This window comes from Hoplias malabaricus, chromosome 16, assembly GCF_029633855.1.
Source record: "Hoplias malabaricus isolate fHopMal1 chromosome 16, fHopMal1.hap1, whole genome shotgun sequence".
Lineage (NCBI taxonomy): Eukaryota > Metazoa > Chordata > Actinopteri > Characiformes > Erythrinidae > Hoplias > Hoplias malabaricus.
The window spans coordinates 25,247,640-25,356,485 of record NC_089815.1 but is presented as its reverse complement, the minus strand read 5'-3'; the positions used below and the strand labels follow the sequence as shown (position 1 = coordinate 25,356,485).

Below are 108,846 nucleotides of genomic sequence, written 5' to 3'. Positions count from 1 at the left end.
GATACAGTTAGAGAACACAACCTAAGTGCTTCAAAAGCCTACTGCAGTATTAACAGTGTGTTTTAATGATTGATCAATATAAAGCAAGTGAGGCAAGGCTTTTCTTGATTTCTAATATTCATCAATACAGTTTCACTGGCCTTCACCACCTGAGGCAAGGTGAAGGGAACAATCATCAATCTACTAATTTGTTTACCTCAGAAATTTGCCAAAGGAATAGATGCTCAGTACAGGTCTGCACGGCTCATATTGGTCTAGCAACCACAGTTGTGAGCACTGCATTAGCCTCTAAACAGACACAGACACAGACAGAAACACATGCACCAAGATATCCTTAATCTAATGATGTATTTACAGCAGTGACAGTCCAATAAAATATATCTCTTCATTAACATTAGTTGACAGTCAGTTCAGTCATATTAGCTCTGGTGCAAATTCAGAGGGGGCAGGGTTTTGTCAGATGGGATGGTCAGCAACTAAAGCAATAGATTATTTTAGCGATAACATATTAGGGAATCAAATAATAAAAATAAACTGCGACACTACCTGCTGCGCCGCCGTGTCGCCCTCGTATCAAAAGTAATGAAAAACCTAAATACGCTGTTGTTTAATGTAATCAATAATGAAAAGAAGCAAACTGTAAAAATTGACCTGGAATGCCAATTGGAGCTAGTTTATCATGGTGGAAGAACAAATGAAATAAAACTGAATACTGAATGTGTTGTTTGTTATGTATTTTAATACTCATATATAAAGCAAGTACATTTTTATTATTTTTTTAGCCTAGTTCTACAAAATCCTATATATAGAATATAGCCTCCAAAGTTGGTCCCTGCCACTAAAATCACCACATTAGCCCTGAACAGTTTGAACAGGTCACTTCACAGTGTGACTCAAAGTGCTCAAAATGCTCTGGTTGGATAATTTAGCTTTGTGACTGAGGAAGCAGGACACAGAACAATCTGTGAACACTTATCCATGACCTGGCAGAGCTTTCTTATTATCGATAATAGCAAGAAGTCATCGATTTCATCAGTATAGTTCCACACATTTGCCATCCTCTGCATTTTAATATCGAATTGGTGTTGAAACTCAACAGAAAAATCATTCACTTTATTCCGCTACAGCATATTGCATCAAGTGTTCCTGGGTTAAGCTCGTTAAATTAGCTGTCATCCATTTAAAGGTTACCTGTGTGACACCGATACAGTTATAATGATTTCCAAGTTGTCCGTCCATACACCTTTTTTAAAATTATAGTCTCATCTGCTTTCTCTCCCTTTTCTCAAAGCACCGTCAGACTTCACTGTTTCATCACCTGCTGTGATTTTAATGAACAGAGTGTCTGGGACCCCAAAAGACACATGTGGAGATACATGAGTGAGTTTCGGGGAGTGCTAATGTGAAAACAGAGAAGTGATAATTGCAGGAAAAATTGAATTTACCTGAGTACTATTTCTTTGTGCTCATATAATGGACCATTAAGCCTGATTTAAATTTGTGGCTGCAAACTTCTCCCAGAGAATTTCAAGCTAACATAGCTGAGCTCAACAGGGATTGTTCAAGACTTTCTGGCAATTATGACACCAGCCAAACTCATAAAATGGCAGGGCTAGCACTGAATTTTCCAAAACGATGGAGGAAAAGCTTCACAGTGTGGCTGCATATACTCCTTCTGTAATCACCGATTAGGGTCATAGTGGGTCTGGAGCCTCTAAGCACAAAGCAGGGATACAGAAGATGTTGGAATATTGCTGTGAAAACTAAAATATTAGTGAGATTAAGTATTAATGTTGGAAGATTTTTTCTGGGTCTCAACAGCCACTCAGTGTTATTCATTCCAAATTTGAAGAACCATGATTTCACAGAAAACATTTACTTCTCCACTGATGTATACTCTTCTTGTGGGCCATTGGCATTGGGCACAGTGAACTTAGGCTCATGTGCAGCTGCTACAGAGTGTCCCATTCTTTGGTCAGTGTTATTTTGTGTTATTTATTTCTTTACAACCGACAATATGCTAATGATCTGATGATAAACTTTGAGCATTAGTTTGATTTAATGAAATCCAGTTGGTTTTGTATATGTACAGTGAGGAATAATTTATTAAAACCCCTTATTTCCTGAGACCCATTTTCACACTACATGTATATTCCTGACAAGCACCGCAATCCAATTAATTCTAAAAAAAATAACTGTTATTCCTCAGAGGTAAATGCAGCAGAAGCAATGTTAATTATAACAAAAATTGAATGGACAGTGAAAGCTCCGGGTTTCCCTGATGACCTCTGGTTACTCACGGGGTCAGCGACTCCAATATCCAGCCAGACGGCAGTCAGCAAATACCATGTCTCTCATGTAACAACATCCAATAGCAGCGCGCTGACCCTGAAAGGACGCTCATCCTCTGAGAGATAGATAGACAGAGAGAGAAAGAGAGAGAGAGAGAGAGAGAGAGAGAGAGAGAGAGAGAGAAAGAGAAAGAGAGAAAGAGAAAGAGAGAAAATGAAAACACCCAAAGGAGTACTGATCAGAATGGAGAGAGAGAGAGAGAGAGAGAGAGAGAGAGAGAGAGAGAGAGAGAGAGAGAGAGGGAGAGAAAGAGTGGGAGAGAGACAGCTCATTTGGATGATGTCTGGTCTATAAGGAGGAAGATCAGATGACTCTTTCTAAGGAGCTCTGTGTGTGTCTTCTTCTCTGTGCTAATAAAAGAGAGCGCATGGTGACTTTGCCCTTGCTGCTTTGACACTGCACTGACAAGATCTCCAAGATGCTCTTATTCCTCTGGTCCTAATAAGACAGAAAAAAATAACCAATTTTACCACAACTGCTTCCAGTGTAGAAGGCGTCACAATTAAAATCTTAGTAAACAAATCCAGTGGAGCTCAGACAAAACAGGCCAATTAGAATGCTGAAAAAATTGATCCAAGTTTTAATACATATACAGATGTGTATTATAGCAATAATCCATGATCATATTCTTATATTAATAACTATGCACATAAACTACACGTAGTTCATTGGAATGAGTGAGGTTCAGTTCAGAAATCTTCTGTGGTTGTATTCACTGCCATTTTGTGACATTTAGAGGTGACTTAGCAACATCCTACACTAAAAAAAATAATAATAGTTTACCTTAAACGTTTGTTGAACATCTCTCCATGCGTAACGAATGAATAATCTGTGTTTTTTAGCTATCAACCTTTTATTAGAAGTTTATTTATCTCCAGATTCTAAGGCGGCAGTGTTACTAATTTTTTAAAGTTAAAACATCAAGAAAATATTATATTGAGTAACAAATTATGATCAGTGAAGCATTAACTACATACAGAATTAGTTTAATTTTGTCGATCCAAACTGATATTTTGCTTTACATTAATCCATTCAATGTACTAACATGCTTATGACTAGGTAAAAATTAATTTCCAATTAATATCCTTACTGGTAATAAACCAGTTTATTGGAAAACGCTGTACTTCAATGAATGAACCTAAAGGTGCAAGTGAGTAATAATGTTGGACAAAGTGGATGGTGAGAATAATGCAGACAGGTTTTGCCATCTAGTGGCATTGGATGTCTTTACAGTGACAGATCTCCTGTTTATCGCTCATGTGGATGTGCTGATGGTAAAGATCTGGTGTTCCCACTGGATTTAGAAGCACATGTTTATACAATATTATATTCAGACGAGCACTACAGGTTGAGCATAACTCTCTTGCTCTGTGTCACTCCAGGAATTTCATGTTTACCAATGGCTAAACTCACATTCATTCATGTGAGTCTGAAGCCTGCCCAGAATCATTGGGCCCTGGAGAAGAAATCCAACCCCTCCCCTAATGGGGCACCAGTCCGTTGCAGGGTATCACACACTCACATGCGTCCATCTTCGTAAAGTGTTGAATAGTCAGTCCACCTACTGTGTGCTTCTGAGGAAACCTGCACAGACATTGGGAGAACAGTTCGAACCCCTCGCAGAGAGTGACCAGAGGTGTGGTTTGTACCCAGGACCCCAAAACCCTGGAGCGGTGTGTCGTCCCTCTAACAGAATCAGACGTATATAACAAGAAGAATCAGAAGGAATCAGTTGTGAAGAAATATGCTGATATAAACAGTGGATCCCTTTTTCCTCATTCTGAATGCTTGGAAATATATCGCTCTGGATCAGAGATTTTCTACATTTCTTAAGAAACAGGTGAAGGACCTTACTATCTCTCTGCTGCAATGACAAATTAAATTTCACTGATGTGGGAGTAGTAAGGGATGATCTTATGTAGGCAATGGAATATAAACACTGACATATAATCACATGAGCTGTACTGCTCCACAGTCCACTTTGCAATTCTTAAAAAAAATAAAAAAGTAGATGTGCTCTACGAAGATCGTATTTTCACTTTGAATAGCGACCATATGTGTTTTTTGACCAGAGAAATCAAAGCCTTTGCATTTGAGAATAACTGGCAATAATCCTTTTAATTAAATTATAATATACAATTTAGATTTCCGTTGTAATTAATGTCTTTAGCACAGGCATAGGCATACGCCTATGGAAACAGGGCAAAGAAAGATATGACATTTCACAGGTTCATCTGTATCCTGTGTCTTACCACCAGTAGCAGTTTCTTTGCTGTTCATTTGTCAAACATCAGATGTTTTCTTCCATTGATTTTTTTCAGCTTTGCCATTCTCTTGCAGCATGAGAAGAAGCCCACCGTCTGGAGGATGACCAGAGCAAAGGGCAGTGAACAGATCTTGAGCTTTATGCTTTTCCCCCACACTTCCTTTTTCCTTCTGGCCTTTTTGATGTGAAGTATACCCAGGTCACTATGAGTATGATCTATACAAACTTATATATGTATATATATATATATATATATATATATTTAGTCACTGTTCCTGTCTACGCTTTAGCTCCACCCTCTCGTGGTGCCTCCTTTGTAGTCCTGCCCCCTGTGGTGTGTATTTAAGTTCTCTTGTGTTAGTGTTTCTTTGTTGGACATTACTGTTTGTATCTCCCTTTTTTGTGCATGTTTGGTCAGTCTGTTTCTTTCTCTTCTCTCAACACTGTGAGCTCCAGTTTGTACCTTTGTTCTACCATTATACCTGTCTGTATCTCTCCCTGACCTGTTAGTATTGTTGCGTATCTTCCTCTAGTCTGTTTGTGTATTTCTCTCTCTCTAGTCCGTTTGTGTCTCTTTCTAGTCTGTTGGTATCTTCTCTGTCCTTTTCAAGTCTGTATCTCTAGTCTGTCTGTTTGTATCTCTTAGTCTGTTAGTTCCATTGTCATTCCAGATCTCTCTGTGTCAGTCTCCCTGTATAGGCCTCTCTGTCCTAGTATCTCTGTTGTTTATATTTTAGTCTCAGTAAATCCTGCTGTGTTATTGCATTTATGTCTACCTCCGTCAGTCGTTATATATATTCAAATTCTCTCCCAAGTGTGTAATTCATCTCAAATTTTACATTTGCAGATAATCTTAAGGACTGCACTTTAACTTTGAGCTCTTGGTGACTACTCTATCTGGAACACAGCTCTCAAGCCTGTAACAAAAATTCAGGGCTCATCTTTGATACAGCGTTAGGGTCTGAAAGGACGTGTAGCATTTAATAAGGCATTACTTAGGAAAAGGAAATAAATAAACAAAGAACAAGATTTTCAAATAAAACGCTGAAGCTGTCGAGCCCCACTCCGGGTGACTGTCTGTTTGGTGTGTTCTCCCTGTGTCTGCATGGGTTTCCTCCATGGGCTCCTGTTTTCTCCCATGGTCCAAAACCACATGGTAGGTGGATTGGCGACTCAAGTGTCCCTAGCTGTGAGTGTGTGTCACTATGCAATGGACTGGCGCCCCTCCCAGGTGTGTTCCCACCTTGTGGACAGTGATACCGGGTAGGCTCCAGACCCACCGCGACCCTAAACTGGATAAGCGGTTACAGACAATGAATGAATGAATGAATTAATGAATGAATGAACAATGCTCAGAATAAATTAATGACTATCAGTAATTATTAGATTTCTGTAACTACATCATCATGTTTAAGGATGCCATGTTCCAGAGCCTAACAGCTCACCAGTCCATCAGTGCAGGGCATCACACATTCACCCAGTCATTCACAGTTTTTCATAGCCAATTATTAATAACCTTCTACAGTTCTGGGATTGTGGGAGGAAACCAAATAACATGGAGGAAAGCCACACAGACAGAGGGAGCGCACACCAAAGTCGACAGAAGGTGAGGATTGAACCCAGAACACGAAAATCCTGGAGCACTACCTGTACCCCACTGTGCTGTCCACAGAACACTCCAAATGTTTGTTTGTTTTCCATGAAAACCCCTGAACCTAATCAATGATGCATTTCCAGCTTGATTCTCTTTGTGCTTTTTGCTTGTTATCTGCTGTAATCAACAGCCACACACTAACTCAAGTGCAAATTGAAAAGTTCTTTGGTCTATTTAGGGAACAGATAATTACACTGAAGGAAGCCTCTTACAGAGGGTGGTCTGAAAAACCGAGAAAGGGACTAAGAACACTATGTCTAGAGCACAGCACAGAATGGAGCGAGAATGTGAAAAAGAAAGTGTAACACCTGCTGGACAAAGAGCTGCAAAAATTGTTCAAATCTTGTTCGGGTTCTGGAGACCTCACACAGCACGCACTGACACTTTACACAGACACACTCACATGCACGCACACACACACACACACACACACACACACACACACACACACACACACAATTTCCTTTTTCTTGTGCTGTGAAGTAGTACTGCTATGATAGAACAGATGCTTCTCTACACTACATCGTGTGTTAATATGACCTGCCTTTCTGCTGAAATAGGCCGACTGTGGGGGCCATCACACACCTTCACATCAAAAGCCCTCTCGTCTCCCAGGCTGGATGTTCATCACTGCTAGTTATATTTTCAGTCACTGATTCTTAAGGATACTTTTGTTTGTGGTTTAAAATTATAGCAAAAAAATCACTGATGATTATGACAAGAAACATCCTAACATTTTTTACTGAAACTGAGGAGGTATTTAACAAAGAACACTAGATCAACATAAGCATGTGAACAACTTAGATTTAAAAAAAATTATAATAAAATAAAAAACCTTTATTTTTAAAAGTTGCTCCCCATAGTTCTGTAGTTCAGAGAAACAGTGATTCTCTATGGTGTCCATGTGCTTAAATCCAGTTCACTGAACCTACAGGTATTGATAAACTACAGTACTTTATATATTGTGATGTATAAATACTTCATAAGTAGATAATGTCATGTATTTCTAATGTCCATCACTAGTTGCTTCAAATGAGCCAGTCCCTGGATTGTGAAGTCCAGTCGTATGCTGTGAGCTAAAAGACTTCCTTCAGTAAAAAACTGTTTGCTCATCAAAATGGCTGTGTAACTTCCCACTGAAGCTTTTCTCGATCCTGATCCGAACAGAAGATAACAGGTGTGGTACAAACATTCTGTCAGTGTACACAGTGGAAACCCACAGACTCCTGTGATCATAGTGTAACAATGGGTTTAATCCTAAAGGGTCTTGGACACAGTAGAGAGCTCAGCTGGTCACAACCTTTATAATTTCAGTCCATGAAGGAATTTTTAATTAACTGTCTATAGAAATGTTTTACATATAGTGAACTATTGGTGGGCAGCACGGTGGTGCAGCAGGTAGTGTCACAGTCACACAGCTCCAGGGACCTGAAGGTTGTGAGTTCGATTCCTGCTCCGGGTGACTGTCTGTGAGGAGTGTGGTGTGTTCTCCCCGTGTCTGCGTGGGTTTCCTCTGGGTGATTGTCTGTGAGGAGTGTGGTGTGTTCTCCCTGTGTCCGCGTGGGTTTCCTCTGAGTGCTCTGGTTTCCTCCCACTGTCCAAAAGCACACGTTGGTAGGTTGATTGGCGAATCAAAAGTGACCGTAGGTGTGAGTGTGTGTTGCCCTCTGAAGGACTGGCGCCCCCTCCAGGGTGTATTCCTGCCTTGCACCCAATGTTTCCAGGTAGACTCTGGACCCACCGTAACCCTGAATTGGATAAGCAGTTAAAGATAATGGATGGATGGATGAACCATTCGTATAAAATGTGGTTGATTTGGCATCACGTTACTCCACTGAAGCACTAGTTTAATTACCCGATAAGCTGATATGTTTAGTCTCCACACCCTTATACATTTAGGGACCAGCAGTGCACGGTAACTTCTAAATCGAGGTGGGGTTCAGTGTGAGTATTCTTGGGTCTCTAAATATTTTTACATGGAGGCTCTTACATACATTTCCTCATCAAATGTGCCTTGCAATGTCATTACTTTATTAGCTCCTACTTTATAAAAGAATCTGTTTTATCTGAACCCTTGGATGAGCCACGTCTGTGCCAGAGGTTCACAAATTCCAGTTCCAGTCTATAATCAGGTTATATCGACAGAAAGGATCTCATGTCACAGAACATTCTGTGGCCTCACCAAGGTGATCTTTGCAGGGTGCTCCTTTGTGTTTCGTCCATCTCTCACTACAATGCCTGACTTGTATGGTATAAATACATCACACAAACTCTGAAAAACCACCATAGATGGACCTTATTTTCATTCCTTTTGCGGTAGAGAGATAAAAACCTGCCTCATGCATCAGTTGTAGTTTTTCTGAAGTTCCTCTCACCTACAAGATGTATAATTCAGATACGTGTTATAGTCGTAGAACCGGTAAATCTCACTCTAGAAACTGCAGTGTTGCACGGTAGAAAGTGAGTGTACATAATAATAACTGAGAGTTTACATTTTTCACTTTGGCTGGATTGTTCCTTTAATGAATTACAGTCAGCGCACAAAGATACTTTTCCTGTTCAATGTTGCTGATCTACAGGTGAACTCATTAGTAAACTGTGTAATAAAGTTCTTTCCTGAAAAGTCATCTCATTTCTCTTTTGGCGTGCGCGCGCCTCACCAGAGACGGTCGTGAACGCGCGCCTGGAGTTCAGGAGCTCGCGCTGGAAGATGGCTGTGATTAGGAGAGCGGCAGAGGAAGAGTCGCCGATTTAAACACTTCACCCTGGAGTTTCACAAAATGATATTTTCTGAGGGAAAGTGTCTGTGGAGCTCGAGTGTTGATTTTTAAAACTGTTATCTCCTAATTTTCTACTGCGAACGCTAATCTTTCCAGGTTCTGGACACTACACCGAACTGGAACAAAGAAGTGTGAGAACGCCACAGTAAGTAAGTCATATTTATTTTATTAAACGCTGTTCCATTGATTTAAGGATAAAAGCCACAGCTCAGTCTTCGTAAACTAGTGGTACGTACAGTAAGTGCAGTTTAAACTTCATCTTAAGTTTAACAGTGTGTAAATTCCTGGAGCATTAGTATAATAAATTAAGGTGATAAATTAATCAGTGTCCATAAGAGGAGTTTTGGATGTAAACCCGCAGAAGTCAGAATTCAGCTATAAACATCTCAAAAGGAAACAATATGAAACACGACATTTTGAAAAATGACAGCTAAAGGTGCATTCCCAGTAAACAATTAGCCGTTGATTTAACGTTGAAATAACGTAATGACCGTCGTCTAATCAACGTTCTCTTAAGGTCTAAAGGTTGAAAATGAAAGTTGAAAAGACGTCCAAACACAGACATTGAAAAGACGACTATTAGACGTATTTCGACTGGAGTCAAGCTATCCGCACTTTGGAAACTGACGGTCAAGCCATCCGCGCTTCAAATCAGAATGCACGTATAGGCGCGTCATTACGGTTTTTCATTGCGGAGAACACCACATCCGCTTTGGGACAGATAGAGAATCTGAAACCCACTTTTAAGCAGTGATATCTCTGTTACTAAATAAATGCACGCAATGCTAAAATGGACTAAAATTAATTATGAATATATTTCGTTTTAAATCACTTTAAAAAGACAAAACACGCATTGACTATTTCATATATTTACGTATTTTTTTTTTTACTTTTCTATAAACACTTAATTGGTTTGAATAGTAATCCTGGTGGACATGTAGAAATACAGATTACATTTTACTGTCATTAAACAGAGGGACATCTTGGCTATCAACTGTATGATTTTGACAGAATTTCACTGTATATGCTTCACATAGATAAGAAAGATATTTTCTGAAGCCCATGGGAAAGGACCTTGTGCATTTTCATATCATATGGCAAAAGCATTTGAGTTACAGTTGTTTTTCTGTGATGTTTGGAAGGCAGACTGCACAGCTGTTTTTAAACAGAATCTGGAGTCACACAATAATACAAGTTCTACATAATTTTGATAATTATTAACGTTCAAGTTGTTAAGTTGTATTTTTTGAGAAATCCATATCAGAAGTTATTTAATATGACTTTATGAGAAAAGTACACAGTGAAATTCTACCAAAATCATACCGTTAATAGCCAAGAGGTTCCCCTGTGTAATGACATTGGAATGGTTTAGGCATTATGGGTAGGTTTTGTGAAATCCATATCGGTAGGTATTCAGTATAAATTCATGAGAATATTATACAGTGAGGTCCCTCTGTTTAATGACAGTAAAATGTAATCTGTATTTCTACCAGGATTACTATTCAAAGCCAATTAAGTGTTTATAGAAAAGTAAAAAATAAATATATGAAATAAATATACAAATAAATATATATTTAAATATATGAAATAATCAATGCGTGTTTTGCCTCTTTAAAGTGATTTAAAACGAAATATATTCCTAATGGCTTGTTAATTTTAGTCCATTTTAGCATTGCGTGCATTTATTTAGTAACCGAGATATCACTGCTCAAAAGTGGGTTTCAGATTCTCTATCTGTCCCAAAGCGGATGTGGTGTTCTCCGCAATGAAAAACCGTAATGACGCGCCTATACGTGCATTCTGATTTGAAGCGCGGATGGCTTGACCGTCAGTTTCCAAAGTGCGGATAGCTTGACTCCAGTGTATTTCGGACTTCCATTGACGTTATTAATTGGTCCCGAAATAAATTACTTGTATAAAACGCGTTTTGGACGTCCACTAACGTTATCGATTGGTCACCACTTAACTGACTTATTAAGATGGATTTTGTACGTCCATCGACGTTTAAAATATGTCCTTGACGGACAGACTACTTTTAGACCTATTTTGAACGTTCCTTGTTTACTGGGTTATTATTAGTTTACATTTTAAAACAAGTGCCACTTTGACATTTCATTTCCTAACACAGTGAACAGAATACAATAATGACCAAATACTGTTTAATGCCACTGTAAATATGAGCACTGATAGCTACCTGTCCTATATTTTCAAACTAAAAGTGCCCTTCACTAAAAAATAACAATGTGCACTACTGAATATTTTTGTTTACCAAGGCTACGAACGAACTCTTATGTATTCATCAGTGTAAAAGTAAAAGTCCTGTTTTGTCTCTTAAAAACAATACTAGATTCTATTTTTTTATACAAACAAGCTGGAGCCAAAACTAGGTGTATGGAATTAATAAAACATTAATTTATTTATAATAGAAGATGGTAAGCAGATGTATACTGATATTCCCTGTCATGGTGGTCTTAAGTTCTCATTCTGAGTTTTGCTGGGGATGTGCATGAGTACTTTTTGCCTCCGCCCTCAGGCTGAGACAATTAGTGTAATTATTTTCATATCACAAGGGAAAATCAGCTTCTGCGTCAATTTTCAAACTCTAGGAAGTACAATTTAGATTTTATCATACACCATTTAAGCTAAAGACGTGCATTTTGCTGGGGAAAAAATGTAAATTATAGAAAAAAATCACTTAAATTTACGTCATGAGATGGTATGATGATGCAAAAATGTTTGTTGATGTCACACAGATCCTGTTACCTGATGTTTTCTGTTTTTTTTCTACAGACTGCATTGGTCAATAATGTCTTATAATGGGACATCCAAAACAGGAGCATCAAACAGAACAAGTAATGAAACCTTCAGTAAAGAAGTGTCAGTCACTTCCTCTGTCATAACCATGACTGTGGGCATTGTATCCAACATTCTGGCTCTCTTCATAATTCTCAAAGCCTACCAGCGCTTTCGTATGCAATCCAAAGCTCCCTTCCTACTTTTTGCGGGTTGTTTGGTGCTGACTGATTTCCTGGGACATGTTATTAATGGCTCTCTTGCTCTATATGTGCATGCTTTAAACAAAAACTGGGAGAGTTTTGACCCCAAACAGGTTCTTTGTGAGTTCTTTGGTGTTTGCATGACATTTTTTGGTCTGAGTCCGCTTCTGCTTGGAGCTGTTATGGCTGTGGAGCGTTGCATTGGAGTCATTTGGCCATTTTTTCACTCGATGGCTTTGACTTCCAGCCACATAAAAGGGCTGCTGGCACTCACCTGGCTTGGGGCACTGCTGGTGGCCTTGCTACCAGTGATGGTGCAGCGGCCTTACAAAGTCCAGTATACTGAGAGCTGGTGTTTCTTTCGCCTGGAGGGCTCACGCGATTGGCTGGACCTTCTCCTTCCTATGACCTTCTCTTTGTTGGGATTGCTGGCTATTCTCATCACTTTTGTGTGCAACACTGTGACCGGATTCACTCTCCTGTGGTCCAGATTGCGTCAAGAACGTGACTACCACCGCCATCACAGAAGCTCCATCCATTTTGAGATGATCTGCCAGCTCCTTGCTATCATGATTGTATCCAGTGTATGTTGGGGACCTTTGCTGGTAAGAATTTAACTTCTGTAAGTGTCAGACACAGTTTTTTAAAAATGTTTTAAATATGACATTTCAAGAAAACAGGTGCTTATTTATTAAGTAATTGTTTTGGTATAGTAAGTCATTTTTTTTGTGAGGTACTAAGTCATTGACTTCAATCATGTATGTTATTTGATTTCTAGGTTACAGTCGTTATCATCTGTCTGCAAGACCAAAAGCAAGATACACACAGCCACCTGCTACTAACCGTGCGCCTGGCTACATGGAACCAGATTCTTGAACCTTGGGTTTACATTCTTCTGCGCAAAGCTTTCCTGAAGAGACTCTTAATGCTGGTCCAGAAGTGCTGCACTCCACGTCCGAAACTTGCTTTTGGATGGAGGTTTAGTGCTCTGGGAAATTCCGTGGAGGCCAGGAGCTCTGTGAGCAACAGACCAGACTTCATCTGCCTAGATGGCCCATGTCTGCCAGACAAATACATGACACCCACTGCACGCTTCCCATGAGCCAGCAGAGGTTTAGTCAAAGGTTCGAGAAGGTTATGGGAGACAAGTTCTCGGTCACAGTTTTGATACTCTTCAGAGACTACTTATTAAGCTGAAGCCTGAATGTACATTTTAGAAACCAGAGCAGTTTAAGGACAATTGCTTGAGTGCAGCTGTATCCCTTATTTTGAATAAATGCCAATGCATGCTCTAACCCGACCCTTTAATCATTATTTCTTATATATAATATATATAAAAGCCATAGATGTTAGAAAATAGTGATCTATATGTTGTAGCTGTTGTGGGTTTGGGTTTGCCCACATCTTCAGCAATATTTCTAGCTCTTAACGAACAGTAGTTGCAAAGTGTAATTCACTTTTTCAGCATTTTGCTGTCATTACAAATAGTGGGATAGAAAGTGGGGTGGTTTCCTACCTTCCACCAAAATTTACATTGTGCAGTTTCTGCATTTGTCAGCCCAGAATAAAGTCAGAGGCGCTATACTCCCTATTATAGGTAAGTGCCTCACTATTATTTTTAAGCTGTAATTTTAAAAAGTTAAAAATACTAATGTTCCTTTTACTAAAAATGTTTGTCAGGATTTTCAGTGTTGTCCATTCTATGTACTGTGTTATTTCACACCTGACATTTTAAGCTTGTACTGCATGTAAAATGACGATGCACACCATATTAAGTGAAGAAAAAGCAGTGGTTATGTTTTAGCTGTTGCATTTTATGACCAAGAAGGAAGAGCAAACCTTATGTTTTATGCCATTTTCTGTGGTAAGGTTCTCTGTAAGGTATTTGCATGTCAAACAATTTGAATGGTTTTGTTTATACATCAACAACGTTATTACTCAGAAAATTGAAAGTGGAATTGGTTTTCCTTTTATTAATGCTTAAAGAAAATATAAGCTTGTCTATGAAGAAAAAATTAGGACTGTTTTTGTTTATTGTGTTCCTGTTGTTCATGGTTCTTTGTGTAATAATGCTGTCATTCATGGTTTTATTTATATTATTATTATTATTATTGTTGTTGTTGTTGTTATTATTATTAGTTTGCTATAATCTAATACATATTTAAATTTGCTACTTCAGTTTAAACATGGAAAATAATATTTTGCCATGTTGATATTTTTCTTTGGTGCACGGTGGTGCAGCAGGTAGTGTCACAGTCACACAGCTCCAGGGACCTGGAGGTTGTGGGTTTGATTCCGCTTCGGGTGACTGTCTGTGAGGAGTTGGTGTGTTCTCCCTGTGTCCACGTGGGTTTCTTCCAGGTGCTACGGTTTCCTCCCACAGTCCAAAAACACACGTTGGTAGGTGGATTGGCGACTCAAAAGTGTCCGTAGGTGTGAGTGTGTGAATGAATGTGTGAGTGTGTGTGTTGCCCTGTGAAGGACTGGTGCCCCCTCCAGGGTGTATTCCTGCCTTGCGCACAATGATTCCAGGTAGGCTCTGGACCCTGGACCCTGAACTGGATAAGCTCTTACAGATAATGAATGAATGGATATTTTTCTTTAGTTTTCACATTATTTTAAGTCTTATGGTGTAAAAAGTCTTAAAAACAGGTCACTATAAATGGACTTAAATAACTTTGAAATGAAATTTGAAGTCTTCTGTGATCAATTAACAAATTAAAAAATTAACCCCTTCATCAAAAATACATGTTAAAGGCATATGATTGTAATCCAAAAACACTTTTTTTTCCTCTTCAGTTTGTTTGCGCACTCAAATGTGTCTACGTCTAATGTGTTTATGAAGTCCCAGTGATCTGTAAATGAATAAATAAACACTGTCTATCTCCAGTTTGCTAGGCTTTCTTTGTCTCTCTCTACTCATGGCAGAGGCATTTTGGGTTTTTTTTAGATAACGGAGAGAAATCCGTTGAAAAGCATGAACCAAAATGAGGATTGCTTTATTCCTGCTCCATAGGTGGGTAAGATTATTATTATTTTTTATTTTATTTTTATTTATTTATTTATTTATTTATTTATCTATCTATTTTGCTGTTTTGAATCACTTAAGGTGGAAATGTCTCCAAACTTGGAAGATGGCTAACTGCTTTACCGAAAGGGTAACAAAACTGAGCAACTTGAATTACAAATGAGTTTCTGTGGTAATTTAAACAGTGAACACTCCTTAGACAAGTTAAACTTCATCCATGTAGCATTCTACCTTAAAAAACGTTTCCCCACAATCGTAGACATTCCCTTTAACATGTCATGGTGTTTCCAAGAAAAAAATACATATTTCACTAAAAGTGACTTAGATATAATTTGACACCTCTTTCATTTATGAATATAAAACGTCCTCACAATCTCAGCTCACCTGAACCTTGAAAGCTCTGCCCCTCAAGTTGACACAACAGCCATATTTGATTTGCTTGTTGGAGACTGTCTTTGGAACACTGCAGTTTTTTATAATTAATGTTGATCAAATGTTTGATGAAATAGCAACAATACTGTTATTCAATGTTCACTAATAATATTGATGTAATATTGTATGCACAAGGTAAAATGTACCAACTAGTAAATGTTAGTGTAGTTTGTATAGATGGTGTGTTTTGGTGTGCACTGTAATGTCCACTTGTGTCCAGTAGAGGCAGCAATGTATAAACCCACGTCGTGGAGAATAAATAAATGTGACGTCACTCGTGTCCTCATTTCCTCCTTCTTCCTGCGCCGCATGCTTTTCTGAGCAGCTGTAGGTTACACAGGTTCGTGTTGTATTATTTTTATCATTAACTTGCAAACTGTTCATTAATCAGGAACGTTGTTCAGAGTAGTATCGGCTGCTCTATACGCCTGTGTGTTTACCCTGAAGGTTTGTTCTGTGTAGTCGAGGTGTCTTTGTTAAATTTAGTGTTGACACTGCGGATTGTTTTCATCCCTGTCTTTTGTAAAGCAGAGAGCGCAGTAATGACTGCCCTTACATTAGAGGCCCAGCGTAGACATTTCTCACATTCACTATGAAACGCTTTTGTAAACCACTATGTTTTATCCAGTTTTCTTTTCTGTCATTTTCTGACGTTAGCCATCTTGTCGGAGTTATAAAGTAAAGCATGGTTTTAATACTGCGGCTAATAAAAATAGGTAGGGGGTGTTCCAAATGGCCCATCACTCACTACGTAGTGTCGTTTACAGGAGATTAAACCTTTCAAGATACAGGACAGAATGGTATGCAATAGTAGGCTTTAGTATATTATGTCTTTCTGGTACACAAATAATGCTGTTTTTGGGTGTGGAAACCGTTAGTTCCTGACCTACATACTGCACTACGAAGGGAACAGGGAACAGATTGGAATGGAAGCACAGACAGCAACGTGAGGCGGCTGACTTTCAAAATGTCTCGGACATAATTTCTTCAGAATAGCACTTGCGTGTAAAATATATCTTCAGTTAGTTTTTATTCGTGAGCTACAATTGTACCTGTAATTTCACAGGTAAAAAGTCAGTTTTAATTATTGTAATATTACATATGTCTCATATATATATGTTGTTTAACAGTAGTTATTTCTTTACATTGTCAAATATAACAACTATTAATGTAATACAATTATAATGAATAAAATACGGCATTTTAAATGACTGCATTTTTAAATTAATTACTAGAATACACCCCTTTAAACTCATCAGTAAAATTACATACTCTGATGTTATTTTCAATATTATCCCATACTGCCTTAACATGGGTTAGATGTAATTCTACATCTCTATTCAGCACGTGCACATTAAAGATCGTGACCTTAGTTCCCACCTCTGTCTGCAGCCAGTGTGCCACCCCCCTTGCTTGCAGCTTGAAAGCCCTTCCCTGCAAGTTGACAGAATTTGTTCTTTAGCTTTTTGCTGTAAGAAACTCTGTCTAATTTTGCACATTTCAGACAGACTGTGGAACACTGCACTTTCAAATCAGAGTTGCACAGCCATGGCTTGACTGCTCATTTCACATATGACATGGTGTTGATTCTCATTTAAGGGTCTCTTTAAAATGTAAACTTCCCTTATAAAGGGTTTATAAGGGCAGTGAAAGTCTCCTAGGTATTTTATGTTTTACTCTGAACTGTTAACTATTTTTGGATTTTTAAAAGATGCCTTTTAAATATATTTTACTAATATGCTACCAAAACAACTCTTGGACCGGCTGCACATTTTTTGTTAATGTATCATTAGCCATAGGAAATTAGTATCACTTTGTTTTGTGCATAAAATGAAAGTTTTCCAAAATTACTGTGTTATTTACTCACTGGGAGACAAGTAAAATTAAGGGTGGATTCATGTCAAACAGTGCATTTACAGAGAACCGTACATACTTCTAAATCTTTGCAGTGGCACTCTTCAAAATTAACAGAAAAAACTACAAATGCCAGTGTTTGTTTCTACGTCGAATAATGGCATCTGAAGTTTTGCAGTTCACTGTCTTGCATGTAATTTTTGACATGAATGAATTTTAAAACTATGTTTTCATTAAAACAATCTCAGTATATAATCTCATATGTTTGTAAGATTGCTTTGAGAGTTCTGAATCTCATTCATATTATCGCTACGGTAACCAGTTTGGATGTACATTTTTCTATCAAACCATCTCAATAACTTTGTTTACACCATAGCCATGTAATTATACAGGAATTCTTAGAGGTTGGGGCCAATTCCCCTTTGATTTCATAGTAATAGTTTTAGTGGCAGTAATTATGGCTTTAGATTTTACAGTGTATAATGTAAACAAATCTATCTCAGTTCAGTAAGTTTAAATGTTATGATGGAACTCACTTCTGTTTACAACACAACATTATTTCATTTTACAGAAGACATCATGAATCAAGAGAAACTGGCTAAACTTCAAGCCCAAGTCCGAATAGGGGGCAAGGTAAAATATACCTCTGAATATCTAAGCTGCTGAAAATATCAATAAACAATAACTAGTTATGTGGATGTTTTGTAGTGGCCCACCTTACTAAGTGGTGCATTAATGTTTCAATCTCTCTCTCTCTCTCTCTCTCTCTCTCAGGGCACAGCACGTAGGAAGAAGAAGGTCGTCCACAGAACAGCAACAGCTGATGACAAAAAGCTTCAGAGTTCATTAAAGAAGCTTACTGTGAATAACATTGCAGGCATTGAGGAGGTATAGCATTACAGCTTTACTTGGCTAATATTTTGCTGTCAGAAATCATAATCGTTTTATTACGTAGCAATAACAAAACTGCTTGGTTGTCTTTGTCCTGTCTTCAACAACAACCTCTAAAATGATCATGGAACCTGCAGGTGAACATGATAAAGGATGATGGTACAGTGATCCACTTCAACAACCCTAAAGTGCAGGCATCTCTGTCTGCCAACACGTTTGCCATCACGGGCCACGCAGAAACCAAGCAGCTGACAGAGATGCTCCCTGGCATTCTCAGTCAGCTCGGTGCAGACAGTCTTACAAGTCTGCGCAAAATTGCAGAGCAGTTCCCCAGACAAGGTGAGTGTGGCATAGAGCAGCCAATGTGGGTGTTATGGTCATTATATTTAGAATTTAAAATGACAAGTAGAAACATCTGCAGTCATGTAAATGTTAAGTGTGTAATATGAGGATGTGTATTTTCCGTTCTTTTCATTAAAAGTTCTCGACAACAAAGCCCCCAAAGCTGAAGATATTGATGAAGAAGACGACGACGTCCCAGGTCTGAAAACTCTGCTTGGACTAAATGCACAAACATATTTTAAGGTTTTAATTTGCACATGTTTGATTACGGATTTTTGTTTCATCTCTCCCCAGATCTGGTAGAGAACTTCGACGAAGCATCGAAGAATGAAGCAAACTGATCGTTCAAGACGTCTTTAATTTGGACTGCATTTCAGGAAAGACCCTGTTGCAGTGTTTTTGAAATTAGATAACAGACATATCATTTCAACACTATTCCAGCAAACCAGAGACTTTTGTATTTTAAATTGGCAGTCAGATTGCCCAGATAATCCTCATCAGCCCGTTTCTTGCACTTAAAACCAGAAGGTGGTTACGTGCTATGACTTACGGTTCCAAATGAACACCACGTTGTCAATCTTGACCATGACTGCTGTGGTTGTGGAATAACTAGTCTTAATAATTTTTTTCAGTGAAACAATAAATATCCTAAACCTTTTTTAATATAGTGCTGTGGTTCTTTAGTAAGTGAGACTGTAATATACAGTTCTTTAAACACTCATTAATAAATAATTATTTGCATGGTTAAAGGTTTTTCTTAACTATGGAAACCTTGTTTTTGCTCTTTGAACCTTCTGTAATGGTTCTGCTAATGGTTTTGGAGTTCACATAGAGTTGTAATTTGTATAACGTATTTGACAAAGTCTACAGGGAGTAGTGAAATTACAAGGTGTGGCTTAGTGAGATATGAGAATTTACTTAAACGTAGCCCTGTTTTGATTACAAATGCACTTTACAATGCCCATGATAGCATAATAAAGGAAACATTATAAAATACATGGTTCAATATCAGGGCTGGACCTTCCCATCCACTTCTCTGAGTTCAGATTTGTCTGTAAAAGTGTTTGTATGAATAATTAAAGCAACATCCTGGCAATACATGAGCAGAGCATGCTTTGAATATATGAAATTTGCTTTGCCTTGAACCTGTCCTGGGAAAGCCTGAGTCACTACCTTTCTCAAAGCAACTGTCAGGGTATGAGTAAGAACAAACCTATACATTTTTAAGTCTGTGCAAAATGAGTAGGTTCTTATTTATTTTTATTTTATTATTTTTTAAGCACAAAGATATTTTGGCACTTTGATATAGCTGTATTATTATGCCTTTAAAAATTAAATTGGAAAACTATTAAAAGATTAAACAGACTGTAAAATCAAATGTAATTTTATACTTTGTCAGAAAATAGGGTTCTGTAAATGCACTCTAAAATGCTCAGTTGCATATCTTGAACACACACTGGGTTTCTAGGGTGAAAGGGCAGATTTCTTAACATGGTGTAGCTGCATGGAGTCTGCAAATTGACAGTGAAGTTCATGCAAAACACGTTCCTGCCATGTTCCTTAACTAGTGTAACTGAATATGCACCACTGAGAGAAACCACTCCACAAATGTACTGGATATACTTTATGATCATACGTTTTGGATAGTGGTTTCTTAAATATTTTTGTTGTGGACTGGTACTGATGTTGAATTGCCTCTGTAACTCATCTCAGAAATCTTGCAAGGTGCTCCTACAACACAGTTCTACTGGTCCACATTAAAATACATGTGCTTTATAGCCCTCTTCCCAACGTTTGGCATTGCATGTGGTCAACTTGTATACTCATATTCAGGTATGTAGTCTACAAAATGTGTCCACATTGAATAGACACCAATGGGTCCACTTTTGATACGTATAGGGTTTAATAATATAATTTCTGTTAATGATATTTTGTGTTTTAATCTTACCCATAAGATTTCAGTGCAATACTTCTAAATGTAGGTGGATTCGGTTATAATTTTACCTCTTAATTGTTCTACACTCTTAAAAATAAAGGTGCTACAAAAGGTTCTTGCCATAAAAGAACCACTTTTGGTTCCAAAAATAACCCTTAAATGGGTAAACCTTTAGTGAGGGATTTTTAAACCTTTAAAAGGTTCTTCACACTCACACATCTCTTAAAAAACATGATTCTTTATGGAACCAAAAGTGGTTCTCATATGGCATCACTCAAAGAACCCTTCATAGCACCTTTGTTTTTAAGGGTGTACGTAAGCTATTGGCTCCTGATATTGGTCCAAATTTACATCTGTGGATTAATGTCAAGAGAATCACAGAAATGAACGCCCAAGGGTGGGCTGGGTGAAGGCTGAGGGGAGTCGGTCTTTCTGATCTAATCTCTTTGATGTGCGTCGATTCAGGTGAGTATTGAACAATGTTAACGGTAGAGAGTGATAGGGAGAATAGCGCAGGTGGGTGCAAGGCTGTTCTTGCCCTCGGTGCTGATGCTGTAGTTAATGTGGGCTTAGCATCGCCAGCCTGGCTCTTGTTCTAGTTGTCGCATTGCTGCAGTCTCTGGCTCAGGGCGACTGAGAGCCATGTGGCCGCCTGCCTGCGGTTTTCTTTTTCTTCTTCAGTTCGGAAGGGCGCTGTTAAAACGAGGAGAGCAATGGTTTGGTAGTGAATGAGGCTGAAAATGTCCCACTGCGCTGCGGCTCTACGCGGGAAAATCAGCGTTGTATCTGAGGTAACTTTTCGTACGAATACTTACTCCCCGTGTCCGTAGACTTCAGAATGCCGAGCAAATGGCGGTAGGGACGGGATGAGCTAAACGCTAGTGTTTGGGAAAGTGCTGACAGACCGGTAAAGAGGGCTAAACGAGGTGACAAGGAGACGAATAGAGGCTACAAAAGGGGGCTGCCGTTTTTTTTTAACCCCGTTCAAAAAGGCTAGTAACGATAGCCAGTGACGTTGTGACGCAGGTTGAAAGATTTGCTGAGTAAATCCAAACTAACCTCACTTTAAGTTTAGGGTTCAACCGTTTACATTCATCTTGTGAGCGCCGTAGTATCGTGTTATGACGGTTTTTTATCTGCAGAGAAGCCAATAACGCAAAGCAAAGTCAGCATAATTGTGAGCTGCAACGGAAAAACCACTGCATGATACTTTACATTGCTGTAAATCTGTTAGTGTTTTAGGCTACTCACTAGAGCCGGGTGATATGACAAAGATATGATATCACGATACCAAAAGACATTTTCAGAAACGATACACATTTGCCACAAATACTGTAGAGCATTGTCAAAAAATAAATAGATTAAATAATATAAAATAAATAAAAATTGTTACGAGGACTTAAAAGTTCAGTTTACAGTGTCCTCTCAATGATTCATGAACTTTTCCTGACAATTCTCGCTAATTTGGCTAAGCTAAGAACCATTATTCTAGAAATGTAATTACACTTATTATGTATTGTTAATTACCATTAAATAATTATAGTTATAATGACATTTACATTTGTTTCTATATATTTATGGTTTAGTTTAGTATTTAGATTACTCATGGTTCATCTTTTCAGCAACAGAGATTTTACTAGTGACCAGTAATATTGGCTCAGTTTCTATCACAGGGAGAAGGTCAGCTACAAGATTATCCATCAAACCCAGAGGGAGCCGCATCTGAATGCCCAATAAGTAACATTGCCCTGCAGACCATGCCAGTCTGTGTGGATTTGGGAGCTCCAGCCCTAAGCTGAGTGTGACGTAATGCAGACAAAAGCATGCTGAGTGACTTGGCAAGCTTGGGAAGCCTGGCTCAACTTCACTGAGAGGATGAGGCAGGCAGTGACCGCCACTTTGTCTGTGTGGGGGGAGAGGCGCTTCGGTTACTCCACGCTGAAGGACTCCAGAGAGGCGCTGCTGGATGAGGGCTGGCTCATGCCTGGCTTGAAGGAGGACTCTGTCATAGAAGAGAAGGAGGTAGCCGACAGCGAACCTGAGGCTGTTACTGGGAGCGCGCTGTCCACACCTGAGGACGTCCACACTCAGGGTGACCCTGGCCAGACTGAGACAGACACGCTGTCCTCTGCGTATCAGTCTGAATCACCGGCAGCCCGCAGAGCCAGTGTGAACGTGACTGGCCCTGAGAGCGGAGCGTCCCATTTGAGGAGGGGGTCTCTGGGCGCCCTCCCCGTGCAGCGTTGCAGCTCCCTGGGCTCAACGGCCCCCCAATGGGTCCCTGATTCTCAGGCTCCAGCATGCATGAAATGTGGCTCCAGGTTCTCTTTCACGAGGAGGAGGCACCATTGCAGAGCCTGCGGAAAGGTACAGGCTCCTAAATCCTGTTATAAAACGCAGAGTTAATTCAGCGTGACTAATTACAAGTTAATTAAAATTTGGGCAGGGGATGGTACAGAATCTGATGAGTTTGCATTATATATCTTTTCTTAACCACAAGTGTGATATAGGCTTTTGCAATAGTGATATTAACAAAGACTACAGCATACAGAAAAAACCCTTGATTATGAGTGGTGAGCCTTTCTGGTCAGATGAAACAAATACATTTTTCTTTGTTCTTTTAGTGTCAAAGGAAAATTGTCTTGTAAAATTTGCAAGAACAATAAACTACTATCTCAAGGCCCCTCTAAAAACATGCATTTTGCTGGGGCTCATATTGCAGTGGGGCCCTCAGTAGCCAGAGCCACTGTAATCTTCTCTGGCCCACCTTCATATAGATACAGGCACAAATTTTACACCCATGACTTCCAGAAAGATCTAGTTTATGGACAAAATAACTCTCGAGTTAGCTTCCATCGAGACTAAATTACTCTTCTTCTGTGTTTAATAGAAGAAGAATGTCTTTTTAACTGGATAAAGCTGGTTAAAACCTGAAGGGACTGTTCAGTTCTGTGATGCTTCTCTTAAAACTATACTAACAGGAACCAAACACAAAGGAAAAATACTATTTCTTATTCTTTTATGTCCTTGGAATAGTTTTTTTTTTTTTTTAAAAAACAATCTGATGCATTCAGCAAATGCATAATGGTGAACTGGAGTGATGTTTAGGGTTGCAGTGGTTTTGCAGCTTGCCTCATGTCCCTAATGGGGGCTGTGGTGGTCTGTGCTGCAGCAGTGTGTGTTACTCTTGTTTGTGTGTGTGTTCTGTGTGATCTGCAGGTGTTCTGTGTAGTGTGCTGTGACTTGAGATTCAGATTAACTCACCTGGGTGGAAAAGAGGGGCGTGTCTGTGTCACCTGTCACTCGACTCTCATTAACAGTGGGTATTTTAAAAATAGTGCTTTTGGCAGTTTAATTACTTGACTGTCTTTTCATAAAATCCGAAGGCAGTCTTTTTGTGTTTGTCTTATTGTATGTCTCTGCCTACTTTCCTCTTCATAGGAACACTTCGGAAAGAACAAAAGAAAGTTTGGTTTGCTGACAGTGTTCAACCCAAGAATGAGTCTTCCAGTGCCAACACAACTCCAACCCACATTGATTCAATCCAGACTCACAGCCCTGCAGTACAAGCTCAAGTTGTGCCACCAGACCTCCCTGTGAGCTTCTTGTTATTTTTTTGGTCCAGAATTTGACAGTGGTTGTGGATATACATGTGGAAGAAATGTATAAGAAGAAGCTGTTTGTTATTGCTATTACTTTTTACAATTAGAAACTTGGAATTACTAACATGCCGTATATTTTAGATCTTTCAAGTCATCCTTCTTTGCAGTGACACACATTCTTGGTATTTCCAAACAGCTTCATGAGCAAAATAGAATGCTTTTCGAAGAAGCTTGAATATGTTCCCCACAATTTGATCCCTTACTATATCAACATTATAAATCAAATCAGTCTAAACTATTTCATGTGCATTGCTGATTTGTAAAAGATAACATAAGTCATATACAGGGGTTGAACAATGAAACTGAAACACCTGTCATTTTAGTGTGGGAGGTTTCATGGCTAAATTGGAGCAGCCTGGTGGCCAATCTTCATTAATTGCACATTGCACCAGTAAGACCAGAGTGTGAAGGTTCAGTCAGCAGAGGGATAAGAGCACAGTTTCAAAATATTGCAATGCACACAACATTATGTGTGACATACCAGAGTTCAAAAGAGGACAAATTGTTGGTGCATGTTTTGCTGGCGCATCTGTGACCAAGACAGCAAGTCTTTGTGATGTATCAAGAGCCACGGTATCCAGGGTAATGTCAGGATTATCTGTGGACGCAAGAGGACGCTGTCTGAAAGGGGTGTTCGGGTGCTGACCCGGATTGTATCCAAAAAACATAAAACCATGGCAGAATTAAATGTGCACTCTCCTGTTTTCACCAGAACTATCAATCGGGAGCCCCACAGGGTCATTATACACGGCCGGGCTGCTATAGCCAAACCTTTGGTGACTCATGCCAGTGCCAATACGTGAAACATGTATTGTTCTCTGATGAGTCCACCTTTACTGTGTTCCCCACATCCGGGAGAGTTACAGTGTGGAGAAGCCCCAAAGAAGCATATCACCCAGACTGTTGCATGCCCAGAGTGAAGCATGGGGGTGGATCAGTGATGGTTTGGGCTGCCATATCATGGCATTCCCTTGGCCCAATACTTGTGCTAGATGGGCGCGTCACTGCCAAGGAGTACCGAACCATTCTAGAGGACCATGTGCATCCAATAGTTCAAACATTGTGTCCTGAAGGCGGTGCCGTGTATCAGGACGACAATGCACCAATACACACAGCAAGACTGGTGAAAGATTGGTTTGATGAACATGAAAGTGAAGTTGAACATCTCCCATGGCCTGCACAGTCACCAGATCTAAATATTATTGAGCCACTTTGGGGTGTTTTGGAGGAGCGAGTCAGGAAATGTTTTCCTCCACCAGCATCACGTAGTGACCTGGCCACTATCCTGCAAGAAGAATGGCTTAAAATCCCTCTGACCACTGTGCAGGACTTGTATATGTCATTCCCAAGACGAATTGACGCTGTATCGGCCACAAAAGGAGGCCCTACACCATAATAATAAATTACTGTGGTCTAAAACCAGGTGTTTCAGTTTCATTGTCCAACCCCTGTATGTTTGCATCTTTTTATTCTAGGAGATGCCAAACTCACCTTGTTTGGAAAGAGAAGAAGTGGTTAACAGTCCTAAAGGAAGCTCAGCTAAGCCATTACCACACAAAGGTCTCCCCCCAATCCTAACCTCTACAGGGGTTAAAGGAGGTAACACAAATTAGTACAAATATATAACAATCACCACCTATTGAGATGTCTTTAACTTTGTTAGTCAAACAGACTCCAGATATACTATTGATGCTTCCAAGTCCTCAGTGCTGTTTGATCTGGCTCTGAACCTGTAATTTTAGATGGCTCCACCTCAGTACAATATGTTTGTGTTGTGCAGATTACACAGTGGAGGAGAAGAGGACAGAGTCTTCTCTGTTGGAGGAGCTGGAGCAAGGTCAGACAGAGCCATTGGTGTTTGTCCTCAATGCCAATCTTCTGGCCATGGTGAAGATCGTCAGCTGTATGTCTGCTAATGTCTCCCTCCTGTCTCTGGGCCTGATTGGGGTGGTTATACATGTGGTCTGGGTTGTGGTTCATATGTATGTAGATGTCCACATTGCTTTTGATATTCCACATTAACGTCTGTGCTCTAAGATCTTTAGTATACTGTAATATGTTTTTGATATTGTCCGTCTAGTTAGGAGTGAGGTACAATATAAATTCCTGACTGTATGTATGTGTGTGCCTTTGTGGGGGGGCGGGGTCCTGTAGATGTGAATAGGAGGTGCTGGTGTGTGATGTCTAAGGGGATGCATGCTGTGGGTCAACCTGAAGTGGTCGTGCTGTTGCAGTGTTTGCCTGAAGAGAAGAGATTCCCCACAGACATCTTTAGCCACTTCATTCAAATCTACTGGGATGCTCAGACAGGTGATAAATCCTTTTGCTTCCTGAACTTCATCATGGCTGTATTACCAGTGTGTGATGTTCTAATTTGTTCTGTTCTCTGTTTTTTTGGATTGAAACTTTACAGCAGGAAAGCTTTTAAATCACCTAAGTCATTCTTTGGCGGTGAGAGGATTCCTGGGCAGTAAAGAACATGCTGGTTTTCTTTACGTCCGCCCCACATTCCAGTCACTGGACGGTCTTCCCCTGCCCCCTCAGCCCTTCCTCTTCGGCCTCTTGATCCTCCGGGCTGAGAGCCCCTGGGCCAGAGCCTTCCCCCTGCGCCTCATGTTGCGGCTGGGTGCAGAGTATCGATGTAAGAACTTAAACAACTGCTTCAACTGTTTTGAACACAACATGTACTTCATATAAATTTCATAAAGTACTGTTCACACTACAGTTGTTAACACTGAATGTTTTAAATAAGCTTTAGATATGATATCACATCCATGAGTACATTTACACATAGTGCTGCAGTCAGCTAAAAGCTGTTAATCTTGGTTATTATTATTATTGCTATACTAGAGAGTTATTGTAAAGAACGTTTTGGGGAAAACTCTTAAACGTTGTGTTGTTTCTGCCTGTCAAGAAGCAAATGTGTTATTGTGGCATTGTGAACGTTCCAGACATATCAAAGACATACAAAGGATGTGTATAGGATACAGTTACTGACTTTACCTAATGTTTGTTATTTGTGTTTATCTGTTTTCTCTTGCAGTCTATCCTTGTCCCTTGTTCAGTGTGCGCTTCAGAGAACCACTCTTTGGTCAGATTAACAACAGCATTATGAGGCTTCTGGTGGTAATTTGGATTCCTATGTGTTTTTTCCTCAATTATTTTTCATAGAAGTATATGTTCGAAGACTGTTCTTGTGATTGTTAGGATTTCCGTTTCTACCGGTACACACTGCCGGTAGTGACAGGCCTGATGGTGGATCTAGAGGCACGGAGCACATGCATCACTATCCCTAAAACCCGCCATGCTGAGGTAATCAGACTTAATAAAGCATGCAATCACTGGAGTGTTAAATAAATTCTCTGAAACTGCTGATGAATAACTGTCGATATGCTTTACTGTTTAAAAGAGCACTCCTTTACTCTATTATTATTCATGATAATAAACACGGGATGCATCAGACATTTTGCACTAAACCTATTTAAACATGGCCAGGCCAGGTGGGGAACCCACTGTATGGAGCTTAAATTAGTTTATTCAGAGGCTACAAAAGAATTTGATTCATGTCATGTGAGATTTATCACTGTGTAATCAATCTTTATATTGTACAAACTTTGCAAAATTTTACAACATTATTTACTAATTATAATCATATACAAGATAAGATCCATTAGAGCTTCACATAGGGCCCACCACACTCTTTTCCCACCTGCAGCCACCAAAATTCCTGTTGAATCCTACACCTCAACACTAAGGTTGCTGTGGCTGTTTATGATCCAATCAGCAACCAGCTATCCTTAACATCTACGGTCACTCAATGAGCCCAGCCCATGAGTACCCAACCTGCCACTGTATCACTAGCTCTTCACAGGGGTCATCAGGCAGGCGCCTCTTCTCGTTGGTGTTTCACTGAATTAAGCCCAGGACACCTCCAGAAGGCTCAACAGTCAAGTTTGGCATCCCAGACCCACCCCATCTCCAAGCCAGCTTTACAGTCCTACCTCACCCTTTACCATCAACAACCGTAAATTCACACTGGCCTCCCTGGTGACTAAGGCTGTACCTATCCCAACTGGCACCGTTAATGCATGCTCAGTGCCACCAGTTCTATGTGATCTTTATGTGTTACATCACCAACCACCACAACAGCACCTCTACAGTGCATTTCTCCATGTAATCTAATCTTTGCTCTCCTTATCCACAACCACTGACTAGACCTTTCAGCTGTTGCAGATAACTCCTTCACAGCATCAGTTTCCAGATGCTGAACTGCACAAGCAGGGATGTGGCAGATTTGGCTACAAATCCTCTAATACCTACCTCCACTGGTGTTACATGAGCCTGCCACCCGCGTTCCTTCACCTCAGCCGCCAAGTCTTCAGCTTCAGCCTTCCTTTCAAATGCTACTGCATCCTCAAATGGAACCGTTAACTCTATGAAATAAACTATCTGTTTACATTCAGAGTAGAGCACCATCTCTGGCCTCAGTGTAGTTAACACAATGCATAAGATTTAAATCATAAATCACATTTTCTGCACATAAAAAACTAAAGTAGTATAGATCAGAAATTAGGTGTCCACATTTTAAATAGGATTTCTTTGCTTGTTTTAATGAGCAAGAAACAACAGCCATAACATAATAACTCTGTCTTTAAAGAATTAACATAATCACATGCCCCTGGCTGGTAAAGAAACATCCTGGAAAATCATACTCTGCTACATTTCTCAGCCACACAGCAGCAGTGATCTGGATTTATTTAATTAGTGTATAAATGTGAGTGTGTGTTTGTGTATTCTCTGGCCGCTCACTCAGCTGCTGAAGGCGCTGAATAAGTCGAACGAAAGAGTGCTGGCAATGGGCGCCTGCTTTAATGAGCGAGCAGACTCCCACCTCATCTGTGTGCAGACTGCGGACGGACAGTACCAGACACAAGCAATCAGTATCCACAGCCAGCCACGCAGAGGTGAGTGTTCGCTCACACACACACAGATCCAGAACTGCAGACACCAGTGCAAATATAAACGTACACTGAGATAAACATATAGTGACACCTTTGTGTTTAATTTAGTGTAAAATTGTGCGTGGATCATTGGGTTGGTTGGAAGTTGATCTGCTGTGACAGCAGCTTCCAGAAGCAGCCGAAAGTGAAATAAAACCATTCATACTCTGTTAATTTAGTGCGTGTCAAACCATTTCGAAATGTCCTTTAATGGAGGCCCGGTAATAAAAGGAGTTATTGTCCAGTATCTGGTTTCACTCAATAACGGCTTCATTACTTTTAAGGTGATTTGGCCATGGGATTGAATAGATCTGTGTGATGGCTTGGGGAGTCAGCGTTTAGATAAAGCTTGTATTATCTGCTTCAGAGAAGAGCACCCTCACAATAAAAAAATATTTAAACACATAGTGCCTTATTGTAAGAGGAGTAATATTCACAAAGGACCACCAGGGGGCACTAACATATCTAAGATTTTTTTCCCCAAAGGTCTCTACATTATTCCATTAATAAACTAGAATTTTCTTTATTTCAGTTACAGGCTCCTGCTTTTTTGTATTTAGTGGAGCCCTGAAAGCCTCATCAGGATACCTGGCTAAGTCCAGCATCGTTGAAGGTTTTTTCTGTTTTTAATTCTTTGTTTAAGTAGTTTTTTTTGCATGTTGAATGTGGTGTGTCTGCTTGGACAATGTATGAGGTTTGGGAGAATATGAGAAGGGGTAGTGTGTTTAGGTGGTAAAAACAGCAAATCATTGTGTGTGTGTGTATCCAAGAATATAGAATGTCTACAATATGTATTATTTTGGCTCTGTACGCTAAACGCTATTTCTCATTACCTATGGACTGCAATCTATCTGTCCTTTTCAGATGGCTTGATGGTGCAAGTAACTATGGAAACCATGCTGGAGCTCCGGCGAGCGCTTCGGGACATGAGAGACTTTACCCTCACCTGTGGAAAACTCCACCAATCCGACAGACAGGAGTATGTGCATATTCAGTGGCAGGATGAAGAGCCTAGCTTCAATAAGGGGTGAGAGACACTGTTATGAAGCACTTTGCTCATGACTGGTGTTTTACAATGCACCTGACAAATAATCAAATCATGTGTTTGCGCAGTGGTCTATGACCTGTAACTGTGTTACTGGTAATCATTTGCTGTACTTCACTGGTTGTTTTATTGCTCCTACATTCATCCATGTGTCTCCACTCTTCTGACTCACAGCATAATCAGCCCCATTGATGGGAAATCTATGGAATCAATCACTTGTGTCAAGACACACCAGCGGTTAGAATACCGAGCCAGTGGAAAGGTCATACGTTGGACAGAGGTACACACCCACATAACTACTGTTCCCAAAAAGATCTTATCTTTATGGAGGCACTTTATTACAGAGGCCACCTTCGCCACTACAGGTGTTCTTCCTTCAGAGAGAGGAGCAGTCAAATGGGCCGAACATTATTGCCAACCATAACCGCCTGACAGAACGGCTGGCGCGGGCATTCTGCCTGGCACTCTGCCAGTCTCTGAGTCTACTAAAAGAAGATGGCATGACTAAACTAGCACTAAGGGTCACACTGGACGGGCAGAAGGTGAGAAAAAAAAGAACACTGTCATTCAATCTATGAGTGCTAGTAGTGCCACCTTGTGTCAAATTTTTGACCAGCTGTGAGTGTGTGTTCAGGCATCTGAAGCTTTTAGTACCTCTTAAAGCTGCCTCATAAAATTTTACTACACGAAAGTTACGATTAAACTGCTTGCTACTTGAGAACGTCATGTTTTAGTTGGAGCTGTTTGTTCTGTTGGTTTCAGATGGAGTTTGCAGCGGGCAGTAATGGTCAGCCTCTGCCGTTGCGCTACCAGGACAGTCTCAACCAGTCGTTAACAGCAGTCGTACAGAGTGTCTCTCAGCGCCAAGGACATGCTGCCCTGCAGTTAGAGCTCATTTTCTACATCTTAGAAGATATATCCTAGAAAACACCTGCCGTACCCCCACCACGCTGCCATCTGTCTGCTCATCCACAGCTGGATGAAAAGGAAGACACACTGTGCCAAAAGCTAGTCCAAACCCATCCATGAAACTGTCTTGCTTTTTATTTTTTTTGACAGGGAAAAAATTCAGTTTACATTACCAGCCTTCATTTAATGCAAATGTTTTCTTCTTTTCTGTAGATCTTCTAGGCATTAGCTTAAGCCGGTTGATTGAAAAGAAAAAAAAAATCATGTCACCAGCAGCAACTGTTCTGTTGCTTCGTAGACGAGAAGCATTATCTGTATATATTTAAAGGGGCAACATGCAGTTTTTGAAATGGGCTTTGGCATAAGACTAACATGCATGTTGAACAACATGTTGTGGAAAAAAAAGACCAAAGGCATCAAAAATTAATCAAATCATAAGCCGCATGATCTAAAAACTGGTGCAGAGTTCTTTTTATAGTAATTACGTTGCTGCATTCAAAGTCTTTCATGGATTTGGGTGTTCTGTTGATCCTGGTTTGTACAGATACGGGCACCTTCCCTGTGTGTCACTGTACAAATACCATTCAATTCTGCGGCTGTACAAACATCAAGCTTAACTCCTACTATTCCTCATTAAATGGGAGAGCTGGGTGTGGCCTGACATTTGCCCTATATTCTCCTGCACTGAAAAGAAGAAACTAACAAGCTGTTAACTTATGAAGTAGTAAATTGTTAATCATCATTTCCATATCCACTAAATGGATTGTATTTCTTTCTCTTTTCCTGAATGTACCCATTGACCCTGTATTCTGGTCTCCGCTTACTCTTCTCCCTCACACACGAACAGTGTAGGATGCTTGCTGAAATGCCAGCGGTGCATTAGACTCTCCGATGCCCCTTCCAAACGGAGGAGAATGGAGGGCTTGTTTACATCCTACATGCTTGACATAACTGAGATTACAGAGAAAACCCAAAGCATGCCGTGAGGACACACTCAATGAAACAAAGGATGTTGCTCAACCAACTGATTTGAAAGTAACAGCTCAGGCATTGAACCACAGGAACGAGCAAATGAAACCCACATTCAACACGTGTTGAATGGTTTGTGAAATTATGTATGTTTCACTGAGGAAATGTGTAGGAATATGTAAAGTAAATAATTCTAATAAACTCAAGAAAAACAGAAGTCACCAAGTATTCATAATGTCCCATTTTAAAATGGAATTTAATTAAAGTTCAAGTCAATATACTTGAGTAACAAAAATTTAGAACCCTACAGTATCAATTCCATTAGTTCTGACAGTAAACCTACAGTATTTACAGATAGAGCTCAAGTTGACGTAGAGCAACTGTACAGTGCTGTTTGTCATAGGGGAGTCTGAGTGAGGATGAGAGTAAGAAGTGCATTCACTCTGCTCGTATCAACGTGAGCAACATCAGTGAAGAATATCCAGTCGACACCTCTGCTCTTCTCTTCATACATTGTGCTCAGTATTTAATTTTTTTTTGATTAACAATTAAAATTAACAAAACAGGGATCCCAGACTCATTCATCTCCCCATGTATTTGTGCATTATTAAAAAAATTACAAAATAAAGGGAAAAAAAATACATGGGAAGTGAGAAAAACCGTCCCAAAACACTCTTTGGAATCCATGGCATATTGTGCAGGCACTCGTGGTCATGCGTTTTGGATGTTCTTCTCTTGTCCATCTAAGCTTTCTTCATCTTACTACTGAGGGCGGTTCCATTTTCACAGTGTTTCTTCCCATTAGTTAAGCCATTTTCATGGCGGACACCATTACCATTAGAAACTATCGAAGCACCATTAGCAATAGCACCACTGGCCTTGCCGTTGAGGCTGAGCTGTTCTGTGTTCTTGGGTAGCCTCTTGCCCTTCACGTAGGCCTGGTACCAGAAGTTGGAGAAGAGGATGAAGAAGAAGGTGCCATACATCCAAACAAGGTGGATGATTAGAGGCATCTGATAATCACAGCTGTCCATGAAGTAATACTGTGTAACATGAAGGGACACCAGCACAAACTGTGTCTGGAAAAGCAGAAGAGAAAGTAATGTGAATGAACTGAAACGGGGAAAGTCTTCACTCTCAATTCTTTATACATTGTATTTTTCATTGTAGCCATGACTTCATGTTCCTCACTTTGAAGTTTTAGTCAGCGGTTACTGGGACGACTGGAGGAACATCAGTCAGCGTGCTCCCAAACAACCTAGACACGTTTGGTCCATTTTCTTCTGATTAAACCAGGTCATTAACAGTACTAAGAAAAATTAAAAGACTGCCAAGTCTCTAATTATTTCTTAACCTCAAAGTAAAACTAAAATAACAGCCCAGGATAATTGTAGTTCAAGGAGGGCCAGCTCAGCACAACTTAACAGGGAAATCACTAGTTTCATAGAGCCAGACATGATCTTGTTACAACCACTGAATACTGTGAGCCAAATATGGGTGTAAACAGACTAATTAGGGTGGGAACAAACTGTATTACGCCTTAATTCAATACAACTGTTCCCTTAAGGGGAAGCTGAATGTCAGAGATAAAGTTACCAGCTGAATAGCGGTCATGTATTTCTTCCACCAGAGGTACTTCTGGAATTGAGGTCCAGCTGCAGAGAGGCCATAGTAGAAGTACATGATCACGTGGACAACAGAGTTGACCATGGCATGGAACGATCCCATTCCCCCTAGAGAAATATTTAGAAAGTCAGACACAATCCATTTTACTACTGTACACATTGGAACAACACCAAAGGTCAGCATTAGAGACACATATACTGTTGCTTAGGTGGCACGGTGGCGCAGCAGGTAGTGTCGCAGTCACACAGCTCCAGGGGCCTGGAGGTTGTGGGGTGACTGTCTGTGAGGAGTTGGTGTGTTCTCCCTGTGTCTGCGTGGGTTTCCTCCGGGTGCTCCGGTTTCCTCCCACAGTCCAAAAACACACGTTGGTAGGTGGATTGGCGACTCCAAAGTGTCCGTAGGTGTGAGTGTGTGTCTGTGTTGCCCTGTGAAGGACTGGCGCCCCCTCCAGGGTGTATTCCTGCCTTGCGCACAATGATCCCAGGTAGGCTCTGGACCCACCGTGAACTGCCTTTATAACAAAGCTACAAGCAGTAACTAACATTACATTTCGGTCCTGAACCACTCACCGGGAGCAAAGCTGACACCCCACCACCACGTCCAGGGCATGAAAGAATGGTGGAAGATGTGTAGGAATGTAATCTGACTGTGTTTCTTACGCAGCACAAAGAACACCTACACAAAGAACAGAAATTACCAACAAATCTAAACCACAAAAATGCATGCACACTACGATAGTCACAAACAGCTTACTGTATCCATGAGTTCGATGAACTTTGAGAAAAGGAACAGCCAGGCGACTCTGACCATCTGCAAAATGATTTAACATTTGTTTAATACACAGCACTGTGCTGTCATTTATGCAAATCAAGGCTTTAAAAAATTGTTTACACATTTCAACACAAACAACAGTAATGGTTATAGAACAAATGAGAATTGCAACTATGAACCATGTGTGAATGTTTTTAAATCGTATCTTATACTTGAAATGGCATTATTTCATGCCGTTTATTTACAACAAAGTGGACACTGAAGCATTTGTTCGGTTTATTTATTATTATTATTCTTTCCGGACAAGAAAGCAGTGCTCCAAAAATGGTTCTTTGTTGCAGGTTCTCAATTACCCTCAGACATTTGATCTTACCCTCAGTCCTTGAGGGCTGTCAGAGTAATCAACTGGGTCACATCTCCACGTATATCCTGTCAGCCAACCTGACATCAAGAACTAGAGGGGAAAAAAATAAAAACAAAAAATTAATACGTATTGTGAAAGTTTGGTTTAGTGTTCTTATAGTATTAAACAAGCCTGATTCTTTTAGGTCCCCAAAATACTTTGAACAGTGAGGTTTGGCCTCCACTGCACATATAGTTTCTCTGAATAACACGGTGTTAAATGCAATACAGTGTAAATGTACAATAATCTGTACCAGTACTGCCTTACTGATAAAGCATTGTAACCCACAGCTTTCTTTACACTCACCTCATACACAATGAAGCTAGAGAGAAAAACCAGTGAGAAGTTGTAGATTATCATAGGTCCCTTCAGTTGGAAAGGCTTACGGTTGGCCATTATCCAAGGGCCTGCATACAGTACGAAAAAGACGTAGACGAGCAGAATAGCAGTCATGCTGACTGGACTGTCCATCAGAGGGTAGCCCCTCAGCCTTGGGTCTGAGATGTAAACACAGTAAACCACAGTGAGACATTTACTAATACTGAGTGAGCGCATACATCTGATACAAACAACTTTGACCAAAGGGTTTCCCTTTCCTAGACGAGTCATGTAAAGGATATGCTTTGAAAACCAGACACATGCCCCAGTCCACGTGGGGGGAGGGGGTTTCCTGTTCAGTTTGTCCAACCCACCAACATTTGCTTTGAAAATATAATGGAGGGTGGAGCATGGATAGGTCTATAATTCATGTCTAGGCTTAATGCCTTCACGGTGAGTATTTCATAAAGCAGGACTTCCTAGTTATCTAGACACGTTAAAGCCAAAATAAACACAAGACAAGGGCCTTAAAAGATACTTGGATGACTCTGGGCTTAGGTTATCAAAACTGTTTTACACAAACATACCTCTCCATTCTAGGAGTTTGTCATACACTTCCAGCACTCTGTCTGTGACCGTGTTCAGCATATTCATCGACTTCTTGTCTTTCTAGTTAAGAAAATAACCTGTGGAAAAATGTAAATAATTACACTTTATTTCATTAGTCCTACAGGGGATTTTTTTTTCTGGTTAAAGAGAAAACGCCCTCTGGAAGGATTCAGAGAGAGAAGCCAGTGTGAATGATCATCATAATGACCTGCATGCTGCTGCCATGTGATACGCCTGCCTGGAAAAAAATGTGCATGATGTTAACTAGTGACTCTGGCTGCTCTTTCTTTCCCATATCCCTCCTCCCACTACACAACATCCCTTCCTTTCTTCCTCTCAGCAGACATGGTCTGATGTTGATGGGGAGGAGCTACAGCTGGGAGGGGGGAAAAGCAGAAACGAAATAAACAGTTTGAATTTGAATTGAACTAACCTTTAGCTCTGGAAATCAAATCGCCTTGATGTAAGTTACAGAAGGCTGTATTATTTCTTTGACAAACACAGTGGAAAGTGGGAACAATAGTTGAATATGGTGACTGTAGTAGAAAAGATGATCAGCTGTGTTCATGAAGACGTAGGTGTTGGCTGCTAGAAAGCCACTGGTGATGTGGGAGGTTGTGGTATGAATTTGCACTGTTGCTCACCCCTCGTCTTTTCTTGCGAATGTGTTTGTTACACTGCAGGATCAAATGTACTCAGAGCCAGGTCAAAAGTCTTTAAGATGGATTATGTTACGATGGAGAGGTATGTGCAGGTAGGACTGTAAGAAAGCTTGTCCTTATCACTTTGGCTGAGTCAGTACCATGGTTTAGGCAAACAGGGGAGGGGTGCAGGTGTGGTTTAAGGAAGGCATGACGAGTAATTCTCCAAGGGTAGACTGTAATCCAATTTAAAGACTTTTGACCTGGCTCTGAGTACACTTGATCCTGCAGTGTAACAAACACATTCGCAGCAGATGTTGTGCTAGAGGAAAAGACGAGGGGTGTGCAACAGTGCAAATTCATCCCACATCACCAGTGGCTTTCTAGTAGCCAACCTCTAGGTCTCCATGAACACAGCTGGTCATCTTTTGTACTACAGTCACCATATTCAACAACTGTTTCCACTTTCCACTGGATTTGAAAGAACAGTTTGCCATTACTACAAACATCACAACAGAACTGCAGTTGTGTTACCAAAGACTTTAAAATTTATCTCTGTGGTTAGTCTGGTAGGGTGTGAATGCTGAGGGTGAAGTACAAGTTACATCAGTACTCCAACTTCCTATGACGTGACTCCAGTTTACTCAAGCCATTTCCATTTATCTTTAAGTGAAGCCTCTCAAATCGAAAAAATATTAGAAAGGAAGAAAAGACAAAACTGGGACTGAATTTGAGCTCAGAGAGTCAGCTATAATGTAATAATGTTACTATACACATAAACAACCCAAAGGATACTGTGTACATGGGGGATTGTCTTATTAACCTTCTGTGGCCTCCACACATCACTGTCAAAACAACTTTGCTTCCATTTTATTTTCAATACATTCAACATTTCAAATAAGTCAAAGACATTTCCTAAAACTGGAGACCCCTAAAAAAACTAAAGTGGGACCAAAACTGCCCAACCTTCCACTACAAGAAGCTCAGCACTGTGGCTCTCACAGGATACATAGCTGTTTTTACTGAGGAATGGACAACTAGATAAACAAGGAAGTAACTGGTGTTCTCAGAAAACAAATCTAGGAGTACTTGGACCATGACCAACATACAGGAGTGAAATATGGACGTGTAGAAAAATGTTCCTTGTAATATTTATTTCAGAACAAGTTTCCCCACAAAGAATGAAAGCTGCAATAAAGGCGAAGGGTGGAGAAAATAAATACTGAATGTAATAATACATTTGGTGGTTATAACCAAATAGCAATGACAAATAATTATAATAAATTAAAATGATTAGAAATAAGCGCATGTTTCATAAAATAGTGTATTGCTCTTAGAATTAAATATGTCATGATGTCAACACAGTAGCACTACATATCCCCCATGTAACTTCATGGAACACAGAGTCTCTCCATAGCTTAATGACTTCATACCATGGAAAAACCTTTGGCACATCTCAGTTAAACATGCTGTGTTAGTGGCCTGCTTTAGTCCCTCAGACTGTTGCACGTGTGCTGTCTAAGACGCTGTTGGAATGGTTAGCGTAGGTCCCACATAAGGTGCCGATATGAATCATCTGGCCCACATCTGGCCACATACAGTCATCAGGTTCACCCACTTTCAGACCTTACCCAGTGGATGCACTTTCACCTGTAACTGAAAAAAAGTGGCAACATTCCTCAGCCTTGCAGAGAAGACGACCCAGAAGGAAACCCAGAAATAAAGTAATTTAATAGCACACAGCAAATAAAACAAATATCTATAATCCACACCAAGAGTGTCACCAAAAGATATCAGCAGTGACAGTGCTTATGAATCTATAATATTGGGCAATACATGCAAGATTCATGGCTTCTTGAAATTAATAGATTAAGTTTGACCTTCATCTCTAATCTTAGAATTTTGAACACCTCCTTCTGAGTGTGCTCAACATCCTGGACAACAAAAAACTAATCAGCAGACGCTCTAATCTCAGGATCCGTGCGTACCACGTACCAAGCTCATTCACACATTCACATACCTAAAAACACCTGCCCTCATCTGAACTGATTGGACAGTCTCTGCACACTCAGACATGAAATGTATATCATGGTAACATCATGTTCTGCAGAAAGCACGTCACAAAAATATTAGAGCACCACAACAGCAAAGAGGAATTCCTGAAAGGATGATGTAAGAGGAGGAAGCCTGTGGTGTGTTATCAGATTGTGACAATTGAGTAGCAGCATGTTTAAGTTTTATCAACTGAACTATAACCAAACCAGGACATCTATTCTGCATATCTCACTGCAAAATATGCAATAAACAACTCTGAAATTAAAAGGGCTCATGACAGACAACTCTAGCTTGTAAAGTTGTATTTGACAAAGGACTGACTGGTCAAATTAGGCATGGGATGATAACTAAATTCGGGTTTCACTTAAGCAGAGGTTTACAAATCGTTAAGCTAATACGTGTACGAAAAAAAAACTATTAAATGAAATATTGTTTATTTTAAACAAGGCTTGCTGGGAAGTCAAAAATGCACGTTACTATATACGATGCAAAAAAACAAAGATCCATTGTTAGCTTTTTGCTCCAAACAGGGATTAAAGTGTATCTTACAAATCTTAGTTTGATATCAAGATTCAAACAAAATATTTAGCATTAAGGGTTATGTACACCAGTGCACTCAGTGGACTGTGCACTCCTACTCTCACGCCATTGTTAAAAGCAGAGGACGGGGTATGAACAATTAATTCCTCACAAATTCACAAGCTGAAAGAGTCATTAGAGTTCAAACCCCTCTCGGCACCAGCCGGGGTGACTGTCCCAAAGTTTCACAGCGGCAGATTCATGCAAAAGCTAGAACAGGTTCTAACAGAAGTGTACACCACACACAAACACACAGCATCTACAGCTTCAAAAGCCTCTGGTGTAGATTAATCCAGATGATTGCAGCACAAGTGTCTAGCAAACTAATCCGCACTGTACTTGATTAATCTTTTGCAACAAGTTAACAGAATTAAGCAAGATGTACACATAGTTGTTTGATCCATATAAACCCTGAAACTGTTACTTCACTAAGTAAGAAATCATCCAGTTCCATCTGTCTTCTGACAGTGGCAAAGTTTCCATCCCGTTATATGTTTAAAACAACAAATTAACAGCAAACGTGTACAAATACCGACCAATGTACCGTCCAGGCACAAGCCCTTTGGCCCTTCACTGTCAGGCGTGAAATGACATAGTTGCCAATAGAGACAGGGGAACCACCCAGATCTGTGCAAGCCCATCATGTGATTATCGTCCATCAGGGAACGCCATAAAGAGAATCCTAACCCCTTAGTGAGATCAGCCAAACCACAACATTTCACAGAATCCTTACCTAGCTTGTTTTGACAGCTCTGTGTTTCATGTCTAAACTAAGGCCACTAAACATTAAGTAAGTGGTGAGGCTAAGGATAGTTGCAGTAACCTGCATCCTGTCAATGAATCATGCAGTGGAAAAAACTGCCCATGGTTTAGAGTTAATGATGAACACAGGGAGGGGAGAGTATCTGGGAGAATCAAGCCAGTGAGGTTATTAGGCAAACACATGCAACGGTGTCTGTTAATGGGGCGTGACAGCTAGAAAGACAGTCTTACTCATTTAAAACAAACGGCGTGGAGAAGGAAAGAAAGCCATCACCCAGCAACCTTCTAAAACACCCAGAATACAATGCATTACGCTGCCTGAAAAGGTGGCAATAGAAAGGGAAAGTTTTGAAATGTGATAAGGGGTGGGGTTTTTACACCTGAAAAGTCCTTAGTGGGTAGTAAAAACTTCCACTTACCTTTGGGCAACTTCCCCTTTTTTCCCCCCCTTCAGAAGCTGTTACAGTTCCAGGGTGCCAAAACAATCCTGCTCTCCTGATATTGATGACAAATGAGACCTGGACAGCAGCAGAGAGATGGTTGAAGAGACAGAGAAAAAGAGAAAAGGAAAAACAGACAGAAAAAGGGAAGAAAGAAAGATTTTCCGGGGTGACTGGTACTGCTGGCCTCAGTCTCCTCCCACCCTGACTCACCCAGTGGATGAATAACTGGCTCACAAACAGAGTGTGAGCGAGAGAGGGAGAGAGGAAAAAGGAGCTGTGTGTGAGTGCATGCGCGAGTGTGTGTGTGCGCTCGAAGTGTAAACGAGTGAGAGCAAGGGCAAGAAGAATTTCAGTGTAGCAGAGCAAGCTCTTTTTTATCCAATGGTGATCAAACAGGAAAGAAATGTGAGTGGCTGGTTAAACGCTGACAGGCTGAGGCTAAAAAAGGCGTTCCTGCTCTCCTCAAAACACCCCGCCTCCTTGCTCTTATCCCATCCCATCCTGTCCTACTCTGGCATGTGCGTAGTTTCCACCAGGGATGGGGTGGGGTCACTTTTCAGGATCCAGTTTTTGGTTTTCCCCACCAAGTAAGCAAGAGAGACTGATGTGGAAATCACTACACAGTGCAGGTGTACTCTTGCTGAGCCAGTACAGATTTACACATTAAACTGACAGTTAAAAATGGATCTGAACATGGATCGGCCACTGCCGTGGTTTCTTAGCAAATTGCCCCAAGGATCCCACCCTATCCTCATTTCCATAGTTATGCTACAACCATAAATGGGTAACTAGTAAAAAATTCAGAGTTGAATTCTGCTTGAAATATTTATCACCATTATGCAGTAAAGGAAGGAAATGCTTATTTGAAGAGAATTTTGAAGGATGACTACACTGTTAACATTAAATTACCAGAACTTGGCACTATGTAATGGGTGAATCACCTTAAACTACTTAAAACGGTGGTTGCCAAACTGGACATCCCCAAGTTAAATTATTCATTTATTTCTCCCACAAATCATTTATGTAAATGAGAGTACAAAGGTTCTTTTTACAGTTTTAAAACCCTCCACATTTGTTCAATTCAAATGTTTTAGTAGGGACCCTCAGGTTGGTGTATAACATGTAAATGATTTACCAGTTCTTTAATTGAAAGGTTCCTCAGTCACAAATCACTCTTCAACTTGGTTCTCTATAGAACCAATAATAATCCTTCCAATTACATTTATTTGTGCAGATTCAGATGGGCCATAATTATTAATATTAGCAAGGTCATATTTGCCTTGTCATAAGTGTTTGCACAATATTGAACTTTCCTTATAGAAAAGCAGTTTTTGCATGTCGTCACTCTCCAGTGATAATCATGCATCACCATTTTGTCCATAATTAGTTTACTGCATAATTTAAACATAGCTATGATTCACATTGTATGAAATTCTCCAAAATTATTTAGAATATACTGGTTTAGAGATAGACGTCTTTCATTAGACAGCTACGATACGCTGGTATAGAAGTGGATAGGGGTAGCAGGAGTCCCCCAACACATCACAAACTGAAACCAAACCTTATACCCAAGGGTTAACCGAGGAGCATGGACTGGCCCACAGCTTTCTTCCCGGCCTGCGCCCATAGTATTATTCACCAGCTGAGGGTGAGAAATCAGTAGCCACACTGTTATAGTGAAGAGGCCTATTGTACTGCACCAGCTGCCTGGAGGAGTTTGGGGCGGGGAGGGGGGAAAAAACACACCCTCAAACACAAAGCCAGCATCTATAACCACATACACGCCTCTAAAACACACAGAGCTGTCTTCGAATCATTATTCTGGACTGAGCCATCAGTTAGCGGCTATGCTATGCTGACCACTATAACACCGAACCACTAGACCAGAAACAAACATCAGCGATTATCAAATAATCTTGGAACAGTATGGAGCCTGAGTAACAAAAGATTAAAATGCCAATCATATTATCCTACCATCACTGCCACAGATGTATCGGGCAATACCTACATTGCTCATAATAGTCATGACGTCATTAAAAGGAGAGATTTTTTAGATGTTTTAGATCCTGTGCAATGACATGAAACTATTCCCATCAATAACTGTTTTACAAACGTTACACTGATGCGAGTAAATCATTAACATGATAACAACTATAAAGAAGGTCCCTGGAATTACCGTGAATTTAACGCATGCTGTTGGTGCCCATCACAAACAATGGGACAAGTGGATTTAATAAAGTTATTAATTAAGGCACAAGGGTAAGATATTTATTGTTCAGCTGCAATAAAATTATACCAACCAGCCATTTCTATATTCACTGTACTCCATCTGTTGCTCTGCATACATTGATGCATGATGGTGGTGTTAAAGGTTTGTGTGGGTGGCATCCGTGTCCACTGGTGAAAAAACAGATGATGTCTCCGAATTTTATTCTACAAGGCAGACCAACGAGGTAGGTGTGTCTAACAGAGTTGTCAGTGAGTGAACACAGCATTTAAACACTCCAGAGGCACTGCTGTGTCTGATCCACTTGGACCGGCATAACACACTATAAATTTCAAATGGTCCAGCACCCAAATCATACCTGTTCTGTGCTGATCCTATGTTGGTCCTGACCAGAGAAGAACAGGGTGAAAGTAAGAAGAGCAACAGTAAGTAATTGTAGTAGGCTTAAAGGATGGACTTTCTCTGGGAAGGGACCGTCTTGAGGGAGAGGGAGCGAGGGTATCGGGTGTTAGGTTTCCACTGAGATAAACTCACATGTACAATACAAACAATTCGGTTTCTCAGACAGCTAGAGCCTGTCAGACCAGACTCTCTACTCCCAGAGGATAAGTGTGTGTGTGTGTGTGTGCACGCATGTGTGAAAGAGAGAGACGGGGATGAGCAGAACGAGAGAGAAAGCTGTTCCCTATTTTCACTCTCTGCCCCACCTTCGAGCTGCTAGCAGAGCAGGCCACACTTGAAAACATCCAACCCTCCCCTTGCTCCCAATAAAATTAAAAAAATGTGAACAATCTGTCTTTTGGACTGTTCCGGTTTTTTCTTTAATAACAACAAGTTGACTAAAGAACCTCAGAGGCTCATGAAGAGCAATAAAGTATTATAAGCCTTTTTAAATAAACATATAAATTAAAGTTTGTGTTAGGCCAAGTTCCCAAAAAAAAAAAAAAAAAAAAGACCAAACAAAAACAGTGGGAGGTTGAGCACTATAAAGAACACCTGGTGTAGAGTGCAAAAGGCTAGGTTGCGAATAATAAGCTTTATGTTTTCACAAGTGACTGTGTGTGTGTGTGTGTGTGTGAGAGAAATATTTGGCTTTAAGGAATGCATGATAATATCATAATCCTATTCTATTAGTAGTAGATTTTAAATAAAATTAATTATAGTAGGCTTCATGAATTGTTTATGCATCGAGATCAACATATAGTGGAACCTCTACTAATGAACGCCTCTACTAACGAACTTTCCAAGACACGAACCGGGTATTTGAATATTTTTTGCCTCCACCAACGAACCATGACTCTAGAAACGAACCCGAGCCTCCGCCGAGTCGGCAGCTGGAAATGGCCACTGACCCCAATAGGTGAGTCTCCCAGCGCCCAGACTGGAGTGAGCTTTTAAGATTAGCACATTGTAGCTTTAGCAATTTAGCATTAGTGTAAATAGCAGACATCGAAATTCGTGCTAAGTTAAGCCGTATCTACGCTTCGTCTCCCCACATTCACCACCTACTCTCCGTTATTCCACCCACCCCCCACCTCCCGTCATACAGCCAGTGCCTGTGTTACTCCTCCAGCCAGTCGTCACGTCTTCAAGGTAGCGATTTGTAACCACTTACAACTTTTATTTCTTTTTTATTACTGTTACCACTGTATTTCTTTTTTTATTTGTAGTAATGCTACATGTATTTTTTTTACTAATTTGAGAGTGTTGTAAACATATATCAGTGCAAAAAGGGTGACTTTCGGGGTGGGGGCTGGAACCCATTAATTGCTTTTCCATTATTTTAAATGGGGAAAATTGACTCAAGAAACGAACTTTTCCACTTACCACGGGCACGGATCAAGTTCGTAGGTAGAGGTTCCACTGTATATGCACATAAATATTACATTTACAATACTGGTGTATTCATATAAATAAAAAGGCTACAGCAAATCCATTTTATGTTTATTTTTTAACTTTATGTAGCCAGGGTATGTGGTATTACTCCAAATAAGTTTGTTTCGTTATATATTTATATATAAATTTTACTTCCGAGAACATAGCGGAAATAAATCTGTAAAAATAATACATCTAAACAGTGAATTATCAAAAGAATTTATGAGACTAGAACTCAGAGGATGGTCAGTTAAAATGCAGATTTCAATTACACCGATAACAGTTTTGATATCTTTTCACTGACCTGAACTATCATGTCAAGCATATGCTTCAGTAGTACATTAGCCTGAGCACTTAATGCTTTGGAATGTATACGCAGGCAAAATATTTAAGACAACAGGAGTCCAGAAGTTAGCAAAATTCTGGACAAGAATTCCACGAAGAAGTCAATAAAGCTGCTATTTTCCTACTCGATATGCAAGCTCAGCTATAAACATTACATAAGTGCTTGATTGAGGTTTAAATATTTTTTTCACATTCCATTGGAAGCAAGAAGGATGGAAAAACTTGTTTGAACTGTGTCATTCAACACAGTGGCCATGAACCTGAGCTCGGAAATGCAGTCTTAGTTTGTTCTTCTCTTCAAAATGTTCAGGTGCTGACAAGTTCCCCTGAGGCCAGTCACAAAAACACCATGTCTTTCATGTTTACTCTGAATTAGGAAAAGGCCAGGCTAACAGGTTTTCCAATTCAACACTGCACAACCTTGAGGTGATTGAAGTCCTGACCAAAATATTAGGTGTGATGGCAATATAATTTTATAAATCATATTAATGATATGAAAAGAAAAATAACACTTTTCACATGGGCTTTAAGCAGCACAAGGGGTGCAAGCACATAATGAGCCGCTCTGACCTCAGTACAAGCTCTCATATTTCAAATGTTCTCCTTCACTGTCCCTCACAAAAAACACCAGCATAGAAAACAATGAAGTCAATAACAAAGCACTGTTGTGTGATGCTCACTGGACTCTAAAGGCATGCTCTAATTTAGTTTTGAAGCAATGGTAGAATGAAACATTTGTTAACATGCTATGACAGCGTCGTATAAAGACAAATAGTAACAACATACACAAAGCAAGCACCAACGGGTAACGTTGCAAAGGAGTGGACGATTTCCGATAAATTTCCAGTAAATTACCAGTTTCCATAAAAATTTCCATTTCCACTTTACCTTGGGAACTTATTGGAATTAATAGAAAACATAAGATCATTTAACAGAACTATATCATACACCATCATCAATATCAACAGGGGACATGAAGGCATAACAATACAAAAAATAAGTATGACACATAATATGTCTGTTGATGCACATGGCATTCTTCTGTTGAATAAAAGGACAAAGTGTAAAAACACTAAAGCTAACAGTCTTCAAAATGTTAAAAAGTATTAATTATTGATTACAGAAACCCATTGAGGCAAAAAAATATAGGAAGCTAACCTTGCTAAGCTAACCTCTTGCTAGCCTTAAACTAGTCTCTTAAATTAAATTACTCATTAAGCTTTTCTGATTTACCAGACAGCAAGCAACTGTGAGCTTACATCTTGATTTAATAGTTGCTTAAATGTTTCAATGCTATTACTGTCATTACAAACCTTGTCAAATCTTACCTGACTTTAGGTAGTGCTTTTGTCCAAATGTGTTCTTTCAGTAGCGGTGAGTGTCGGGTCTCTTGAAATCATCTGGATATATGCTGTACATGCGATGGAGGAATTAACCATGCAGGGGGTGTGGTCTCAGTAGCCCTTCAGTGTGTAATGTGCCAAAGGCCTAGGATTGAGGACTCAGCTTTGCTGTTCTATGACACTATGTTTTGGTATCATATCTAATTATTTTAGCCAAGATTATGCTTTAGTATATATTTTTTTTACCAACTGTATAACTGTCTTTGAATATTCCCATAATTAGCTATTAATTCCTGTTAATTCCCATGGGAAATTTCTCATATTTTGCAACCCTACCAAAAGTTATTGCTCCATATCTGTGTTCAAGGCAAAACAAAGTTTTCATACATGGTCATCAATATACTTAAACTCATACTAATCATGCTTAAAGCCAGCCCAGTCATTACACTCACTCACCCATGTACACTCCGGCTCAGCAAACAAAAGCATTATCTTAAATCCAGTTGGTTAATCACTGGACATGTGCAAACAGGCCTTTATCGCTTTGCCAGTGTAATGTGCAAGACATTTTCTGCCCAGTCTCTGCCCTAGATGCCCTCAACTGCAGAGATGAGAAGTTCAGCATTAATCAGTTGACTGATAAGTACCATATCTATATTTTAGAGCATGTGACAGTGGGGGAACAAGAGCCTCTCCATGACATGTTTATGTAAGGAGTAAGGACTTTCTTTAATCTGATGAAATATGACATAGTCAACTAAATTCAGAGAAGATTCTGCTGAAAAGAGACAAAAAGAACCAGCTGAACAGTGCAGAGCAGACCTTAGTCATTATTCTACTATTCGTGGAATGATGCTGTGTGAGCCAGGAATGCCTAGCCTCTGGTATGAGTGCTAATGGTAACAACTGAATGGTTAATTGTCTGGAGATATGAGAAAGTTTGTAATACAGCATCAATGCCATCAATCTTTTTAAAAGGACAATGTTGTAGAGACAGGTTGTGCAGGGGACATGATTTTCCTTCATAATAGCTTCAATATCCTTTATATATTAGTGTCTACAAATGCTGCAAAGCAATTAAACAAGCACAGAGGCCTATAATCAATCTTGATTACAGAATGACCTGCAAAGATGTTGTCTAAACAAGCCTTTAATGAAAAAGTTGGAGCCATATTAATTTTCAGTTGCCAAGATCAAAGTTCAGCAGCCAATCTGGCCGTCAGGTGGGGTAACACTGCCAGGGCACATTAGGCTTCACTTCAGCATTAACGTAATTCAGATCCACTAATTTTTTACCTTGTGCATCGGATTTTATAGTCACATGACTCCATTCAGTTGCACCAGCAGGACAAATGCCTGTACTGAATTGGTGGTTGGATTTTTTTTTGGGGGGGGGGATTGGGTGAAGCACCAAAAATACACACAAGGCAAGTTTCAAAAATATATTAAATGCTGTACCCCAAGTAGCAGCCCAGAAAGAGGTCAGTCGTGTTCAGGCTGATTAACTGTATTTAGGCACATTTTCAAGTAAATACACTGAGTCTGTACAAGGGTTTCCATTTGCCCTGCGTGGTGCAAATTACAGATATTTACCAACAACAAGCATCCAAATGTCATTCTATTTCTGTATCGTATATAACTTACTATAAATTATATAAATTACTATAAAAATCTCATTATTTCACAAAAGGAAGAGCTAATTTGTTTTTATGTTTTCTTTTGTTGTTGTTTGTTTTGTTCTGATCACGAGAGCTTTGTTTAGTAGATCACTATAGCTATGAAGAAACAAGATTAGTGTTGCAAAATTCTGGGAATTTATAAAGTTGGGAAATTTACCATGGGAATTAACGGGTAATTATGGGAATTAACGAAAATTAATGGGAATATTCAAAGCCAAATGTGAGAAACTTACATACAGTTGGTAAAAAAAATATACTGACGCATAATCTTGGCTAAAATAATTAGATATGATACCAAAACAGGTTGACATCAAAACTGACTCCTCAATCCCAGGCCCATGGCACATTACACACTGAAGGGCTACTGAGACCACACCCCTGCACTGTTCATTCCTCCATCACATGTACAGCATATATCCAGATGATTTCTAGAAACCTGACACTCACCACTACTGAAAGCAGACATTTGGACCAAAGGACTACCTAAAGTCAGGTAAGTTTTGACGAGGTTCATATTTGTATTGACAGTAATAACACAAACATTTAAGCAACTATTAAATCAAGGTGTAAGCTCGCAGTTGCTTGCTGTCTGGTAAATATGAAAAACGTTATGAGTAATTTAATTTAAGAGACTAGTTTACCAAGGTTAGTAAGAGTTTAGCTTACCAAGGATAGCTACCTAAATTTTTTTGCCTCAGTGGGTTTCTGTAACCAATAATTAATACTTTATTTAACACTTTGAAGACCATTGGTTTTAATGTTTTTAGACTTTGTCATTTTGTCAACAGAAGAATGCCAGGGGCATCAACTATGACATCATATGGGTCATAGTTGGTATTATTTGTATTGTTATGCCTCCATGTCGGCTGTTGGCAAAAAAAAAAAAAGTGTACACTGATGAAAGTGTATGATATAGTTCCTTTAAAATTATCCAATATTTCCTATTACTTCCCAAATATTCATAAAGTTCCCAACATTTCCATGGAAAGTTTACATTTTGGAATATTTCCAGAGTACCCAAGTTAAAGTTTGCATGGAAATTTATCTGAAATTTTCCACCTAAAGAAGTTACCGATGGTTGAAATTAAATTCTGTGTCACACTTAAACATATAGCTAGCTTTTTCCCTACAGCAAATATAGCACTACTTAGCAATGTCAAACCTTACAACTAACACATACCAAACTGGTACGGTCTAAAAGAGACAAAAGCAAATCATGATGACTTTGGGAATCAGGAGAATTTGTGTTTCTCCATTTGCTATTGAACTACAATTACTGTATGTATGGTTATTTTGATCATGGGTGGACTGGACAGATGTCACTCATCTACAGTCAGTAATGACAGGGTCTTTCACAACATTAAGGGACAGAATGCTGTGTCTCTTGCTCAAGACATGCTGTGTAAAGATCAGGTTGAAGTTTAATAAGTGTGAGCACTTCCTTTACTCCATCAACCATGCAGATCTGTTTGGACACTTATCTTTATGAGAACTGAAGTTGTTTCAAATGCTTTAAACACATGTGCGAGACAAACCAGCCTAGTTTCCAGAATCAGAGCAGTGAGAGGTCTCTCTTTAACTAGACAGGTTTCATGGTTAGTCTTTACGTTTCTGTTTAAACACTGTAATAGGGGTAAAGTCACCTTGACATTTCCAACTGAACTGTGGCCTAAAAGATGTCTGCAAACATGGTGGGCAGTCTTAAGAGTATTCAGTTACCACAGCAATAAGAACACATACATGTGATTTGCAGTGAACCACAAAAACTGAACCCCTGACTATGAGTGGGCGACATGGAAAAACATCACATCACATCACATCACTGAAGACACGGCATAATACAAACAAAATAGAGTTTTTTTTCTTTAGCTCCTTCCCCTTAAGACTGTCAATGAACTAGACTCAGTACTGTGTTCTACACGTTTTCAAGATGCCCATAATATCTTCACCAACAGAAATTTGTATTTCCATTGTGTAACACTTTTTATGGTGAATGGTCCATGGAAAGTTCCACCAGTACTTGATAAAATACAGACTACATTTCCATTCGAAATTATGGATGATTTTAGACTTCTTATACTGTGTAGTTACTATCTGGAGATACAACGGTTTGATACAAAAGCGTGAGGTGAAGTCATTTATCGCGATAATATCATAACGTTGCGCTGGCCACCCCCCACTTCTCCTTTTCAAACTTCTCCTTTGTACCCGTTTTTGGGCGCGTACAAAACACACATTAAACCAATCTCACTGAAAGAAGAGGGAATGGAAGAATAAGGGAATAAATACCGTGTTTCTGAGGTAAAAACCCGATCTCCACTCACCTGCCCACCACTTCTCTCCCTCCTCTCGCTGATGGCGGAGACACAACCCGCAAGCTCGAGCTACTCACGAGCAACACCTGCAAGACAGACGGACACAGTGTCAGTCAACCAATCAGAGCGGCACTAGTGACGCAACGTAGCCAATCGTATCGCAGAAGAGGCGGGTCTACTGAAAAGATTGGGACTTCTTTCAAAACTTCACATTTCCGCGAGAAATGGACGAGTCCATGTGTGATGCTGCTTCAAAGACCGGAGACAAGGAATTCCAGTCGCGTTTAGGGACGCTTTAAACCGTATATTTATACTGATTAAAGCCCCTACAGTCATCGTCCATTTTATCAGCTTCCCTAACCATAGAGGTGCAGGGGAAGTTCTAGACGGTGGTTTTTGCTAGCCCAATTTTTCACCTTGATCTTCCCCAGATAGCAGGTACGGTTGTGGTGGTGCTCCATTCTTAGCAGTGCGGTGACACTATTATTGTGGTGGTGTGTGTATTGCACTGTTATGATTGGATTAGACACAGCAGTCCTATCACTGTCCACTCTGTTAAACACATTTGATTTATTGGTCCACATTTTCTTCTCTCTCTCTCTCTCTCTCTCTCTCTCTCTCTCTCTCTCTCTCTCTCTCTCTCTCTCTCTCTCTCTAGTTAGCAAGAAATGAAAGTAACCAAAATGAAAAGGTCATCCTCGAGTGAGAACAGCTCCCGATGGAGACCCTGCAACATGAATCTTTTCCACCTACTCCCCAAATAAACAGACTTACCGGATGCAGGACCCTTCCTGAGGCTCCCAAAGGACAAAATAATTGCCCCTTGATCTTTCTCTAAGCTCTGACTCAGCCCTGAGCCACCGGAAAGTGGGTGGTCAGGAGAGAAAGATGAAGGCAGGACTGCTATATAAATTGCACAGCTCCATTACACAGGTGATCAGTCAAGGACATCACAGTAGCGTTTTCTTTAAATACATAAAGTGACCTAATCTTCTCAAACAATTAATACACCATCAATTCTTATGATGAGTGAATTAACCTGCTTTAAGGGACACCAAATTGATGACACTGTTCTTATAGCTAGATACATTTTGTATGCTAATGTACACTGAACAATAGATGCTCTGGCTTCTATGCTCAGTGCCAAGCATCAGGAAGAGGGCAGTAACTGCATTTTCTACAATGAGCCCATCCATAAAATATCCTAACTATTAATCCAATATCAGTACCTGACCTCACTACATGGCTGGATGCAATAAAATCAGCCCAGGAATATTCCAATATCTAGTGTAAAACTTTCTCAGAAGTCAGTATTAATACCTTTCAGAAGAAATGCTGGATAATATTCATAGTGTACATATGTGCATATACTTTACATTTAAATTTACAAAAAGAATATGTTCATTGGTCTAGAGGTGAAATTAATTAAATTACTTATATTAAAAAATGGAAAGTTCTGATTACAATGTTTACGTAGGCCTTTTATCACTAGATCTTTCATGTTCAGGAAGATAGGCATTTGTCCAACAGGGATTTAAGAGTTTTGAAATTGTACGCATTGAAAGATGGGTATTGATCAGCAGAACTGATAAGAAATACCTAGAAGCATGTTTGACTAATTGTTGGAATAGTTTGGGTCTTAGACACATTAGCAGCCTAAAAGCTATGTTTAGGATGTACATGGATTCTTTGTCTGAGCTTTAGTCTTACAGCTGTGTATTATGTATCGTGTCCTAATATAATACAGCCTTCTGTAATTTTTTGTTTCTTTGGCATTTGGCTGCATGCCGACCCATTCAGAAGGATGAGTGGTCCTGTACTGATCTTGATGTTTTTAATAGATCTTAATACAAGGTGAAAGAATTTCAATTGGTTAATGTTTAAGCTTATGTTTACAGATGAAGGTAAGCTTTCCACAAATGGAGACAGCTTAGAATCATCATCATCTGATTTTCAAACACCTGGTTGGGGCCTGTAAATCATCCACATGTAACCCAGCCTTGACTGAGCGTGCACCAGAAATCAATCTCTATCTCTCTCTCTCTCTCTCTCTCTCTCTCTCTCTCTCTCTCTCTCTCTCTCTCTCTCTCTCTCTCTCTCTCACTCACTCACTCACTCACACACACACACACACACACACACACACACACACACACACACACACACACACACACACGAAAATGTCTACGATCATATCTATAATTATCCATGAGCCCAAATTCTGGAATTGATTTTGTATTATTAGAATGGACAGTGTTGTGCCTCCTTAGTCAATTACACCTTCATTGGGTAAGTATATAATGAAGAATTCGATATAATGTAATCCACAATATTATTGAAATGGGGTAATATGCTAGAAGAGATGATAACAGTCATCCTGGAATAATATCCTCAGGACAAAATTTTAATTCTTACTCTATTTTCCTTTTTTATTTTTGTTTCAGTACTTGTCAGTGTCACATCCTCTGTGGCATGGTCATGTGTTAAATTACCACATATTCCTTTTTCATTAATAAGTGGGTCATAGTTCATATGATCTTACAGCAAGGTTATTTGTGCAACACTGGGTTTTGCGGGTTTGGCTAGTTTCACTTCCTTTGCTTAGAAAACAAAACGCAAGAGTGTTAATCTGATATCATCTTAGTCCAAAACTGAGTATTCACAAGAGGCTAGAGTCAATGTGTGTATATAGCAATGCACATTTTCTTTTCTTTTTCTTTTTTTTACAATTCTTATTCTTTTTCCGTTTATTTTTTATTTTAAATCTATTTAAGTAAAAAAATACCCTACGTTTTCCCTTTACATTTTTATTTTAAAGGCCTAATTACGTACAGATGTGGGAACTAAGAAACACAAAACCGTATAACCTAAAGTAGAGTCCAAAATCCTCCCATTTTAAACTGCTTCCGGTTTGAAGAGGAAATGTCTCCATCTGCTGGATATTAATAGTTCAGCCTTTTTGTTGCTTACATAATGGGGTAGTTTCCCAGACAGGGATTAATCCTAGTCTTGGACTACACAGCATTTTGAACTGTGATTTTCCATGTAAATGAGGATATTGTCCAGCACTAAGCTTAAATTGGAGTGGATTTGTGATCCAGAACTAATTATCCAACATCAGTACCTGACCTCATTAATGTGACATTGATTTCTCACAACAATGATACAGTTTGTGTGTGTGAAGCCATTCTAGACGAGTAAATTACCTGTTAATACCATTAACAACCTGTTTACTTCAGAAGAAATGCTTGATGAGCAGTTGTTTATGGTATATTTTCACACTTGGTGTTTTTAGATGGCTTTTGAGATGAAATGTGCAAATTTAATTTTGTTTCTTTTGAAGAAAACAGTGACCATGAACTTAATATATATTTTTGAACACTGCATTGAAGCCTTCCCAGGTGTTTATACAATCAGAAAATAAGCTAATGGCATGTGTTAATGGGACACTATTTAACTCTACCAGAGTGCATTTGATTTCTAAGCAGGAGAACTACAACAACATCAGCCATTTTCTCTGTCACAGAAAGCACTTCTGCTAATGGTGCATCATGAAGATAAGAACCAGACGACAGTAACCACAGTCTAACAGCTAAGTTTGTTTCTCAAAACTTCAAAAATGTGTGTCATTTGTCCCAAATAGAATTAAAAAAGTGTAATTTAAGGGAAAGGTGATGTAACAGAATGGTAAACATGCTTCTGTCCTAACTTTCTTGGCGTGTGGTGCAGGGGTAAACATCTAAATTTCTTTAGAAATTGTCAGTTAAATAAAAAAAAAAAGAAAAGTCACCACTAATTCGGTTATTTTACAAAACATACATGTATCCCCTCTTTTCACAAAACAAAGTTGGAAATCCAGTGTGGGTCGTTCTATGGTATCTCTCAAAAACTCTTTGATTTTGAATGAAATGCTTGGTCTATATCTATGTTTTATGCTTGAAGTACTGTTGATGGTCAAGGAATAATCTAGAGGTGTATTATTGCTGTATTGTCCATCCTTAAACATTTCTATTTGACGTTCCTCATTCTGGAAATCCACTTTATACTTTGTGAAGCAGCTGCCAGAATGACTGAACTAAAGTACACAGTTCTTCCAGGGGTTGTGGCTGCGGGTAGAAATAAGGGACGATGAAAGAGGAGGGAGTAACATCAGGGCTGTGCCGCAAAGCCTCTGCTCCTCCCACAGCCAACAAAGTCCCACTTTTAGCTCTCTGTACACACACTCACACACTCATATACACAGAGAGTCACACAAAGGCAGTGGGGCCTAGCAGACAAAATCAGGATGTGACATCATCACAGGAAGAGAAGCCAAACAACTTTTTCTTTCTGTTTTTTAGCTCTTTTATAGTTTTTCTTTGACATTTTTAAGTGGCCAGGATTGCCGATGATTGACAGAGGAGATAAAGGAACTTCACAGGAATCCAGCGTGATCTATGTCCTCTGGGAGATAAGAGGAATTCTCTCGAGCGTTCCCACAGATCCCCACAGCATTCCAAGCCTTCAAAACGGGCCTCCAGCCAGGTACTGTACGGAAAAAATTCTCCCTCCATCTCTCTGTCTGTCTTTACCTCTTTTCCACACAAGAACAAATACCATCATTAGAAGAAATGCTTAACATATTATAGAGAAGTCTTTTACACAAACAACTCTTTCAATTTCTGTTTCCAAGCTTTATGAATAAAGTATTGCAAAAGTCAGAGACTAATACAGAAAATGGGATTCTTAACAAACATGTCAAAACCATGTCACAGACAGTTAGCTTCAATTCTGAGAGGCAGTGAATACCATGCTCCCAATTTGCCTCAGATTTTTAAATCATTTTACAGGTGATTCTGTCCATCCTTCCACAAAGAGAACATTGCATCACAGTATGGGTCTGAAAGGATGTGAAGCATGATGATACTGACAGAATGAAATAGACAAAACAAGAGAGTATTTGCAAATCAAACAAAGCTGCTGGTATGCTCAGAAAAACACAGTAGATGCCCCGGAGCCCAAACATCACTGAATCCATGTGTGGAACATGGACTGCAACAGAAGAAAATAAAAACCATTTTTAACAATGAAATGTTTCACAAAACTTCTGGAAAGTCTTCTGGAAAAACTAAAGTGTGTAATAAAGGGAAAGGAGTGGACTAACTGTATAGTAAAAGTGTGAGGTGTATAGCTGTTGAGGCTTCTACTGGATTTTTAAGTTTTAATTTAATTTTTTTTTCCAGAACTTACCCTCTGTGTCTGATCACCACAAATGGAGAGAAATTAGATAAATGTAATGCTTTTTTCTTAGAAATAGAGATTTTGTGCAGACATTTATTTAGAAGTGCATGCATTTTTGGTTTTTCTTTGGACTGACAGATTTGAAACAGAGAGAAAGAAAGAGAGAGAGAAAACAGACACGATGCAGGCACAGAGACAAAAATGAGTCTCAAATCCAGCCATTTTGAATGAGTTCCCCATGGCTGTCAGGACACAGTATAATTTCTCAGTGAAAGGCAGTGGTCAGTGTCTTTTTGCCAAGGATTTGAAACATGCTTTTTTCCCCCTACCAAAAAAACAGAGAACTAATTCAACTCGGAAGTGCAGTGTATTTAATTTATACTGATGTCTATTTTGTGAGAACACAAAGACAAAGAGACTTGAATTGAAAGCATGAGAACCACACTAAAGTGCATTTATCTCATCTCATCCGGCTAGACTGCACAGAAGGAAGTAGTGCAAAAGGTGGTTACAGTGAAATACTACCAAAAAACAAGCATGTAACTAATGTATTATGCTTTAAAGAAAATGTATAGAATAAATAGTTCAAAATAATCACTTTCTGCTGCATTGGTATCGTACCATCATTTACGACAAGCAACACAGTGCATTTTCCTTTAGGAAGAAAAACAGTGAAAAGCGCACGTACACTGGAAGCCAATGGGCATTTGCAGAAATCTGTGAAATACTAGAAATAAGAACCAAATGAACAGAAAATAACAAATGCAACCATAACACTCCACCTGTACGTGTCTTAGAATGGAACAGACATCTGTAACAGTATGGATAATCTGTAAGGTAAAACGTCTGATATATATATAATCCATATAGAGCTGGACGATATGGCCAGCCAAATTTATATCACAAAATATTTCTTAATATATTCTTAAGAAATATCTTAAGATATTCTTAATATCCTATTATTTTGGTAAATAGGATATAATTCAAATATTGATATGAACAAGAAAAAAGCCACAGAAAACTGCCAAGAACTAAAAGCAACATGACATCACCATGAAACACTAAACATGTGGCTTTATCAACATTAATGTTTTTAAACTAACTTTAAAACTGATTGCGCGGTGGCGCAGCAGGTTAGCGTCGCAGTCACACAGCTCCAGGGACCTAGAGGTTGTGGGTTTGATTCCCGCTCCGGGTGACTGTCTGTGAGGACTTGGTGTGTTCTCCCTGTGTTCGCGTGGGTTTCCTCCGGGTGTTCCGGTTTCCTCCCACAGTCCAAAAAACACACGTTGGTAGGTGGATTGGCGACTCAAAAGTGACTGTGAGTGTGTGAGGGAATGTGTGTGTGTGTGTGTGTTGCCCTGTGAAGGACTGGCGTCCCCTCCAGGGTGTATTCCTGCCTTGCACTCAGTGATTCCAGGTAGGCTCTGGACCCACCGTGACCCTGAATTGGATAAGGGTTACAGATAATGGATGGATGGATAAAACTGATTGCAATGAACTGATAGCTTTGCTCTGTAATTACCAACAGTCAGTGACAGATGCTGTATATAAGATATATTGAAATATTGAAAATGTGTATAAAAATCATATGATTGTGCATTGTGTATAAAATCGTTGTTATTGAAAAATGTTATATTGCGATATACATATATTGATATTGAATTATTGTCCAGCCCTAGATCCATATGTAATCAGGTTGTAGTGTTGTTCTTGTGTAAACACAACTGTATTCACTCTGTGTTCAATGATTTGCATTTTTCATGTGTCAAATGTCCAATTTTTTTCATCTAGAATCTTTCCCTATTTCCATCTGGGATAAGAGATCAAATCCATCCAAACTGCCACTTGGACAGATTCCACACTTAGCACAGTGTATAGGGCCATGGCTCTGTGCCTCGGCCAAGTCTTCAGCAAAGACAAGACGTTTCGGCCTCGGAAGCGCTTCGAGCCTGGCACCCAGCGCTTTGAGCTGTACAAGAGAGCTCAGGCCTCTCTGAAATCTGGCCTAGACCTTCGGAAGGTAGTGCAGCTGCCTGAGGGAGAGAACATTAATGACTGGATTGCTGTGCATGTGGTGGACTTCTTCAATCGCATCAATCTGATCTATGGAACGGTCAGTGAGTTCTGCACAGAGAGGACCTGCCCAGTCATGTCCGGAGGACCTCGATATGAGTACAGGTGGCAGGATGGAGATCATTACAAAAAGCCCACCAAACTCCCTGCCCTCAAGTACATGAACTTGATGATGGACTGGATTGAGGGGCTTATCAACAATGAGGAGATCTTCCCCACTCGCGTAGGTGTGTGTGTGTGTGTGTGTGTATATTTGTGTATACGTATACAAATATGCCTATGTACCAGGTTTATATCATGTTGTGGGCACCATAATTTTACATACTCTCATTATAGGAAATTCCTTGCTGGTCCGCTAGTGGCAGGTCTAGCTTGTGGGGCGCCCTAGGCAAACCTTCTTTGTAAACACCACCCATGCCCCATCCACCTCTCTGCCAATCTGTAAACAATGGCGTTACATTCTGCACATTGTATAATTTAAGTTGTTATAAATTAAGATAAAATAAAACAAAATTTGGACAAGAAAGGAATGAAGGAATAAAATTACGAAATTATTTGTTTCCTGGTGCTGCTGTCAGGTGACTCAAGTTGTGTCAAATTTGACTGTTTCTGCTGCTTTCACTGTTTACAGAGCTACTGTCTGTTTTAATCAGCTATACGTGAAATGGTAGAAGTACACTTATACAATTAGTCATGGTTTATCCACTGTTATTGAGAAGTCACAACTCAAAGTGATGTATAATACATGTGTGTAAACTCCAATGGTGCTTTTACATTACACTATTCTACACTACTGTTTGTATATTTTGTTGTTTTTTTGCTATTCCATTAAGCAAATTTGGTACCTAGTAAATGGAAAATGATACTTTTATTTAGTACCCGCTCACTTGTGGTTCCAAGCAAGCTGAGTAGGAACTGAACCTTGCAGAGTGCTGAGTGGCCAGAGAGAATACTAGCAAAATCTCTTGTTTTATTGAGTAACCAGGGACAAACACACAGGAATTAACTTTACATAAAATATTTTAAGAACCTTCTGAATTGGATATTCAGGTGTTTTTGGTTTCGTTTACTTCAACAGAGACAGAAAAAATAAAAACAAATCCAACTGACAAAAGTTACACAGGCATACAAGGACCTCTGTGGCACCGCAGACAAGATGTTCCCTGGGCGTCTGCCCAAGTCACACACCCATGCCCATATTGTCATTCATTGTATTTAAAGGTCAAGGCATGTTCTAAGGTTAGGGTTAGACTAGCTGTAGTTATGGTTAAGATACGTTTAAGTCTTGTAAGGTAGGTAAGTCTGTAATGTCCTGTCAATGCTTGAAAACAAATGTGTGTGTGTGTGAGAGAGAGAGAGAGAGAGAGAAAGAGAAAGAGAGAGAGAATACATTGACCTTGAGGCCATTCTTTAATATATGCTTCTTTAAATGCATTTTATTTTACTATGGAAACAGAGTGAGCCATGGTGAGTTTGAAAGAGGTTTGCATCAATGTAAGATTCAGTGTAAGATAGCCCAATAAAAGCAGAAACAAAACTATAAAATCAGTTCCTCAAATTCATACAAATGTACACACATAAGTGTGTCAACCAGCTAAGCCTAGATGTCAAAAAATTCCACTTTTAGGTTTCTACTTGAGTTACAAGGCTACATAGCTAACAATTAATGGGAGCTTAGAGTCTCAGCTAGCATTGTGGGAACTGATCAACAAAGTTAAAGTAGGGTGACCAGACGTCCTCTTTTACCCGGACATGTCCTCTTTTTAGACTTAAAAAATGTCTGGGAATTTCACAAACGTCCGGGATTTTGTTTTTCTAGAGCTTACATAGAACTTCGAGAAGCGTTTCGTTCACAATCTAGTCCCGCCCTCCCCTACTCTGATTGGTTCGCTTGAGTGAGAAGGGGGCGTGGTGTAGTAGCCTAAAATCTTCTGATTGGACGGTCTGACTGTAGAGCTACCGTTATTGGTCGATAACCTTCTCTGTAAACATTTAATTGGTCAGTCTGCACGTCAGTAGTCGCCCCCCCCCCCTCCTCCCTGGAGACTTTTCCTCTTTTTCACCACCTCAGATCCGGTCACCCTAGTTAAAAAGACATTCACTGTAAAATCTAACTTGCTGAAAATATAAATATAATGTATTTAACTAGATTTTTTTTCTATTTAGTAGTGTCAATATAGTAATATTTTTCCATATTCATTGATTTATTGTTGAAACGCTTCAGTCTTGAGAAAAATGTGAAACCTAAATTCTGCTCTGTGCTACAGGTCTGGACTAGTCTTGTCATATGATACTCCAGGTTTACTATGATTCTTCTCTTGTTTCAGGGGTTCCTTTTCCAAGGAATTTCCAGCAGGTGTGTAAAAAGATTTTAAGCCGGCTGTTCCGTGTGTTTGTGCATGTGTACATCCACCACTTCGACAGTATCTGCAACATGGGAGCGGAGGCACATGTCAACACCTGCTACAAACACTACTACTTTTTCATCTCAGAGTTCAGCCTCATCGACCACTCAGAACTTGAGCCATTGGTGAGGAGATCAAACATTTACAAAGCAGCCAGTGTGAAGATGATTTTCAAGAAAATGAACCCATGTAAACAACAGCATATTAAATGATTTGGAATTCAGTTAAACACAAAAACGTTTTTCTCTTCCAACAGAGACCCATGACGGAGAGGATCTGTAACTGAAACAAATGGATGGCAAAGACACTCTGAGAACCATAGCTGTCCACTTATAATGGATTGTTGGACTAAGTATCTCAAAACTGGATATTCAGGATTCTGTGATTACTCTTTTAGGACCACAACCGACACTAATATGAGCCAAGTATAAGGATAGCTTTGGCAGACTTGATATTTAAAAAATGAACAAAGGTTTTTGGGACCAATAATGCTATCTGTGCCAAAATCCTATTTCTTGTTGGATTCATATCAAGCTGTATTTTTATTTTTTTGAGTTTTTGTTTTGTTTTGTTGTTTTTTTTTTTGTGGTGAAAATGTATATCATTATAATAGTTTGCAAAGGTGGTATATTTTACTGTCTGCAAACTGCACTCAACTGAAAACCTGGTAAACACTTTTTAAAATGTTACATGAAAGACTGGTATGAAATGAATTCCTTGCATATATAGATTTCTAGACAAGCTGAGATTAGAATATGTATTGTGTTATAATTCATGTTCCTGATGTGGGACCACATGTGTATGGACTTGTTTTTGCATGCCTTTTTCAGAACTACAGCTGGGGCATGTTCAAAGCCTGAGATTCCAGTTTAAAAAAGCAACAGTGTTGATCTGTCTTGTGAAAGGACAGAAATCCTAAAAACAAAAAAGTTCTTTGTTCTATTTTCACTTTATGAAAATGTTGTGTGTAATATTAAGTCTGTTTTATTTGTGCATGCCTTTAGTGATGTATCTAAATTAAATGATATAACAAACCCTTCCCACTGACAAACCAGATACTGCCAAAGCCTGGGAAAATACACACAATTTAGCTTGTGTTTTTGTTATTTGATATTTGTATCCAGAACGTACCATGCACAAATGAAGCAAACGTCCTGGAAATAAACTCTCATTTCTAAATGTTGGGACAGTATATGAAAAGCAAGTAAAAATAAAAATGCGTTACATTATTTCAACTTGATCAAAACAATTTACTAATTTGTACATTCTGCTTTTATGAGTGTTTCATCTACTGTTCCAACTTACAACCAGGATTAGATACCAAATATACATCTTGACCCATTTTTTCATTGCAAGTGGGACTTCCAAGTGCCCTAGACACCCAAGAGTGACCTTCAGACCTACAGGTCCACGAGGAAGCGGCCTCAGCAGAGCGCATTCCAATATTTTAGATACAGATGAGGACCAATCAGAATGGACTCTGTCTGACCAACATGGCAGAAAGGATTAATACTGCATTCACATTGTGTTAAGACGATGTTAAATATGATTTCCATACTTGCAAGTTGCACAAGAACACACCCACAAGTTTTAAATGGCCTTCAGACTTTTTTTAGAGAAAAGGAGTTAGAATCACTTGATGGTACATAACTGTTTATTTTAAACAATTCCTAACAGTATGTGAAAGCAGTACTAAATTAATTTGTTTATTAATGAAACTTGATGATTGTGATCTGAACTGAGTTACTAAGCACACTTGAGGTATTCTGCCCTGTAGACATGTCACCATGTTGTTGACGTCAACAAAGTGTAGATTGATAGCTTAGGGCTTTTTATCACCTTTGTAGCCTGCCATTAGAGAACGTCAACACTCGCGCGCTTCGGTGCAGCCAATGGGAGCTCACTTTACTGTGAGTGGGCGGGGCTTTAGGACTGTTTTGCTTGCGCCTCTTTTCCCTCCACAGAGAGAGCGACAGAGGGACAGAGAGTGATAGAGGTGGGACGGAGCACTTTACAGGTTCGACTTTTTATTGTATTTAATCGCCGAATTGTTTGGTTTTGCAGGCTACACTTACCAACTTCAAAACACGAAGGTTGTTGGTTGGCTTTAACGTTTACATTGTTTCTGTATCCGCATTAGCTGGCCAACGTTAACGTTCAGTAGCGGGCTACGTCCGTTAAACATTACTGACTAACACTGTTGTGTTTATTGGAGAACTAACACATTCTAGTTCATCTGCTCTCCTATAAGTCAGTTGATTGTCGAGTTAAATGTGTTTAAATGCTGTGGTTAACGGTGTAGCTATCGCGAAACGTCCAGAAATTGTGGCAAAAATAATGAATCACAAATTGCTCCATGCTCCCTCCATAGTGCACTATGTAGGGTTTATAATAACTCTTCCTGTCAAGAAACAATGCAGAATATATCAGTCAGAGACACAGCTGGAATTTGAGTGGGTACAAACCCCGATTCGACTTGTTTTAGAGAAGAATGAAAAATGAGCCATTTGTCATACGGCAGTATATAGGGATTAGAAAGCCATTGTGTATGCATCCTGTAAATTGGGTAGCTAACTGTCAGCTGGCTGGCGTTAAATGCAGTGTTTCTGCAGTCTGTCGACTTAATAAAAATAAGTAAATAAATAAATAAGATGCATTCTGTTCACAGCTGAATACAACTGAAGCTAACTTAAGTTTTGTCTTAGTTATTATCTATTTACCAGGAAGGCTAGGAAGTGGACAGTATTGCCAAATCTCTTTCCTGTTTAATTCAACGTACCATGATATCAATGATTGTGACACATCCTGCGATGTCATCATCTGTGTAATGCGCTGCATCATCTTCTGGAGTTTCCTCTCACAAATTTTACAGAAATAATGACAGAGATGGGTATCAACATGTTACATTTATTTCAGTACAGTGTTAATGTAATGTATTGATGTGACCTTGTGATATTTTGTTACCGCTACATGATTTTTTAAAAGAGCAAAGGAATCTGTTTTTACTCAGGTACAATTTGGCTTTTAAACGTGCACTGCCACCCCACTATTCAGGTGGTGGATCATTTCTGTACTGTAGTTTAATTAACATAGCTGTGCAAGTATCAGTGGATCAGGCAAAGCACTGCTGCTGGAGTTTTTAAACACGGTGTCTTGTTGTTTCACTTTGTAGGTCCAACTTGTAGATGCTTGTAGTCAGAGACAGTAACTCAGTAACCGTCGTTAACTGGTCCTTCATCAGTGGTCACATGATACTGCCCAGAGGCTAACATGTATGTTAACAGGTGTTCAGAACAGTTTTATACAATTTCACCTTGTGTTTAATGAGGCATAATTGTGCTTTTCAGCTTGCAGGAATGGTGAGGCAGAGCCGGCTCCACTGCACGCACCAGGTAATGACAGGACATTAACATCATGCTGACAGAAAGTAGTTCTCAGTATTAACTTAAATATTATTTTGCCATTCATTCACTGTGGAGTGAATGGTGTGTGCTGACGTAATGTTTAAATACTGTAACAAACTTTTATTTAAAAAAATGGCACTTTGCTTTATTATGAATAACCCTTTTAAATACACATATATATATATATTTTTTACATATTATATTTGGTTAACGGATTTGACCAAAATATAGTAATAAAGATGTACAAATCAAGAGGTTTTTAGCATTTGTTGTTGAAGGTTGTTTAATGCCTTCATTGTAAAGCCAATGCTTTCATAACTTTTCTTGCCTGTGAAGTCAGCTCTTTGTCAGAGAGGGAAACATGACACCTAATGTTGAAGAGTGATATCTACTTTCTAAAGCTTAGTCACCCTGATATCGTGGCTCTGTGCTCCTACACTTCCTCTTTTTCTGCTAAGAGGTCAGGTTTAAAGTTAGAACTGTAGTTGTACCAGTCTATATATAACAGTGACACTGACTGAAGTGTCACCGGTGTTCTGTGATGTCCTGCTATATTCTTTGGAAGCTCTGAGGTTACAGGGAAGGTGCAGTCAATCTACACCACAGTCTTTCCTGTAAATGCCATTCAGAGTTGGTCTCTTTTCACACACCTGGCAGTCTGCCTTTAGAGAACGTCACAGAAACTAAACACTGTAATTACTCAACTCTTTCTCTTTATTCATCCAGTTTTCAGCTTTATTTGGTTTTATAGGCCTCTAGAGCCACTGGAATGGTATAGAACATGTTATGTTTGGTTTTCTTTATATATGAGTGTGCGTGTGTCTGTGTATGCGTGTCCTTCAGGTGGCCAGAGAGTCTTTGACTTCTGGGCCATCAGACAGCGATGCAGGCCTCCCTCCACTCCCCCCTGCCTCCCGTTGTGCCTCCCAGATTTCTGCTGGTACAGGTATTTAATTTCAGTTTACAACTTTCTACAGTCCCCTGCTAATTTAAGCTGAAAAATGACATGCTTTGAGGTGTTAGGTTATTCATAACCAATTCATTACTAAGATAATGCTATCATATCTTAGCTTTTCTTAGGTTTCTTTTTGTTGATTTGTAGCTGTGCTGGAGAGCAGTGAGCCAGTGAACATTAAAGACTCAGGAATTCGCAGGAAGAAGAAGCGTCGGACCCGAGCAGCCGACAGCTCCACTGACACATTCAGAGGTAATTTGCTTTTATGTCTGTTAACGATACTTACTGTGTAAAGAAAGTTATTACATAGTCATACACAATGTTTGTAGGGTGCTATACATTAAGTACCTCTGAGCGTATATAGTATGTTTTAGGACAGAGGCATGTTCTGTGCAATAGATATGTGTTAAAGTTAGATTTGAAGAGGCAGAGAGATTACTTGTTGGGTGTGCAATGGGATAGAGTTTCAGCGATGTGGAGCTAGGCTAGTGAAAGCTTGGTCACTGAAACTGTGGGAATGGGAAATAGGCCTGAAAAAAGAAGACCTGAGAGTGCACTTAGGGTTTATAAGGTTGATGATGGTCGGACAACTAAAGAGCAAGTAGGAGCAGAATAATTAGTTTTTTGAATGCTGCATTTTATAAGCAGCCAATAAAGGTGTAATGGGATGATGAGTGTGGGTGTGAGTAAAGAGATGAGCAGACGAATTTTTAACCATTTTCAGTTTTTGTAGCAAAGAAAAACGTCTGCCTGCTAGAAAGGAGTTGCAGTAACCAATGAAAAAGTAAAGAGAGTATGGACAAGAGTTTCAGTATCAGGCTGTGAGAGAGGCCAAATTTTAGCTATCGTACAGAGATAATAGCTGCTTTAACAAATGAGCTGATACATGAATCAAGTTTTAAAGTAGCATCAAATTTTTGACCACTGTGGAGGGAGACTATGTAACATCATCAAGTGAAAAGGTTAAGGGCTGGTTATATTCAGAGATGGTTTATTCCAAAAATTATTAATTCCGTCTAGTCGTTATATAGCATTAGAGTTATAGTGTTGTTATCAATTCATTTTCAAAGACTGTCACAGTAAATGTGGGGAAATCCAGTAAATTCTAAATACCTGACGGTGGAGTTCAAAGTAGGGAACAATCAGTCATTTCCACATAACAGTGTTAACTCATGGGTTTAATTTTTGTATAGCTGAATGGTCTTTGGGTGGCACGGTGGTGCAGCAGGTAGTTTCGCAGTCACACAGCTCCAGGGGCCTGGAGGTTGTGGGTTTGATTCCTGCTCCGGGTGACTGTCTGTGAGGAGTGTTCTCCCTGTGTCTGCGTGGGTTTCCTCCGGGTGCTCCGGTTTCCTCCCACAATTCAAAAACACATGTTGGTAGGTGGATTGGCGACTCAAGTGTCCGTAGGTGTGTGTGAGTGAATGTGTGAGTGTGTGTTGCCCTGTGAAGGACTGGCGCCCCCTCCAGGGTGTATTCCCGCCTTGCGCCCAATGATTCCAGGTAGGCTCTGGACCCACCGTGACCCTGAACTGGATAAGGGTTACAGATAATGGATGAATGAAAGGTCTTCCCAAAAACTCTCCAGTTACACATATATACGTATAATGTGTATCACATGTAATAAAAAACAGTTACATTATGTAAAAATAGTATGTCGGAAACTTACTTATTTGACATAATATTATATTCAATATTATTTGAAGATGGATTTTGCTGTTACTATACCTTTGCAGCACCAAAAGTTAAACAAATTTTCCTCAGTTGCAAATAATCATTAGAAGGTTACATTAATCCCGCTAGTAAAAATAGAGTAAAATGAACATGGAGCCTATATTCCATATCGCTTGTAGGTTCTGAACAATTGTGGACAGGGAAAGGATATTTAATGTCTAGAACAGGATGCTCTTCTGAAATGTTTTATCTGATTTCCTGTTTCACATCAGTGGTGCTAAATGAATGAACTGTTTCTCATATGTTAGATCTATACAGACTCACTGACGAGTTGCTGGGACAAGGGGCCTATGCTAAAGTCCAGTGTTGTGTGAGCCTACAAAACGGTACAGAGTATGCTGTGAAGGTGAATAATAACAGTAGTGTCAGAAAAACTATACATGTCATGTGAATTTTAAAATGGGTTTATCAGTAATATATGGCTGTGTTTGGATTCAAAAGATCATCGAGAAGATTGCTGGCCACAGTCGGAGCAGGGTGTTCAGAGAGGTGGAGACATTATATCAGTGCCAAGGGAATAAGTAAGATTTTTAAAAAATGTATCATTATTTTCTTTGCCTGTGCTATACCGGTGATAGCAAACACTGGTTGCAGTGTCTACAACACAAAAACAGCCATTATATTTGCTATTAAAATATAGCTGTAAACCAGTATTTGTCTTCTATGGTTTTATATTTAATACTGACAGTGGGAAAATTGTGGGGGAAGCTGTGGCCTAAATGCTAGACAAGCGGACTTGGGAATAGATGGTTGCTGAATGGATCCCCATGGGTGACAGCAAAATTGTCTTCCTCCCTCAATCCAAAGCTTTGGACATCATTATTATTATTATGTCCATATGTCTTTCATATAAAAAATATTTTGCCATCATTTCAAATCTATTTGATGGACTGCTTTATTTACTAAGTCCTCTGTGCATTTCCCAACAGAAACATTCTGGAGCTCATTCAGTTCTTTGAGGATGACAGCTGCTTTTATTTGGTGTTTGAAAAACTGCATGGAGGTATAGATCTCTCTAACACTTGTTATTTCATATTTTCCAAAAGCTTTAACAAATGATTTTCATTCATTAGTGTGTTCCTTTCTTTTTTACCTGTCCTTCACTTCTACTTCCTCCATCAGGCTCCATTCTAACACACATCCAGAGGAGGAAGCACTTTGATGAGAGGGAAGCAAGTCGTGTGGTCAGGGACATAGCCCAAGCTCTAGACTACCTTCACAATAAAGGTAATATTTTATATATAAAATAAATTTTATTTTAATTAAATACAAAGCAGCTTATGTTTTCTAGAATTTAAAAGTCACTGCTAATTCCTATTTAGTTATTCTAATATAAATAGAAAGGATGTAGGTGAAATGTATGCCATGATTGAAAAATGCACTGTATCACCATATAAAAAAAACTTAGAAATTTAGAGAAGTTGGTCATTCCACCTGTCACACTGCAAAGCAGGTAAAGCACGTCTTTCATTCATTCATTCATTATCTGTAAGCGCTTATCCAGTTCAGGGTTGCGGTGGGTCCAGAGCCTACCTGGAGTCATTGGGCGCAAGGCGGGAATACACCCTGGAGGGGGCACCAGTCCTTCACAGGGCAACACACGCTCACACATTCATTCACACACTCACACCTATGGACACTTTTGAGTCGCCAATCCACCTACCAACGTGTGTTTTTGGACTGTGGGAGGAAACTGGAGCACCCAGAGGAAACCCATGCAGACACAGGGAGAACACACCACAGTCCTCACAGACAGTCACCCAGAGCGAGAATCGAACCCACAACCTCCAGGTCTTGGAGCTGTGTGACTGCGACACTACCTGCTGCGCCACTGTGCCGCTCTAAGTACATCTTTACAGCAGTTAAAAATTAAAGTAACTGAATGGTCAGTCCAGAGTCCTTGATTTGAACCCAAACAGGAATCTTTGGAAGGATATTGGAGACCGTTTTTAACTAATTACTGAACTATGGAAGAAGCATTTAGAAGAATGGAATGAAAACAAAAGAGCAGGTGCTGTCCTGCAGGCAGAGATTTGCAGAGGTCATTCAAAGCACTTCCTAATAAATTTGAAAGGTGTAAATATAAAGAATTACTTCGCAAGCTTATTTTCTGCTACAATAATTACTGTTCTCTAATTGTTCAATTAAGTTGATCTCTAATTTTGATGTCCGCTGTATAATTTATTCTTTATTATAGGGATTGCTCACCGGGATCTAAAACCTGAAAATATCCTGTGTGTGCATGCTGAGAAGGTACAGTTTTGTCCCACTGAGAATGACCTTACAGGATTTTAAAAATATATTATTAACACAAAGTTACCAAGAAAACAATGATTACGGTTGAAATGCCAATATCTTTCTTTTCTGTTGCAATTTCAAAGGGTATGTTCAGTTTAGTTCTTCAAATGCTGGCACAATATTTGGATATTTGTATGCTTCTTGCAAACACCTCCAAAATTTAGACCTAGAAGTTAGTTGTCTTTTCCGTTTCTCACAATTCAAGTAAATCCAGCTACCAACTTATTAAAACATAAACCACACAATAGTGAAAAGTACATATTAGTGCTGAATTTATTTTGCTGTTTTCTGGCATGATGAATAATGGTCATTCTGTCTGAAAATGAAGTAACTGAACTGGTGATATGGTTGTCTATTTGAAGGTGTCTCCTGTGAAGATCTGTGATTTTGACCTGGGAAGTGGAGTGAAGCTGAGCAGTGCCTGTACTCCCATAACCACACCTGAACTTACCACACCGGTAATGCAAATAACCACACACAATCTCAGTTATGTTGACTTCAACTATTTTAGACTTAAAACCATTTTGACATTGTTCAAATATTTCAGCTGTTTACATAAAAGCAAGTTTTCTCCAGTTATATATTATTTTAAATATCACATCATACTTCAAACAGCCGTAAGTTTGTTGGAATCTTGTTTTCATTTCAGTTTCATATTAATGTGAATGTAACGGTTCATCTCTCCTCAGTGTGGCTCAGCTGAGTACATGGCCCCAGAAGTTGTGGAGGTTTTTACAGATGAGGCGTCTTTCTACGATAAACGGTGTGATCTCTGGAGCCTGGGGGTCATCCTTTATATCCTGCTTAGTGGCAGTCCACCTTTCACTGGCCACTGTGGCACTGATTGTGGCTGGGAGCGAGGGGAAACCTGCCGTGCCTGCCAGGTAAGTTGCTGCACTCTATTAATTTTTCCATCTCTGTATATATTTTGGGGCGGCATGGTGGCGCAGCAGGTAGTGTCGCAGTCACACAGCTCCAGGCGCCTGGAGGTTGTGGGTTCGATTCCTGCTCCAGGTGACTGTCTGTGAGGAGTTGGTGTGTTCTCCCTGTGTCTGCGAGGGTTTCCTCCGGGTGTTCTGGTTTCCTCCCACAGTCCAAAAACACACGTTGGTAGGTGGATTTATGACTCAAAAAGTGTCCGTAGGTGTGAGTGTGTGAGTGAATGTGTCTGTGTTGCCCTGTGAAGAACTGGTGCCCCCTCCAGGGTGTATTCCCGCCTTGCGCCCAATGATTCCAGGTAGGCTCTGGACCCACCGCGACCCTGAACTGAATAAACGCTTACAGATAATGAATGAATGTATATATTTTGAACACCTCGGGTGGCTTATTTTCTAAGTGAATATAAATTTACATCTAGTGCATTTTACTGAACATCTTATCTTGAGTGACTTACAATTTTAATGTTGTATCGTTGCCTAATGTAGGGTAAAGTGTCTGAGCTGAGATCTGAACAAAATCATGCTGTGTTGAGAGCAATCCAATGTTTTATCCAATTTAAATTAAACTTGCTTAAACACTTGTTCTTGTTTCTAACTTTTTTCATAGAAAATAAACAAATATATAATTTTGCCAGCAGTGTACAAACTATTAAATATTAAATATTCCTAATAGACTAATAACTATTTTATGACGTATATGTGCTGTTTGCAGAACAACCTGTTTGAACGGATCCAGGAGGGCAAGTATGAATTTGATGATCGGGATTGGGCTCATATCTCAGACAGTGCTAAAGACCTGATTTCCCGGCTGCTGGTGCGAGACGCCACACTGCGGCTCAGTGCAGCACAGGTCCTGCAGCACCCATGGGTCCAGGGGGTGAGACTGCTGATCTTTTACTCTCTCACTTTAACTTTGTCAAACTTGATCAGCCTATTAAGACATGATAACATACTTAACTCATTTTATTGGCTCTCAGGATGTAAATGCAGTTGTTCCAGAGAAGTAGTGTGCAATGAACATTGTACATTGTACAGCAAAGTTTAGACAAATTATGTTCTTTAATATTTTCTCAGTGAAATTTAATTTTAATCTTTTGTGATATTTTTTTTGTAGAATGCTCCTGAAAGAGGTCTTCCAACTCCACATGTCTTACAAAGGTGTTAATTCTGTTTATTTTTTGTGGTTGTCTTAAATTTTATTAGGAACTTGGGTGTCTTGGATGCTAATGGTATTGGGGAACATTGTGATTTGGCTTCACAAAGTTCAAAGAGAATAAAAAAAAAAAGAAATTATATTTACCTAGTCATGGGTGAAAATATTTTAAAGTACTGTACTGACAAAATCAATGGGAAAAGAATGCTTTAATTTAATGTTACACATACTTCACTACACAAATAGTATTCACAGGACACAGGATGGTCTGTAATGAAAACCTCTCGAACGGGGGGTTGTGGTTGGTTCTCTGGGGTGCAATAGGGGAACACTAAAGAGCTGCAGGAAAATCTCTCTCATTTAAAATGTCAGTGTATTAAATCTGCATTTGCAATTACAAAAATGACCAAGCTTTTAAAAATGGTAATTGTTATTTATGTTGTTTTACCCTGTCTTGTAAGTAATAGCTGTTAAATAACAAATAAAATGGACAACTTTTCATTAAAACAAATTCTTTAGGAAGATCATTGTTCCCCTTCTCCAATAAGAAAGCCTTAATCCAAAAAAAAAAGATTAGAATAGTTACCTTATGAAATCCAGTGTCTTTTCACAAAGGCATATTGTTGAATTATATGACACAATTTTTCATGATAGTTATCAAGATATCATGATCATTATATTGCAACCCCTGAGATGGCAAAGCTTGTATTATCTCAAAGAAAATTACCATAAAGGGACTTTAGATGAACACCTTAAATATCTGTGATGATATATGCTTGTTTCTGTTTGGTCATTAGGAACTGCAGTACCAAGGACCTCACTCAGTTCGCAGCTGAGGTCATGGCCTTTAACAGACAGCTATCTCTGCAGGATGAGGAGCAGGATGACAGTGGAGCCATCGTTTGTTCTATGAGACTCTCACCTCCATCTAACTCCAGACTGGCCCGACGCCGAGCCCAGTCCCTTGCTCACCGCAGCACTGACCAGTTCCTGGCTACTGCTCAGATGCCTGAGTAATCCCATACATTAAATATAACATAGAGTCCTATGCAAAATGTTAATCACCCCTGGTCAAATGTCATGTTTTTTAAGTGAAAATAACTATACATTTCCTGAATTTAACCCCTGTAGGTGATGTTAATTTATTATCACATTATAACATTTAAAAAAAATATATGTAATTTGACTAGGGTTGCCAAAACATTTGCATACAGCTCTGTTATTGTTTAACACCTCTTTTCTCATTCAAAGCAGACACATTTGATAAAGAGTGACTTGATAATTACATATAAATACACCTACACATCTTAAATGTGCCCAGCACCAGCATGGCGTTACATTAACCCAAGAAGTCAAAGCACCTTCTGAATCTACTTCAGTATTTTCCACACTGGCTTCAAGGGTTAATGCAGTTCAGCAATTCTCCAGACACAGTACAGAGGTAGAGGGAAAATTGTAAGAGTATGAATTTGACTAGAAAATGTCTTAAGCCTCAGGTTGGCACAGTAACTCATGCATATACATGACTTATTACACATACATCATCACTGTCTGATCAAAAGCCTTTATGTCCTTATAATAAGGAGAAACATTTTTTTTCTTTCATTATAAGTTAATGTAACTATATGTCACATAATGTTTTACCATTTCTGTTGGTCCATGAAATGGGCAATGGAAATGGTAACTGTCAATATAGACTTACCAGGTTTTGTTCTAACTGCAATGACATAAAGCTATGAATTATATATTTTATATATAGATGTGACTGAAAAAGGTTTTAGCCATCTACACTGGTGCTTGGACATAAGGGAAAATAGTGATATCTTGATTTCAATATAGCCACTAGATAGTTTCTCAGTTTACTTTTGTATTGTTTTAATTTCCTATTTTAAACTTCAGGTATTGTAGATATTTTAAAGTACTCGTATTTTTGTGGCGCATTTTGTTTTGCTTTTTTCATTTTGTTGTGTTCCTGTGTTAGCTGCCTGTGTGAACACAGATGTGTGATAATATTTGAGACTTAATGCATGACACCATACTGCCTTTTTGCATTAATGTTCAGTGGAAAATGTGGTTACTGAACCTTCATATCCATAGTAATTTTGTCTTTACCTCAAATACAATTTGCACATTGTTTTTTGCACATTTTTAACATGAACAGATATTTCTGCAATGTTCCTGACACCAGCATGCTTTTGTACAATACTGCTGGGCAGGATGGGTCAAAACAAAGAACTTATTTTTCAGTTTTAAAAGTCATTATATCAAATTGAGGTTGTCATTTTTTTAATGTAATGTATTTTCTTCACTGTTTATTTTCATGCATTCGTTCGTCGGTCCGGCGTCTACCCAGAATCACTGGGTGCAAGGCGGAAACACACCCTGAAGGGGGCGCCAGTCCTTCACAGGGCGACATACACTCACACCTACGGATAATTTCCAGTCACCAATCCATTTACCAACATGTGTTTTTGGACCGTGGGAGAAAACCAGAGCACCTGAAGGAAACCCACGTGGACACAGGGAGAACACACCACACTCCTCACAGACAGTCACCCGGAGCAGGACTTGAACCCACAACCTCCAGGTCCCTGGAGCTGTGTTGACTGCGACACTACCTGCTGCGCCACTGTGCCGCCCACTGTTTATTTTATTTTATTTATTTTATTTAATAGTGGACTGTTCTTGAGCAAAATCTCATTACTGTATGTTGGGTAAACTGGAGAGGTCAGATATCTTTAATATCTGAAATGGCTTTGCTATCAAAAACTAATACTCACTATTCCGTTCATATGAACATGCATTGCTTAATCCTGGTTAACAATGTATAGGAGAAAAATTAGGCCTATACCATTTTTTTAAATTATTACATGTTATTGCCCACTTGACATCTCTAAGCTCTCAGCCTTTTTCTAGTGGTCATTAGGGGGCGCCATTTCTTCTTACACTTGATTCCCTTCTGTTTACAGGTGATGTGACATGATGTATGAGATGTTTAAGTTTGGTTTTGAATGCAAAATAGGGTGTTTTTCATTTCGAACTGAGCTAAAATTACAAAATTACTATCATAAATAAACCAGATATTTGCTCTGAAATTGTGGAAATTTGTGGATTATTTTAAGGGTCTTGTTTACTTTGTTTCAGCTAAACACCTCTTAATTGACATCATTTTTCTATTATTTAAATATTAAATAAATGTTGCACCCACATTTGGGGACATCTGGTCATATTATGTCTTCATAATTGGTGAAAGTATGCCGTATGAGAATTGTGTGGATGATGGACGTGTGTATCTTTTTTTTTTTTTTTTTTTTGTGCTTGTTCTCTTCAAACTTGGTTGAGGATTTGACCTCCACATGCTTTAAAGATATTATATTGTATAATCATTTAACTCTTTTCTAAGCTTGCTCTTGTTTTTCTGACCTGTAATGGCACTAATTCGTAAACAGACGGCTTATTTCCTAGCCTCATTATATCTCAGACATTATTCACTAATGTGTAATGCTTTCTCAGTTGCCATAGATACTGTATCCCCATAGCAACTGAACAGGACTTCCTTGGTAGCCAGAACATCCAGTGATTAACAGAAGTTTTTTCCTCATTTTACAGATGTGGAGGTGCAGTGTCATCCTTGCTTCACCTTTTGCAATGAGCAGGCCACTATAAAGTCATGGTTCTTTATATTTAAAATCTATGTGTCTACATTTAAAATAGTAGGCGAAATCTAGGCTATGGGTGAGCTGTAGATATTGTTCCAAACACAATGGAGCAAACCAGCTCATCCAGTCATCTCTTCTGTTCCCCTGGACAGTAAGGTGTTACACAAAATGATGGAACATTGCTGTGAGGATTTTATTAAATTTAACCACAAGAGCATTAGTGAAGTCAGGTATAGATGTTGTCTGACAACTGGAGTATTAGGCTGCTCTGGATTGTATGGTGAAGGAACTGAATTCTCTGGGATGAATTGGAAAGAGTTGGAGGGGTGTTTGTGACCCAGAACAGACAAATATTCCACTTGACATTGGGCATGATGAGCTTAGACTAATGCTTGGTCACTCCAGTGTGTACAGGGCTCTTCTATTAAGATCACTCAAGGTCAGTTCGTGCAGCTGAACACTTGCTTCAATAATGGGCAAACCTAAATGTAGCTGGATTAGGGTTACTACCCAATACTCTAGCTCAGTGCTCATCAAATACAGACCTTTGATCCAGGTTCCAGTAACTGATTTAAAAATAGCCAGCCAGTATGACACTATACCTGGACACTTGGGTGCATATAAACGGGGTAAAACCCTGACCTAGAACCTAGATTTTAGGCTTACTCACTCAGACCAGTTTGTTTGTGGGGCATACTCAGGAGAGCTGACTTCCTACATCGTCAGTGATTAAAGGTCACTAAGGACTTACACTAAGGACTTTTAGGGACAGGCCAGAGAACAGATAAATACGGTATCCAAGCCAAAACATGTCCTTAAAAAGGAAATGGGCCATTTTGAGATCACTTCCAAACACGTTGGCCCCAGACAAGTAAACAGTTTTGCAGGCCCGCTGCGCATGCTATGGTAAGTCTGTTTGATTTTGGTCAAAAATTAAAAGTGCATTTTCTTCTCTGAAGTCATAAGAACTGTATTAATGATCAAAGGGGACCAGTTAGCCTGATAACGTAATCCCATAGCTAAGGATTTCCCTTTAACAATGTCAATCAGTACTTTTCCTGTAGGACAGGGTTGACTTTGGGTTTAAGTTTTCTGGCTAAAACGAGAAGGCCTGCTTGAGGAAACAACCCCCAGTTCGACTGGAATTATTTAAATGTAGTTTGTGGGTGTTTTATACTCCTTTGTCCAACAAATAACATTGATTATGTTGACCTTAGTCTCATAGGCGGCTGCTCCAGCATCTCAATCGGTTGTGTTGTGGTTTTCTGTGGATATTATACAAAACTTTCTACAAACTTGACACGAAGAGCAGCCGTAGCCAAGTTATAGTTCCCCCACCCGTTTTGGTGATTGTCCGTTTTTCGCGCTGCGTATGAGAATGGCCAACCAATCATATTCCAATGGTTAAGTGAGCCCCGGCCAATCAGAGACGAGGAAGGCGGGCTCTGTTTAAAAACGGGTGGTTAATACACAAAGCGTTTTATGAATCCGCAGTAGGATGTGACTCACTGGGACTTGATGCGCTTATTGACCACTTTTCGTGGAGTCACATTTTCAGTGAGCCGCAGTTATAAACCTGGAACACTCGCCATTTTATAGTTTTAGAGCAGACGTTTGGTGAGTGTCATTCTTCTGTTCTTTGTTCAGTCTTTTTTTTCTGTTCTGTGAATGTGAATATGAACTGTTTCTAAGTCTAGTGGCTGAATTAGATTTAAACCCAGCTACAGGTTGTATTCCCTTTTAAAGTGTTCTAACTTTATCAGAAATAACGAGTTGGAATTATATATTGCAGGCTAATTTACCTGAGTAGGTGATTATCGCAGGGCTGGGATTGAGAAGAAGCAAGAAGTAAAGATGGTGGTATTATCTGCTATTATAATGATTGCATTTTATGCGGTGTAGCTATCACTGTAAATAAGGCTACACTCCATAAATGGTAAAGTACCACATCTGGGTGTTTTACATCTTTTTCCGTAGCTGGTGGTCCTGAATTTTCTTCACTTATTCATATGAACTGTACATGTGCATTCATTTAAAATACACTGTTATTCTATATGGTGTCCCTCTTTGCGACAATAACAACCTCTACTCTGCTGAAAATGCTTTACACCACATATTAATTTCTGGAGCACCTTGGTGAAGTCAGATACAGATGTGACATAATTCGTCTTGGGTCAGAATAGCCACCTCAGTGCATTCCAAGGTATTAAAGCAAAATTAGACCTACATCACTCCTAAGAATGTAGATCCACGACTCCACAGTCCAGTGCTGGGGAATTTATGACACTTGGCATTGAGCATTATGACCTTCCGCTCTTGGCCGGATGCTCCTTCTACTGCCTCATTCTATCTGTAATTTTTTTTATAGTGATTATATTACTATCACCTTATCACCTATCCCTAATGAATTCCCTGGGACATCCCTGGTGAACTCCTCCCTGCAGCCCTAGATCCGTGGAGGAATAGCTGTCCATAAGATCTGTCTCCAGACATACGCTGTTATAAACTTATATGGTAGTGTAAATTTGTCCCCCCGCAGAGTCCTCATCATTACAGTCATCTGGACCTGGCTTCAGTAATTGAATTCCCCATCCATGAATTACTGCTGAAACCACACAACAAATAAGAAGACGGATATTACCCACAGCAAATGTTCCACTGCTCTGCTCCATTCAATTCTCTCATTTTCATTTTTTATCACTTGCTTTCGGTGCACTGTGATGTTGAGGATAAAAATCAATATCATCATATAACCATGGTGTCATGGTGAATTAGATGATGTATAATTATGTATTCATTAAAATTTGCTTGGCTAATACAGTACTATGTAAAATCACAGATCACCATTTGTTTTTTTAATTCAAAACACATCCATTTCCTCAGTACATTAAATACAAGATTATCCATTTGCATAAGAAGACTTGTAGACTCCTAACAAGACTGACGCAACACTGACCCCATCTGATGAACAGTAAATTACATTTTTTATCTTTGAGAAAATGTCAGTCTCCACTCTCGCTTCAGATATGTAGTTGCATGCTTCCTTCCACTGTGAGAACAGCTTAACACTATCGGTCTGAAACAAGGTGGAGCTGTCCAGATAGTCAAATACGTAGTTCTCAAATCAAAGAATAATTGGCTGTCTGTTTGGAATCCTAGACCTCAGCAAATCCTCATTTTCATTTTCACATTTAAACAGTACTTTTATCTCTCCAGGCTCCTTGTGTTTCTCATTCTATGTTAGAAGAAGCACAATACATTTATATCCATATGTTTCACAAATTTATTGGGTTGTTACATTTCATTTTGTGGGTTAGTGAGCTCCAAATCCCCACATTAATTTGCTCATTATCTCTATAGATACATTAGAAGAGCTTTGAAGACCAGGTCCTGCTAAAAGGATGAACAGCTCTGATAAAGACCCTCATCTTGCCCCAGTGAAGAAATCTGGACAGAGGAGGTTCCTGCGTGCTCAGGGTCACCCGTCCCCTGCCCTGTGCTGTGCTTGTGGACTGTGCATTTTGCTGGCAGGCATCAACATCACCCTAGTGGGGGTATTTGGCTTCGCCAAGATGCTGCCTCTCAACAACCCACCCCTCATCATTGGGCCTCTCCTCCTGCTAGTGGCGCTGTCATTTTTTGGGGCATGCTGTGTGTGCAGTCGCCAGTTTAATGCCCACTCGTCTAGCAAGACCACCAGACAGAACCGCTGGGGGTTAATGAGAATGGCTGGCACTGCATTCGAAATGGAGGCCAGCGAGCACACGTTGCAGGACACCACGGCCATTCAGCTGAGCCCAACTAACAGCCCATGCTCCTCCCGCCGCTCTAGCCCCACCCACTCACCTGCAGTCATGCTCCACCCGTCAGAGACAACCAACTTGTCAAATGACAGTCATTTATCTTTTAATTCCTCTTCATTAGGAGATGATACCAGTCCACTAAGTCCCTCACATGATGACATGGATACGTAGCCTGCACCGAGTTGCCAGTTTATTAGGTTAATTGTATCTAAATTCATCATCTCTTTTAAGAACATTTTATGTGTCTTGCTCGTTGATAAAGTGCTAGAACCGGATGCTTGGTTCTGGTTTTTGAGGGTCAGCACCATTTTATGAATTTCTTGCTCAGGCACACTTGTTCCAACTTACTGATTAATTGCATTATATGGAAATTACATAGAAATTTTGCAGTGTCCCATTCAAAAATGGGGAGTTTAGTCCGTCTCTGATCACAGAAGAGTTGAGAGTTCTTTACATGTCCCACCACATACTACCATGTTGGCATACTGATGTGCTTTGAATGGATCATTCCTCAAGTAATATACTTTCAGTTGTGATCCTTCAGTGGCATTACCTTAGATACCTTTGATGGATGGGTGTATGTAGTAGCAGGTGGGCTGGTATCTGTAATTGTGTAAACAGTGTAAACCATCAGTGCACATACATACACCAGCCACTGTACTATGTATATTTGTCTTGTTTTTTACACTCATTGTCCACTTAATCAACTCTATTTACCCTACAGGAGCACTTTGTAGTTCTACAATTACCCATGGTAGTCCATCTGTTTCGCTACATACTTTGTTTTTCTGTTTTCACTCTGGTCTTCAATGATCAGAAACCTCAGAGCACCACAACAGAGCAGATATTAATTGGTCATAGGACACATTTGGACAGGACGCTAGATATTTTTGGTTGGAAGACTATTCAAAGTCTAGCACTGAAAATAATAGCTTCAAACTCAACAGAAATGCTGTGTCTGATCCAGTTTGCCAGTGCAACACACACTAACACCCCACCACCATTTCAGTATCACTGCAGTTCTGAGAATGAATCACAGGTTAAATACCACCTGCTATGTGAAGGTCCTGTGTGGGTCCTGACCATTTACGAACAGGATGCACAGGGGGGAAAAAACATGCAGAGACCAGATGGACTACAGTGTCTAATTGTGGAACTACAAAGTGCTCCTATACAGGTAAGTGGAGCTGATAAAACATACAGTGAGAGCAGATGCAAGTAGGTTTACCTAACAAAGTGTCTGCTGTGTGTATATTGTCTTTGAATATTAAAGGTTGTTGAAATTCTAATAAACTGGCAACCAAGTGTATGCAGATTATTAAACCTCTCACAGGACACTGAGTTTTTAGACCTTTACCACAATTTTTCTGCAGCATCCCTCAAACATCTCAAGTGAGCCATGAGAAGTTTAAGAACTGCTCTTTACAGAACGTCTTATTCGCATGTTTACTAGATACATCAGGTCAATCTGATTGCAGACACTGTCAGGGTGAGAAAAGCTACTCACAATGCCTTGACCTCACACCAGTGAGACCAGAGAAAAGAAGAAAAGGCTTCTACCTCATCCCCCTGACTCACTGTGAAAAAGAGTGTGAGCTGAAACTTCAATCAAATAATGTTCTCTTTTCATATCGTAGAAAAGGTGTCAAAAAACAGAGAAAAGCCCCCAGACTAGTGCTTGCCCACAAAGGAGGTAACAACACAGAGAGGTACATACATGGCTGGGGGATTTCAAAATCACAGCCCTCGTAAAACACACCAAGGCTAACTACCCACACTACTACTAAACAATTACCATACAATAAAGTTTCTCTTACACTGGGAGCAGGGCATCACAAGAACTGCTTTGCATAGCCCTGCATGCTTCATCCCCACCCTCTGCCTAACGGGCTGTACCCACATGCTGAGTCTAAATAATCTTCCTACACTGTTTTTTGTGCTGAGCCTAGTCGGGTTACGTGGGCTGCCTAGCCACCAGGTGCTCGCCCTCTGACACTAGCCCCAGGCCTGGATCCAAGGATAGATTCCAATAACCCTCTTCCGGGCAGGGTACACAGTGTTCGTTCATAAGGGTGCTTTATGAATCATGTTTGTCTGGATCTTGACTCCAAACCTTTTTGCATGGGAGATCCTACAGGGATCTCTCAGCTTCTGACACCACACAAAACTTTGTGCTACATCAAGGCCCCAATCCAGAAAGGGATCCAGGAAGGGGGCAGAGATGCCTGGGCTTTTTTCTTGCCATGTTGCCACTTCATCACTTACATGGATTAAGCGGAGAAGAATATGCCGATTATGATGAAGATAATGTGTGTTTAAATTTGGGTTCCTACTGCTTGACATGTTTGTTAACTTTTTTAGCAGTTGTTATTGTTTCTGGTGGAAATCTCCAAAACCCAAAGACTGGAAGAAAATTTTGTTGTATATATTTTTTAATAAAACTTAAAAACAGTCATCTGTCAAAATGACATGATCAATGGACCAATGAGGAATAGTCCAAAATTGCCAATAAATAATGTATTAGTATTTTAACAGTCATTGAAATGTATAAATGTGTGGCCTGAGCACTCTTAGATAGAATTCAGGGGGCTATCACTGAGTTGTGGCTTCCATTTTCCCCTTGGGTCAATGACTGAAGTTCAGTGTGTTTTACCCATGTTTCAGTAGTTTCCCTCTGGGTTTAGGTTTCCTCCTAATTGGGACTATATGTAGCATTTCATATAAGATATGTGTCTCCAGGTGTCCAGCCCCTGACCCTGTGTATCCTGTACAAGATCCTGACCTTGTCTCACCTACAGTATCATGCTTGGCCACGAATGGATGCTGTTTTATCTCAAATTAACTCTGAACTTGCTTTTACCTCCCACAAAATCACTGACCACCTCCTCCTTCTTCATACTCATATATAACTAATATTTTACCTTCACATTACTATGACCCATTTATCTATCATCAGTTCACTTTGACTTCTATTTTGTTATCTGTTGTGCTCTCCAGTGTCGACCCGAGGAGGGTGGGTTCCTCGTATGAGTCTTGGTTCCTTCCAAGGTTTCTTCCTTGTGTGCTGAGGGAGTTTTTTCCTTGCCACTGTTGCCCCTGGCTCACTCATAGGAGGCTTGGACCTGGATCTCTGTAAAGCTGCTTTGTGACAACTTTCTGTTGGGAAAAACACTGTATAAATAAACTTTGATTGATTGATTGATTGTATGTCACATGCTTTAGTGATTTATTATCTTGTTACACAGAATGCTGTAATTTTGTCTTATCATGCAGGTGCCTGTGCATCCAGGACAAACATCCTAATGTTGCAGTGAACGTTGTTCATTCTCAGTGGTGTTTACACAGGACCAGGCCAGCACCATCTGGACATGCTGCTCCATCTCCCCCACTTTAAAACAGCCTTATGACAGAGCTGAAAACATTGATGTACTGGCTGAAAACAAACTACATGATAGGGTTAGTAAAGTGGAAAAACACACTAAGAACAAATGGACTACAATATTCTATTTTCGTTTTGTTTTCAGAAAACACAATTACCCATGTGTAAAAATGTATGTAATGAAACTTTAGTCTATACAGTTCTGAGAATTAATACATTGCAATCATTTTTGAACTTGCATTGCACTGATGTGGGATGTACTCTTTGTAAAGATGTGGGATTTAAATACATTACATTGTTACCTAAAGGGCAGAGGGTCTGGAGTTCATTAAACAGCAAAAGATCCCTTCTGACTCATTAAACAACCATTAAGGGCCCATCACGGCTAAACAGTGATGTTTACATGGTTGTAAAATTACAGTTGATCAAGTTTTACGTTGTATCTAAGGAAATGTCATTTTACTCATAATTTAAGTTAATGTTTTCCCACTACTTTCTTTCTGATTTACTATTATATACTGACATTTAATATTTCTTCTTATTCCATTTACTTTATTCATTTATTAATTTTCTGAAACTGCTTCATCTTATTCATGGTGGGTCCAGAGCTTAGCTGTAATCACTGGTTCCAGGGCAACAACCTGAATGGGGCACCTGTCCATCACAGAGCATCACACACACACTCACACACCTATGCATACTTTTCTCACAGCCAATCCACATACAAACATGCGTCTGTGAAGTGAGGGAGGAAACTGGAGTGCTCAGAGAAAATCCAGAGTCATGGGGAAACACCAAATTTGTCACAATGTTTAGAGGCAGGGACTGAACACACTTCCCCAGGGCAATGGAGCTGTATGATTTATATTACCACAGTGCTGCACAAATTAAAATTATTAACCTCTTAATCTAAAACTACTCATTATTTTTTTTTTTCGGTAAAATTTGTTTATTGTAAGTAAGTACAAACCACAATAGACAAAAGGCATTTTGCATTCTTTTTATAAAAACATTTGCCAATAACAAGGGAATGAAGGGTGCCCTTTTAAATCCATTACTGTTTACTTGCTGAATAAATATGTTGGCATCTGCAAAGGTAATGGCACTGTAGTTTCAGTCATACTGATTTGTTCCTCACCTTCATATTTTTCTCAGGAAAGCCCTTAAAATACACAGATAAGACAGCTTCATTTTGGGAATGAAATTATTCTGTGAGTCTTTGTAACTTTGGAGGGGATCACAGTTTTATAAAAACACTTGGGCTCCATCTTTAATGTACACAAATAATCAGATAGAAGTTGGGTAATTTCTAGTCAAACTTTTTATTTACTTTCTCAGATGCTCCGAATTTTTCCTGAAAGCGAGTTTAGCAAGAAATCCGTCATAAGTATTTCTGTAGAGCATATGTCTGGATATTTAAAGAGAAAGTAGGAGACAGCCTGCCGTTCGTTTCCATGCCGCTCTGTCTTTGCCAGAGTTGTCCTTCAGAGTTGACACTCCTTGATGAATCGTTATTTGAATCTTTTTTTTCTAAAAGAACCGACTCCCAAGTGAAACACGATTGTTGTAACCTCTACACAAATAGAGTTGAGTTTTCCAGGATTGTGACCCCATGTGTCACATATTTTTGCACTTTGTGGTTTATAACACAAGAATTTACCAAGCTCTTCTTGGTGTATGTTAGGTAGAGTAAATAAAATACATGGACACAGTATGGATTTAAAAGCCCTTGGTCATGTTTGTTATAGGTAATAAGCAGCTTAGTTATTTTCCTTATTAGGGAAAACATTAGTGGACAACTAAAGGGTGGGGATACGATAGTTCAGTTGAGGCCACAATGTAAAAAGCCATTAACAACTAAATAAATGCAGTCATGGCCCCATTAATAAAATGAGTACCCTGATTTACTGTGTTATGCTTGGAGTAGATTAATTATTTTATAAAAGGTTTTGTTCATTTTTGATGCCCTTTACCTACCAGTAGCAATCAGTAAATCAATCACTAATAATATAAAAAAAAAAAAAAAAAAAAAAAAATATATATATATATATATATATATATATATATATATATATATATAAGAAATGTATATTATAAATGTTATACTGGGACTAAATAAGAATTATTTTGCATTTTAAATTAGCTTATATTCGCTAATAAAGCTAAAGTTCTACCCATATATGATGAATAATGGAATCGGATGTTGTATAGAAGAGTCACTTGTATTGAATCATTTTTTATTTAACGAAGGACGCATGCGCGTTTGTTGACGCGGCTGTACTGTGCGCACGCGTAGTGCGGGTCCGGAGCGGTCTGTATATAAAGCCCTGAGCTCTGCTGTTCGTTCCACCTTCAGCCATTTTAATAATGTTAGGAGCTGTGGGACGCTGCTGCACCGGAGCGCTGCACGCTCTGAAGCCCGGGGTCAGCCCCCTGAAGGCTTTTACCGGAGCTCCAGCATCGCTCTTCTCACGTAAGCTGCGCTCTTATTCGTCGTTTTGTCGAGAAATGGCCCTTCAGCGCGGTTCTGTCCAAGTCAAAGGCGCGGTGGCGTCGAGGCCGAAAGGCAGCATGCGGCCGGTACAGGCCTCAGACGTTAATCAATGGGTTTTTCATTAGTGCATTATTTTCGTCGTGAATTACATGTCAGCTTGATGAGGAAATACATTGGCTGTACAACGGACTCGACTGGTGAACAGCAGTAGCGTTCAGTTGTCAGTAAAACCGGAATGACCTTTATGTGTCATGGGGAGACGGCGATAACTAGGTTAGCTCAGATGAATGTTACTGCAGATCAAAAGTTATTGCATGTCAGTAAATACGACCATTACAGAAAATACAGCGTACACGAGCTTTACTTTACCTGAGCATGTTCCTTTTCAATAGAATGACATGTTCTTTTTGACAAATTTGGCAATCGTCCACATAAAAGTGAATGTTGCTAAGCTAACCGGATCCCGACTCGTCTGCTCTGCATTATGAAGAAGCTAGCTGGCTAATGTTTTGACCTGAGGTCACTGACAAGGCGGCAGTTAATTTCTTATTTTTATGGATTCGTTTTGGGGATTCATTCGTTTCTCATTTAATCGTGTAGTACATGCATACAAAGCTGACATAAGCTTTTGTTGTTATTTTTATTTTGTATTCCCCCTTAAAAGCTGAATGGCATGACTTAAGAAGCTGTTGTCTAAACTGACATTTTCCTGCCCTTCTCTTGGTTTCATTTTGAAATTTTAGAGTTTAAAGTGCCATTATATATGAATTGTGGTGATTAATCTAACTTACTGGAAGTATATGGATCAGGAAGCATGATGATTCAGATGATCTGAATAAATATTCTCCTGTTGCAGGCAGGGATTATGCTGCCCCAGCAGCAGCCGCAGCTACCGCCTCTGGAAAGATTACCGCTGTTATTGGTGCCGTGGTCGATGTCCAGTTCGACGAGGGCCTGCCTCCCATTCTGAATGCCCTGGAAGTGGCTGGCCGTGACACCAGGCTAGTCCTGGAGGTGGCTCAGCACCTTGGTATGTTCATGTGTGATAAAGCAAAAATAGTTTGGAGTAATTTTTAAGTGGAATATATAGTAACTGCCTAATAAAAGCATGTACTTAATTGATGAGCTGATGTTTCATAATATTTTTCTTTTCCAGGGGAGAACACTGTTCGTACCATTGCTATGGATGGTACAGAGGGTCTTGTGCGTGGCCAGAAAGTCCTGGACACTGGTGCCCCTATCAGGATCCCTGTGGGACCCGAGACTTTGGGCAGAATCATGAATGTCATTGGCGAGCCCATTGATGAACGAGGACCAATCACAACAAAAACGTAAGCATGTTCTGTGTTCAGGTTTTATTTTTGAAGTTAGTATGTTTGCCAATACTAAGTTTTTCCTTTTGTATTTAGGACTGCCCCCATTCATGCTGAAGCCCCAGAGTTCACAGACATGAGTGTGGAACAGGAGATTCTGGTCACAGGAATTAAGGTGGTGGATCTTCTTGCCCCCTATGCAAAGGGTGGAAAAATTGGTAAGACTAAACTCCAGTTCCCATCAAATTGATTTGTAAAAGGGAAGTTGGTTATTAAATATTTTATTTATTCCTTCCTCATGTGTCCAGGTCTCTTTGGTGGAGCTGGTGTAGGAAAAACTGTGTTGATCATGGAGTTGATCAACAATGTGGCTAAAGCCCATGGTGGTTACTCGGTGTTTGCTGGTGTGGGAGAAAGGACCCGTGAGGGAAATGATCTGTACCATGAAATGATTGAGTCTGGTGTCATCAACCTGAAGGACACCACCTCCAAGGTAATTCAGAACAGCTTATTGTATCTTTCTAATCTTGGGTTTGTTTGCCCATACTGGGGTGTGGCAGGTCTCCTTCCTAAATAAGTGGGCAAGCTTGGATACTGCAGTGGAATCTTGTCTAACAAGACTCTGCCTGCTTTCAAAGGTCGCCCTGGTGTACGGTCAGATGAACGAGCCCCCAGGCGCTCGTGCCCGTGTGGCTTTGACTGGACTCACTGTTGCCGAATATTTCCGTGACCAAGAGGGACAGGATGTGCTGCTCTTTATTGACAACATCTTCCGCTTCACCCAGGCTGGATCAGAGGTAATCACTTATAGACTCAGTCTTTCAGTAATTCTATTTTGTTAGATTAGTAGCTAAATTTAAATTTTTGGGTTATCCTGCAGGTGTCTGCCTTGCTAGGTCGTATCCCCTCTGCTGTGGGTTATCAGCCAACCCTGGCCACTGACATGGGTACCATGCAGGAGAGAATTACCACCACTAAGAAAGGCTCCATCACATCTGTACAGGTTTGTGCCATATTCTAAGTAAACTATGCTCTGGTTTGTGTTTTAATATTGAATATACTTTAAATTGAATTTTATTTTTAATGTTGATTTGTAGGCTATCTATGTGCCTGCTGATGACTTGACTGACCCTGCCCCTGCCACCACTTTTGCCCACTTGGATGCCACCACTGTGCTGTCCCGTGCCATCGCTGAGTTGGGTATCTACCCTGCAGTAGATCCTCTGGACTCCACTTCCCGTATCATGGACCCCAATATTGTGGGAGCTGAGCACTATGATGTGGCCCGTGGTGTCCAGAAAATCCTTCAGGTGCGAGAAGCATTGCCGCTTTATGCTTGAATGCAGTGTTGGGAATTCTGCATGTTTTAGATATTTAAACTTGTTAGATTTTCTTAAATACTTAAATACTAACGACTGCAACAAGACTGCTGAAGTGTATGAGCATATTTTGCCTAACCGTTTTAGGCAGACTGGGAGTTGTAAGACTGCTTTTGCATTTGGACCTTTTCTCTTTAGCATTATTGCTCATGCTACACCTCGTATTTCTTTACAGGACTACAAGTCTCTGCAGGATATCATTGCTATCCTGGGTATGGATGAGTTATCTGAGGAGGATAAGCTGACTGTAGCTCGTGCCCGCAAGATACAGAGATTCCTATCCCAGCCCTTCCAGGTGGCTGAGGTCTTCACTGGGCACTTGGGCAAGCTGGTGCCCCTTAAAGATACCATCAAAGGCTTCCAGAGCATTCTGAAAGGTTTGTTTGTCATCCTATAGTTGTGCTTATGTTAATGTTCAGGATGTACTTAACAGTAGATCTGTATGAGGATCATTGTAGGATTTGGCACTCCTGTAGATCAGGGTTTCTGAAGTTTGTCTTCCTTTTTAACAGGAGAGTATGATGCATTGCCCGAACAGGCGTTCTACATGGTGGGTCCCATCGAGGAGGTCGTTCAGAAGGCCGAGAAACTGGCTGAGGAGCATTCATAAATGAATTTGTCATACAAATGTCTGGGGAGGGTTAGAAAAAGAGAGAAATTGGAGCACTTGGTTTGTAAAGTCACATTCAGAAACAATTGTACCTGTATTGTAAGTCATCCTGAAGTTCTATTTAATGTTTCCAGTTAAGATGGAAATAAATCTGTCTTTACCGTGAACTGTCTTGTTTAATTTTGTAGCAAATTAATTTCAGCTAGACTAACAATAGTGCAGAACCATTTGGGCAGCCACCCATTACCATAAACTGTGTCCAAGACGAGGGTAGCGGCCTCCTTTTGAATAGTGCTATAGTGCACTCAATAAACCACAAGGATCTATACACTCTGTAAACCTCTAGAAAGTTTTAAAGTGTAAACTGTGCAAAATCTAGGGGGATATTTGTGGTATATTTTTTAAAGTTGCATGTATAATGCTGGCTTCTCTCTTAAAGATCCTAACTGTAGTAGAAGTCCGGCTTGCATATTATAAATACATTAAACCAAACCTAGTAATTAATCATCTCTTACAAGTTTAGTCACTGGTGCAATCCAAATACTTGGTTTGTTGTGTGTTCAAATCCCTGGGCCAAGGCCAGGCCAAGTAACAACTTTTGATTTACAGAATTTCAGCTCTGTAAAGGCAAATTTAGATTGTTCATCAACTGCAGCAAAGGTGCACATGCCCATACAGGGGAAAGAACCTTCTACCAGAATGGTCTCACTCAGTAATCCCAATGAGCATCATCCATGGACCAATCTGGTAACATTTTACTTTTTCTTGGGAAGCCCAGGTGATTCACCTTTTGCCAAAATAATTTTTCATATCTGAGGCTGAGAAAATTATATTTACACCTGATTTTAAAACCTGGGATTGTTTTCCTACCCCCTACAAAATTTTTTTTAAATGTAATTTTATGTAAGAATGACTAAACCTTAGGATGAGTGAATTGATATAATGAAAAGGTTATGAAAGACAAGACGTGATACTGTGTTCAAAAATGGTCAAGGCATATTTTGATTTTATTAGAATTACAGGGGGTTGAACAATGAAACTGAAACACCTGTCATTTTAGTGTGGGAGGTTTCATGGCTAAATCGGACCAGCCTGGTGGCCAATCTTCATTAATTGCACATTGCACCAGTAAGAGCAGGGTGTGAAGGTTCAGTCAGCAGAGGGATAAGAGCACAGTTTTGCTCAAAATATTTCATTGCACACAACATTATGGGTGACATACCAGAGTTAAAAAGAGGACAAATTTTTGGTGCATGTTTTGCTGGTGCATCTGTGACTAAGACAGCAAGTCTGTGATGTATCAAGAGCCACGGTATCCAGGGTAATGTCAGCACACCACCACGAAGGACGAAACATACCCAGCAGGATTAACTGTGGACGAAAGAGGAAGCTGTCTGAAAGGGATGTTCGGGTGCTAACCCGGATTGTTTCCACCAGAACTGTCACTCACGCCAATGCCAAACGTTGGTTTCAATGGTGCTAGGAGCGCAAATCTTGGGCTGTAGACAATGAGAAACGTATTGTTCTCTGATGAGTCCACCTTTACTATTTTCCCCACATCCGGGAGTGTTACGGTGTGGAGAAGACCAAAGAAGCGTACCACCCAGACTGTTGCATGCCGGTGGATCAGTGATGGTTTTGGCTGCCATATCATGGCATTCCCTTGACCCAATACTTGTGCTAGATGGGCGCGTCACTGCCAAGGACTACAGAACCATTCTGGAGGACCATGGCATCCAAGGGTTCAAACATTGTGTCCTGAAGGTGGTGCCGTGTATCGGGATGACAATGCACCAATACACACAGCAAGACTGGTGAAAGATTGGTTTGATGAACATGAAAGTGAAGTTGAACATCTCCCATGGCCTGCACAGTCACCAGATCTAAATATTATTGAGCCACTTTGGGGTGTTTTGGAGGAGCGAGTCAGGAAACGTTTTCCTCCACCAGCATCACGTAGTGACCTGGCCACTATCCTGCAAGAAGAATGGCTTAAAATCCCTCTGACCACTGTGCAGGACTTGTATATGTCATTCCCAAGATGAATTGATGCTGTATCGGCCGCAAAAGGAGGCCCTACACCACACTAATAAATTATTGTGGTCTAAAACCAGGTGTTTCAGTTTCATTGTCCAACCCCTGTATATCACAACAGTGCTTATGTTTTAGGAGTTCATATGTAACAGAGCTGAAGTTGCATAACATTATTGGTATTTTTAAGTACTTTAAAACAATCCTTGTGTATCGTTGCTGTCCAATTAAAAATGTCTCCCAAAAAACTACAAGAGAAGGTAAAAACCTTAACTTTCAGTGGAATGTAAAAAGCTTTTTATTCAGAGTACTTTTGGAGCATTTCTACTGGTTCATTCATCAGGAAATAAATGACAGCTGCTCCATCTACATTGAATGACAATTGGTTCAAATGATGTAGTAAACTGAAAATCAACAAAAATGTTTTTTCAACAATACAAAATATGAAACATCCACTGTCTGTGATGCTGACCACAACGTGTTTTTAATCACATTGAAGCCCAGAACAAAAATATATTATTTGTGCATTGGGTTTTTAACAGAAGCAATGACTGAGTTTAATGTGCGGACAGTCAGATTTAATTCAAGGTAAAACAGAGCACTTTGACCAAAAAGTTTATTTGTGAACTGCACTATAATAATTGCTTACTTCCACATCTGCATCTAGATGACACTTTTTGCAGGTTTGACTCTGTGTCTGAGCATCCGGGAATCAGTAATACAGGTGGGGAAATATGAGAGGGGCAGCCAGAAGAGTTTGGCATCCCAGCCTGGAGAGTAACGGGTGCGAGGGTGCACAGCTGAGACTGCGTGCTCCATACAGCTCACAACCTTCATCAAGTCACTGTCTGGCATCTTGGAGAACTTACCTTGCATCACCTCAACTAAAAAAAAAGATAAATATTTTACACCTCAGTGTTATCATTCATTCTCTGTAACTGCATCATCACAGCCCTATTAAGGACTGGTGCCCCCTCCAGGGTGAATTCCTGTCTTGCGCCCAATGATTCCAGGTAGGCTCTGGACCCACCGCGCCCCTCAACTGGATAAGCGCTTACAGATAATGAATGAATGAATGAATGAATAATTGAATGAATGCATCATCACGCTCAGGATCATGGAAGGTCTGGAGCCCACTCAAAACCTCTGGGCACAAGGCAGGAGCACACCCTGGACAGGGTGCCAGTCCATCATGTAACAACATATGGGCATCATAGCAAAGCCAATTCACTAACCAATGTGTTTTTTATGTATTGTGTTTGGGGGGGGGGGGGCACACAGACACAAAGAATACATCAACCTCCTCATAGGCAGTGACCTGAGGCAGGGATTGAAGCCACAACCCTATTGGTGTGTTCCAGCCTTGACCCCAGTTATTCAGGGTAGGCTCTGGACCCACAAGCATGAACTGGATATGAATGAATGAATAAATTGTATTTGAGAGAATAACCTGTATTTACCTTTGCTGATGTAATCGTCGCCGTAGTCGTCCTTGGTCTCTTTTGGCAAATTATCCCAAAGCATTTTAAAATTTTTAATAAAACGGACTGTATCTGTCATGTTGGTCTTGAAGAATCCTGGTTCAATACACAGGACTTTCACTCCAAAATGGTGCAGACACAACCTGAAAAATAATATATATATATATATTCTCGCTAAGAGATGGAACATGTTTCTTGTTGTCATTTCTATACAGAAAAAACTTCCATATTTCAAAGGGTGAAGGCGAGTGTTATTGTCTACCTCAAGCTGTCTGTGAATGCTTCTACACCATATTTAGACACACAGTATGGTCCCCCAACTGGAGCGATCCTTCCAAACACACTGGACACATTGACCACACGACCCCTGGCCTTTTTGATCAGCGGGAGGACACTCAAGGTCACTCCAATGACCCCATCCAGGTTGACCTCCAGCACTGACCTGTAGTCCTTCAGAGTCATCCAGTCACATGGACCCGTGGGCAAAGAGACGCCAGCGTTGTTGACTACCGCCCACAGACCTGAAAATCAAATTGAGTTTGGTTTAACATCTGTTTAAACATCTGTTCAATCATATTCTTGAGTTGCCCTGTTATATGTGTATTTGTTAGCACAGTACTTCTGACACTTTTTTAGACCTATCTGGGGATAGTAAGAGCCACGTCACCACATTTCACTTCACCAAAACACAACGAAATAAAAGATAACCGTGGAAACCATACTGGATTTTCTGCAGCACCCAACAAACTGGACTTATACTTTGACTGTTCATTTGTAACTGCCTAACTTGCATATATATATATATATATTTCATTGATGTTGCAAAAAATTGGCGCCCCCTCCAGGGTGTGTTTCCGCCTTGCGCCCAGTGATTCCAGGTGGGCTCCGGACCCATTGCGCCCCTTATCTTGATATAAGACTACAGACAATAAATAAATGATATAGCTACATATTTATAATATTTACTACAATACATTTTCTGACAGAAAACTCATTTATACTCCTACCACTGAAGTAGTTTTAAAGATTGCCTTCAGTGAAAGCTGTCACAAGCAGTCACTCGATGCAATAACAGTGACAATAAAGCCAAAGCTTGAAGGTCTATCTCTGATAATAACTTTTATTATATTTGCAGATGTACCTTCTGTGGACCTAGTAAATTGGACCCTGCTTCATTATTTCTCCTTTTACAGTGCTCTTATCAGAGCAGATTCTGCCAGGTATATTTTACACTAAATGACCTTGAAGACAAAGTAATTTCTAACGTTAACGATATTCTTGAATTTAAAATGTTTATGTGCTAATTTCCTCACCCTTCTGTCCCACCAGATCCTTGATGAAGGCTGTAGCCTTGTCGATGCTTCCAGGCTTCCTGACATCCAGATGGACTGTTGATAGTCTGCTAGAGCAAGATTTTTTCAGCTCCTCTTCACCTTTCTCTGTGAAGCACGCTGCCACCACACAGAAGCCACACTTGTCCAGATGGCGCGCTAGAAGGTTTCCAAAGCCAGAGTCACAGCCGGTGATATACACATACTTACTGCCTCTGTCTGGAACTCTCTCCAGCTCACGGTACCAGCGAATTACATAGTAAAGGACCAGCAGGGCTGCAACGTACACCCACATGGTTTCTACACAGAGAGCAGTAACAAGTGTCATCATAAACTGTGTAACATCCCCAAACACTGCAAGACTGTTCAGACCTTTTGTAAATGATTTCCATTCTGACTGATAAAGCTGTACATTGCCTCCAACAGAATACAGAGTTGTTTTTGATATTTCAGTCGAAAACCTCAAGCAGCCAGCTTTGACAATCGCTGGATATGAACACAACTATTAACATTTGTTCTGACCTCATGTGGACTTGTCCCTCACAGGGCAACACAGACACACACTTTTGAGTCGCCAATCCACCTACCAACGTGTGTTTTTGGACTGTGGGAGGAAACCCACGCAGTGGCGGGGAGAACACACCAACTCCTCACAGACAATGACCCGGAGCGGGAATCGAACCCACAACCCCCAGGTCCCTGAAGCTGTGTGACTGCGACACTACCTGCTGTGCCACCGTGCCGCCCTACTGAAGTCAAGCCAGCCTCCACTTGGAAAAGCTTGGTCAAGCCAGCCCCCACTTAGATTTGGTGGAACGTCGTATTCTGAACATTACGGTAATAGCGTGCAGAGGAACAAATTTCTAAATAAAAGCCAAAAGTCAATGACAGGAAATGTATGTAATAATAAATAATTTTCTAAACAAATAATAAATGGATAAACAACAAATATTTGCTATTTTGTGGAAATGATGAAGATTTTAGGACATGACTCTCAAGTCACTCTGATGTGCCATTTATAAAAAAGGCCCTTTGTGTAGTCCTATGTCTGTAAATTTATTTCCAAATTTAAATAAATATTAAAAAGAAACCTTTAGTTTGCACAGAACAATTACACTTCATAATCATAGTACAACACCTGATTATGTCACTCAATTAATATAAAGTCATTCTGATGTGTCATTTCAAAATAAAGGCCCTTTGAATTGTCCCATTTCTGTAAATTAATTTCCAAATTTAAATAATTATTAAAAGGAAACCTTTAGTTTGCACAGAACAATTTCACTTCATAATCATAGTACCACATCTGATTATGTCACTCACTGAATATCAAGTCATTCTGATGTGTCATTTCAAAATAAAGGCCCTTTGAATTGTCCCATTTCTGTAAATTTATTTCCAAATTTAAATAATTATTAAAAAGAAACCTTTAGTTTGCACAGAACAATTTCACTTCATAATCATAGTACCACACCTGATTATGTCACTCACTTCATATGAAGTCATTCTGATGTGTCATTTCAAAATAAAAGCCCATTGAATTGTCCAATTTCTGTACATTTATTTCCAAATTTAAATAATTATTAAAAGGAAACCTTTAGTTTGCACAGAACAATTTCACTTCATAATCATAGTACCACACCTGATTATGTCACTCACTTCATATGAAGTCATTCTGATGTGTCATTTCAAAATAAAAGCTCTTTGAATTGTCCCATTTCTGTACATTTAATTCCAAAATTTAGATCATTATTAAAAAGAAACCTTTAGTTTGCACAGAACAACTTCACTTCATAATCATAGTACCACACCTGATTATGTCACTTACTTCATATAAAGTCATTCTGATGTGTCATTTCAAAATAAAAGCCCATTGAATTGTCCCATATCTGTAAATTTAATTCCACATTTAAATAATTATTAAAAGGAAACCTTTAGTTTGCACAGAACAATTTCACTTCATAATCATAGTACCACACCTGATTATGTCACTCACTTCATATGAAGTCATTCTGATGTGTCATTTCAAAATAAAAGCTCTTTGAATTGTCCCATTTCTGTAAATTTAATTCCAAAATTTAGATCATTATTAAAAAGAAACCTTTAGATTGCACAGAACAATTTCACTTCATAGTCATAGTACAACACCTGATTATGTCACTCATGTAATATGAAGTCATTCTGATGTGTCATTTCAAAATAAAGGCCCTTTGAATTGTCCCATTTCTGTAAATTTATTTCCAAATTTAAATAATTATTAAAAAGAAACCTTTAGTTTGCACAGAACAATTTCACTTCATAGTCATAGTACAACACCTGATTATGTCACTCATGTAATATGAAGTCATTCTGATGTGTCATTTCAAAATAAAGGCCCTTTGAATTGTCCCATTTCTGTAAATTAATTTCCAAATTTAGATAATTATTAAAAAGAAACCTTTAGTTTGCACAGAACAATTTCACTTCATAATCATAGTACCACACCTGATTATGTCACTCATGTAATATGAAGTCATTCTGATGTGTCATTTCAAAATAAAGGCCCTTTGAATTGTCCCATTTCTGTAAATTTATTTCCAAATTTAAATAATTATTAAAAGGAAACCTTTAGTTTGCACAGAACAATTTCACTTCATAATCATAGTACCACACCTGAATATGTCACTCATGTAATATGAAGTCATTCTGATGTGTCATTTCAAAATAAAGGCCATTTGAATTGTCCCATTTCTGTAAATTTATTTCCAAATTTAAATAATTATTAAAAGGAAACCTTTAGTTTGCACAGATTAATTTCACTTCATAATCATAGTACCACACCTGAATATGTCACTCATGTAATATGAAGTCATTCTGATGTGTCATTTCAAAATAAAGGCCATTTGAATTGTCCAATTTCTGTACATTTATTTCCAAATTTAAATAATTATTAAAAGGAAACCTTTAGTTTGCACAGAACAATTTCACTTCATAATCATAGTACCACACCTGATTATGTCACTCACTTCATATGAAGTCATTCTGATGTGTCATTTCAAAATAAAAGCTCTTTGAATTGTCCCATTTCTGTAAATTTAATTCCAAAATTTAGATCATTATTAAAAAGAAACCTTTAGTTTGCACAGAACAACTTCACTTCATAATCATAGTACCACACCTGATTATGTCACTTACTTCATATGAAGTCATTCTGATGTGTCATTTCAAAATAAAAGCCCATTGAATTGTCCCATATCTGTAAATTTAATTCCACATTTAAATAATTATTAAAAGGAAACCTTTAGTTTGCACAGAACAATTTCACTTCATAATCATAGTACCACACCTGATTATGTCACTCACTTCATATGAAGTCATTCTGATGTGTCATTTCAAAATAAAAGCTCTTTGAATTGTCCCATTTCTGTAAATTTAATTCCAAAATTTAGATCATTATTAAAAAGAAACCTTTAGATTGCACAGAACAATTTCACTTCATAGTCATAGTACAACACCTGATTATGTCACTCATGTAATATGAAGTCATTCTGATGTGTCATTTCAAAATAAAGGCCCTTTGAATTGTCCCATTTCTGTAAATTTATTTCCAAATTTAAATAATTATTAAAAAGAAACCTTTAGTTTGCACAGAACAATTTCACTTCATAGTCATAGTACAACACCTGATTATGTCACTCATGTAATATGAAGTCATTCTGATGTGTCATTTCAAAATAAAGGCCCTTTGAATTGTCCCATTTCTGTAAATTAATTTCCAAATTTAGATAATTATTAAAAAGAAACCTTTAGTTTGCACAGAACAATTTCACTTCATAATCATAGTACCACACCTGATTATGTCACTCATGTAATATGAAGTCATTCTGATGTGTCATTTCAAAATAAAGGCCCTTTGAATTGTCCCATTTCTGTAAATTTATTTCCAAATTTAAATAATTATTAAAAGGAAACCTTTAGTTTGCACAGAACAATTTCACTTCATAATCATAGTACCACACCTGAATATGTCACTCATGTAATATGAAGTCATTCTGATGTGTCATTTCAAAATAAAGGCCATTTGAATTGTCCCATTTCTGTAAATTTATTTCCAAATTTAAATAATTATTAAAAGGAAACCTTTAGTTTGCACAGATTAATTTCACTTCATAATCATAGTACCACACCTGATTATGTCACTCATTAAATATCAAGTCATTCTGATGTGTCATTTTAAAATAAAAGCTCTTTGAATTGTCCCATTTCTGTAAATTTATTTCCAAATTTAAATAATTATTAAAAGGAAACCTTTAGTTTGCACAGAACAATTTCACTTCATAATCATAGTACCACACCTGATTATATCACTCACTTCATATGAAGTCATTCTGATGTGTCATTTCAAAATAAAAGCTCTTTGAATTGTCCCATTTCTGTAAATTTAATTCCAAAATTTAGATCATTATTAAAAAGAAACCTTTAGTTTGCACAGAACAACTTCACTTCATAATCATAGTACCACACCTGATTATGTCACTCATTAAATATCAAGTCATTCTGATGTGTCATTTTAAAATAAAAGCTCTTTGAATTGTCCCATTTCTGTAAATTTATTTCCAAATTTAAATAATTATTAAAAGGAAACCTTTAGTTTGCACAGAACAATTTCACTTCATAATCATAGTACCACACCTGATTATGTCACTCACTTCATATGAAGTCATTCTGATGTGTCATTTCAAAATAAAAGCCCATTGAATTGTCCCATTTCTGTAAATTTAATTTCAAATGTAAATAATTATTAAAAAGAAACCTTTAGATTGCACAGAACAATTTCACTTCATAATCATAGTACCACACCTGATTATGTCACTCATTAAATATAAAGTCATTCTGATGTGTCATTTCAAAATAAAAGCCCATTGAATTGTCCCATTTCTGTAAATTTAATTTCAAATGTAAATAATTATTAAAAGGAAACCTTTAGTTTGCACAGAACAATTTCACTTCATAATCATAGTACCACACCTGATTATGTCACTCATGTAATATGAAGTCATTCTGATGTGTCATTTCAAAATAAAGGCCATTTGAATTGTCCCATTTCTGTAAATTTAATTCCAAATTTATATCATTATTACATGTGAACCATTAGTTTGCACAGAACAATTTCACTTCATAATCATAGTACCACACCTGATTATGTCACTCACTGAATATGAAGTCATTCTGGTGTGCCATTTTAAAAAAGAACTATTGTAAATGATCACATTTCAGCTATATTCACTCCGGATGTTGGAATTGTTATTAAAAGGAATCCTCCAGTTTGCACACACCACTTTCACTTTATAATGAAAGTACACCCCCTAAATATATGTCTCTCACTTAATATCAAGTCATTCTTGTGTGCCATTTCAGATTAGGACCACTGTAATCAATCAGATTTAAATTATATTCACTGTAGATGTTGAGATTGTTAATAAAAGGAATCCTCCAGTTTGTAAACACTACTTTCACTTCATAATGATAGTACAGCACATGCAAGCATCAATCATTTAATGTCATACTATTGTAGTGTGTCTAATTTGTTCATCCACTCATTACATCCAGATCACATTACTGATATAATGCACGACGCGGTTCCTCAGCGCCTTCAAGAGTAGTCGACTCATGTACCGAGTGATTACTCCAGTGTGAATCGAAGGAACTGGCGTTAGAAGCGTGCTGGAGTCACTCCCTCGCTGGTGGATTACCCCTTCAGGTCCGGGGAATTTTTTTGGGGGGGGTTAAGGGTGGGAGCGGTTAGCCTCCGACTTCAGGACAAGGGAAGTGAGGCTAACAGGGGCGCACCTCTGGGGGATCCATGGTTAAAGAAATCCCTCAAGAGTTCGCCCATCAGACCCCCTAAACCCTTAACAGTTCCAGTACAGGACGTCGTTGCAGGGCCCCCTGCCTCCGTGGACGTTGTCGCAGGGCCCCCTGCCTCCGTGGCGTCGTCGCAGGGCCCCCTGCCTCCGTGGACGTTGTCGCAGGGCCCCCTGCCTCCGTGGACATCGTCGCAGGGCCTCCTGCCTCCGTGGACGTCGTCGCAGGGCCTCCTGTCTCTGTGGACGTCGTCGCAGGGCCTCTCGTCTCCGTGGACGTCGTCGCAGGGCCCTCTGCTCCCAAGGATGTCGCTGCACTCCCTCCTGATCTCCAGGAGAAGCTTGCAAGCCTCTTGGCACGTCTGGAGGTCTCCGTGAAGGCGGCACCCGCCGCTCCTGTCTCCGTGAAGGCGGCACCAGCCGCTCCTGTCTCTGTGAAGGCGGCACCAGCCGCTCCTGTCTCCGTGAAGGTGGCACCAGCCGCTCCTGGACCCGTGACTGTGGCTCCGGCCGCTTCTGCACCCGTGACTGTGGCTCTGGTCGCTTCAGGTCGTGTCCCCATAACTGTGCCCAGGCTGGTTCCTCAGACTTCCCCTCAGACATTTGCCAGTCCTGGGCATCCCCCAGTTGTTTTGATTCCCATGTCTGTTCCTGTCCTGGTTCCTGTCTTAGTCCTCGTCCCTGTACCTGTGTCTGCCTTTGTCTCTGTTCCCGTCCCTGTCACTGTGTTCGTGTCAGTCCCGGTAAACGTCCTGGTCCCTGTTCCCCTGCCAAGTCTTATCCAGTCCCCTGTTAATCCAGTCCAGTCCACATTTCAGTCTTATGTCTTATCACCTGTCTCTTCACCTGTCTTGTCTTCAGTCCAGTCTCCATTTCAACCCTCTGTCCTGTCTCAAGTCCAGTCTCCTGTCCATTCCCAACACCCAGTCCCGTCACCTGCCCTGCCTCATGTCCAGTCCCCGTATACATCCAGTGTTCAATCAAATGTCCTGTCCCCTGTTCAGTCACTTGTCTTGTCTCCCTTCCAGTCCACTGTCCTGTCCCCTGCTCCTGTCCAATCTTCTGTCTCTGGTTCTGTCCTGTCCTCAGTTATGTCCCCTGTCTCGTCACCAGTCTCTGCTCCTGTCCAGTCCCATTACCCAGTTCTGCCACATGTTCTGTCTCCATTCCAGTCCCCTGTCCTGTCACCTGCCCATGTCCAGTCTTCTGTCCCTAAACCTGTTCAGTCACCTGCTTCTGTCTCCAGTTCCTAGTCTCGTCCAATCCCCGTTCCCATCCATTGTCCTATCCAATGTCAAGCACCCTGTCCAGTTTCCTGCTCCGGTCCAGTCTCATGTGTCCTGTCTAGTCCTTTCCAGTCTCAAGTCCTGTCTCCTTTTCCCTTTTTTCAGTCACCCGTTCAGTCCCGTCTGCTCTCCAGTTTTGTCTCCAGTCCGTCCCCCTCTTCATTCCAGTATTTCATCACCCGTCTCTAGTTCTGTCTTGTCCCGTTTCTGTCCTCTGTCTTGTCCCAAGTCTCTTCTCCTGTAGCCTCCCTTTGTCAGCCTCCTGTCCTGTCCTGTGTCCAGTCTCCTATATCCGGTCCGGTCATGTCCCCAGCTCCTGTGTCTGTTCTGTTGTGTCTGTTGTCCTTGTCTCCGCCCATGTCCCGCCTTTGTTCCGCCTCCTTGTCCGCTGTCCTCGTTATCTGTCTCAGGTGTGTCTCGTTTGTATGTAGTATTTAAGTTCCCTTGTGTCACTTCCTGTTATCGGTCATTTGTTTTGCTCTTTCCCAGTCAAGTCATGTCGTTTCGTTTTGTGTTGTTAACTTCCTAGTCAAGACGTTTCGTTTAGTTTCCCAGTCATGTTGTTTCTTCCTTTTTCATAGTCATATGGTGTTGTTTCTCTCCCACTTAAAGTCAGGTTGTTTTTGTTTCCTAGTCGTTTCATTTTGATTCCAAAGTCATGTCGGTTTGTGTAATTCTCATTTGTAGTCATGTCATTTTGTTTTTCTCCCCAAGCCTTGTCATTTCTTTCCTCTAAGTATCGTTGTTTCGCCTCCAGTGTATCTGTGTCTTGTTTCTTAGTTTGGTCTGTCTCTGTTGTTTTCCTCAATTCATTTCATATGTCTAGTTGTTTCCGTAGTTGCCAGTCTTTGTTTTGTTGTATCTTTTGTTTCATTAAAATTACTGTGTTTTAGCAAGTGCATCCGCCTCCGTCAGTCTGCCCCGCTAATCGTGACATTCACTGAGTGACGCCATAGGAGAAGTACTATTGGTTCCATGAAGAACCATCTTTCGGAATATTTTAAATGTGTAAAAAAGCCACAGTCACGGGTGGAGAAGCGGCCGGAGCCACAGTCACGGGTGCAGAAGCGGCCGGAGCCACAGTCACGGGTGCAGAAGCGGCCGGAGCCACAGTCACGAGTCCAGGAGCGGCTGGTGCCACCTTCACGGAGACAGGAGCGGCGGGTGCCGCCTTCACGGAGACCTCCAGACGTGCCAAGAGGCTTGCAAGCTTCTCCTGGAGATCAGGAGGGAGTGCAGCGACATCCTTGGGAGCAGAGGGCCCTGCGACGACGTCCACGGAGACGAGAGGCCCTGCGACGACGTCCACAGAGACAGGAGGCCCTGCGACGACGTCCACGGAGGCAGGAGGCCCTGCGACGATGTCCACGGAGGCAGGGGGCCCTGCGACAACGTCCACGGAGGCAGGGGGCCCTGCGACGACGCCACGGAGGCAGGGGGCCCTGCGACAACGTCCACGGAGGCAGGGGGCCCTGCAACGACGTCCTGTACTGGAACTGTTAAGGGTTTAGGGGGTCTGATGGGCGAACTCTTGAGGGATTTCTTTAACCATGGATCCCCCAGAGGTGCGCCCCTGTTAGCCTCACTTCCCTTGTCCTGAAGTCGGAGGCTAACCGCTCCCACCCTTAACCCCCCCCAAAAAAATTCCCCGGACCTGAAGGGGTAATCCACCAGCGAGGGAGTGACTCCAGCACGCTTCTAACGCCAGTTCCTTCGATTCACACTGGAGTAATCACTCGGTACATGAGTCGACTACTCTTGAAGGCGCTGAGGAACCGCGTCGTGCATTATATCAGTAATGTGATCTGGATGTAATGAGTGGATGAACAAATTAGACACACTACAATAGTATGACATTAAATGATTGATGCTTGCATGTGCTGTACTATCATTATGAAGTGAAAGTAGTGTTTACAAACTGGAGGATTCCTTTTATTAACAATCTCAACATCTACAGTGAATATAATTTAAATCTGATTGATTACAGTGGTCCTAATCTGAAATGGCACACAAGAATGACTTGATATTAAGTGAGAGACATATATTTAGGGGGTGTACTTTCATTATAAAGTGAAAGTGGTGTGTGCAAACTGGAGGATTCCTTTTAATAACAATTCCAACATCCGGAGTGAATATAGCTGAAATGTGATCATTTACAATAGTTCTTTTTTAAAATGGCACACCAGAATGACTTCATATTCAGTGAGTGACATAATCAGGTGTGGTACTATGATTATGAAGTGAAATTGTTCTGTGCAAACTAATGGTTCACATGTAATAATGATATAAATTTGGAATTAAATTTACAGAAATGGGACAATTCAAATGGCCTTTATTTTGAAATGACACATCAGAATGACTTCATATTACATGAGTGACATAATCAGGTGTGGTACTATGATTATGAAGTGAAATTGTTCTGTGCAAACTAAAGGTTTCCTTTTAATAATTATTTAAATGTGGAATTAAATTTACAGATATGGGACAATTCAATGGGCTTTTATTTTGAAATGACACATCAGAATGACTTCATATGAAGTGAGTGACATAATCAGGTGTGGTACTATGATTATGAAGTGAAGTTGTTCTGTGCAAACTAAAGGTTTCTTTTTAATAATTATTTACATTTGAAATTAAATTTACAGAAATGGGACAATTCAAAGAGCTTTTATTTTGAAATGACACATCAGAATGACTTTATATTTAATGAGTGACATAATCAGGTGTGGTACTATGATTATGAAGTGAAATTGTTCTGTGCAATCTAAAGGTTTCTTTTTAATAATGATCTAAATTTTGGAATTAAATTTACAGAAATGGGACAATTCAAAGAGCTTTTATTTTGAAATGACACATCAGAATGACTTCATATGAAGTGAGTGATATAATCAGGTGTGGTACTATGATTATGAAGTGAAATTGTTCTGTGCAAACTAAAGGTTTCCTTTTAATAATTATTTAAATTTGGAAATAAATTTACAGAAATGGGACAATTCAAAGAGCTTTTATTTTAAAATGACACATCAGAATGACTTGATATTTAATGAGTGACATAATCAGGTGTGGTACTATGATTATGAAGTGAAATTAATCTGTGCAAACTAAAGGTTTCCTTTTAATAATTATTTAAATTTGGAAATAAATTTACAGAAATGGGACAATTCAAATGGCCTTTATTTTGAAATGACACATCAGAATGACTTCATATTACATGAGTGACATATTCAGGTGTGGTACTATGATTATGAAGTGAAATTGTTCTGTGCAAACTAAAGGTTTCCTTTTAATAATTATTTAAATTTGGAAATAAATTTACAGAAATGGGACAATTCAAAGGGCCTTTATTTTGAAATGACACATCAGAATGACTTCATATTACATGAGTGACATAATCAGGTGTGGTACTATGATTATGAAGTGAAATTGTTCTGTGCAAACTAAAGGTTTCTTTTTAATAATTATCTAAATTTGGAAATTAATTTACAGAAATGGGACAATTCAAAGGGCCTTTATTTTGAAATGACACATCAGAATGACTTCATATTACATGAGTGACATAATCAGGTGTTGTACTATGACTATGAAGTGAAATTGTTCTGTGCAAACTAAAGGTTTCTTTTTAATAATTATTTAAATTTGGAAATAAATTTACAGAAATGGGACAATTCAAAGGGCCTTTATTTTGAAATGACACATCAGAATGACTTCATATTACATGAGTGACATAATCAGGTGTTGTACTATGACTATGAAGTGAAATTGTTCTGTGCAATCTAAAGGTTTCTTTTTAATAATGATCTAAATTTTGGAATTAAATTTACAGAAATGGGACAATTCAAAGAGCTTTTATTTTGAAATGACACATCAGAATGACTTCATATGAAGTGAGTGACATAATCAGGTGTGGTACTATGATTATGAAGTGAAATTGTTCTGTGCAAACTAAAGGTTTCCTTTTAATAATTATTTAAATGTGGAATTAAATTTACAGATATGGGACAATTCAATGGGCTTTTATTTTGAAATGACACATCAGAATGACTTCATATGAAGTAAGTGACATAATCAGGTGTGGTACTATGATTATGAAGTGAAGTTGTTCTGTGCAAACTAAAGGTTTCTTTTTAATAATGATCTAAATTTTGGAATTAAATTTACAGAAATGGGACAATTCAAAGAGCTTTTATTTTGAAATGACACATCAGAATGACTTCATATGAAGTGAGTGACATAATCAGGTGTGGTACTATGATTATGAAGTGAAATTGTTCTGTGCAAACTAAAGGTTTCCTTTTAATAATTATTTAAATTTGGAAATAAATGTACAGAAATTGGACAATTCAAATGGCCTTTATTTTGAAATGACACATCAGAATGACTTCATATTACATGAGTGACATATTCAGGTGTGGTACTATGATTATGAAGTGAAATTAATCTGTGCAAACTAAAGGTTTCCTTTTAATAATTATTTAAATTTGGAAATAAATTTACAGAAATGGGACAATTCAAATGGCCTTTATTTTGAAATGACACATCAGAATGACTTCATATTACATGAGTGACATATTCAGGTGTGGTACTATGATTATGAAGTGAAATTGTTCTGTGCAAACTAAAGGTTTCCTTTTAATAATTATTTAAATTTGGAAATAAATTTACAGAAATGGGACAATTCAAAGGGCCTTTATTTTGAAATGACACATCAGAATGACTTCATATTACATGAGTGACATAATCAGGTGTGGTACTATGATTATGAAGTGAAATTGTTCTGTGCAAACTAAAGGTTTCTTTTTAATAATTATCTAAATTTGGAAATTAATTTACAGAAATGGGACAATTCAAAGGGCCTTTATTTTGAAATGACACATCAGAATGACTTCATATTACATGAGTGACATAATCAGGTGTTGTACTATGACTATGAAGTGAAATTGTTCTGTGCAAACTAAAGGTTTCTTTTTAATAATTATTTAAATTTGGAAATAAATTTACAGAAATGGGACAATTCAAAGGGCCTTTATTTTGAAATGACACATCAGAATGACTTCATATGAAGTGAGTGACATAATCAGGTGTTGTACTATGACTATGAAGTGAAATTGTTCTGTGCAATCTAAAGGTTTCTTTTTAATAATGATCTAAATTTTGGAATTAAATTTACAGAAATGGGACAATTCAAAGAGCTTTTATTTTGAAATGACACATCAGAATGACTTCATATGAAGTGAGTGACATAATCAGGTGTGGTACTATGATTATGAAGTGAAATTGTTCTGTGCAAACTAAAGGTTTCCTTTTAATAATTATTTAAATGTGGAATTAAATTTACAGATATGGGACAATTCAATGGGCTTTTATTTTGAAATGACACATCAGAATGACTTCATATGAAGTAAGTGACATAATCAGGTGTGGTACTATGATTATGAAGTGAAGTTGTTCTGTGCAAACTAAAGGTTTCTTTTTAATAATGATCTAAATTTTGGAATTAAATGTACAGAAATGGGACAATTCAAAGAGCTTTTATTTTGAAATGACACATCAGAATGACTTCATATGAAGTGAGTGACATAATCAGGTGTGGTACTATGATTATGAAGTGAAATTGTTCTGTGCAAACTAAAGGTTTCCTTTTAATAATTATTTAAATTTGGAAATAAATGTACAGAAATTGGACAATTCAATGGGCTTTTATTTTGAAATGACACATCAGAATGACTTCATATGAAGTGAGTGACATAATCAGGTGTGGTACTATGATTATGAAGTGAAATTGTTCTGTGCAAACTAAAGGTTTCTTTTTAATAATTATTTAAATTTGGAAATAAATTTACAGAAATGGGACAATTCAAAGGGCCTTTATTTTGAAATGACACATCAGAATGACTTGATATTCAGTGAGCGACATAATCAGATGTGGTACTATGATTATGAAGTGAAATTGTTCTGTGCAAACTAAAGGTTTCCTTTTAATAATTATTTAAATTTGGAAATTAATTTACAGAAATGGGACAATTCAAAGGGCCTTTATTTTGAAATGACACATCAGAATGACTTTATATTAATTGAGTGACATAATCAGGTGTTGTACTATGATTATGAAGTGTAATTGTTCTGTGCAAACTAAAGGTTTCTTTTTAATAATTATTTAAATTTGGAAATAAATTTACAGACATAGGACTACACAAAGGGCCTTTTTTATAAATGGCACATCAGAGTGACTTGAGAGTCATGTCCTAAAATCTTCATCATTTCCACAAAATAGCAAATATTTGTTGTTTATCCATTTATTATTTGTTTAGAAAATTATTTATTATTACATACATTTCCTGTCATTGACTTTTGGCTTTTATTTAGAAATTTGTTCCTCTGCACGCTATTACCGTAATGTTCAGAATACGACGTTCCACCAAATCTAAGTGGGGGCTGGCTTGACCAAGCTTTTCCAAGTGGAGGCTGGCTTGACTTCAGTGCCGCCCTTGGGTAAAACAATAAAACGTCAATTCAAGACCTAGTAGGGCATTTAAACATCAGTCTTGCAAGAAATCTCATATCTAAACAATATTTAAGTGTCTCTAACAGTGTTGTAATTCTTTGTGTGCAAAACTGCACGTAGAACACAACACATTTCCATTTCGCGACAGATATTTCCCTCAGTGTAAAAGTTACCTTACCGGTTATGCTCCTTTTCTCTGAGGGGAAAATCTACCGACAGTGTAATCCTTACATGTAGAGTACGGATACCAGCACAGGACAAACCTAATCTCATTGTGAACCTCTCAAAACCACTGAATGTGGGAGCAACGGTCTCGTTTGACTGTCACAAGAAGAGGGGGTGGCCAAAGTTATAATCTTAGCAGCATTAGCACCTACTTAAACAAAAGCGTTTTTATTTAAAAACATATTTTCTTTCAAAGTCGAGCAAGTCTTGTACATTACACATATTTGACTCCTGAAAATTGTTAATTTGAGTGAGTAAAGTACTTCTATTTATTTACAGTTAGCTAAGATTTCCACTATTGTAATTAAACTGTCCGGAACTTGGGGTCACTCCGCTAGTCTTTTTATGTCCAAAACGCTTACTACCTTTACTACGTCTAGATATAAATCGCACAGCGCTGGTTCCTGTTTTAGTCCTTTGAAAAAAATAAGAACATATTAAGAACAGTGTCGTGAACTGTACCTTTGTCTTCGTGAAGCAGGGAGAAGCTCGCAGTGAGACAAAGTAAACCTTAAAGTGAATTTCTACACCGTTTAGCGTCACATGGATGAAATGTTCCAGCCCACTCCACTGTGCCCCCCCTCAGACCCCAGAACACTTCTGAAACATCTGTAGGAGGCGCCATTACGCCACATTACAGCAGAGTAACGGCAACCTTTCCTCAGACTCAGGTTAACACCTAATGTAACAGCTCCTAGACAGATTAAACTTCTCATTCAGTCCGAGAACACTTTGAAATTAGGTATAAACTCTGTGGTTAGAAACTGTTTGTTATCTAAATTTCCCCAAAGGAGTAAAATAAAGAAGTCAAATGATTTTTTAAAAATCCTTATCGAGTGGTTTTCACTGTGGAACTTTCTTTGTAGAAAGTAATTTTAAATTGCATTTAGGTTCAGAAACATCCTACTTGAAATAGTCTATCACTCCTCTGTATCCCCTTAAGACACACAATTATTAAAAAAAAACAAAAAAAAAACACATTTATTTTCAAGACAGTGTTTCATGTTTAAAATAAGCTGTCAGCATCGTGGCTGAGCATTTTCACATTGAAACTGCAGTGTTCAAAATCCTAAAACAGGCAATTCAGACATCAAGTTATTATTTCATCACGAAGGAACAAACCTGATAATTAGGGGGTGGGGCTTTCAAGCTACAGGTGATTGGATAGTCATACATCTACATATAATAAATAAAGGTGTGTCTAAGCCTCTTCTAAGGCATTAGGGAAATTTTATTTTAGGAATAATATTTGATTTTAATCAACAGAGATGTGTTTTTAGCGTTTTATGTATGCCTGGAGGGGGACAGTCACTGCAAAGTTAATTACAAATGCTTAGGTCCTACAAGTAAGCGATAGACAACAGTGTAACTCACCCACATTTATTTAAAAAAAATAAGCTGATTACACCAGCCACATGTGGTAGAGCACCCATGTTGTTCCACTTTAAATACTGGCTAAAATCATCACTTATTGACAAACAGTCCCACAGTCTAATATATATATATATATATATATATTTTTTTTTTTTTTGGGAACTTAAAGCTTGCTCACAAACATTGTTACAAATTCAAACTGGATGTTGCAAGACTTGCCACAAGGTTTAATTAACATATGGTACATCTGATTTGATATTTGATACTTATCTAGAAGAAGCTATATCATACAGAAAAACATCATACAGAAAGCACAGCTGGCAAGTACAAAATCTCACATAGAACTAAGAGAAAAGGTCAACCAATACTAAATGTTATGGTACACTATTTTGTCTCTACTTTATATGCCAACATGATTTTATTCCTCATTTCATTTTGTATATATTTGCCTTTGAAACAGAACACAGAGGATAGAGTGAGGTAGTGAGAGAGATCAGCCCAGCACAAGACAAGGCAGATATAGAGTCTTTATCACGCGATAGAAGAAGCATTGTTGTACGTACTGAATGAGTTTCCTAATTTGCTCCCTCAGTTTAATGATCAAATTTGACTCTACAAGGATAAAAACATCAACATGAAGAGGTATAAACAGCACCTGGAACCAGATTCTGCTTACTTGTTGCCAAGGACAACAAAATTCAGATCGGTTCACCCTATCAATGACAACAGTGAGACAGTCACAATCAGAAATAGGGCAAAGGTTTTTGAATGGTAATAGTAGTGTCAGTCAATATGCAGAGTCAAATCATTTAGATATTCTGGTGAAGATCAGTGGCGAGACTTTAGTAGATCCAGCCCGTGAAGCAAAAAGTGAATTAGATGATGGAAATGACAAGGTTTGCAGTGATGACACTGAAAGAAGTGATAACGAGACTGAAGTAGATGAACAAAACCATAGACAGCCCAGTGATGCAGATGGCACATGTGATGGAGAAGAAAGTGAGGTAGATGAAAGTGAAATAGATGAGTGTTTGGATGGAGAAGAAGGAATAGGAGGCCAAGCATGCACAGATGATGACCTAGGTTCAACATTTGATGAGAATCTAAATGTTCCAATATGTAGGTCTCTCAGTAACAAAGGCTGAAGTTCTTCTGCTGCTGATTACATTTGTGCTAAAACACAATCTAGCATTTGTGGCACTGCTAGACCCACTGAAACTGATTAATTTCATTATTTGTACCACTGTGTTACCAACTACTAAGCACATGCTAAATAGGGTATTCAAACACTTCAGTCGAAGAACAGAGCTTCACTTTCTTTGTACATTCTGCCAGTCATACGTAGGGAGTCATATACAAGAAAAAGGAAGTAAAGTATATGTGTGTCCAAACTGTAAAAGAATCAAACAGAACCCAAGAGTTGAAAAGTCAGAGTTATTTTGTAACTCTTCCAGTTGATTTACAGATTCAATCACACCTTGAAAATACAAAATTCAGAGACAAACTCAACTACAGATTTTCAAGAGCAATGCCAGAGAATGGATTTGGTGACATTTATGATGGTGAAATGTACAAAGAGCCCTCAAGCCCAGGTGGAATTCTTCACAGTAAATATAACCTTTCATATGTTTTCAATTCAGATGGTAGCCCCTTGCCCTGTGAAGGATTGGCGTCCCCTCCAGGGTGTATTCCTGCCTTGCGCCCAATGATTCCAGGTAGGCTCTGGACCCCCCGCGACCCTAAATTGGATAAGCGGTTACAGATAATGGATGGATGGATGGATGCCCCTTATACAAAGCCTCAAATACATCAATCTGGCCAATACAACAGGCTGTAAATGAAACTC

The 108,846-nt window shown here is 39.3% G+C and overlaps 9 protein-coding genes across 23 annotated transcripts; 7 read left to right on the top strand and 2 right to left on the bottom strand.

The window, feature by feature from the left end:
- The first annotated feature begins 8,968 nt into the window (after positions 1-8,968).
- ptgfr (prostaglandin F receptor (FP)) lies at positions 8,969-14,930 on the top strand. 2 transcript variants are annotated; one of them, XM_066648060.1, is made up of 3 exons: positions 8,969-9,197; positions 11,843-12,653; positions 12,827-14,930. In XM_066648060.1, exons 2-3 carry the CDS (start codon positions 11,859-11,861, stop codon positions 13,148-13,150), a joined length of 1,119 nt encoding a protein of 372 aa, XP_066504157.1. In that variant the 5' UTR covers positions 8,969-9,197; positions 11,843-11,858; the 3' UTR covers positions 13,151-14,930. The 2 variants fall into 2 exon arrangements, with proteins under 2 accessions (XP_066504157.1, XP_066504156.1); XM_066648059.1 differs by having other exon boundaries at positions 8,969-9,201.
- Positions 14,931-15,766: 836 nt separating this feature from the next.
- btf3l4 (basic transcription factor 3-like 4) lies at positions 15,767-19,745 on the top strand. Its single transcript, XM_066647657.1, has 6 exons — positions 15,767-15,848; positions 17,934-17,995; positions 18,137-18,250; positions 18,391-18,592; positions 18,735-18,794; positions 18,890-19,745. The coding sequence occupies exons 2-6, from the start codon at positions 17,942-17,944 to the stop codon at positions 18,934-18,936; spliced, it is 477 nt and encodes a 158-aa protein (XP_066503754.1). The 5' UTR covers positions 15,767-15,848; positions 17,934-17,941; the 3' UTR covers positions 18,937-19,745.
- Positions 19,746-21,075: 1,330 nt separating this feature from the next.
- Positions 21,076-32,372, top strand: zfyve9b (zinc finger, FYVE domain containing 9b). 3 transcript variants are annotated; one of them, XM_066646937.1, is made up of 16 exons: positions 21,076-21,322; positions 22,205-22,898; positions 23,751-23,850; positions 23,973-24,127; positions 25,669-25,792; positions 25,974-26,030; positions 26,348-26,503; positions 26,607-26,834; positions 27,237-27,319; positions 27,401-27,505; positions 29,007-29,157; positions 29,726-29,806; positions 30,058-30,220; positions 30,413-30,518; positions 30,604-30,780; positions 31,001-32,372. In XM_066646937.1, exons 2-16 carry the CDS (start codon positions 22,407-22,409, stop codon positions 31,160-31,162), a joined length of 2,340 nt encoding a protein of 779 aa, XP_066503034.1. In that variant the 5' UTR covers positions 21,076-21,322; positions 22,205-22,406; the 3' UTR covers positions 31,163-32,372. The 3 variants fall into 3 exon arrangements, with proteins under 3 accessions (XP_066503034.1, XP_066503032.1, XP_066503033.1); XM_066646935.1 differs by having other exon boundaries at positions 25,974-26,096; positions 31,001-32,371; XM_066646936.1 differs by having other exon boundaries at positions 22,193-22,898; positions 25,974-26,096; positions 31,001-32,371.
- Positions 32,373-32,404: 32 nt separating this feature from the next.
- Positions 32,405-50,201, bottom strand: elovl1b (ELOVL fatty acid elongase 1b). Of its 9 annotated transcripts, none has more exons than XM_066646942.1 (10): positions 50,117-50,201; positions 40,300-40,398; positions 37,918-38,140; positions 35,822-35,920; positions 35,223-35,413; positions 34,887-34,967; positions 34,496-34,552; positions 34,312-34,417; positions 33,713-33,849; positions 32,405-33,195 (listed from the first exon to the last, which is right to left on the bottom strand). In XM_066646942.1, the coding sequence occupies exons 4-10, from the start codon at positions 35,886-35,888 to the stop codon at positions 32,860-32,862; spliced, it is 975 nt and encodes a 324-aa protein (XP_066503039.1). In that variant the 5' UTR covers positions 35,889-35,920; positions 37,918-38,140; positions 40,300-40,398; positions 50,117-50,201; the 3' UTR covers positions 32,405-32,859. The 9 variants fall into 9 exon arrangements, with proteins under 9 accessions (XP_066503039.1, XP_066503041.1, XP_066503040.1 ...); XM_066646944.1 differs by lacking the exon at positions 50,117-50,201 and adding an exon at positions 50,082-50,096; XM_066646943.1 differs by lacking the exon at positions 50,117-50,201 and having other exon boundaries at positions 40,300-40,511.
- Positions 50,202-54,258: 4,057 nt separating this feature from the next.
- Positions 54,259-61,082, top strand: mob3c (MOB kinase activator 3C). Its single transcript, XM_066647354.1, has 4 exons — positions 54,259-54,631; positions 57,122-57,630; positions 59,731-59,933; positions 60,065-61,082. Exons 2-4 carry the CDS (start codon positions 57,213-57,215, stop codon positions 60,092-60,094), a joined length of 651 nt encoding a protein of 216 aa, XP_066503451.1. The 5' UTR covers positions 54,259-54,631; positions 57,122-57,212; the 3' UTR covers positions 60,095-61,082.
- A 679-nt stretch (positions 61,083-61,761) lies between these two features.
- mknk1 (MAPK interacting serine/threonine kinase 1) lies at positions 61,762-73,372 on the top strand. Its single transcript, XM_066647353.1, has 14 exons — positions 61,762-61,825; positions 63,156-63,200; positions 64,056-64,158; positions 64,315-64,419; positions 66,150-66,247; positions 66,343-66,422; positions 66,831-66,904; positions 67,024-67,128; positions 68,099-68,154; positions 68,562-68,657; positions 68,889-69,083; positions 69,850-70,014; positions 70,252-70,295; positions 71,088-73,372. Exons 2-14 carry the CDS (start codon positions 63,165-63,167, stop codon positions 71,305-71,307), a joined length of 1,377 nt encoding a protein of 458 aa, XP_066503450.1. The 5' UTR covers positions 61,762-61,825; positions 63,156-63,164; the 3' UTR covers positions 71,308-73,372.
- Positions 73,373-75,435: 2,063 nt separating this feature from the next.
- LOC136672135 (transmembrane protein 275-like) lies at positions 75,436-81,132 on the top strand. The gene is made up of 2 exons (XM_066648087.1): positions 75,436-75,566; positions 77,310-81,132. The coding sequence occupies exon 2, from the start codon at positions 77,351-77,353 to the stop codon at positions 77,921-77,923; it is 573 nt and encodes a 190-aa protein (XP_066504184.1). The 5' UTR covers positions 75,436-75,566; positions 77,310-77,350; the 3' UTR covers positions 77,924-81,132.
- A 2,314-nt stretch (positions 81,133-83,446) lies between these two features.
- On the top strand, positions 83,447-87,200 carry atp5f1b (ATP synthase F1 subunit beta). Its single transcript, XM_066647341.1, has 10 exons — positions 83,447-83,604; positions 84,482-84,655; positions 84,782-84,956; positions 85,035-85,156; positions 85,247-85,431; positions 85,577-85,735; positions 85,819-85,941; positions 86,036-86,248; positions 86,493-86,694; positions 86,830-87,200. Exons 1-10 carry the CDS (start codon positions 83,499-83,501, stop codon positions 86,925-86,927), a joined length of 1,557 nt encoding a protein of 518 aa, XP_066503438.1. The 5' UTR covers positions 83,447-83,498; the 3' UTR covers positions 86,928-87,200.
- Positions 87,201-89,245: 2,045 nt separating this feature from the next.
- Positions 89,246-106,222, bottom strand: LOC136671601 (retinol dehydrogenase 16-like). 4 transcript variants are annotated; one of them, XM_066647345.1, is made up of 6 exons: positions 106,089-106,222; positions 91,981-92,070; positions 91,753-91,890; positions 90,702-90,960; positions 90,419-90,582; positions 89,246-89,842 (listed from the first exon to the last, which is right to left on the bottom strand). In XM_066647345.1, the coding sequence occupies exons 2-6, from the start codon at positions 92,063-92,065 to the stop codon at positions 89,622-89,624; spliced, it is 867 nt and encodes a 288-aa protein (XP_066503442.1). In that variant the 5' UTR covers positions 92,066-92,070; positions 106,089-106,222; the 3' UTR covers positions 89,246-89,621. The 4 variants fall into 4 exon arrangements, with proteins under 4 accessions (XP_066503442.1, XP_066503439.1, XP_066503441.1 ...); XM_066647342.1 differs by having other exon boundaries at positions 91,753-92,070; XM_066647344.1 differs by lacking the exon at positions 106,089-106,222 and adding an exon at positions 105,580-105,632 and having other exon boundaries at positions 91,753-92,070.
- Between the last annotated feature and the right edge of the window lie 2,624 nt (positions 106,223-108,846).

What these genes read in the sequence shown, in the direction of transcription:
- mknk1 (XM_066647353.1), top strand. Translation starts at nt 63,165, where the DNA reads ATGGTGAGGCAGAGCCGGCTCCACTGCACGCACCAG. An exon ending in TGTGTGTGCATGCTGAGAAG is followed by an intron (nt 68,155 to 68,561) that starts GTACAGTTTTGT and finishes GTCTATTTGAAG; the next exon opens with GTGTCTCCTGTGAAGATCTG. An exon ending in AAACCTGCCGTGCCTGCCAG is followed by an intron (nt 69,084 to 69,849) that starts GTAAGTTGCTGC and finishes TGCTGTTTGCAG; the next exon opens with AACAACCTGTTTGAACGGAT.
- LOC136671601 (XM_066647342.1), bottom strand. Translation starts at nt 92,065, where the DNA reads ATGTGGGTGTACGTTGCAGCCCTGCTGGTCCTTTACTATGTAATTCGC. An exon ending in GCATTCACAGACAGCTTGAG is followed by an intron (nt 90,583 to 90,701) that starts GTAGACAATAAC and finishes ATTATTTTTCAG; the next exon opens with GTTGTGTCTGCACCATTTTG. An exon ending in CGACGATTACATCAGCAAAG is followed by an intron (nt 89,843 to 90,418) that starts GTAAATACAGGT and finishes CTTTTTTTTTAG; the next exon opens with TTGAGGTGATGCAAGGTAAG.
- LOC136672135 (XM_066648087.1), top strand. Translation starts at nt 77,351, where the DNA reads ATGAACAGCTCTGATAAAGACCCTCATCTTGCCCCAGTGAAGAAATCT.
- zfyve9b (XM_066646935.1), top strand. Translation starts at nt 22,407, where the DNA reads ATGAGGCAGGCAGTGACCGCCACTTTGTCTGTGTGGGGGGAGAGGCGC. An exon ending in CTACTGGGATGCTCAGACAG is followed by an intron (nt 26,504 to 26,606) that starts GTGATAAATCCT and finishes GAAACTTTACAG; the next exon opens with CAGGAAAGCTTTTAAATCAC. An exon ending in GCTGGGTGCAGAGTATCGAT is followed by an intron (nt 26,835 to 27,236) that starts GTAAGAACTTAA and finishes TTTCTCTTGCAG; the next exon opens with TCTATCCTTGTCCCTTGTTC.
- mob3c (XM_066647354.1), top strand. Translation starts at nt 57,213, where the DNA reads ATGGCTCTGTGCCTCGGCCAAGTCTTCAGCAAAGACAAGACGTTTCGG. An exon ending in GATCTTCCCCACTCGCGTAG is followed by an intron (nt 57,631 to 59,730) that starts GTGTGTGTGTGT and finishes CTCTTGTTTCAG; the next exon opens with GGGTTCCTTTTCCAAGGAAT. An exon ending in ACTCAGAACTTGAGCCATTG is followed by an intron (nt 59,934 to 60,064) that starts GTGAGGAGATCA and finishes CTCTTCCAACAG; the next exon opens with AGACCCATGACGGAGAGGAT.
- elovl1b (XM_066646942.1), bottom strand. Translation starts at nt 35,888, where the DNA reads ATGAATATGCTGAACACGGTCACAGACAGAGTGCTGGAAGTGTATGAC. An exon ending in CAAACTCCTAGAATGGAGAG is followed by an intron (nt 35,414 to 35,821) that starts GTATGTTTGTGT and finishes TTTACATCTCAG; the next exon opens with ACCCAAGGCTGAGGGGCTAC. An exon ending in GGGTGTCAGCTTTGCTCCCG is followed by an intron (nt 33,850 to 34,311) that starts GTGAGTGGTTCA and finishes ATATTTCTCTAG; the next exon opens with GGGGAATGGGATCGTTCCAT.
- btf3l4 (XM_066647657.1), top strand. Translation starts at nt 17,942, where the DNA reads ATGAATCAAGAGAAACTGGCTAAACTTCAAGCCCAAGTCCGAATAGGG. An exon ending in AGAGCAGTTCCCCAGACAAG is followed by an intron (nt 18,593 to 18,734) that starts GTGAGTGTGGCA and finishes TTTCATTAAAAG; the next exon opens with TTCTCGACAACAAAGCCCCC. An exon ending in AGAAGACGACGACGTCCCAG is followed by an intron (nt 18,795 to 18,889) that starts GTCTGAAAACTC and finishes ATCTCTCCCCAG; the next exon opens with ATCTGGTAGAGAACTTCGAC.
- atp5f1b (XM_066647341.1), top strand. Translation starts at nt 83,499, where the DNA reads ATGTTAGGAGCTGTGGGACGCTGCTGCACCGGAGCGCTGCACGCTCTG. An exon ending in GGACCAATCACAACAAAAAC is followed by an intron (nt 84,957 to 85,034) that starts GTAAGCATGTTC and finishes TTTTGTATTTAG; the next exon opens with GACTGCCCCCATTCATGCTG. An exon ending in GCTCCATCACATCTGTACAG is followed by an intron (nt 85,942 to 86,035) that starts GTTTGTGCCATA and finishes GTTGATTTGTAG; the next exon opens with GCTATCTATGTGCCTGCTGA.
- ptgfr (XM_066648060.1), top strand. Translation starts at nt 11,859, where the DNA reads ATGTCTTATAATGGGACATCCAAAACAGGAGCATCAAACAGAACAAGT. An exon ending in TATGTTGGGGACCTTTGCTG is followed by an intron (nt 12,654 to 12,826) that starts GTAAGAATTTAA and finishes TTTGATTTCTAG; the next exon opens with GTTACAGTCGTTATCATCTG.